The 144,179-nt window shown below is 43.5% G+C and overlaps 1 long non-coding RNA gene across 1 annotated transcript; it reads right to left on the bottom strand.

The window, feature by feature from the left end:
* Positions 1-77,297: 77,297 nt before the first annotated feature.
* On the bottom strand, positions 77,298-138,127 carry LOC137324245 (uncharacterized). Its single transcript, XR_010963567.1, has 3 exons — positions 137,987-138,127; positions 137,508-137,549; positions 77,298-77,353 (listed from the first exon to the last, which is right to left on the bottom strand). It is a non-coding gene; the product is annotated as an uncharacterized lncRNA (long non-coding RNA).
* Between the last annotated feature and the right edge of the window lie 6,052 nt (positions 138,128-144,179).

Genomic DNA, 144,179 nt, shown 5'->3' with positions numbered 1-144,179 from the left:
TAGCCACCGATTCCATCCCTCCCCCTATCCACTGTCTGAGGCTGAACCAAACCGTTCGCAACCTTAGCATCCTATCTGACCCGGAGATGAGCTTCTGACCACATATCCGCTCCATCACCAAGACCGCCTACTTCCACCTCCGTAACATCGCCCATCTCCCCCCCACCTCAGCTCATCTGCTGGTGAAACCCTCATCTATGCCTTTGTTACCTCCAGACTGGACTATTCCAATGCTCTCTTGGTTGGCCTCCCATCTTCCATAAACTTGAGCTCATCCAAAACTCTGCTTCCTGTATCCTAACTTGCGCCAAGTCCCGTTCTCCCATTACCCCTGTGCTCACTGGCTCCCGGTCCGGGAACACCTTGATTTTAAAATTCACATCCTTGTTTTCAAATCCCTCCATGGCCTCGCCCCTCCCTATCTCTATAACCTGCTCCAGCCCTACAACCCTCTGAGAGCTCTGCACTCCTCTAATTCTTGCATCTTGCGCATCCCCGATTTTAATTGCTCCACCATTGGTGGCCGTGCCTTCAGCTGCCTAGGCCCTAAGCTCTGGAATTCTTTCCCTAAACCTCTCCGCCTCTCTACCTCCTTTAAGACGCTCCTTAAAACCTACCTCTTTGACCAAGCTTTTGGTCACCTGTCCTAATATCTCCTTATGTGGCTCGGTGTCAAATTTAGTTTGATAACGCTCCTGTGAAGCGCCTTGGGATGTTTTACGACGTTAAAGGCGCTATATAAATGCAAGTTGTTGTTGCCTTTATGTCCTCTCCTGTAATATTGTCTGTGGTTCAGGTGGCCACATTGTGCCATTAATCACTCTTGTACTTTGGGAAATCCAAGAGTGCAGTGAAGTGAGTAGCCCTGACATTCATTCACCCTCATGAAGTGGGTTTCACAAGACCTGCGATCATTGCCCATCCCTAGTTGAGCCGACTGAATGGCTTGCTAGGCTACTTGAGAGGATAGTTAAGGAGTCAACCACATTGGTGTGGAGCTGGAATTACATAGAGCCCAGACCAGGTAAAGATGGGAGGTTTCCTTCCCTGAAGAACATTAATGAACCAGTAGGGTTTTTTACAACAATCCGACAGCTTCATGGTCACTTTTACTGATTCTAGCTTTTTATTTCCACATTTTTTTAAAACCGAATTCAAATTCTCAAACTTCCATAACTGGGATTAGAACTCATATTCTCTGGGATAATTAATCTGGATTACTAGTCCAGTAACATAATCACTAAACAATGTACTCTTGCTGTTTAGTGGGAAAGAAAATGAAGGCACTGGCCCTGCTGAATAATAGTAGGTCACCTGTTACCTCATTGCCTGGTAGCTGCATCTGGCCACAGATATAGTGAGTGGCATATTGATGGGTGTGGACAGTCTGCCTCTTGTGTTGTTCATTGTGGCCACCAGCTCCTCTTTATTCCCATTTGTTCTCCTCCATTAAACCAAGTGACGGTACAGTACTGAAAACAATGCCCATGGCTCAGAAGTGTCTGCCAGTAAAAACAAATTGACACTGCTGTTGTAAAGTTTTCATAGGATCATAGAACGATACAGCACACCGGCGCGCTGTGGCTGCAGTGTGTACCATCCACAGGATGCACTGCAGCAACTCACCAAGGCTTCTTCGACAGCACCTCCCAAACCCGTGACCTCTACCACCCATAAGGACAAGAGCAGCAGGCACATGGGAACAACACCACCTGCACGTTCCCCTCAAAGTCACATACCATCCCAACTTGGAAATATATCACCGTTCCTTCATCGTCGCTGGGTCAAAATCCTGGAACTCCCTTCCTAACAACACAGTGGGAGAGCCTTCACCACACGGACTGCAGCGGTTCAAGAAGGCGGCTCACCACCACCTTCTCAAGGACAATTAGGGATGGGCAATAAATGCCTGCCTCGCCAGCGACGCCCACATCCCATGAACAAATAAAAAAAGAGGGAGGCCATTCGGCCCATTGTGCCTGTGCCAGCTCTTTGAAAGAGCTTTAGCTCCCAATGTACAAAGACCTGACTATTCCAAGAGGGTGCAATTAGCGTACTGCACATGCCTTGTGGTGAAGCTAGCCATATTCACAGGCTCCTCCAACAATTAGCGTTCTTGAGCAGATTTAAATGGACCCGCTGGCAAAGTCCTGCAGTCATTTTGAGCAAGCAGGAAGCGCACAAGAAGAAAGGAAAGACTTACTCTTAGATGGCACCTTTCATGTCTTCAGGACATCCTGAAGCACTTCACAGGTAATGAATCACTTTTCTGAAGTGTAGTCACTGTTGCTTTTGTTGGTAAATGCAGCAGCCAGCAATTCCCAAGTTATGGTTACTTGACTCCCAATTTGAAGGGTGTGAAAGGAAGTCATTCCAATTCACCTTCCTCAATGATATGCTCTCAGAATATCCACTTGGATGGAGCACTGCAAAGAGGTAAGCTGTACTCAATAGAGAGCAACGGTGGCACAAACCCACTTACCTTAGTTGATTCTAAGCTCCTGCATTAAAAAATACCATGCCGTAATCCTCAACTCATATTGTGCTTCCCTCGTGGCTTGCAACGAATGCACATACGTCAAGCAGCGTGGTTGGGAGGAAACCAAGATAAAGTAGGGAGGATGAATTGTATGTACTTTTTGTACATAATTGCACTAATTATCCAAAGTTAAACTTGAAATAAAACTGCATCTCTTCACCTGAAAATAAACACTTTTGCAGGAACTGGGTGATGCAGTGGGTGAGATGCTGGCTTTTCAGCTCTCGAGTTAGGTTCAAATCCAGCCAGGGAGATGCAATGAAAGTTTCCTCCGCTGGTTGTAAGCTTCCTAACATGAAGTGAGTTTGGGCAGTCTCAATCAGCCTGCAGCGCGAAAATGTCCCGAATTAGACCTCTCATTCATAAAGGTGAATGGTGTAGGAAACGGGGGAAAAGTATCACACGGTTACAGTAGAAAGTGCTCTTTTGAGATTGGGGCTTGGAGCGGAGGGAGCATTGCTTTGCATAGAGCTGTGCTGTGTCTGACGTTGGAGTGCTTAATACCGATGCCAGATGCCTGAAATGGAAGCAGTTCCATTCCCTAACGCTAACATCCCTCACCATGATAAGAACAAAGTAATTCAAATAAAGAAAAAAGTAGAAAAAAATTGCTTTTAAAATCTGAAAATCCTCAAGCCCACTTTTAGTGTAACAACAATCAAATAATGAGATTTTTAATTTACAGTTACAGTGGCTCAGCCAATGAAATGTAGAGTGAATTTTCAGGCCTTGTTGCCGGCGGAAACAGGACGGTAGCACCCTGAAAATGGTGGGCAATGACCTACCGCCCCCTTCCCGCCATCGCCATGGCTGCGGCAAGATTCCCCCAGGCCTAACACTTTAGGCCTGGAAGAATCTTGCCATTTTTGGACTGAGCTGAGCTGTGCATGCATCACGCACACTCTGACCAGCATCAGCTGGTGGCCCTGCCGAGGAGGATCCCAAAAGTGAGTACCTCTTTATTTTTGTGGGGCTGGGAGGAGCAGGAAGGCTCCTCCAGGATCCACAGACCTATTCTGGGCCACTGCCGCTATGTCTCCCCAACCTGTTCTCCTCCGCAGATCAAGTCACCAACCCCCAGGAACCTACCTTCCTGTGGCTCGGAGGCTGACTGTGCTGTCTGATATTGCAAAGGCCCGGAGCCGGTAGGTGGGGGGGGGGGGGGGGAGGTTCGGTGTCTGGCTGCAGCCCCCCGGCCATTGCAAATGAAGGCTGGGCCTCTCGATAGGCTTACCAGACAGCCGGCCGGCATATTCCGCTGACCAGCTGCCCGTTTTCCACTTAGGGGGAAAATCTGGGTTTGGGCTTTTGCTGTCAGTCATAAAGGAAATGACATCACACAAGAGCTCTAACTCAGAGAAAGTACAACAATTTATGTTATTTGCATACATTTTCTTTCTTATTTAGTGTGCTATTTTGATTCTCATATGACAACCAATAATATCCAAATTGACATAGCAGTAAATTTTTTTTCATTTTTCCACATACTTTCACCATGTTTCCTTAAAAAATAAAACTAAATTGTAGCCAAGCTGTCCAAAAGTTTAACAATTCACTTTTGAGTACCTCTGCGCCTTCAATAGCTGAACATTTTTTTTCTCTCAGACTGGAGAATTGCTCTTTCACTGATCCATTCCCTCTTGATTAATATTTTTTGAATTCACTTATCTGCTTCAATACCTTCCCTCTGCCAGCTGCAAAACTATTCCACGTCCCAAACCATTGGTAGATAAACGGAAGTGGGATGTCAAGAGGCCAGAATTGGAGAAACGCAGAGACCTCAAAGGGTTGCAGGGCTGGAGGAGGTTACAGAGATAGGGAGGGGCGAGGCCATGGAGGGATTTGAACACAAGGATGAGAATTTTAAAATCGAAGTGTTGGTGGACCGAGAGCAAATGTAGGTTAGCAAGCTCAGGGATGGTGGGTGAATGGGACTTGGCATGACGGGGAGGCCGTGGATTTTGACTCACAGGTAGAAATTGGTATGCATTGCGTCCATTTTTCAGGCATTAAATGGGAGCAAAGCATGCTAATTTAGCAGTGGGATAGCCTGCACCCAATTTGTGCTGGCATTGGACTCACTGCTAAATTTGTGGAGACCATTCCCAGTCAAATGCCTAAAGCAGGCATTAGGCCCCTTAAATAAGTTAATGAGGGGCTGGATGCATGTTGAAGGACTGCTCTGCAAAATTTGTTCCTGATGAGCATCAGGCCTGCTCCACTCAGGGTTCTTGAACGGCCCCCGCGGTCACCAACTGAAGGTGTGTTTTTGAAACATTTTTAAAAATCTTTCTTTGGAGCCAGAAGGAGCAGGAGTGTTCCCCCCAACTCCATAGTCCTAGCGATCGAATGCCCCGTTGCCCGATCCAAACCTCCCCACCCCTTTCTGGAACTTACCTGAGGGCCGATGCCGGTGGCCTGAAATTAATTTCTCTCGTGGGCCGGTGCGACCGGCGCCGTCAGCTCACCTCGAAGATGTAGATGTGACCTGAGGTCCAATTTCGGGACATTCTCGGGCCTTTGTTTAGGAGATCATTGATCATTCTGCGCTGAGTCTGAGCCTGAAAATGGGCCTCAGGCTAATTTCTATCCCACAAACCCCAATCGCTTGAGCTACTGTGGCTCACCATACCTTAAAAATTATATTTTATCATTACTATTTCCAACCTTCATGTATTTCTATTATTTTTATTAAATTGTGCTGTTCACAAACTACAGAATTTGTCACTACCTTTACTTTGCCATTTGTTTCCATTTCCAGGGTGAAGCAGTGAAACAAATGCACTTCAGTCACATCAGCTCAAGGGAATTGCTTGAAGTGTGCCTGCTTCATTCCATCAGTGTCTGTCTTTCATCTGTTTTCAGAGCAATGGTAAGTCGTCTTTTTTTTTAAGTCTCCAGCAAGATCGTGCCTAAACGTAGTTGGAGAATTTTCTTCCCGAGAAATATTAGATACAGGAGTTGGCCATTCAGTTGTCCCAAAAGCATCAGGGCCTCTGGATTTGCCACTGTCCTAAATGATTTATGCTGGCAGCTCACCTGTCAAATAGAAATGAGGCCCAACCATCAAGCTGGTTCAAGCCTTCCATCAGTGCCTCAGGTGGATGGAGTGAGCCCCATTTCCATTTCAGATCGGCAGATTGGTGAGGTCTGGTGTGCAGATTGGAGGATGTGGGATTTAGTGGTGCGCAACCTTTATTCAATGTTTTAACATAACTCATCAGTGTATAAGCATAAGGACAGGACCTGCATCTGTGTTTTACGTGCACGATGTCTGATCTCTGTTCAGACTCCGTGCATACAGCAGACTGTTATTTTCAGCAAATAACAGGTACCAGTTACCTTTAAGGGATTTCTAACAGACAGCCTGCCTTTAAGAGATTGGAGCTCCCCCTGAAAGTGGAAATTGTGAATTGCATGGAATCCTCATTCAACGCTGGTTTCCAACGCAGATTGCAGGTAAGTCCTTAGGCCTGACAAAAGTCTCATCCTGTCTGCTCAGGGACCATTGAGCGCAGGGTAATACCGGATCACGCTACCCCTGCCCAAAAGCAGGCCCTATCCAATTTTTCCCCCACAATACATTTCATTATATTTCACAGAAGGTGCTCTGTTTTCAGACACAGTTAAAGGCGCATTTGTTTAATATTCCATCTTCTCACCACTTTCCCTTCAAGCCCATTACCTTCATTAATTTTTCTGCGATCAGATCTAAAAACACCCACTTAATTCATAACTCACTGAATAAAAATAAATAGTATGAATTCCCTTTTATTAAATATATGACAGGTGTGTAAACATAGACTATAAAAACATCCCAATCACTAAAAAGCCCACAGGAACTGTTTTTCTAAGTGGCACAACCATAAGTGTGTTTCTTCCCCTCCCCTTTCAAGATTTGTAACTTTCCTCCCCTCAGATATAACTAGATCGATAGCTAGATTTTGCTTCTTTCCTTTAAAATTAATTTGTTTTCCCTATTTTCTGTGCCGTATATTTTCTCTTGTTTTTTGTCCAAATCTGCTTTATAATTTCCAACTCTGTCTTAAATCTCATTTACCTTTATTCTTTCTCTGTTTAGACACTTGGGCCTGAAAATTTGATTGCGCTGCGCCTGTTTTCCAGGTATAAAATGGGCACCTAAGGATCCAGTATGGTGGGTAGCAGGCACTTGCTTATTCTGACCAGAGGGGCGCCACCCGCCATATTGGATCAGGCTCCTCCGTAAGCATCCAGGAAACACGTTGGAAGTAGTTCAATACCTCATTTTAATATTTAAATAAGGGTCCTACGCTTGTTGTAGGACTGTTTTGTACAATTGGTCTGCCCCAGTGCTTGACTCGCCACCTGATAAACTCACTCAGCAAATCATGATGCTAACAGACAGCAAGAGCCCTTCAGTGGCGTTATTTAAAGGGCTCATCCACTCCATACTGGTAAGTTGCGGATTTGTCCTTTTAGGCTGTTGTTAACTTCTGGGCCTTTTCTAACCTATTTTCTGCATTCTGCAACTGAATTCTGACTTCTGCTAATAACTTTGAGCTGGTGAGATACTGCTTCTGTCTGCCTTCAAAAACAGTTTTATTGCAGTCATGGGTGGTCTGGTAAGTCTGCCTTTAAGGCTGGAGGACGAGGGGGAGCAGTGAAGAAGATAGGAGAAAGCAGAAGAACCTGGGGGAAGAGGGAGGAGGAGGGAACTGCACAGGAGGCCATTCCGACCGTGGGTCTTCAGGGAGTACTTCTAGTACCTCATTTGCACAAAGGATCAACGTGTCAGGCACATTCATTTCACCAAGGAAGCTATCACTGATCTATGTCACAACTAGATCTTAAACCAAGGCATAGACAGCATTGCCTGTGGCTGTTAAGGTCATCATTGCACTTAACTTTGATGCAATGAGCTCCTTCCAGGCTGCAGTAGGTGACATCAGCGACATCTCTCAGTTTGCTGTGCACTGCTGTATTCGAGAGGTCACCGAAGTTCTCTACACGAGAAGGAACATCTACATCACTTTCCTAATGGACAGAGCGAAGCAGGACGAGAGAGGATTAGGCTTCACCTGCATTACAGGCTTCCCTAGTCCAAAGGCACAAAGGCATAGACTGCATACACATTGCCCTGCATGCTCCCCATCACCAGCCTGGCACCTTTCTGAACAGAAAGGAAATTTATTCCCTCAATGTCCAGTTGGTTTGCAACCACCGGCAGGGCATCATGCAGGTCTGTGCCCAGTTTCCTGGCAGCAGTCATGATTCATTCATCCTGTGCCAGTCCTCTCTGCTGCTTTTATTTCAACCAGGCTGTCAGGTCACAGGCTGGTTACTTGCCAATAAGGGTTATCCCCTACAGCATGGCTCATGACTCCTGTCAGGAATCCGGGCACAGCTGCAGCGCTGGCCTAAAACGAGAGCCATGCTGCCACCATAAATATATCAGGGTGCTCAAACAACATTTCCGCTGCCTGGACCATTCGGGAGGACCTCTGCAGTGCAGTCCTGACAATGTATCCAGATTTGTGGTTGTGTGCTGCACGCTGCATAACTTCGGTGCACTGAGAGATCAGCCCATATCACCACCTGGGCTGCAAGAAGCGGAGGAGGAAGAGTACCAGGAAGAGGAAGAAAAGCAGGAACAGCATCAACCACCAGTGCCCGTAGCTGCCAGAGCTCTTAGAGAGCAGCTCATCCAAGTGTGCTTCACATGAAGCATCCCTACCATGCCCATTTCACCAAAAGTCCGAGCTCTACCACCACCATCCGGGAAAAAAAATGTAATTCAGCAACTCATTTCCATCTGTGATTAATACTTAACAGGAATAATTAAGAATCACCCTCGTGCAAGCCCTGAGTGCCTATCTTGTGTGCTCGTTTACCTACCTTAGTGCTCCTATGAAGTAATCCCCAGTGGCTACAGTTTGGCAGGTGGAAGGCTGCTGAGCTTCCATTGGAGACACTGAAGAGATGTCGGGTAACCTCGAGCAGCTGTGGGCTTTGAGGGCAGCAACTTGGCATGGGCCGGGGCAGTCTGGCTGTGTGGCACTAACAAGGGCACTGGCAGAATGGTTGGTAAGGAATCAGGCCTGCTGTCATCCTGAGAGGCAACAGCCGGTGCTTCTCCCATGGAGCCAAGGCTACTCTCCTGGGACTGCGCCTCAGCATTCCTGTGGCATTCCAGTGAGACCTGCTATGGAAACTGTCAGATTGTCACCAGAGCCTCCATCATGGTGGACACCACTGTCATGTTCATGAAGCTGACCACTTGCTCCAGATTGGACAGAATGGTCTTCATGGTCTGCGTGAAACCTTGACGCAAGTTGGAGCTGGACTCCTCCATGCTCTCAGTCATTGTGCGCATGCTCACTGGCAGGCTGCCCAGTACACCTAACATTTTCTGGTGTATATTCATCAGCCTTCTTCAGTAGACTGGGCCCTCAAAATCCAAGTAGCCAAGTAGCCAAGTATCCAAGTCCTCTGTAGCAGAGCGAGTATGTGAAATCGCTCTCTGGTGAGCTGGCACCTGTCCTAGCTCCTGCACACTTTTCTAGTCTGTGTGCCACTGGAAAGCCAAGTTATTGATTTCTAATTGCATGTAAGACTAAGACAGTATCCCTTACAAATATGCAGCAGAAGATTTTTAAATGATGAGCTGAGCCCAACAGCTGTATCAGAACCAAGTGAGAAGCTGAATCTAAATATCTCAGTCATTGGAACTAGAACCCAAGATGGCTGCTCTTCAACTTTTTTTTTCTGTCCCAGTTGCCCATAAACAGATTTCTTCTTTTGGGCAACTTATTTCTCCTAAAAGAAGAAATAGCATAAATCATCACTGTAGCTTGGAGCGTGCGGTCTTGAACTGGAGTCCACCATGGTTGTCCGTCTTGTTAAGCCAGACAGAAACCAACACATGGTCGTGTAGCCATTCACTCAATATAGATGCTCTGCTGTGCACAAAAATACAAAACATTTGTTGAATAATTCAGCGGAAAGAAAGAACAATGGCACGCAATTCTTCTGAACTATTTAAAATCGCCAAGAAATGCAATTCTGAATTTAGGTTGCTTTGTGTACTGTTCCGAACAGGCCGGCATAATATTTTAACTACAGGATAATGTTATCCCTGTTAAGGCAGAACTATCAGTCACACTGTGGTTGTAGCCGTAGGGGGCTCACTTTTAGTCTGACCATTTGCACAATATAAGAAACTCCTCCAGTTTTACAGCTGATTGCTTCAAATAAAAAGACAATCTTGAACTTCAAAGGCTTGGATTGCTTGGAACCAGCAGCTTTCCCAAATGTTTCATATCTACTTAATTGTCCCTTTTTACTCCGTTTCTTTGAAAGATTGGCAGTTTAAACTGTGAGGAGATCATAAATATCTTTATTCTAAAAAGGTTGCTGCTGTGAAGAAAAGAACAGTGGACTACATGCAATGCTGAAGGAACCCACTTGAACATTAACATTTAATCCTTTCAGGGGTTAGTATAAATAAGAGTGCAAGATGCCAGTTTTTCCCCTATTTATACGATGAACCTCTCTCCTTTCACCATCAGCCATTTCAGGCTGGCCCCAACCTGATGCAGGAATTAAATGACCTGCCCAACATATCTGCTGTTTTCCTATGTTAAATCTGAATAACAATTCACAGCAGGCTGTCCATCTCAGTCAAATACATATCTTCCACTTCACATCTCAAAGCTACACCAAAAAAACGAGAGCTTTCACCCAAAGCATGACCAGAATAAATAATTCCCAGCCATTTACACGGTGTGCCTGAATTATATCTGCTTCTACAGTTTAAGCGGGAATAAAGAAAGGCTGGAAAAATTGGGTCTTTTCTCATTAGAACAATGCCGATTATTGGACGATATGTTAGAACTGTTTAAAATTATGAAAGGATGGGACAGGGTAGATAGAAGCAGACTGCTTCCAATAGTTGAGGGGCAAAGAATAAGGGGTCAAAGATACAAGATTAAATGCTAGAGATTTAGAACAGAGGGCAAGAGAAGCTTCTTCACACTGAGATTTGTGAGGCTGTAAGATTCCACTTCCAGGGTTAGTGGTTGAGGCTGAAACTATGTCAACATTCAAGATTATATTAGATCGGTGGATGAAGGAAAGGGGTTGAATGAATATGGGTACTTGATGGGTAAATGTGATTAGAACCATTTGCTCGTGTGGAGGGTAAGTGCTGATACAGACTGGTTGGGCCGAATGGCCTGTTTCTGTGGTTAATTAACCATGGGGGCATCACAGCCAAGCCTGATCCTCACCCAATGTCCATACGTGCACACTTCCAGCACTGGTTACTGGATAGCTATCCATAGTGGCAACCCTGATCAATTTTCCCCTCCCTAACCCTTGGGAAATGTGGCCATTTATAGCACCCTTGTCGCAACCTCAAAAGAGATCAGCTAACTCAAGCCTGGGATCTTCTCGCCTGTGGCTTTTGACAAAGAGCAGGGGAGATCTCCCCAGTGTTCTGACCAACATTTATCCCTCAACCAACACCAAAAATTGATGATCCGGTGGTTATCTCACTGCTGTTTGAGGGATCTTGCTGTGCACCAATTGGCTGCCGCATGTCCCAACATTATAACAGCGACCACACTTTAAAAAAATACTTCATTGGCTGTAAAGCACTTTGGGACATCCTGAGGTCATGAAAAATTCTTTATTTTTCTTTCTTTTTTTTATCTTGCTAAAAAATTGGGAAAGCAAAAGGAACTTTAATGTTTTGTCATGATACGTAAAACATTGTACAGCAGTCAGAGTGAACATCAATAATTACCAAGGGAGAGAATGTGGTGAAATGAACTGGACGTTTATGGAATGTCAATTGTTTCTAAGCAGTTGGTGTTTAGCTTAGTAATATGGGACCCACTATGTGGTATTTACGGGAATCCTTGTAGCATCATGGGTATCAGGAGATTGTTGGGAATTGGTTGTGTAACAGCACTGAATAAGTGGAGTCATATTTACTGTTATGGTGAGTTATCTGAATGTGCTTTCAATTGTTTCAGGATGTAAATTATAACAGAGATAATAACCCTGCAGAAGCTGCGGCAAATGCATTAATGCCCTTATCATACTTATGATTTTCATCCTGAATTTATTCTAGATTCATTGAAACTGCGCTACACCTCCTCACTGATGAAAATCTGGACCCTCGGGTTACAAGTTCATGCCAGTAAGTAGTTTAGCACACACTGGGGGAATCCAGTTTTTTCCAAAGCTCAGTGCTCCACCCTACATGAGGGACTCATATAAACTGCAGGTTGGGCCAACAGTGGCTCAGTGCAGTGGCTCTCTGGAATGTTAAAGGATAAAACTTAAGCAACCTAAAATGTGCCTCACTTACATTGACCAGGTAAAGACAGCAGAATTGTAGCTAAATAATGGTTAAGCATGGGGATTTAGGCCCTCTTTATAATACAGAACTGCTTCTTGAAGTAGATCTGCAATTTGGCATGAGGCACCGGTACTGCAGAATTAGCCCCCTTGTCGGTAGCAGGGCAGATTTCACAGCACTGGAGCAACTGCCAGATTCTCCCTATTTGAAACTCATGGTTGACAACTTTATTTTTTGGCTACCAGGTCTTCCCTATAGGGTACGCCCATTTGGTCCAGAGCAAGAAGCTGTATTGTTGGCCTGTATAGTTGGGCTGAACATGCTTGTGCCCAAAAAAGATATTGCTCCCTTCTTTGGGTAGCAATGTTAATAATTCCTGAGCTCACTGTTCCCTCTGGAAGTTGTAAACAATTTTACAACACCAAGTTATAGTCCAACAAATTTATTTTAAATTCCACAAGCTTTCGGAGGCTTCCTCCTTCCTCAGGTGAACGGTGTGGAAATGAAAACTCCCTCTGGAAGTGTTGGAGCAAAACAACAGGACTAATTAAATGGTCACATTGCAGTGCCGTTGGAACCACAGCAAGCAAGCAGTAGAGAGAACTTGCATTATTTCATGAGGTCAGTTTATTTCCATAATTAGAATATACAATTGCCATATTTAGAATGCACGTCCCTGCATATATTGATCCAGCCACAAGGATTATTGGTGTAAGTTTTCATCTTCACCACATGGACAGTCATCCGGCAGAGTGGATCACCCACCTGTATTAGAACCATTTGATTTCCATGCCATTGATTTCAACAGAATGAAAATTGGATGGGCTGCTGTAGTGCATCCTGTAGATTGTCCACACTGCAGCCACGGTATGTCGGTCACAGAAGGAGTAGATATTAAGTCCTGTGGCAAGAGCACCGAACAAGCAGACAGCTCTGTTCTAAATGGTGTTAAGCATCTTGAGTGTTGCAGCTGGTGAGTAAGGAGTATTCCATCACAGCCTTGTAAGTGGTGGAGAAGTTTTGATGGATGAGGAAGTGAGCCACTCATCCAGCATCTGTCCTGCTCTTGTAACCGCATTGTTAATATGGTTGGTCCAGTTAAGCTTCTGGTCAGTGGTGGACCCCAAGATGTTGATGGCGGGGACTGAGTGATGATGGTGCCATTGAAGATCACATGGAGATGGTTGAGGTTTCTTTTCCTTGGAATGGTCATCACCTTGCACTTATGTGCTGTGAATATTACTGGCCACTTGTCAGCCCAAGGCTGGATATTAACCAGATCCTGCTGTAGCCTGGCATGAGTTGCTTCATTATCGCAGGAATTGTGAATCAAGCCGAACACTGTGGAATCGGTCAGCAAACAGGCCCATTCCTGACCTTATGATGGCGATAAAGTCATTGACGAAGTAGCTGAAGAAGGTTGGCCAAGGACACTTCCTTAAAGTACTTCTGCAGTGATGTCCTGGGCTGAGATTATTGGCATCCGACAACCACAACCATCTTCCTTTGTACCAGCTGCCACTGAAGGGTTTTCCTTTTGACCCTTGTTGACCTCATTTTTGCCAAGGTTCCTTGGCGCCATATTTAGTTGAATGCTGTCTTGTTGTCAAGGGCAGGTACTCTCCTCTGGCATTCATTTCTTTCATCTAAAAAATGGATCAAGGCTGTGTCGAGGTCTGGAGCTGAGTGGTTCTGGCAGACCTGAGCTGAGCATCGGTGAGCAGGTTATGGATGAGTAGGTGTCACTTGATGGCACTATTGATGACTCCTTCCTTCTCTTTGCTGATGACAGGTAGGGAGCTGATAGGGTGGCAATTGCCTGGGTTAGATTTATCCTGTTGAGAGATGAATTTTGACCAGGACACCAACAGAACTCCCAGCAGTTCTTTAAATAACTGCCATGGGATCTTTAACATCCACCTTGAACCACAGGAATAAGCAATCAGGCCTTTGGTTAAACTCTTCATCTGAAGGATAACAGTACTGCACTCACTGAGTAGTGTACAAAGTGTCAGTCAAATTATGTGCAGTCAAGTCCAAGAGTGAGGCTTCGATCCACAGATTGTTGACTCAAGATAGATGAGGGCTGTGCAGTAGACGTGGTCTACATGGACTTCAGCAAAGCCTTTGACAAGGTACCGCATGGTAGGTTGTTACATAAAGTTAAATCTCATGGGATCCAAGGTGAGGTAGCCAATTGGATACAAAATTGGCTTGACGACAGAAGACAGAGGGTGGTTGTAGAGGGTTGTTTTTCAAACTGGATGCCTGTGTCCAGCGGTGTGCCTCAGGGATCGGTGCTGGGTCTGCTGTTATTTGTTATTTATATTAATGATTTGGGTGAGAATTTAGGAGGCATGGTTAGTAAGTTTGCAGATGACACCAAGATTGGTGGCATTGTGGACAGTGATGAAGGTTATCTAGGATTGCAACGGGATCTTGATAAATTGGGCCAGTGGGCCGATGAATGGCAGATGGAGTTTAATTTAGATAAATGTGAGGTGATGCATTTTGGTAGATCGAATCGGGCCAGGACCTACTCCGTTAATGGTAGGGCGTTGGGGAGAGTTATAGAACAAAGAGATCTAGGAGTACAGGTTCATAGCTCCTTGAAAGTGGAGTCACAGGTGGATAGGGTGGTGAAGAAGGCATTCGGCATGCTTGGTTTCATTGGTCAGAACATTGAATGCAGGAGTTGGGAAGTCTTGTTGAAGTTGTACAGGGCATTGGTGAGGCCACACTTGGAGTACTGTGTACAGTTCTGGTCACCCTATTATAGAAAGGATATTATTAAACTAGAAAGAGTGCAGAAAAGATTTACTAGGATGCTACCGGGACTTGATGGTTTGACTTATAGGGAGAGGTTAGACAGACTGGGACTTTTTTCCCTGGAGAGTAGGAGGTTAAGGGGTGATCTTATAGAAGTCTATAAAATAATGAGGGGCATAGATAAGGTAGATAGTCAAAATCTTTTCCCAAAGGTAGGGGAGTCTATAACGAGGGGGCATAGATTTAAGGTGAGAGGGGAGAGATACAAAAGGGTCCAGAGGGGCAATTTTTTCACTCAAAGGGTGGTGAGTGTCTGGAACGAGCTGCCAGAGACAGTAGTGGAGGCGGGTACAATTTTGTCTTTTAAAAAGCATTTGGACAGTTACATGGGTAAGATGGGTATAGAGGGATATGGACCAAGTGCAGGAAATTGGGACTAGCTTAGTGGTATAAACTGGGCGACATGGACATGTTGGGCCGAAGGGCCTGTTTCCATGTTGTAACTTCTATGATTCTATGAATGCTATCATCTGAGCTAAACTGACCATCAGATACAATTGGCACATATGCTAGCTCTAGCACTTAGAGCAAATTAAACTGCCAGGAAAATTGCAGGGTGAAAGCAAAAAAATGGATGCAAGGATAAACAATATGTTGAGAGATATACATGTGCAGGAACAAATTCAAATATCACAGAAAGAGGAGGAAAATCAAATGCATTTATCAGATCAAGAAAAGACATTTTTCAGACTAGTTTTCCATTCTGCTTTAAGCATGGGCACCAAACTATATTTTGGCACATGTTTGCATGTCTTACTATGAAGTGACTTGGGATAAATGATAACTAAAATCTGCGACAGGCAATTGTTTACTGGTCTTTGTCAGGCAATTTTTTTTCCTTTCCGTGCAGTTGCTCAGCAGTGCAAAAATGCACAGATGGGACTCACATGAAGCACAAAACTTTCTATGTTTTCTCTCTCTCTCCTGAAACAGGCTTCATTGTATGTGGCTAGGTTGCCAGCAATGGTGGAGAGAGGAGAGGCAGTTCCAGGATGGAAAACAGACTTTTGGAATGCTATAAAAATACTAGGAATGGAACCTTACCTTTGCATATGGCCCATGGTAAAATATTAATGAGTACTTCTGGTACAGGGGAAGCCAAAGTACTGTAGCTGAGACTGAAAACTAGGGAGAAAGTATAGCAGGAAAAAAAAGTAGCTGCTGGGGCTTAATTGTGACATTGCACCACTATAGTATTGATATTTCATTACACTGTCCCATCTCTGCTATTGCACCTCAGAGTGGAACATGGGACAGGATGCTCATTCTTTACCACAGGGAAGGGCAGGGGGGAATTGCATTGTAACAAAAGTGTGAACATGTTCATATGAGACTCCTTGGGTTAATGTCTTTGTTAAAATAATGAACAGAAGAATGTCATCCAAATGCTCTTACATGTTCATTAGCAGTATTGTACCATGTGATTTTAACCCAGTTGTTCTTTGTTGGAGTTTAGGGGGAAGCAGGTTTCAGAGAGTGCAATAAATAGTCCAACAGCAAGCCAAATAATGCAACATAGGAAGTCGGGGGTGTTACAGACGCGACAGAATATGAGGATGGAGCACATGCTGCATTTATATTAAAACATTGCCACTGCTGACAATCCTAGCTTCAGAGACAGCACTGTGATATCAATGAGGTGATTAAAGATTTAATGAATTAGTTTAAGGTCATTAAATGAGATGTTTAATATAGGAGTTGGTAGAGGAGATAGAGAAAGATTATTTCCTCTGGTGGGGGAGTCCAGTACAAAGGGGCATAACCTTAAAATTAGAGCTGGACTGTTCAGAGGTGATGTGGAAGCACTTCTTCACACAAAGGGTAGTGGAAATCTGAAATTCTCCACCCCCCAAAAAGCTGTTGAGGCTAGGTCAATTGAAAATTTCAAAACTGAAATTGATAGATTTTTGTTTGGCAAGGGTACTAAGGGTTACGGAAATAAGGCGGGTAAATGAAGTTAAGATACAGATCAGCTATGATCTGGCGGAACAGCTCGAGGGATTGAATGGCCTATCCCTGTTCCTATGTGACACTGGTGCATCCAGTAGCATGGAGTACCACCAACTGAGCAGATTTTCGCGATCACTGTAGGGACATAGTGCAGCCTCCAGCCTCTGGTGATGTGAGCTGCTGCAGGGCACCATTTTCCCTGACCCCATGTAGACTGATTGCTTAGCCCCACCAGTTCAGATTAACAATGTGACTTTTCCATTGTTGGACTGTAGAGAGCTTCTCCAGACATCGAGAATGTCAAAAAATCTAAGTCGGAATTGTTCTTAAACAGCTCAATCTTAAGTTTGCACATCCGCAATCATTCAATAATCACAATTCCAGCTTTGATTTTTCAAAATCCATCTCACAGTGTAAATAAGTACCTACAGCTCAGGAGCCCTGGCATAGTGCACAGCCACTTCTACAAAAATTCAGGTCTAATTGTCTATTAAACAAATGAGAGTGGGAACACAGAATACGTGTGGGATTGGGGTATTCTGTAATCAGCAGAACTCCATAAGGATTTCCACTCATCCATGATTACTGGACCGGTTATCATTTTGTTCATTTTAAATAATCTAGTAACCCATTTGATTCTTTAGCATTTGATATTAAATTATTTATTAATACTAGCAACAGATTTCCCCTGTCTGGTTTGTGTAATGTATTGGAAAAACCACTTTCAAAGAATGAGTTTATGATTTCCTTATACATAGTGCACAGAGGAAATCGTTCCATATTTGGTTAAGTTATAAAGTGCTTTATGATTTAAGAATCATTTAATGAGCTGCTGATTTATTTAATCTTGACCGGCCTAAAGCAGTATTTGCTTGTAACCCCTTATGCACCAGAATGGAGATTGGAATTGAGATGTGGCAAATTTTATAATCCGATACTTAATCTAGCCAATGTTCAATGACCAACCAGCCTCCATTATTGATGGGACAAGGAGGAATAAATCTCTCACTGGAATCCAATGCTAGGGTGGTACCAGTGCCATGTGCTGGCAAGCTGTGCAGTTTTAGCTGGTTATCCCCATCATCACTTGGCGGTCCCTAAACCTTGGCTGTTACCAACCTTTGCCTAAGATCTCTGAGCTAGAGTAAATGCAGCATATTCCTATGAAGAGGAGAGCATGCACTCCATGGCAGGCAAACAGAAACCCTAGCTGCACGGACTTCTCGGTAGCTTGATTCGGTGATAGGTTAGACATTCAGATGAGAAGAATATCCGTCAATTGATAGTGGTAGGCTGAAGGTTGTACAAATGAAATTTATAGTGAGTCAATCTATTTGCAAATGCTTTTTTTCCCCTCCCCACATCTTCTGGGCTACAGTTTCCATGGGCACTAGCAGCCCTATGGTACCGAAGATGCCATTCTTCGTGTGTGAGCCTAGACAGTGTCAACAGGGCATTCAACTATGGATGGCATCACAGGCAAGCCTGATCCCACGCGTGCGCTCTCCAGCAGGAGTCACTAGATAGCAATCAGGAGCATGAATTCTGATTCTCTTTGTCTCTCATTACCTCAGGGACACTAAGCCCATTTGAAGCACATGAACTGCTGTCTTGGCTCAGATTAGGCAACTCAGCACAGACCGGGAATCAAACTTCGAACCTTTTGATCTCTGCTACGTCAAACTGCGCCAGCCAAACCATGTAGTACCACTGCCTACTGGGCCAACAGAGGAGCTGAATGCATGTGTGAAAGTGGGCCTCTATTGGGTTAATGGCATTATTGTACTGGGGAAGAACACAGGTGTCCTTCAGACATTTTGTACGACTGACCTTCGCATGTGTGTACACTTCTCAATTACGAAGATTTAAACTAAAGATGCACTGATGCAGTATTTATATCTTTGTTTATAGCAGTATGTTTGCTGTGTTTAGAGATTTGGTATGGATTTGACTTAAGTTAAATGATGCCTGTCTTATTGTTAATTTCAGTTATTATAGATAATTGTTAACATAAGAAGTATGTAATAAGCAAATAACCACAGATCTGCAAAGGGCAGAAACTCGTCTAAAGAATGTCTCAGTACATCGATTTTCTGCAAGTCTGTAATACTTTCAAAGCAACGAAGATCATGTCCTCCATACTATATCTTAATGATTCCGGTTTAATTTCTGCACTCGTGTAGATCCTTGTCAGCATTCTCCAAAGAAACTAATAGTCTCTGACACAGCTCATCTTCATTCGGGTGTCACTCTAAGCAGAATGGGGTAAAAGGATTACTCTGGTATACCTGACACATCTATTGTCTGCAAAGGCTGAATAAATGAAGTAATCTAACCCGAGGAGAGATAACAAAAGACAATGTGTGTACAGGCTTTTTTTCACTGGCAGTTTCCCATGAAGCTGCCAAATTGTTTCTAATGGAGCCCAATGTTGTTTCACCTAGTGATATAAACTCATGAGGCCTAATTGATGTGAAGTGCTGTAATCCTGGCTGTGCCCGCAGGATGAAAGGCTCAAGTCATTTAAGCCAAACCACAAATCACCAAGCAAACAGAACACAATATGGCTGAAGTAACGGGTGAAAAATAACTTCTTTATTATAAATTCAAGATGCTTAAGTCAACTCCTTTTGCATTGAGTATTACACAATGTCCCTAAAAGAACTGACTGCATACTCCACAATAATTATGTTCAGCAATTCATTCATGTGCCATCATTTTGTTTTCGTATGGTTCGTTTCTGTTACATATGTAACACATGCTCTAGGCTGTACACAAATAAAATGACTGAGAAATATACTGCAGCACAATAAATAATTTTGCAGAAATGCTGTAAAGTATTTCCAGTAATATGACCGTAACAGTCTCCTATATGTACACTGGCTAGATTTTAATAATTGTAAACAATTTTACAACACCAAGTTATAGTCCAACGATTTTATTTTTAATCCCACAAGCTTTCGGGGGCTTTCCCCTTCCTCAGGCAGTGTGGAAAAGACAATTTTGTACCTGTACATTAGCTTTTAGTGATTTGCGTACCCGGACACCCAAATCCCTTTCCTTCGACACAGTTCCTAGTCTCTCACCCTTCAGAAAATTGTCTTTCTTGGAGCCAAAGTGGGAGGCCTTACACTTCCTTCCATTGAACTCCATCTGCCACAGTTTTTTCCACTCACTTAATCTGTTTATGTCCCTTTATAACTTCTTGCTCCCATCTACACAACTTACTCTGCCTCCTAACTTAGTGTCATCTGCAAACTTGGAAATACAACTCTCTATTCCTTCATCCAAGTCAATAATATATATGGTGAAAAGGGGAGGCCCCAGTACAGATCCCTGGGAAACACTGTCGAAAACTTAAACTTAATATTACTTATTCTATACAATGCATTAACACCCAAACACTTAATTCAGACAAGCGAGAATTTATTAAGAAACTTGTACAAGTGGAAGAGTGCCTCAAACAATGGTTGAGGCTACATCTTTGCTGAGTTCAAGAAACAGCTCACGTTTATACAGTTCAGTAACAACGCCCACCTGTCATAGAATATGGGCGTACAAGTATATTCTTTATTGGCTCAGGTAGTTAATCAAGTAGTGAGCCTGCTCCCCACCCCCAACCCCGAACGTCCATAGCCCTTTATTACTTTAGCACGTAGGTCTGGGAAAGTGCTTTTCCCTAAGAAACTGTCTTTATTATCAGTAAGTCTGTAGCTAGTCTCAAGGCTATTCGGTCATTCATTTCTGTTAGTCAGACAGTTATCAGCATGAGAAAGCTCAAAGTAATTACACAATTGTGCTTCTATGTGTTTTCATGAGAAACTATTATGTGAGTTTTAAAAGTGAATTAGCTGGTCAGTTAATATGGTCAAATATCCATCATGCATTTCTACATTCGTGAGTTAGGTGTATTAGAGATAGTTAATATGGTCAGGTATCTCTTTATGCATTTCCACAACACCACCTGTCACATCCCACCCATCGGAGAACTTTCTCTTTCTCCCTAATCTCTGTCTTCTACCTCCCAATCAATTACCAACCCATGTCACAAGGTTACCTCCAATTCTGTGCACTTTTATTTCTGTTAATAATCTCTTGTGCAGATCCTTATCAAATGCCTTCAGGAAGTCCAAACAGACAACATCCATAGATATTCTCTATCCACCATGCTCGTAGAATACTGAAGTTAAGGCTGGAGAGCACACTACCCTACTTGCACTGAAGCACTTGGAAAAGCTTATATCTCATGCATGAGCCTGTCGTGAGAACACAAAGGGTTAATATCCAAGATTCACTTTAGCAAGGGAACTCTATCTGATAAAATCTGTACCAAGGCATTCTGACCCACTTTAACCTCTGTCTAGAGATGAGGGGCTCGATGTTACCAGGCCTGTGGGTTTCCGGCGGGTTGGGTTTCGGGAGCGTGGTCAACACGCTCGGTGAAATTAGTGGGTTGCCCGCGCGATCGTAGCAGGCAACACACTAATAGGAATCAATTACCTGCTCCTCCGGGGTCCGCGCTGCTGGTCTGCACGTCGGACGGGCTGCGCATGCGCAGTACGACCTGTCAGCTGGAGGCTCTCTATTTAAAGGGGCAGTCCTCCACTGACAGATGCTGCAACCAATGGAACAAATTGCAGCATGGAGCAGCCCAGGGGGAAGGCTGCTCCCAGTTTAATGATGCCTCACCCCAGGTATCATCAGATGGGGTGAGGAGGAGGGGGAGGACAGAGATCTTCCACCCGGCGGGCGGGAGGAAGCGGCCAGCCTCTGCCACCAAGAAGGCCTGGCTCGAGGTGGCAGAGGGGGTCACCTGCGCAACCAACATATCGCCCACCTGCATACAGTGCAGGAGGCGCTGCAATGACCTCAGTAGGTCAGCCACAGTGAGAACACGAAGTCTTTCCCCTACACTCCATCTGCCACAACACTGCCCCAACCCCACATCTCCTTCGGCACCGCCAACACTACTCTGTCACATCACCCCTCATACCCACTCAAACCCCATCCTCATCTTACCTCCACCTACTCACCTCGCCAGTACTCATCCTGCCACTAACATGCGACCCAATCCTCATACAATCTCATGGCTCTATCCCATACTCACCCTCTCGTGCATCTCCCTCACGGCCAGCCTCACTCAACCTGCCACCACCTGTGCTGCAGCCACAGGGCATGCATCACATATGTGCAGTAGGCAGCGTAAGGCAAATGTTTCGTGAGCATGAAGGGGGTGCACAAGGGTGTCGGAGGGTTTGCCATGGGTGTTACCTATATTGAATTTCAGAACAACAAACAGCACACATTATATTGGCACCACCACTGCCATGTCTCCGCGAATCCTGTCTGTTGTGTCCAATAATGCCCGCTCCTGGGTATCACTATGAGGACCCACCACTGATGCCACCCATTGTGTTACTGCAGAGTAGGTGCAGGGGTATTTGCAGGGCTCTTCCGCGCAGACGACTGAGAGACATCGGCGGTGTAGCCAGCTGCACCCTGGAAGGATGCGGAGGAGAAGTTGTGGAGGGCAGTGGTGACTTTGACAGCGACAGGTAAGCAGTTGGTGCTGGGGCCAGCCAGGAGCAGCTCGGCATGAAAGAGCCTGCAGATCTCCACGACTACATGTCGAGCGAATCTGCGCCTCCGTGTGCACTGCTGCTCGGAGAGGTCCGGGGAGCTGCGCCTCGGTCTGTGGACCCTGTGGCGAGGGTAGTGCCCTCTGCGATGCGTCTCTCTCTGCGGTAGCCCTCCCTCCTGCTGTGCAGGTGGGCGTGCAACAACGCTGTTTGGGGGGCTCCACGTCTCTGCGGCGGACGGCGTGGACTGCGAGGCTGCTGGGGCTGGTCATGCTGTTCGTCCTCCGAGGGTGTCCACGCACCACCCATCTGGCAGGTGTTGGTCTGAGGGGTTGTGCAGGGTAGGTGGGTGGTTCCTCGGACTGGGGCTGCGGTTTCGTGTCGGTCTGTCCTCTGGCTTGGCGGGGGGTGGTGGGGGGCAGGGGTTGCCCTATGTGACGCGGTGGCCTCCTGCGTGGGTGAGGGCTCTCCCCCGTGGAGTGCACCTTGGCACCTGCCACAGGCTGCTGGCTGCAACACGCCTGGTTGGAGAGAGACTGTTTCCCCCAGTGTGGGAAACACTCTGCGATGCAGGTAAAATCCCACACTTCCTCTTTTGACAGCTGATTCAGCTCATTAACTGACCTCAACAAGCAAGGTAAGTACTCTCAAGTGGAACCCTGCTGGCTTTAATTGCCTGTGGGATTCCCACCAGTGGGGGCCACGCACGCAGCCCCGCACGTCATCGGGGAACCCGGAAGTGGTCGGGATCGCGGCGCGATCCGGTCACGTGACCGCATATCGGGATTTTCGGGGCCCCCCTGCTGGAAACCCACAGGAAACCCGACCCTAAAATCGAGCCCGAGGCTGTTGGAAGGAGTGCTTCACTCAGAGGGTTGTGAATCTTTGGAATTTTCTACCCCAAAGAGCTGTTGATGGTGAGTCGTTGAGTATATTCAAGGCTGAGATAGATAGAATTTGGGGTCTAGGGGAATCAAGGGATATGGGAATCAGGCGGAAAGTGAAGTTGAGGCCAAAGATCAGCCATGATCTTATTGAATGGTGGAGCAGGCTCGAGGAGGCGTAAGGCTTACTTCTGCTCCTAATTCTTATGTTCTTATCAATATGCAGCCTTACTTAGCAGTTCTTCAGTTCACCTATGCCTTGGACATTTCTTTAGGATTTCAATTCCACAGCTGTAAATGACAATATAAAAAATTGGCTAAAATTGAGGGCTTTTGCATTGCTGTAATTAATAAGAGTTTCATTGCTCTGTGCCATTATTTAAAATATGCTGGTTGTGCATTTGTGTCTGAACTCTGAGACTGAAATTTTCCACATCATAGACATGTATCTTAAGTTTGGTCTGTTTTATTGCTGGTTTAGTGGATAGTATCTATAATGGCCATCACATCTATTGGTGCACCAGCGTTGACTGGCATTTATAGTGGATGTCCTTGGTTTAGCTGGATTGGACATATTAGGCGCTGGTGCTTATTCTAGGATACTGTAAAGTATGGTGCAGATAATGTGCAATCATTATCTGCACCATCAGGTTGAACCTGGTTTACATGGCACTGCACTGTGCATTTGTTGGATCTTTTGTGTTTCTTCGGTTGAGTGCCTCTGGATTTGTTAACTTTTGCAAAACATTGCCTTTCCAATGACCAGGACAGACTGTACCCTTGGCAGGGCAAACAGCGTCATTTTCACCAATGCAGTTAGAGCTTGTGGTTTTAAGTTTGGCACTGGCAATGAACCTGCACATCTGGCCCTGTTTTGCTGGCTTAGACATTATGGACATTTTAGCTTCAGCCGTGTGATCAATGGTCCCGATTACTATTAGCTGTGCCCTGTTTTTCTGATGCCACATTTGTTCAGGTGGCATCTTGCAGCTTGGTTGAATTAAAATTTCTTAAAACCTACCTCTGGAACATTGCTGCTAAACAACCTTGCAGTATCTGAATTCTAATCTCTTTATTCACATTTGTAGACTCACACAAGCCAACCAGTTTACATAAGTTTGCAGAATAGTCATCTATGATGCCCAGTTGGTTGTCAAGCCTGCCTGAGTTTATAGATTTCAAACTCTATCTTTCCTTAGGGGAAGAAACAGTTTATAAGTATTAAAAATACTGTATACTTGTTCAGCTGCATAATGAAATAGCATAGCTTTTTTGTGTGTGTCATCTTTCATGGCCATGGATCTGACTAGGATTTCAAATCCCTTTGCCAACTTTTCCCATTAGGTCCGAGTGTGGTGTTCGAGTGGTAAACCTCAAAGTCTGGCTGTTTACCAAAGTATAACATTCTACTCTCTCTGTTTCTGCAGGCCCACAACACAGTCTGTGTTTGTTTTTGGTGTTTTTTGATGTGCTGCCAACAGCTGTCATCCTCATCCCCAGTTATAACCTTGACGTGTGCATCTTTTGTGGAAGGCTACTAATAAAGAAAGTACACAGGGGCTGTATCTTTTGCTCTCTGCTTTTCTGCACTCCCCATAGAGTACTGCGTTCAGTGTTGCCCTCTGGCAGGTTGACAGTAATATCACACGGAGCTCTAATGGATATATCCTCAGGAAGGATATATTGGCCTTCATGATGGTACACAGCAGATTCACCAGAGTAATACTGAGATAATAATAGAGATAAATTATGAGGACTGGTTGTATAAATTTGGCTTGCATTCCCTTGAGTTTTGAAGGATGAGAGGTGATCTAATTGAGGTGTTTAATATGATAGAGGGATTCGATCAGGTAGATATGGAGAAACTATTTCCTCTAGTGGGGAAATCCAGAAAAAGGGGGCACAATCTTAAAATTAGAGCTAGGCCATTCAGGAGTGAAATCAGGAAACGCTTTTCACATAAAGGGTAGTGGAGATCAGGAACTCTCTCCCACAAAAGGCTGTGGATGCTGGGTCAATTGAAATTTTCGAGACTGAGATAGATAGATTTTTGTTCGGTAAGGGTATTAAGGGATATGGAGTAAAGGTGGGTAAATGGAGTTGAGGTGCAGATCAGCCATTATCTAATTGAATGGTGGAACAGGCTCAAGGGGCTGAATGGCCTACTCCTGTTCCTACGTTTCTACTATTCTTGGCTGTCCCTGAATCCCACACACTACTGCTGCTACCAATACTATTCGAAGGCATGGCATCGTGATCACTAACTCATTAAAGTTGTAAACAATTTTACAACACCAAGTTATAGTCCAGCAATTTTATTTGAAATTCACAAGCTTTCGGAGGCTTCCTCCTTCCTCAGGTGAATGTGGATATTTCATATCCACATTCACCTGAGGAAGGAGGAAGCCTCCGAAAGCTTGTGAATTTCAAATAAAATTGCTGGACTTTAACTTGGTGTTGTAAAATTGTTTACAATTGTCAACCCCAGTCCATCACCAGCATCTCCACATCATAACTCATTAAAGTGGCAGTTATGGAAAGCAAAAGCCTGATGTTAGTTTTCTGACACCATTTTGTTTATCAGGAGGAAAAAATATTAGATAAAAGTGAGTGTCGAGTTTGTTTTAAACGGGCAATGCAAATAGTATTCACAATAATCTTGCAACGGAGAGGGATGAGGATAGAATTGGATAGGAAATGGATCGCTGGAAGATTTCTGCTATCCTACTGCTGGAAAGTAAAGTTGTAAAGTGGACATTTGAAATGTGTTGTGATCTTTGTGAGTTTCTTTTGTATGAATGTCTCCACGTTCCCTTTTCTTTGATTTTGTCATGCTGGCTCCAAGGACTAGATTTTATTTATATCAAATATGTATAAGAAGCTGAAGAGAAACTTTTCCCTTCTGAGAATTATAGGTTTTATTCACCTTTATTCTGGGGATGGTGGAAGTCAGATAGTGTCCAAATGGACACCATGGACTCACATGCAATGACTGGCGGTGATTTGCAGTGCCTTGTCCACCATTACATTTTACTGAAGTCAAACGGACAACCTTGCTGAGTACCCATTCCAGTTATTCCATTTCCTGTTAACAAGAACAACAAAAACTTCTATTTATATAGTGCCTTTAAATGCACTTTCTTCCTACTAGAAGTTTTACTAAACCACTACTGTTATGTTGCTTTCTGCAGCAATTTTGTGTGTGTGAGTCATATTCTGAGGTTTCGTGTCTCCCTTGACCATTTTTATCACCATTTGGCTCATTCGAATACATAATGTAATATCCACCATCTTTTCATCTCCCAGCCAATTGACAAACAAATGCAACATTCATTAATCCAGCCAACAGATTACTAAAAATACGTTGACTCATAAATGCGTGTTATACATTACATACACATATGTGAACAATAGAAAAGTAGCCCTATAACCTTTGGCTGTGAATTTATATTTATTATTGGTATCAACAAATAATGCTCCTTAATGCAGTTATAGCACATTATTTGACAGAACTTTGTGCTTTGATGAGAATATACAGACGTGTTTCTTCCCACTGCACAAATACTTTTTTATTTAATGTTTTCTTTTAATTTAAAAAGCAGCCAAAATCGAATTGTCAGACTAGCTCTAGGCTCAGAGAGAGACAGCAGATTTGAAAGCCAAAGAGGGGACAGCATGGACTGGTTGAAATTTAACAAAAACATATGTCCTGCCTGAGTCCAATTATATGTTGTAAGAAGACTACACAGAAACATAGAATTCTGGAGATAGTTCCAGAACTTAGTGAGTCCTTTCAGTACTGCAATCTAAAGATTTTGTCGCTATGGGTCACTGCAGCTTTAATACCCAAGGGTACTCTACCATTCCTGACTGAGTGGCCCCCATCGTGGAGAGTTACCAGCCTGTTGAGCTTGCGCTGATCTGGCCAACGTTAATGGCTGGCCTCTGTCACTTCAAACGCTTCTTTCTGCCTTTGCTGTCCTCCATAATGGACTGTGTTTAGTTTCACGCAGTTCTCTTGCCAAATTCTGTCATGGTCTCCATGTTACAAACTAACGGAGACAAGCTATAGGTTGGCAACCTCCGAAAGTAAAGGTTTACAATTACTTTTCTTTTGCATTCAGTTACACCAGAAAGAATTTCAGCATTTCAATTGCGACATGTCGCTTAAAAAAAAGGCGGACGAAATGTTCATTTTTTTCCCTGCTCAAATATGTTTTCATTAGGGAAAAAAAGACCATACGTCACCCTCTGGCAAAAAGAAACACAAAAGAAAATGCACAGCAGGTCTATCAGCATCTGAAAAAAAAAATTGAAAGAAAGGCTTACATTTATATAGCGCCTTTCACGACCTCAGGACATCCCAAAGCTCTTTACAGCCTATAAAGTACTTTTGAAGTGTAGTCACCGTTGTTATGTAGAAAGAGAAAAACAGGTTCTTGGTTCAGGTAGGATCTTTTATTAGTTCTGTCGAAGGATCGCGTTTGATTAACCTTTCTCTTTCAGCTATTGACCGTCCTGTTGTACATTTCCAGCATAGTCTTACTTCAGTTTTCCACTATTCGTGGTTTTCCTCTTTATTTTCCCCACCAGGAATGGGCATGAAGCGGGCACAATGCGGCTGCCGGCCACTGGAAAATCAGGTGGCCCTTGGCTGCCCACCAGCATGGAGGTAGGTGTTAGGAAGAGGGCCCAGGGAGAGTCTGGCTGGAGGGAAGGGCGGGGAGGCTGCAACTTTCCTTGTGGGGCCCGGAGCAGCACTCCTGCTCCACTGGGCCCCACAAAGGGAAGTAAAAAAGCTTACCTGTTTGGGCCTCTTCATCTTCCCTGCAGGTCCCGACTCTCTTCAATCTGGCTGGAAAGCCGCAGCGACTTCTCCGCCTGAGCAAAAATAGCAATCATGGCTTGATGACGTCACCGGACCCCAATCTGCATATTGTAAGGAGGACCCTGCCAGCTTTGGATGGACAGCTTTGCTGCTTGTCCAGAAGCCTGAGTAAAAGTCCAGTTGGCTTTCCAGCAGGTAACTAACTTAGGGCATTTTAACTGATCACCCGCCTGGTTTCCCTGGGCAGGTAGGGTTGAAATCGCCTCCTAATATCCCAAGCTAGCTAATACTTCTGATATAGCAAAATTGGATCGATGACATTAACAGTTAAATTCACTACCATATCCGATTTGTTTTAACCACTGCAGTCCATGTGGTGAAGGTGCTCCCACAATGCTGATATGTAGAGAGTTTCAGGATTTTGACCTAGGTGCAATATCACATACACACGTATAAATTACCGACTATGATGTAAGTTGTCTAAATAAAACAATAGTTTTTGTTTTTATATGCAATTGTATTATGACATTATTTCAGATGTGCCTTGCCCCATCTCAAATACACACAATAAGGATGGTTTTACAAATGAGCTCTCCCAGCATGGAGCCTCACCCACTGGCAATGCCTATCAGGAATTCATGGGCACACTGTCCATGATTTTCCATCCATAAAAAAGTAACCAATGGTAACCTTTGGGACCACGATCTCAGTTTCCTGATGTAAACGGCCAGCAGGTGAGGCTCCATGCCTGGAGTGCATATTCATGAAATCGACCCTTATGCCTCAGTTATCCTGAGACACAGTGCTATAATCTGGGCTCTTTATATGCAAATTGGGAGGACAGAACTGTCCCAGTTACACAGGGGGCTCTCAGCAAACAACTTCACACTGAAATGTTCTGGTTTTTCCCTATATGAGCAATAGCTCAATAGTGGTGATTGGGGCTGAACCATACAATAGCACACATTAAAGAGAAGGGACGGACGGACGGGTGGTAAGAGCGCTCCCCAGTGTTGATTGTATCCATATGATTTATATCAATGAGTGTTAATTGTATTCAGGTGGTGCGTATCAATTGGGGGACTCTCTTGTATCTATTTATATGAGAGCATATCTAGGGGGTGCACAGTGTGTAATGGGATCTCTGAGAATATAGACTTGGAAGCAAATGAAGACTAGGCTCTAGTATTCTATCCTTCACCACCTGGCTATCTGACTTTTTACACCCAATTATTTAAAAGATGCAATCATGACTTTCATTTTCTGGCTGCAGATATCCTCCGATGGTTACGACCGTTCATACAGCAATCAACTCACCTGTAACCAGAACAATTCTGAACACTACCACTAATAATAAACTCTTACATTTGCTGCTGGAGCATCACTGTCTCCAGAGGTACCTTGGACGACCAGCTCCTGAGGTGGTTCTCTGCACCTCCAGGTTTCTGTTATAGTTACTGTGGCCAAAGTTATGGCTGCCGGTGTTGGTAGTGCTGGAATATAAGCAAGTATCAATGAAGACTTTTATACAACCGACCCCTGAGATGGACCTGCCTTGAATCAGTCCTGATTCAAATTGAACAAATTGTGTCACAATGTTCTGCATATCAGAGATTATATTTAAACCAATTCCAATGTGGCCTTCAAAATGCAGTAAAATCTATTACCATTGTAAATATATATTACAAGAACATAGAAACAGGAGTAGGCCATTCAGCCCCTCGAACTTGTTCTGCCATTCAATTAGATCATGGCTGAAATGGCACTATGTGGAGAAAATGATACTGAGATTACTACAGTAACTCCTTAGTATTTGGATGTGAGAGTGTAGGTTACTCATATCTTAGAAAGCAACAGTTTTGAAATGTTTACCCTGAAAGTTCCAAAAGAGACAGCGCTATTAATCATATCTCTTTCCCTTGGGATAATGCTGTACTAGTACCACCCTCAAAAACAAGTAATATCCAAATTCTATTTTACAACATAGAAGCTTCAATGGAAGGGATATTTAAAAGCAGTAAATGATGTTGAGTTACAGCATTTCAATCAGTTGTATAAATCACATTTTACTGCCTGGCACAATGGTCTCTCAGTTCATTGGCACAGATGAAAATACAACTTGGGACAATATTTTTCCCAACTTACTGCACTTGTTTGTGTGGATTGGCACTGCATTTACAAAAACTATATCTACACAACTGGATAGTCTTTTTATTTCATATTTTAAAAGTAAAGCCATATGAATTATGCTCATTTTCTTTACTTGTGCAATCGGAGTCAATACAAATCCAAAGGTTGTTGTGCAACTTTACTGAAGTGATTGCTTTGGAGGACAATTAATTCCTAATGCTGTTGCAATATATGACACAACTGGCACCAATATTTTTTTAACTGGATTCTGATTGTGGCAGTTGTCTCTCATCTGTGCTAACAGCATCATAGTCACTGACAGAAGCTAAGGCAACTTCCGACATGAACGATTTGAAATGGTACACAATGTCCATTTGTGTGGGTTATAAACTAAAAGCTTTTTTCTTATTCGTTCATGGGATGTGGGTGTCGCTGGCGAGGCAGGCATTTATGAGCCCATCCCTAATTGCCCTTGAGAAGATGGTGGTGAGCCGCCTTCTTGAACCGCTGCAGTCCGTGTGGTGATGGTTCTCCCACAGTACTGTTAGGAAGGGAGTTCCAGGATTTTGACCCAGCGACGATGAAGGAACAGCGATATATTTCCAAGTCGGGATGGTGTGTGACTTGGAGGGGAACGTGCAGGTGATGTTGTTCCCATGTGCCTGCTGTTCTTGTCCTTCTAGGTGGTAGAGGTCGCGGGTTTGGGAGGTGCTGTCGAAGAAGCCTTGGCGAGTTGCTGCAGTGCATCCTGTAGATGGTACACACTGCAGCCACTGTGCGCCGGTGATGAAGGGAGTGAATGTTTAGGGTGGTGGATGGGGTGCCAATCAAGCGGGCTGCTTTATCTTGGATGGTGTTGAGCTTCTTGAGTGTTGTTGGAGCTGCACTCATCCAAGCAATTGGAGAGTATTCCATCACACTCCTGACTTGTGCCTTGTGGAAAGGCTTTGGGGAGTCAGGAGGTGAGTCACTAGCCGCAGAATACCCAGCCTCTGACCTGCTCTCGTAGCCACAGTATTTATGTGGCTGGTCCAGTTAAGTTTCTGGTCAATAGTGACCCCCAGGATGTTGATGGTGAGGGATTCGGCGATGGTAATGCCATTGAATGTCAAGGGGAGGTGGTTAAACTCTTTCTTGTTGGAGATGGTCATTGCCTGGCACTTATCTGGCGCGAATGTAACTTGCCACTTATCAGCCCAAGCCTGGATGTTGTCCAGGTCTTGCTGCATGTGGGCTCGGACTGCTTCATTATTTGAGGGGTTGCAAATGGAACTGAACACTGTGCAATCATCAGCGAACATCCCCATTTCTGACCTTATGATGGAGGGAAGGTCATTGATGAAGCAGCTGAAGATGGTTGGGCCTTGGACACTGCCCTGAGGAACTCCTGCAGCAATGTCCTGGGGCTGAGATGATTGGCCTCCAACAACTACTACCATCTTCCTTTGTGCTAGGTATGACTCCAGCCACTGGAGAGTTTTCCCCCTGATTCCCATTGACTTCAATTTTACTCGGGCTCCTTGGTGCCACACTCGGTCAAATGCTGCCTTGATGTCAAGGGCAGTCACTCTCACCTCACCTCTGGAATTCGGCTCATTTGTCCATGTTTGGACCAAGGCTGTAATGAGGTCTGGAGCAGAGTGGTCCTGGCGGAACCCAAACTGAGCATCGGTGAGCAGGTTATTGGTGAGTAAGTGCCGCTTGATAGCACTGTCGATGACACCTTCCATCACTTTGCTGATGATTAAGAGTAGACTGATGGGGCGGTAATTGGCCGGATTGGATTTGTCCTGCTTTTTGTGGACAGGACATACCTGGGCAATTTTCCACATTGTCGGGTAGATGCTTATAGTGAGCAGAAGAAGTTTGGTTTTAATGTTATGATTTCATGTGGTGAGAGAGGAAGACTTTTCAGTTCATAGAATGATACAGCACAGAAGGAGGTCATTCGGCCCATCATGCCTGTGCTGGTTCTTTGGAATAGCTATCCAATTAGTCCCACACACCCTGCTCTTTCCCCGTCGCCCTGCAAATTTTTCCCTTACAAGTATTTATCCAATTCCCTTTTGAAAGTTAGCATTGAATCTGCTTCCACCACCCTTTCAGGCAGTGCATTCCAGATTATAACAACTTGCTGTGTAAAATTTTTTTTCTTCATGTTGCCTCTGGTTCTTTTACCAATTACCTTAAATCTGTGTCCTTTGGTTACTGACCCGTCTGCCACTGGAAACAATTTCTCCTTATTTACTCTATCAAAACTCTTCATGATTTGAACAACTCTATCAAATCTCCTCTTAACTTTCTCTGCTCCAAGGAGAACAATCCCATCTTCTCCAGTCTCTCCACTTAACTGAAGTCCCTCCTCCCTGGTACCGAGTTGCGAGTGTGTTACTGGTTAATGGTATTATATATGAGCAAACAAGAACTACAGGCCAAATAAAACTAACATTTTATTTCTTTTCCTGTCAGAAATCAACTTCTATCTTCCTATGTTGCCACAGCCCTCACACCATCAATTTATTATCTCTCCTTGCCATGGTCGGATTACTATCTTTTTCTTTATCCTTCACATGCCTGCCATTGTGGATTTCTATCTTCCTTCCAGCTTTTACACTGGTCCCACATAGCCCACTTTGCCACTTCATCAGTTATCTGCAGTGTTTTCTATATTGAATTCTTCCGAGCCTTGGCCTGTCTCTGGTATAACATGGCTGCCTGTTCAGAATCTCAACAAGTGCACTGAAAATAAATGACATTGCAAAGGAGCTCATTGAATTAACTGCACTAACATAGGATTCACAATCAATCAAGTTCAAATTAAAAGAATTAGGGAGAATTAATTTTTAAAAAAACAAGTCATAGAAAAATAAATTTGAGCACAAAGGGAAAGACTAAGAAAAGAAGAGAACAAACAAAAGTGGATTCAAAGAGCTTCTTATGGACAAAAAGGGCTCAATAGGAAAACAAATTAATCCCAGACTTGTTGACTAATTCTGCTACACAGTACAAATTGAACCTTATCTAGCTATGCAAAAACATCTGCATAATTGAGTTTTGGGAATCCCAGTTTGTTTTAATGCAGCTCAACAACTGATTTTATACATTTCTTAATTTAAATGAATTTTGTAACACTCTATAGAGCATGAAACTCCTAAACAACATCCTTTTAATTTGTTTATACCTATTCTGTGTATTAATTAAAGTGACAATTAACCATTAAAATGAAATGGAAATATTTTATAAAGATTCAATTCTAGCCAACATCAGCAATAGGATTAATAGAAAACGATGAAAGGACCATGTTCGGGGAAGACTTTAGTAGCGCCGTAAATATAGAAGCGGCATTCCCTCTGTTGATTACTGCTAGCAAAATCATAAAAATGTTCGAAAAGAACAGGTTCATGATTCTACTAGAACTAGTAATCAGAGCAAACCTCCCCCCCCCCCCCCCATGAAGACTGTTGATGTAGATAAAGGTCGAAATCAGTGTGTGGTTTGAAAGTTTGTAATCAAAAGAAATGTTTTTATATTCCAGTGACTCTTCTTGTTCTTAATCGACTTTTAAGGCGTTTTTGTGCTCTCAAAATTAGACACACTCACTGCTGGATTGACTTGTAGCACAGCAACAATTGGTGATGTTCACGGGGCTGCCTTACATTTTTTAACAGTTGGTGGCAGTGGTTGGCCAGGTGCATGAGTCCCGAAGGCTATGTTGCCTACTCAGTGCCAGGGTTAAGGACATCTCCTCTGGGCTGGAGAAGAACTTGGAGTGGCAGGGAGAGGATCCAGTTGTTGTGGTCCATGTAGGTACCAACGACATAGGTAAGACTAAGAATAAGGTTCTGCTGAGAGAGTTTGAGCAGCTAGGGACTAAATTAAAAAGCAGAACCACAAAGGTAATAATCTCTGGATTATTACTCGAGCCACGAGCAAATTGGCATAGAGTCAATAGGATCAGGGAGATGAATGTGTGGCTCAAAGATTGGTGTGGGAGAAATAGGTTTCGATTTGTGGGCCACTGGCACCAGTATTGGGGAAAGAGAGCTGTTCCGTTGGGATGGCTGAACCATGCTGGGACCAATAACTAGGGAGGTAGATAGGGCTTTAAACTAAATAAGGTGGGGGAGGGTCCCAGTGGAGAGAAATCTAGAATGCTAAAGAGAAAATTGTAAACAATTTTACAACACCAAGTTATAGTCCAGCAATTTTATTTTAAATTCACAAGCTTTCGGAGGCTATCTCCTTCCTCAGGTGAACGATGTGGAAGGAGGTAGCCTCCGAAAGCTTGTGAATTTAAAATAAAATTGCTGGACTATAACTTGGTGTTGTAAAATTGTTTACAATTGTCAACCCCAGTCCATCACCGGCATCTCCACATCATGACTGCTAAAGAGAAAAGACAAGGAAGCAGTGCAGCAAAGTGATTGGGGTAAGGATAACCAGGAAGGGACAGAGCATACAAACAAAAGAGTGCACTAACAAATAGGGTCTGGGTAAGAAAAAATGGTACAAGATAAATAGGGCCATAGTACAAAAAAATGTTAAGATGTCTAAAAATGTTAAAAAGACAAATCTAAAGGCACTGTATCTGAATGCAAGAAGAATTCGTAATAAGGTAGACGAATTAACAGTGCAAATAGATGTAAACAGATACGATATAAGTGCAATTACAGAGACATGGCTACAGGGTGACCAAGGCTGGGAGATGAATATCCAAGGGTATTCGATATTTAGGAAGGACAGGCAACAAGGAAAAGGAGGAGGGGTGGCGTTGTTAGTAAAAGATGAAATCAGAACAATAGTGAGAAAGGATATTGGCTCAGAAAATCAAGATGTAGAGTCAGTCTGGGTGGAGTTAAGAAGCACCAAGGGGCAGAAAACACTGGTGGGAGTTGTCTATAGGCCTCCAAACAGTAGTGGTAATGTAGGGGATGGGAGCAAACAGGAAATTAGAGATGTATGTAACAAGGGTACTACAGTAATCATGGGTAACTTTAATCTACATATAGACTGGCCAAACCAAATTAGCAATAATACTGTGGAGGATGAATTCCTGGAGTGCATACGAGATGGTTTTTTTAGGCTAGTACATTGAGAAGCCAACTGCGGAACAGGCTATCCTAGATTGGGTATTGTGCAATGAGAAGGGGTTAATTAATAATCTTGTTGTGCGGGGTCCTTTAGGGAAAAGTGAGCATAACATGATAGAATTCTTCATTAAGATGGAAAGTGAAGTAGTCCAATCCAAAACTAGGGTCCTAAATCTAAACAAAAGAAATATGAAGGTATGAGGAGTGAGTTGGCTATGATAGATTGGGAAGCTTCATTAAAAAGCATGAAGGTGGATAGGCAATGGCTAACATTTAAGGAACGAATGCATGAATTGCAACAGTTATACATTCCTTTCTGGTGCAAAAACACAAAAGGAAAAGCGGCCCAACCATGGCTAACAAAAGAAATTAAGGATAGTATTAGATCCAAAGAGGAGTCATAAAAAGTTGCCAGAAATAGTAGCAACCCTGAGGATTGGGAGCAGTTTAGAATTCAGCAAAAAAGGACCAAGAGATTGATAAAGAGGGGAAAAATAGAGTACGAGAGTAAACTTGCAAGGAACATAAAAGTGGACTGTAAAAGCTTCTACAAGTGTGTAAAAAGAAAAAGGTTAGTGAAGACAAATGTAGGTCCCTTACAGTCAGAAATGGGAGAATTTATAATGGGGAACAAGGAAATAGCAAAGCAATTAAACAAATACTTTGGTTCTGTCTTCATGGAAGGGGACACAAATAACTTCCCAGAAATGCTAGGGAACCAAGGGACTAGTGAAAAAGAGGAATTAAAGGAAATTAGTATTAGTAAAAAAAAGTGCTGGAGAAATTAATGGGACTGAAAGCCGATAAATCCCCAGGGCCTGATAATCTGCATCCCTGAGTACTAAAAGAGGTAGCCATGGAAATAGTGGATGCATTGGTTGTCATTTTCCAAAATTCTATAGATTATGGAACAGTTCCTGCAGATTGGAGGGTGGCAAATGTAACTCCACTATTTAAAAAAGGAGGGAGAGAGAAGACAGGGAACTACAGACCGGTTAGTCTAACATCAGTAGTAGGGAAAATGCTAGAGTCTAGTATAAAGGATGTGGTAACAGGACACTTAGAAAATATCAATGGAATTAGACAAAGTCAACATGGATTTATGAAAGGGAAATCATGTTTGACAAACCTACTGGAGTTTTTTGAGGATGTAACTGGTAGAATAGATAAGGGAGAATCAGTGGATGTGGTTTATTTGGATTTTCAGAAGGCCTTTGATAAAGTCCCACATAAGAGGATAGTGTGCAAAATTAAAGCACATGGGATTGGCAGTAATATACTGGCATGGATTGAAAACTGGTTAACAGACAGGAAACAGAGAGTAAGAATAAATGGGTCTTTTTCGGGGTGGCAGGCAGTGACTAATGGGGTATCGCAGGGATCAGTGCTTGGGCCCCAGCTATTCACAATATATATCAATGATTTGGATGAGGGAACCAAATGTAATATTTCCAAATTTGCTGGGATTGTGAGTTGTGAGGAGGCTTCAAGGTGATTTAGACAAGTTGAGTGAGTGGGCAAATACATGGCAGATGCAGTATAATGCGGATAAATGTGAAGTTACTCACTTCGGAAGGAAAAACAGAAAGGCAGAGTATTATTTAAATGGTGATAGATTTGGGAAATGTTGATGTACAAAGGGACCTGGGTGTCCTTGTACACCAGTCACTGAAAGCAAACATGCAGGTGCAGCAAGCAGTTAGGAAGGCAAATGGTATGTTGGCCTTCATTGCAAGAGAATTTGAGTACAGGAGCAAGGATGTCTTACTGCAGTTATACAGGGCCTTGGTGAGACCACACCTGGAGTATTATGTGCAGTTTTGGTCTCCTTACCTAAGAAAGGATATACTTGCCATAGAGGGAGTGCAGCGAAGGTTCACCAGACTAATTCCTGGGATGGCAGGACTGTCGTATGAGGAGAGATTGTGTCGACTAGGCCTGTATTCACTCAAGTTTAGAAGAACGAGAGGGGATCTCACTGAAACATATGAAATTCTGACAGGACTAGAGAGACTGGATGCAGGGAGGATGTTTCCCCTGGCTGGGGGGGGGGCGGCGGGGGTCCAGAACAAGGAGTCACAGTCTCAGGATATGGGGTAGGACATTTAGGACTGAGATGAGGAGAAATTTCTTCACTCAGAGGGTGGTGAACCTGTGGACTTCTCTACCTGAGAAGGCTGTGGAGGCTAAATCACTAAATATATTTAAGAAGGAGCTTGATAGATTTCTCGACACAAAAGGCATCAAGGGGTATGGGGAGAGAGCGGGAATATGGTATTGAGATAGAGGGTCAGCCACGATCACATTGAATGGCGGAGCGGGCTCGAAGGGCCGAATGGCCTACTCCTGCTCCTATTTTCTATGTTTCTATGTTGGAAATTTAGGATGTGGAGATGCCGGTGATGGACTGGGGTGGACAAATGTAAGGAGTCGTACAACACCAGGTTATAGACCAACAGCTTTATTTGAAATCACAAGCTTTCGGAGCTTTCCTCCTTCGTCACCTGACGAAGGAGGAAAGCTCCGAAAGCTTGTGATTTCAAATAAAGCTGTTGGACTATAACCTGGTGTTGTACGACTCCTGAAATTTAGGAACATCAGAATGGAAACTTCTTCACACAATGTATACAGAACACAGAGACCATCCCAGCTCTGGGAACAAATGATTTTTAGTGAAACATTTTAAAACTGATAGCACAATGTCAAATTAATAAGATTAACCAATAGTGGCACCTTAAGCTGCTGCATTTCATTGACTCCATGACCTACTTCATGCCACAATACAAATAAAATATCCCACGGCGAAAGGAGAGATAAATAGGACATAGGATTTACATTGTTACAAAATGTGGAAAACTATTTTAGTATACTACGAATTCTATAGGATCTTACCCAATGGTATATAAAATAAAATCTTAGTAAATTGAAGCATAATTTGAAAGCATCAGTGCCCAGACTTGTCCTCCAATTGATTTTCCAAGCTATAGGTAGAAGCTAAAGAAATCTTTCTTGCACCATTGCAGTCATTGGGAGGATATTTCGGTTTTCTCTGTGGAGATTGATATTGCAATTTATGTACTTGCATCTCAGATAACTGGCATGGATCAAGGTGCAAAGGTCTCATTGCACAATGACCTCAGCTGCAAAAATTTGAATATCTTCACAATGCACAGTTCCGAACCTCATATTGGAAAATAGCCTCTTTGCCATTTTTTAAACAGAAAATCAGGGAAATGTTCAAATTACAATCCAGTTGTCAGGGGTTAACAATGTAACACATGAATAATATGTACCAATACATATTGCAGGCCAGATTTTCAATTTTATACAGTAAATGTAACAGTATATTAAATATACTTTATAACACATGTGTTTCTGCTACTGATTAGAACACAAATGTCAAGCACATGTTGCCAAGAAGAGACTCCATTTGAACAGCTTCCATTTAAAACCATGCCCATACAACTTAATGGGCACACTTAGCATTCTGGGCCTCCCCTGTACAGAGCCACATTAGGAATTCTTGAAGCCCTGGGCATCAGGAACATTCAGGCCCCCATCTGCACAATCCACCCCCTGCACCCCCCACTCCCTTAAAACACAAATGTGTAATAAAATGCCCAACAATTAAGGAGGTGAAGGTGGTCTTCAGCAGCAGCCCATTTTACATCACACCCAATTTTCTTTTCCATTAAAGATGATGGAAATTCGTTTAGGCCCATTTCCGGGCCTGAAACAGGCAGTGTGCAACATGTGCACCATAAGGTCAATGCTCGTCCCTTATTGGGTCTTGGGCCTCATCAGCGTATCTCTGGCCAGCTGCAGGTGCCAATCGGGCATCCAGAGGCAGCTTGCCAGATTGAAGAGGACCAATTTGAGCCGGCTCCCTTGCTGGCAGTGGCCCTTCGAAAAGAAAATTGAAAGGAGATGGCATCCAGATATTCTTCTAAATCTGAGATCCATAGTTAATGCAGATGCAGGCAGCTTTGTTTTAACTGTGTCCGCAGAACGGCAAAACATAAATATAAAATGAACAAGCCTCAAGCAAAACTTGAGATCAAAAGGAAGTTTTTCTTCCCACAGTGTCATGAATAAGTGAAATAGATACCTAAATAAAGCAGTTAACGCTGTGTCGATTAACACCTTTCAAAAAAAAGAATTAGATTGAGGATTAAAATAATCATAGAGATTATTAAATACAGCTGGAGATAATCAAATACAGTGTACAATGATAATTCCTGAGAACACTGAAACATCAGGCCAAGAAAGGCAACTGGCCCATAAGTAGATTGTTACCATTGAAAAGGAAAAAATAAAATTCTATCGGTCAATCAGTCTATTTTTGGGTGGGAGAGTGGAGAAGGAAGTCCACAAAGTGGGCATTTGGAAGAAAATAAAGACTTCAAAATCCTGTGTATCTCTAACCATGCATTACTGCGCATCTACTATTCATTCTATTAAACTGCCCTCTACGTATACAAAAAAGTAATGACGATTAACAAAAAAAATGTATTCCTTCAGCATTTAAGTGATGCTAGTTGGTGTTTAATGGAGCAGATCCAACTATGTTTGGGATATTCCGTAGGCTGATACGAAGGAAAGAGAGGGAAAAAAAAGTAGAAATAGAACTAGAAATAAAAAGGAAGCCAATCGGAGACACATGTAAAATTTTAAAATGCACCAATGGTATTGAAATGCTGCAGAACGGGTGTGAAAGATTAAGTCTGGCACTATTGAAAATATTTCACAGGCTAATGATATGATCAGGCAGGTTGGTTGTGAAAATATTTAGGTGTGTTTGTACAATTTGTTTATTTTCATTACGGCTACTTAAAATTTTATCAACCAAGAACAAATTGTCACAGGAACAATCTGTACTCTGACACAAATGGGCAGGCTTGGTCTAAATAAAAAGTAATGTTTAATCGTTTATTTTCAGGAATGGTTTTATTGAATTCGAAAACAGTATGACAACAAAGAGTTTTCACTGCAGAAAAGCTAACTCATCATCTCAAAGCCAAGGAAAATATTATCTAGTTTGGATTTTCAACTACTTTCTTACTTTTTTTTAAATGCTGTGAAAATCACAGAATATATACATTCAGGCTTTTTGGAATTATGTACAACAGCATTCATCTTTGAATGGCATTTGCACTTATATACAAGTGATTGCAAACCAGTCTTTAGGTTGTAATAACCTGCACCATTACTTTTTCAGTTGTATACAGCCTTGGTCAGACCCCACCCGGAGTACTGCGTTCAGTTTTGGGCATTGCACCATAGGAAGAAGGGTACATTGGCCTTGGAGGGGGTACTGCGCAGATTCACCAGAATGACACCAGGGCTTAGAGAGTTAAATTATGTTTAGTTGAGTATAGGGGATTGAGGGGTATTTTGATTGAGGTGTTTAAAATCTTAAAAGGATATGATATGGTAGATACAGAGAAACTATTTCCTCTGGGAATCAAGAACAAGGGGACATAAACTTAAAATTAGAGCTAGGTCATTCAGAAGCGAAATCAGGAAGCACTTTCTCACACAAAGGGTCGCAGAATTTTGGAACTCTACCCCAAAAGGCTGTGGAATCTGGGTCAATTGGAGCTATCAAGACTGAGATAGAAAGATTTTTGTTAGGTAAAGGTATCAAGGGATATGAAGCAAAGGCAGGAAAATGGAGTTGAGGTGCAGATCAGCCATGATCTAATTGAATGGCAGAGCAGGTCCGAAGGGCTGAATAGTCTACTCTTGTTCCTGATGTTCCTAAAGGAGTGTAGAGCTAACGACAATATGAGAAATGAGTGGCCCAAAAATATGTAAACAATCATGGTTTCAGCGATCATTCCACTCTGTTACAACACCTGCTGTCTAAGATAATTGTCTAATTATAAAGGAAATAATGTTGACAATGACGCATAAAAATGGCGCTACTGAAAGATATAGGTCCTGAATTTCCTTGATGCCTGCAGCGCCATTGTTCCGTTGGAAAGTTACGCCGTTCACCAGCAGAGGGAGTTGCAGCAAGTTTCCTGGGTAAGTTAATTTGCATATGAAGTGGTGTAAGTTCTGGCATAATTGCATTTTAAAAGCACAGTAAGCAGCTTAGGCCCCAGGAAACCCCCATGCAGTAGCGGCAGAACTTCTGTAAAGACTACAGTCTTTATTGGAGCACTTGGGGAGAGCAAGGCAAGGGTGCAGATTTGTTCCTCGACCACTTAGCATTTTAGCCACTCTGGGCATCTCCCAGCCTTGTCTGAAGAGCCTCTTGTCAAACCATGAGCGGCCACAGGCCAGCTGTGCCCAAGGGCAATTTGAGCAGCGTACCATCTTGTGGATCACTTGTCAGGACCTACGAGAGGTGCGGATGGAGTTGACTGTGTCCACCACACATTGCCATGCTTCACAACTTCCTATCCTAGGGGAAGTAGGAGGTCCTCCACCAACAAAAATGTGCCTACACTGCTGCATTGTTGGTATTACAGTACTTATAGGGTCTTGTTGGTTTATTGACTATTTTCCTGTTGAGGTTTAGGCCCTTTTTCCAATAAATGTGCACTTCACATCTGGATTATCGAATGTTTCACCATTTATACTGGTCGAATGGCTCAATAGTTGCTTGAGAAATGGTCGTTATTGCAGGTTTGTCTGACTCGTAACTATTTTGGTGCTGCTAATAAGATCAAATTATCGTAAAACGCACCTTTGATAGCTGCATATTCCTGTGATTTCATGGTTTTTTCCCATTTTTAGAGAGAAAGAATGTCACAGTCTAAGATTTTCATTCCATTTGTCTGGACTGGAATCAAACTCGCATGCCAGAGTTGAAAAGGTTTTGTACCAACGCAGTGCATATCCAGTCCCAAGGAAATAGTTTACTATCTCAAACATATCCCTCCCCTGCCAGCAAGATTACTACCTTGAATAATGAACAATCACCCGCCCAATGGGGGTCAGCATCATTGTTAAAATCATAGAACCATAGAATGATAAAGCACAGAAGGAGGCTATTAGGCCCATTGTGCCTGTGTCGGCTCTTTGAAAGAGCTATCCAATTAGCCCCATTCCCCTGCCCTTTCCCCATCCAAACTTTGCATATGGCTCCCCATTTAGTTTAACAGACATCTATAGTACAGAAGCTCAAACTCGCTGGAAAGGATTATGGTGCTTTCAAAATCAAGTGCAGAATAATCACAGGCTCACACTTTATAATAATACTTGTACTTATTTAGTACCTTTCAGCTTAAAACATCTCAAAGCATTTAACTAGGAATTACTTTTTGAACTGCAGTAACTCTTGTTATGTCAGCTTTCACTGCGGGAGCCACTAGAATCATAGAAAGGTTACAGCACGGAAGGAGGCCATTCGGCCCATCGAGTTCATGCTGGCCCGATGCAAGAGCAATCCAGCTAGTCCCACGCCCTTGCCCTATTCCCATAGCCCTGTAATTTTTTTCCTTTCAAGTACTTATCCAGTTCCCCTTTGAACGCCATGATTGAATCTGCCGCCACCACCCACTCTGGCAGTGCGTTCCAGATCCTAACCACTCACAGTGTGAAAAAGTTTTTCCTCATATCACCTTTGGTTCTTTTGCCAATCACCTTAAATCTATGTCCTCTGGTTCTTGACCCATCTGCCAACAGGAAGAGTTTCTCTCTATCTACTTTGTCTCGACCCTTCATGATTTTGATTACCTCTATCAAATCTCCTCTCAACCTTCTCTGTTCCAAGGAGAACAAACCCAGCTTCTCCCGTCTATCCATGTAACTAAAGACCCTCATCCTTGGAATCATTCTAGTAAATCTTTTCCACACCCTCTCTTAGGCCTTCACATCTTTCCTAAAATGTGGTGCCCAGAACTGGACACAATACTCCAGTTGTGGCCGAACCAGTGCTTTATAAAGGTTCGTCATGACTTCCTTGCTTTTGTACTGTATGCCTCTATTTATAAAGCCCAGGAACCTCTTTGGTTTTTTAACCGCTTTCTCAACCTGCCCTGCCACCTTCAACGATTTGTGTACATATACCCCCAGATCTCTCTGTTCCTGTACCCCTTTTAGTAAGGCATTTGACAAGGTTTAGTAAGGCATTTGACAAGGTCCCACATGGCAGACTGGTCAGAAAGGTAAAAGCCGATGGGATACAGAACATATGGTAAATTGGATCCAAAATTGGCTCAGTAACAGGAAACAAAGGGTAAAAGTCGATGGATGTCTTTGCGAATGGAAATCCATTTCCAGTGGTGTGCCACAGGGCTCAGTGTTGGGTCCCTTGCTGTTTGTGGTAAATATTAATGATTTGGACTTGAATGTAGGGGGCATGGTTGGCAAATTTGCAGACGACACAAAAATTGGCCGTGTAGTTGATAGTGAAGAGGATAGCTGTAGACTCCAAGAAGATATCAATGGGTTGGTGGAGTGGGTGGAAAAGTGGCAAATGGAGTTCAACCCGGAGAAGTGTGAGGTAATGCACTTAGGGAGGGCAAACAGTAAAAGGGAATACGCAGTAAACGGGAATATATTGAGAGGGGTAAAGGAAGTGAGAGACCTTGGAGTGCATGTGCACAGATCTCTGAAGGTGGCAGTACAGGTAGATAAGGTTGTGAAGAAGGCATACGGAATGCTCTCCATTATTAGCTGAGGTATAGAATACAAAAGCAGGGATGTAATGATGGAACTGTATAAAACGCTGGTAAGGCCACAGCTGGAGTATTGTGCGCAGTTCTGGTCACCACATTACAGGAAGGACTTAATTGCTCTGGAGAGAGTGCATAGAAGATTTACAAGAATGTTGCCAGGGCTTGAAAATTGCAGCTATGAGGAGAGATTGGATAGGCTGGGGTTGTTTTCCTTGGAGCAGAGAAGGCTGAGGGGAGACTTGATTGAGGTGTACAAAATTATGAGGGGCCGAGATAGAGTAGACAGGAAGTACCTGTTTCCCCTAGCAGAGAGTTCAAGAACTAGAGGACATAGATTTAAGCTGATTGGCAGAAGGATTAGAGGGGACATAAGGAAAAACTTTTTTTACCCAGAGGGTGGTGGATGTATGGAATTCGCTGCCTGAATTGGTGGTAGAGGCAAGGACCCTCAACTCTTTTAAAAAGTACCTGGACCAGCACCTAAAGTGCTGTAAGCTGCAGGGCTACGGACCGGATGCTGGAAGGTGGGATTAGAATGGGCACCTGGTTGTTATTCGAGCCGGCGCAGACATGATGGGCCGAATGGCCCCCTTCTGTACTGTATGTTTTCTATGGTTCTATAGAATTGCGCCCTTTAGTTTATATTGCCTCTCCTCAATCTTCCTACCGAAATGTATCACGTTGCATTTTTCTGCGTTACATTTCATCTGCCACGTGTCCGCCCATGCCACCAGCCTGTCTATATCCTCTTGAAGTCTATCACTATCCTCCTCACTGTGTCATCTGCAAATTTGGAAATTGTGCTCTGTACTCCCAAGTCCAAGCCATTAATATATATCAAGAAAAGCAGTAGTCCTAGTACCAAACCCTGGGGAACACCACAATACACCTCCATCCAGTCCGAAAAACAACCATTCACCACTACTCTCTGTTTCCTGTTACTTAGCCAATTCTGTATCCGTGCTGCTACTGCCCCTTTTATTCCATGGGCTTCAATTTTGATGACAAGCCTATTATGCGGCACTTTATCAATTGAAAGTCCATATACACCACATCAACTGCATTGCCCTCATCGGCCCTCTCTGTTACCTCATCAAAAAACTCTATCAAGTTAGTTAAACACGATTTGCCTTTAACAAATCCGTGCTGGCTTTCCCTAATCAATTCATACTTGTCCAAGAGATTGTTGATTCTGTCCCGGATTATGTTTTCTTTGGGGAGTGGCAGAGAGAATGGTGAGAATTTTTGCTTCCTTCATTTGTCCTTGAAACTCACAAGGTATTCCAAAACTCAATGGCACACTAACACTTTCAGCACAACTATATTTAATAAAATAAACAGTTATGTTTATGCAGTGCTCTCCTTTTGCTATTTGAGGCAGTCTTGGGCTATACCTCGAAGAAATTTTAAGAGAGTGTAAGATGTCCACCTGATTTAATGCTAATGATAGAATCAAAGCAAAGTGTTGGCCCTGGCTCAGTGGTAGCACTCTCGCCTCTGAGTTGGAAGGTTGTGGATTTATAGTCTCACTCTAGAGACTTGAGCACACAATCTCAACCATTCTGAACCATCAGAGGTGCTGTCTTTTGGATGATATGTTAAACCAAGGTCCTATCTGCTCTCTCAGGTGGATGTAAAAGACACCAGTTTTCTCCCTGATGTCCTGCCCAATACTTATCCCTCAAGCAACATAACCAACAAACAGATTACCTTGTCATGTAACTCACTGCTGCTTGTGGGACTTTGCCGTACACAAATAGGCTGCTGCGTTTCCCTACATCACAAGAGTGACCACGCTTCAAAAGTACTTAATTGGCTATAAAGCACTATATAAATGCAAGTTCTTTCTTTCTTTAAAAGTCAGAGCGTCATCTCTCTTGTGCAGATCAGGGCTCAAACTTCAGCATTTGTCAGCTGAGGTGCGCCCAACTGAAGTGCACTGTGCTTTATGTCTCAGCTGCTTTATCCATGTGAAATCAGATGGTCACTGTATTTCAGATTATTTTGATTGAAGGGATATTTTTATGCACTTTTGTATGATTGAACTTGAAATCATGTAAATATGTATTGAAATCTGTTGCAAACATTGAGTTAGCCCACTTTATCCCCAGAGAACCATCTGCTTATCCAATATGTTCCAGAACATTAGATTTACTACTCAAGGGACCAGTACTCTATTGGTGTTAAAGTCGATTTCTGCCCATGGCTCCCATGTCTTGTCAAAAGCTTGGAGTTTCAGCCAAAGTGAACTTTTTTGTTGGGTGATTATGACCTTGCTATTTACATTGAGTGATGTAAAATCAATCAGCTAAAAATGTTTTTACATAGAACTTTTACAGTCCAGAATCATGCAGTCATATTTTATGTTGTACCTTGTGACACTGCTCCATTGCATTTTAGTCTGCAACATTTTACTCAGTCTCTCTATGAATCATAGTTGTCTGAGCTTTTCAGATAAGGGAATTAACACATTTTATTGCACTCCATTGCAATAGGTTTGTGTTCATTCCCTTACAAGTAAATGTTAATACAAAATTACATTCTACTAATGTCAATTCAAAGCTTATTTCAGGCCATCATTAGATTTCCAACACCGCTGCTATAATTAATACGATTAATTAAGTGTCAGCCGTGGCTCAGTGGTAGCACTCGTTTCTTTGAGTTCGAGGTTCATGGGTTCAAGTCCCACGCGAGAGACTCGCACTCTTTCGTACTGACGGACTGCTGCAGTGTTGGAGGTGCTGTCTTTCAGATGACACATTAAACTGAGGCCCCAGCTGCCCTCTCAGGTGGACATAACAGATTCCATGGCACTATTCAAAGAAGAGCAGGGGAGTTCTTCCTGATGTCCTGCCCGATATTTATCCCTCAACAACATCACTAAAATAGATTATCTGGTCATTATCTCATCTGATCTCACCTTGCTGTGTGCAAATTGGCTGCCATGTTTCACTACATTACAACAGTGACTTCACTTTGAAAGTACTTCATTGGCTGTAAAGTGCTTTGGGCATCCTGAGATCATGGAAGGTGCTATATTAATACAAGTTGTTTCTTTTCCTTTAACATTGCCAAGTTAATAACATTTTTAGCTGAAAAAAATAAGCAAACCTTTCCAAAATATTGATATATTATGATAGTCATTCACTGAGGAAAACAAAGGCATTTTTCATTGTCACTGTCTGAATTGAACAGTTTAATTCAAGCCTCAGCTGAACCCCGATCAGCAGAATACTCTTCTGACGATTCTTCTGAGGAATCATACTCATTTGGCACAGAATCTAAATCAGATGCACCTGGTGGTACCTCTAGAATTCCTGCCTTTCTGAGTCCCTTGATGCAGACTGTTGAGGGTTCAGATTCTCAAACACTGAACATCCTTTCATATACTTCAGCTATGGCAGTCTGCCTTGTTCTGGTGTGCAGGCCCAGGTTTCCCACAGCTTCACGGCAAGAACTTAGAATAGCTTATTGACTGCTGTAACTAGTAGCTGAAGAGATTGTTGAGGCCCTCAGATACGATGGCCAATGTTGGGTTTATATCATAGAATCATAGAAAGTTACGGCACAGAAGGAGGCCATTCAGCCCATCGTGTCCTTGCCGGCCGAAAAAGAGCTATCCAGCTTAATCCCACTTTCTAGCACTTGGTCCGTAACCCTGTAGGTTACGGTACTTCAAGTGCACATCCAAGTACTTGCTGAGGTGCATTTCCACAGATACTGGCAGCTCCCCAGTATTTTGCCTGAAAGGTCTTTCTTTTTGTGTGAGCCTGGACAGTGCAGCCAGGCTATATGGCAGTATCAGCTGTGACTCTCACATCTGAGTCAGAAGGTTGTTGGTTCAGGTCATAACTCCAGAGATTTGAGCACAAAATCTAGACTGACACTCCAGTGCAGTGCTAAGAGAGTGCTGCACTGTTGGAGGTGCCGTCTTTCGGATGAGATGTTAAACAGAAGCCCCGTCAGCCCTCTCAGGTGGACATAAAAGATCCCATGGCACTATTCAAAGAGGAGCAGAAGAATTCTCCCCAGTGTCCTGGCCAATATTTATCCCTCACCCAGCATCACTAAAACAGATTATCTGGTCATTATCACATTGCTGTTTGTGGGACCTTGCTGTGTACAAATTGGCTGCCATGTTTCCTACATTATAACAGTGACTACATTTCAAAAATACTTCATTGGCTGTAAAGTGCTTGGGACATCCTGAGGTCATGAAAGACGTTACATAAATGCAAGGCTTTCTTTTCTTTATGACGTTAGACAGCATTACAGTCAAGCTTGTTCTTGTCCTCATCCCAATGACCACACGCACACAATTTACTTCAGACTCACATCATTAAAATCTGCAGCTGGGACTTTGGCTGATTTTTCCCTCCCTAGCCCAGAAATGCTGAGGCCAATTGTCTCAACCCAACCTTTGCCCAGCTGAGATCAGCTAACTCATAACATACTGAGAACCCAACCTGGGCGCCACTGTTCTGAATGGTTTTGTGCTTCACACAGTTCAGTTATAAGATTGTAAAGCATGTAGGCTTGCATAGAGTTCAGTTCCAAGCAAGCTCTGAGATTAATTATCCTATACTATCAAGCAATACCAGATGTCCTTGTCCCACTCCAACATCAGGTTCCCAGTTACCCACATGTTGTACTTGATGATAATGGTGAAGGGTAATTTTTCATCTGGTGTAGGGATGAATTTCCTCAGGGCTCCTTAGACCTTGCTGTTGTAACCTCAGTGGAAGTTCAGCGGAAACCCCGTTTACATTGAACGGGGTTTCATCTGAAGTTACAGCAGCACAGCAGGAGAAGTCCCGAGGAAATTCACCTCCATAGTTCTTGCTTCAAAATAATCTTCAACTTACTGCCACTAGCCAGACATGTCAACATTGCAGCAAAGTTGACCCATTTGTGCACAGTTGCTGTCACCAACATCCAGTATTCTATTTTCCAATGTTTCAAAGTTCATAGGAACTTTTTCCATGTTCTGGGGACTGACACACTCCATATTGGGGGCAATTTTACCCATCACTCCAGTTGGGAAACTGACAGGATTGGATGCAATGCTGGTTTTACACCCCACCCAATTGTACTCTCCAATGAAGTCACTGGAGAGTAATATCTGGCAGGGTGTAAATCCATCATTCCACCCTATCCCGTTGGTTTCCCACCAGGTGAGTTAGGTTAAAATTGCCCCCATCATATTTCTTTATATAAAGACCTAGAAGTTTGGCACATTATATTTATGATTAGATGGTGATGTTTGGCCCATTGTTATACAGGTGCATATGTCCAAACCATTGTTGGTCACAAGTTTAAACTCTCTGGCTGATCAACCCTCAAAATCTGTGAGGTTCAATTTGGTGGTATAGGGTGTTCTTAGCACACGTCATAGGTCACGTAATGCGCCATGTTGGAGTACAAGCATGTTATAGTACAGCTTGTACCCAACCCTCTGGTTGGTCCGAATTTGTGAGGTGAACTGCGTGTAAACAGGTGAACTGCCTGTAATCCTATATTTTTAAAAAAATATATCGTATCTCGCTTAATAGAGTGGAAAATGGAGATGAAAACTGTGTTTATGTAAACAGAGATGCCCGAACAGGTTCCACTCTGACCAGGTGCCACAGTACTTGAACTCTTCCCGGGTTCCGATGACATCAGGCCAATGACATCACTGCCAGTTTTTGGTGGACTTCCCATCATTGGTTGGATGCTGCTCCTTTTGCTGTTCCTATCTAGTTAGACCTTTCTGACCATATCCATAACCATAACTAACTAGTATCACTAATTACTTAAAGTTCTGTCTTTACGCAAGTACCTTTCAAGTAGTTCTGTTTTTTATTTAAAAAAAGAATACAGTTCATTTCAGCTCTTGTGTTTTGACTGCCGTTTTAAAGCAGCCCCGGCAGGTCAGCTAGATGGGAAGATACTCTTTAAACTTCAGCCAGACATCGGGCTCTACAACAAACTGCTGAACCAGGTAAATAAAATGTTTCACTTGTACCCTTGACTTGATTGAAAAGTGAGTAAAGTGAAAAGCCTTGCAGTCTGCCAGTCCAAAGACTGGGTGAATTGTGTGAAGTCTCACAACTACAAACTGGGCAGTAGTCAAGACAGCGTCCCACTTCTCCAACCACAAGGAAACACCATACAAATAACAATAATTTACTTTTTCATATTAAAAAATCACATCTCATCAAAATCTTCCTTTAAGTCAAGAAAATCATTTAAAAGCCTCAGCAATCCTGTTTGGTGTCGGTTTTCTAAGGTGATCAGAAAGGCAGCATGTATTCCAACATGGACACCGGAAGTTATCGGGTGCCATCATTAGGAATACCCTATATTGTGCAATCTAAGTCACATTTTGACAGCAATTACGGCCCTTTCTTCTGCTTTTGTTATCTGCATCAATACAGCACTTGTTTTCCAATTCAAGTCCCTTTCCCGTTGGATAGCATCACTTATGAAAATGTCTAAAAATTTTGTCTTGCTCCTTTTGCCAACCCTGCATGCAGTTTTCATTTACATTCTACTAACATTGCTGCCATTCTGTTCCCTTTATTTTTAACAGCATGTGATTTTACCTTAACTTAAAAGGCAACATAGAATATCTTCTCTAGTCTATGTTCAACTCAAATCAAATTTAGACTAAAACACCTTCAGCTTGGCAATGCTTCACTATACAAGATGTTGTCCAACTGTTCTTACACATTTCCATACAGGGGGAACCCAGTGCCCAGGTCCCCAGGAGGTTGCAGGGGAATGCATGCGGGTTACATGAAGGAGTGGTGTGGGACATAAGGGGGAGGGTGAAATTGGTCTCAGGCGGAAGCGCAAACGGGCGATAGGGAATCGGCCACCCGTTTTACACCCCGCCTGATTTTCTTTTCCATTGACGTCTGTTTAAAACAGGCTCCCGGTTCATTATCGCCCGTCTTGCACTACCCTCTCAGATTAATTTCATCCCCACTATGCCTAATATCATTAGACATGTGCTTTTTACTTCAAGATTACAAACATTTTGCTTGATGTCTCAAAGCAGCTTAGCAAATTTAATGCATATCATAGTATTTTACAGTACAGGAGACCATTCGGCCCATCGTGCCTATGCCGGCTCTTTGAAAGAGCTATCCAATTAGTCCCACTCCCCTGCTATTTCCCCATAGCCCTGTAAATTTTTCCCTCTTCAAGTATTTATCCAATTCCCTATTAAAAGTTACTGCTGAATCTGTTTCCACCACCCTTTCAGGCAGTGCATTCCAGATCTTTACAACTCTCTGCGTTTTAAAAAAAGTTTCCTTATGTCGCCTCTAGTTCCTTTGCCAATCAGCTTAAATCTGTGTCCTCTGGTTACCGACCCTTCTGCCACTGGAAACAGTTTCTCCTTAAATAGTGGGGGCAATTTTAACCAAACCCGCCACTTGGGAAACTGATGGAATTGGGTGCAACACTGCTTTTACACCCAGCCATATTTTACTCTCTTTTGAAGTCAATATTGGACAGGGTTGAACACTGGCGTTCCACCGTAGATTTGCTGCCCGACGAGTTAGTTTAAAATTACCCCCAGTGAGATTAATTTAGCTTTGATTCAGTGATCAGCAAAAATGTGTCATGAACCGATGGAGGTTACAGGCTCAGCGGAGTGCCAAACAGACAATTAATAAAGTGGATAAAGACTCTGCTAATTGCTTCATTACAGAGATGATCCACAATTCCAGTTATGGAAATTAATTTAAATCATCTGTTATCAAAACAAATGTTAACAAGCTAGTCAGACTGAAAACTAATATAGATTCCACAGGATTCCTTCCTCTTAACCTCCAAATAAAGAATACCAGCTATTCTTCAGGTTTCTAAATTGTTAAATTATTCCATCATAAAATAGTGCTGGTTAAAAATCTCAATTTCTCAATCCCACCCTATTATGTCTTGCACGCTGAATCCAAACCAAATAGAATGTTCCTAAACAGAAGATGCAGGTCAATTTTCCTTCGGGCCAAGTCACATCAACCTCTTACTTTTGCTGAGGGTGTCAAGACATGCACAATCTTTTAGAAACAGATAGGCAGCAGCAACTGGATTTGCTGTCAAGAACTCTGGCATAATTATATGTCCTGAAAAGACAGGGATAACTTTTCATACTTACTAGAATACTGGGCAAATTGAGAAGGAATTTTTTTGGCATAAATCTTATGAAACTCCCAACTTAGAAATGCAGCCTTCAAACATGGGCGTTACGGCCTAGAAATTCGGCCTCCTAAACCTCAAATATGGCAGGAGGGAAGCGCACGGTCATTATCGCCCGCCATATTGGTAAAGGCCAAAAACATCGACATACAATGCCCACACCTGAAGCAGGCTTTAGGCCATTTGCATATGCAAATAAGGGGCCCAATGTCTGTTTGAGGCTTCCACTGCAAGATTGGTTTGCCCTATGGCAGCCAGCACTGGCACCAACTGCACTCAGCAAGTCTACATGCGACGTAATAGGCAGTCTTTAAAGGGACCGCCTGTTAGGTGGCAACCAACAAGGTAAGATTTCAAAATATACTTACCTAAATGTGGAGCCAGGAGGAGCAGGAGTAATCCAACCACACATTCAAAAAGTGCTGCTGGCCACCACTCCCCTCCCCCCCACTTCTCCCCCGCCCCCCCCCCCCCCCCCGATTGCCGCAGCTACACCCCCACCCAGATCACTACCGCTACCCACTACCCTCCCCCCAGCCACTGCTACCTCCCCCCTGGCCACCACTTCTTTCCTGACCCAGTCGACCCCCTCGTCACAGAGGCCTGATCTTCCATCCCATTTCTTCGGGGATCTACCGGCTCGATGGTAATGAAGCCCGAGGCCCAATACTGAGTACTCCTTGGGCCTCATCACTCAGGCACAGAGAACGTTTCCTGCTGCTCACCCCCCACCTCATGTGCCAACGCCCGCATTTCTAGGCTTATGTAGGTGAAACACCAAAATAATTGCAGAACTGTTTTTGAACACCGTTCCTTTATTCTACGGACCAGTATCTGTGGTTTAAAGGAGCAATGTGCCTTTTTTGATTGGATTTTTCCACATTACTTTTGCTAATATTGGGGTTTTACCACTAACAACCTGAAGGAGTGTGTCCATTTTATGCTGCAATGTAAATGAAGCAATGCTAGTGCTTCTGCAACGTCATTCAATACCTCAAAGGGGCTGCTCCTCAACTTCTGGCTCCACTTCAGTCCCACACTCCTGATCTTTGGCCGCCTGATGCGGAGGGAGGGCGGGCAAGTCTTTGGATCTCCTTGTGGGTCTGCTCCTGGGCCTGACTAAGGTCCAGGCTGGACGCGACCCTTGGGGGTGGTCGCTTTGGCTGCCTGCCTCTCTTCCGTGGTCTTGTCCATACCCTGGAGAAGGAGCACCCCGGTGTCCGGCGTTATGTTTGTGGCCTTCCGCGACTTGTGGGCACCACTGGTGCCCCTCTAAAAAGGGGGTACACATTTGTTTGTTTTTTGTTTGATGGCACTGGGGCAACCCAGTGTCTCCTCAGGGGTTTTATTTAGAAAGAGGCATTCAGTACCTCAAATTATTTCCCCCACCACCAAAAGCACAGCGCTACCGGGGAGACATGTAAACGGCCAGTACCAGCAATGTTAGAATAATGTTGGGTGCCTCCGTCTTTGTTGGCCGTGGTCTAGGCTGGCTGATTTTGCTGTTAAAAACAGCAATATGCAGGACGTATTGCTGGTCAACACTGGGGGGAGGGGGAGGGGGAGGGGGGGGGAGAGATATATCCGTGTCCATAAAATTGAAGTGACAATCACAACTTTTCAACAGTTCGACGTGCGCCATTCTGCGCGTGCCCACTCTTGCTCGATTCTGCGCGTGCCCACTCTTGCTCGATTCTGCACGTGCGCGGCCGTTTGTCCACCGTTGCCGGCGCTTTGAGATTCGCCCCACAATGCAAGTGGTGAAGATTGCAGAGGCCGAGCAACTGCTTCAAGTCGAGGAGGTTTTGCTGATAATATGAATCTGGCATTAATCATCATACTCAGAAAAAGACATAAACCATTGGAAATGGTTCAGAGGTTAACAAGGTCAGTGCTGGGTCTTAAATCAATGAAGTATTCAAAGATGCAAAAACAGCTACATGTTCTCATCGGAGAGAAAAAAAAATAGTAGGACTGTGGTAAAAGACTGGTATTTAACACAAAAAAAATCAGTGGAGTGGATCTGTAGAAGTTCTTTATATAAAATATAATTATAAATGAAAGAAACTGTACTTAACAAGATTAAACAGTAATAACTTCACACTTTAGAGTTGTCTACATTAGATTGCCAGAGGGGATGGTGAAACATTAAGGAAAAAAGGACAGACACTTTAAGAGACAGTGTCCTTTGGCACCAAGGCAGGAGTTGGAAATAGTCCCTGCTAGTCTTGAACAGGGACTTAACTAGTGGTGCAACCAAGATGAACTCCTATAAAGCGACGAGAGCAGGACCTGAGTGTACAAAGGAGCGAGAGCGAGACCTGAGTGTACAAAGGAGCGAGAGCGAGACCTGAGTGTACAAAGGAGCGAGAGCGAGACCTGAGTGTACAAAGGAGCGAGAGCGAGACCTGAGTGTACAAAGGAGCGAGAGCGAGACCTGAGTGTACAAAGGAGCGAGAGCGAGACCTGAGTGTACAAAGGAGCGAGAGCGAGACCTGAGTGTACAAAGGAGCGAGAGCGAGACCTGAAAAATCCAAAAGTATCGTCGCAACAGAAGGAGGAGCGGCAGGGGTAAGTTACAGATAAGTATTTATTTAGTTTATTGGTTATTGTTTTTGGAGGTTAGTGTAAGTATTTAGTTTATTGGTTAGTGTTTTTTAGTGGTAAGAGTAAGTGTTTTAGTGTCGGCTAAACAGACAAATAGCCTTTAAAGTTTTTTAAAAAAGCAATTTTAAATAACTGTTAGCTAACATGGCAGAACAGCTGGGGCCTGTCGTATGCACATCCTGCTGGGAACTCCAGAACGCTTGCATCCTGGAAAACCACATATGCAGGAAGTGCCGCCAACTGCTTGAGCTCAAACTCAGAGTTTGTGAGTTTATGGGGCGGCTGGCGTCACTACAGTGCATAAGGAAAACTGGAAATTTTGTGGTTAGCACGTTTCAGGAGGTGGTCACCCCACAGCTACTGAGAGTTCAGTTGCAGACTAAAAGGAACAGGCAGGCAGTGCAGGAATCCCCTGGGAGTGTGGCACTCACAAACCGCTATTCAGTTTTGAATACCAATGAGGATGATAACACCTCCGGGGAGTGCAGTCAGAAGCAAATCCACAGCACCGTAGGAGTCTTGGCTGCACAGGGGCACAAGAAAGTTTAGAAATGTAGACAGCTGTTTCTGCAATTGTAGACGTGAATCCCGAATGGTGTGTTGCATCCCTGGTGCCAGGGCAAAGGACATCGCTGAAATGATGCAGGACATTCTGCGAGGGGAAGGGGAATAGCCAGAAGTCATGGTCCATGTGGGAACCAGTGACATAGGTTGGAAAAGAGTTGAGGTCCTGCGGTCAGAATTTCAGGAGCTGGGGAGTTAAAAGCAGGACTTCAAAGGTAGTAATTTCAAGATTACTCCCAGTGCCACCCACTAGCGAGTATAGGAATAGTAGGATAAGACAAGTTAATGCGTGACTGGAGAAATGGTGCAGGAGGGAGGGCTTCAGATTCCTGGGACCAGTTCTGGGACAGGAGGGATCGGTTCAAGATGGACAGGTTGCACCTCAACAGAGCTGGGACCAATGTCCTCATGGGGAGGTGAACGAGTGCTGTGGGTGAGGATTTAAACTAATTTGGCAGGGGGATGGGCACCAGGATGAAATGTTAGAGAGGAGAAACAAGGTGCACAGAGGACTAGTAGAGGCAAATAGTTCTAGAGTAAAGAACAGTTCAGAAATAGGAGGGATCAGAGAGGGGGCAAATGCGAGGCAGTCTAAGATGAGTTTGGAGTACATGTGTGTAAATGCACAAAGTGTAGTAAATAAGGTTGGTGAGCTACAGGCTCAAGTTGCCACATGGGACTATGATATAGTGGCATTAACAAAGACCTAGCTCAAAGAAGGGGAGGATTAGGAACTTAATATTCCTGGCTACATGGTATTCAGGAAAGATAGGGAAGGAAAGAAAGGAGTGGGGGTGGTGGTGACAGTATTGATCAAAGAAACTATTATGGCACTGGAAAGGGATGATGTAGTTGAGGGGTCAAAGACAGAATCTATTTGGAGATAAATTACAGAAAGGTGCAAGAACTATTGAGTAGTGATAATTGGGGACTTCAATTATTCCAATATAGACTGGGATAGTAACAGTGTAAAGAGGGGGAGGAATTCCTAAAATGTGTACAAGAGAACTTGATCAAAGTGTTTCCAGCCCAATGAGGAAGGAAACAGTGCTGGATCTAGTTCTGGGGAATGAAGTGGGGCAAGCGGAACATGTTTCAATGGGAAAGCATTTGGGGAACAGTGATCACAATATCATTAGGTTTAGAATAGTTATTGAAAAAGACAAGGAACAATCAAGTGTAAAAATATTTAAATGGAGGAGGGCTAATTTCAATGAGTAAAAAGGGATCTTGCCCTGGCGGATTGGAATCAGAAATTGTTGGGCAAAACAGTAAATGAATAATGGGAGACCTTCAAGGAGGAGATGGTTCGGTTACAGAGTAGACACATTCCTACAAGGGGGGAAGGAAGGGCATCCAAAGCTAGAGCTCCCTGGATGACTGAAGATATAGTGATTAAAATGAAACAGAAAAAGGAGGGTTATGATAAATGAAAGATTCATAATATAGTAGAGAACCAAGCTGAATACAGAAAGTACAGAGAAGATCTAAAAAAAGAGATGAGGGGCAGAGAGTATGAGAATAGATTAGCAGCTAACGTAAAAGGGAACCCAAAAATCTTTTATAAACATATAAATAGTGGAAAAGTGGGGTTGATTAGGGACAAAAAAGATGATCTTGTGGAGGCAGAGGGTATGACTGAGGTACTAAATGAATACTTTGCATCGGTCTTCACTAGAGAAGAGGATGCTGCCAATGTAGCAGTAAAGGAGGAGGTAGTAGCGATATCGGAGAGGATAAAAATAGATAAAGAGGATGTACTTAAAAGGTTGGCAGTACTCAAAGTAGAAAAGTCACCCAGTCCAGATCGGATGCATCCTAGGTTACTGAGAGAAGTAAGGGTGAAAATTGCAGAGGCTCTGACCATAATCTTCCAACCCTCGTTAGATATGGGAGTGGTGCCAGAAGGCTGGAGGATTGCAAATGTTACATTCCTGTTCAAAAAATGGGAGAAGGTTAAATCCGACCAATACAGGCCAGTCAGCCTAACGTCAGTGGTGGGGAAACTTTTTTAAAGACAATAATCCGGGACAAAATTAATTGGCACTTAGAAAAGTATGAGCTAATAAATGAAAGTCAGCATGGATTTGTCAAAGAAAAATCGTTTTTGACTAACTTGATTGAATTCTTTGTTGTGTATATGGACTTTCAAAAGGCATTTGTTAAAGTACCACATAATAATAGACTTGTTAAGCAAAATTAAAGACCATGGGATTAAAGGGACAGTGGCAATTTGGATACAAAATTGGCTACGGGACAGAAAGCAGAGAGTGGTGGTGAACGGTTGTTTTTCAGACTGGTGGGAAGTATACAGTGGTGTTCCCCAGGGGTCGGTATTAGGACCTCTGCTCTTTTTGATATATATTAATGACCTGGGTATAATTTAAAAGTTTGGAGATGATACAAAACTAGGAAATGTTGTAAACAATATGGAGGATAGTAACAGACTTCAGGAGGATATAGACAGGCAGACTGGTGAAATGGACAGACACATGGCAGACAAAATTTAACGCAGAGAAGTGTGAAGTGATACGTTTTGGTAGGAAGAACAAAGAGAGACAATCTAAATTAAATGGTACAATTTTCAGCCAACGTCACCGACTCTTCCGTCACCATCCCTGGGTATGTCCAGTCCCGCCAGCAGGACAGACCGACAAGAGGTGGCGGTACAGTGATATACAGTCAGGAGGGAGTGGCCCTGGGAGTCCTCAACATTGACTCCAGACCCCATGAAATCTTGTGACATCAGGTCAAACATGGGCAAGGAAACCTCCTGCTGATTACCACCTGCTGCCCTCCCTCAGCTGATGAATCAGTCCTCTTCCATGTTGAACACCACTTGGAGGAAACATTGAGGGTAGCAAGGGCACAGAATGTACTTTGGGTGGGAGACTTCAATGTCCATCATCAAGAGTGGCTCGGTAGCATCACTACTGACCGAGCTGGCCGAGTTCTGAAGGACATAGCTGCCAGACTGGGTCTGTGGCAGGTGGTGAGCGAACCAACACGAGGGAAAAACCTACTTGACCTCGTCCTCACCAATCTACCTGTCGCAGATGCATCTGTCCATGACAGTATTGGTAGGAGTGACCACCGCACAGTCCTTGTGGAGACGAAGTCCCGTCTTCGCACTGAGGACACCATCCAACGTGTTGTGTGGCACTAAATAGGATAGATTCAGAACAGATCTAGCAGCTCAAAACTGGGCATCAGTGAGGTGCTGTGGGCTATCAGCAGCAGCAGAATTGTATTCCAGCACAATCTGTAACCTCATGGCCCGGCATATTCCATTACCAACAAGCCAGCGGATCAACCCTGTTCAATGAGGAGTGTAGAAGAGCATGCCAGGAGCAGCACCAGGTGTACCTAAAAATGAGGTGCCAACCTGGTGAAGCAACAACTCAGGACGACATGCACGCTAAACAGCGGAAGCAACATGCTGTAGACAGCTAAGCGATTCCACAACCAACGGATCAGATCAAAGCTCTGCAGTCCTGCCACATCCAGTCGTGAATGGTGGTGGACAATTAAACAACTAATGGGAGGAGGAGGCTCTGTAAACATCCCCAACCTCAATGATGGTGGAGTCCAGCACGAGTGCAAAAGAGAAGGATGAAGCGTTTGCAACCATCTTCAGCCAGAAGTGCCGAGTGGATGATCCATCTCGGCCACCTCCCGATATCCCCACCATCACGGAAGCCAGTCTTCAGCCAATTCGATTCACTCCACGTGATATCAAGAAACGGCTGAGTGCACTGGATACAGCAACGGCTATGGGCCCCGACAACGTCCCGGCTGTAGTGCTGAAGACTTGTGCTCCAGAACTATCCGCGCCTCTAGCCAAGCTGTTCCAGTACAGCTACAACACTGGCATCTGCCCGACAATGTGGAAAGTTGCCCAGGTATGTCCTGTCCACAAAAAGCAGGACAAATCCAATCCGACCAATTACCACCCCATCAGTCTACTCTCAATCATCAGCAAAGTGATGAAAGATGTCATCGACAGTGCTGTCAAGCGGCACTTACTCACCAATAACCTGCTCACCGATGCTCAGTTTGGGTTCCGCCAGGACCACTCTGCTCCAGACCTCATTACAGCCTTGATCCAAACATGGACAAAAGAGCTGGATTCCAGAGGTGAGGTGAGAGTGACTGCCCTTGACATCAAGGCAGCATTTGACCGAGTGTGGCACCAAGGAGCCCTAGTAAAATTGAAATCAATGGGAATTGGGGGGAAACTCTCCAGTGGCTGGAGTCATACCTAGCACAAAGGAAGATGGTAGTGGTTGTTGGTGGCCAATCATCTCAGCCCCAGGGCATTGCTGCAGGAGTTCCTCAAGGCAGTGTCCCAGGCCCAACCATCTTCAGCTGCTTCATCAATGACCTTCCCTCCATCATATGGTCAGAAATGGGGATGTTCGCTGATGATTGCACATTGTTCAGTTCCATTCGCAACCCCTCAGATAATGAAGCAGTCCGAGTGTGCATGCAGCAAGACCTGGACATCCAAGCTTGGGCTGATAAGTGGCAAGTAACATTCGCACCAGATAAGTGCCAGGCAATGACCATCTCCAACAAGAGAGAGAGTCTAACCACTCCCCTTGACATTCAATGGCATTACCATCGCCGAATCCCCCACCATCAACACATCCTGGGGGTCACCATTGACCAGAAACTTAACTGGACCAACCACATAAATACTGTGGCTACAAGAGTAGGTCAGAGGCTGGGCATTCTGCGGCGAGTGACTCACCTCCTGACTCCCCAAAGCCTTTCCACCATCTACAAGGCACAAGTCAGGAGTGTGATGGAATACTCTCCACTTGCCTGGATGAGTGCAGCTCCAACAACACTCAAGAAGCTCGACACCATCCAGGACAAAGCAGCCCGCTTGATTGGCACCCCATCCACCACCCTAAACATTCACTCCCTTCACCACCAGCGCACAGCGGCTGCAGTGTGTACCATCCACAGGATGCACTGCAGCAACTCGCCAAGGCTTCTTCGACAGCACTTCCCAAACCCGCAACCTCTACCACCTAGAAGGACAAGAGCAGCAGGTACATGGGAACAACACCACCTGCATGTTCCGCTCCAAGTCACACACCATCCCAACTTGGAAATATATCGCCGTTCCTTCATCATCGCTGGGTCAAAATCCCGGAACTCCCTTCCTAACAGCACTGTGGGAGAACCTTCCCACATAGACTGCAGCGGTTCAAGAAGGCGGCTCACCACCACCTTCTCAAGGGCAATTAGGGATGGGCAATAAATGCTGGCCTCGCCAGCAACGCCCACATCCCATGAACGAATTTTTTAAAAGGGAGTGCAAGTACAGAGACCTGGAGGTGTATGCACACAAATCTTTGAAGGCGGTGGGACAAGTTGAGAAGGCCGTTAAAAAGCATATGGGATCCTTTGCTTTATAAACACAGGCATAGAGTACAAAAGCAAGGAAGTTATGCTAAATCTTTATAAAACACTGGCTAGGCCTCAGCTGGAGTATTGTGTTCAATTCTGGGCACCACACCTAAGGATGGATTTCAAAGCCTTAGGGTGCAGAAGAGATTTATTCGAATGGTACCCGGGACAAGGGACTTCAGTTACGTAGAGAGACTGGAGAACCTAGGGTTGTTCTCCTTAGAGCAGAGAGGGTTAAGAGGAGATTTGATAGAGGTGTTCAAAATCATGAACCATTTTGATAAAGTAAATCAGAAAAACTGTTCCCAGTGGCAGAAAGATTGGCAAAAGAACCAGAGGCAACATGAGGAGAATTTTTTTTATGCAGCAAATTATGATGATCTGGAATCCACTGCCTGAAAGGTTGATGGAAACAGATTCAATAGTAACTTTCCAAAGGAAATTGGATAAATACTTGAAGAGAAAAAATTTACATGGCTATGGAGAAAGAGCAGGAGAGTGGGACTAATTGGCTAGCTCTTTCAAGGAGCCAGCACAGGCACGATGGGTTGAATGGCCTCCTTCTGTGCTGTACCATACTATGATATGATGCGATACTATGATAGCCTTCCTAGTCAGGGTATGGCGGCATAGTGGTAATTTTACTGGACTAGTAATTCAGACTAATAATCCAGAGAATGTTAGTTCAAATCCCACTATGGCAGTTTATTGAATTCAATAAAGAAAGTAGAAGTGACTGTGAAGCTGTCGGATTGTCGTTAAAAACCCAACTGGTTCATTAATGTCCTTTTAGGAAAGCAAACTTGCCATCCTTAACTAGCCTGGCCTCTGTGTGACTTCAATCCCATGCCAATGTGGTTGACTCTTTACTAGCTTCTGAAGTCACTCAATTGTATCAAACTGCTACAAAGAATAACGTTATCAAAATCCTGGAATTCCGTACCTGACTGCATTGACCATACGGACTGCAGCAGTTCAAGAAGGCGGCCCCACCACGTTCTCAAGGCAACAAGAGGTAAGCAATAAATACTGGCCTTGCCAGCAATGGCCACTTACCAAGAATGAAGAAAAAAAACATGATCAAAAGTTAATACATTCCCTTTTATTGTCACATAATACTTCTGAACATATTATATTGTTATTAATCACTACAGGGACTTACCAAACTGTTGAATTGTGATACTGACACTACCTCCTATGAAATTATTATTTAATTAATTATTTATTTTTAAAATTTATCACTAAGGTGAAAAGCTCGCTAGTGTTTCTGTTTCCCTAAGACACTTCAGTTTTGCTTCTAAGAAAGTTGAATGTCCCACTTACCTGGCAGCTCTGTTGAAATCCCAGTTTTAATTGGAACTGGTTCATCGTTAAACATTTGCACTTGTGAAAAAGATGGTTCTGCAGTAGCCACCTGGTGACGTTAAGATCGAATCTTGAGAGATAAAAGCAGAAATCTAGAGCACGTAAAGTGTTGTAACATACATGCCAACTTAGAAAATTAGAAAAAGCTCAGACACGGCAGCCAAAACAATGACACAGCAGTCAAGAAGCGAACAACTCAAAAATCAGGCCTAAATATATGCCCTGTGACACATGAAGAAAAATAATTAGATTGAAAGTATAGTGGGACATGGGTTTGTCATAACTTAAGCTGCAGGTATACCCAATAGGGGTAATTCTGCAATCCCGTACTCCTGGCAGGGAGCTATGTTCAGAGGGAGTCAGGTTCACACGAGTGTGACTCAGAGAATTGGAGCTACAATGCTGTAGCCCTATAACTGGCCATCACTCCCTGCATGCATAGCTTCCTCGCTGGGACCATGGGATTGCAGGAAATAAAACTTAAAATGCAGTTTGTGGCAGTAATGGATTTAGAAATTGACTAAAGGGGTATATGAATGCTGAGGACATGAGGTTCGTTTTATAAGAGGATCTGGGACATGCACCCTGCCCCAGCAAATAGCTATTTTTGACATTTAACTTGGTGCATTTTAAAGTGTTTTGGAGCCTACTGTAAGCCAAAAATAATTTCTCTTTGGAGAATTATAGACATTTTAAATATCAAAATAAAAGTAGTTGTAAGGACATAAATACAACCGTACACCATATAATTAAATTGGTTGGCACACTCCATTAAATTTGTGGACAGAGGAATGTTGAATGAAAATATTAAGCTGTTACTGGCACCAGTCATTTCTAGCCAATTTTGCTGTTTTGAATCTGTCAGAAAGATTATATATTTTCTGTACTACAAATAAAAATCTTTACACACTACAAGCAAAACTAAAGTGCACAAAAATGTGATTTTCAAGAACGGGTACCGGGAGCTAAATATTGTGGTCTCGGATCCACAATTTTGAGGGTTTGCAATCTATTGTATCTTTATTCATTATTAATGGCACTACTCTCAAATTTCCAGTGGGTGTTGACCACTCTAACATGGATGCTGTGTGCTGTCTCTGGGCAAAGTGCCCTCGCATTTTTTTTTTAACAATCATTCATTATTATCCCCGTTTAGCTGGAGTACTTAAATTTGTAAAGAAAACAATGATGGCAAAAGTTAAATTGATATGCGGTGTCTTTATTGAGAATAGTTGTGAAGGTACAGCGTATATATAACAGTTATGTGTCCTTTTATGCTTTTGACATCAACCTGCCTTTTCTCTTCATAGATGCTGTTGGATCTACTGTTTTTATTTCAGATTTCTAGCATTCGTAGTTTCTTTTTTATTTAAACTACTACTACATACTGTACTGGAGGAATTCAGTAAAGGTTTCCTGAGGGTTGTGGTTCACCTGACCCCTGTAACTCTGCTTGTTGCATGCCCTGGTGGTCCTTGTATGCCAGAAAAAAAATTGTCCTATTCATCGCCCATCTTCATCTCTGCCTCAGCCCATCTGCTGCTGAAGCCCTTGTCCATGCTTTTGTTACCTCCATACTCGACTATTCTAATGTTCTCCAAGCCGGTCTTCCCTCCTCCATATACCTGAGCTCGTCCAAAATTCTGCTGCCCATATCCTGACTCGCACCAAGTTCCATTCACCCATCAACCCTGTACTCGCTGACCTACATTGGTTCCCGGTCAACTAATGCCTCAATTTTTAAAATTCTCATCCTCGTGTTCAAATCCCTCCATGGTGTAGCCCCTACCTATCTCTGTAACCTCCTCCAGCACTACAACCCTCCGAGGACTCTGCATTCCTCCAACTCTGGCCTGTTGTGTATTCCCACTCCCTTTGCCCCACCATTTGTGGCCTTGGCCCTATGCTTTGGAATTCCCTCCCTAAATCTCTCCACCTCTCCAGATCTCCCTTGTCATTTAAGACGCTCCTTAAAACCTACCTCTTTGACCAAGCTTTTGATCACTCATCCTAATATCTCCTTCTTTGGCTCTGTCAATTTTTGTCTGATTACACTTCTGTGAAGCGCCTTGAGATGTTTTACTACGTTAAAGGTGCCACATAAATGCAAGTTGTTGTTGTAACAGTAGTAGTCGTACAGCGGCCTGTTTGATTTGGGAGGCTTCTTCTGTCACCTCTAGAGGAATGTGCAAGTAGGGTTGCCCTCTGCACTAAACGTAACATTTCTCCTTACTCTGAGTGTTAACTTTATCACCTCCTGACTATTGTCACCGAATCTGGGTTTTCACACTCTGCATTCTCTCTCCATATCACCCAAAATGACACCATCCACAGCAGAATTGGCTCACCGTACACCCTTAATAGCAGTTAGGTGGGCTTTTTAGCAAGTTAAGCAGGATTCTCACAGCTGCTTTCAGATTTGGCACTCAATTGTACATTAGTTTTAAAAGCTTTCAGAAAGCACGCACAATGAATTTGTGCTTTCCCACCAATGTTCGATAAAATGGCAAAAACAGTAACTCCCAGTTAAAGCACTGCCCTTCTGCCAAGAGGAATGTCACTGCACAAAGTGCTCTTCACAGTTCCGACAGTGCGTGAAAAATCTTTTTGCACTGGGCCAAATTTGTATCAAAGATCGACTCCACACCAAAAAAATGATTTGAATAGTGCTGCCACCTAAAGCAGTAAAACAAAACCTAAACATCCAGCACAAAACAGGACACTTGAAAGGTATGAAAACAAGTATAGCTGATTGTCCTTGATTTTGTTGACTAATTCCATGATTGGCTGGTGTAGAACTTGACAGGTATGCTGAGAAAGCAGGCATAGTAAATATTTTGCTTGACACTGTTGTTTGAAACCTCTTCTGTTTAAGACGATTGGCTTCATTCTGACAAACACTGTAACTAGTTTTCAGGCCATGAAATTCCTGTAGGGCAGCTCTGATAGCAGAAGAATTGCAAAGCAAACCCTAAGTCCACTCGAGTGGATCATAGGAACATAGGAACAGGAGTAGGCCATTCAGCCCCTCGTGCCTGCTCCGCCATTTGATAAGATCATGGCTGATCTGTGATCTAACTCCATATACCTGCCTATGGCCCATATCCCTTAATACCTTTGGTTGCCAAAAAGCTATCTATCTCAGATTTAAATTTAGCAATTGAGCTAGTATCAATTGCCGTTTGCGGAAGAGAGTTCCAAACTTCTACAACCCTTTGTGTGTAGAAATGTTTTCTAATCTCACTCCTGAAAGGTCTGGCTCTAATTTTTAGACTGCGCCCCCTACTCCTAAAATCCCCAACCAGCGGAAGTAGTTTCTCTCTATCCACCCTATCTGTTCCCCTTAATATCTTATAAACTTCGATCAGATCACCCCTTAACCTTCGAAACTCTAGAGAATACAACCCCAATTTGTGTAATCTCTCCTCGTAACTTAACCCTTGAAGTCCGGGTATCATTCTAGTAAACCTACGCTGCACTACCTCCAAGGCCAATACGTCCTTCCGAAGGTGCGGTGCCCAGAACTGCTCACAGTACTCCATGTGCGGTCTAACCAGGGTTTTGTATAGCTGCAGCATAACTTCTGCCCCCTTGTACTCTAGTCCTCTCGATATAAAGGCCAGCATTCCATTTGCCTTCTTGATTATTTTCTGCACCTGTTCATGACACTTCAATGAGCTATGTACCTGAACCCCTAAGTCCCTTTGGACATCCACTGTTTTTAACTTTTTACCATTTAGAAAGTACCCTGTTCTATCCTTTTTTGATCCAAAGTGGATGACCTCACATTTGTCTACATTGAATTCCATTTGCCACAGTTTTGCCCATTCACCTAATCAATCAATATCGCTTTGTAATTTTATGTTTTCATCTACACTGCTTACAATGCCACCAATCTTTGTGTCATCGGCAAACTTAGATATGAGACTTTCTCTGCCTTCATCTAAGTCGTTAATAAATATTGTGAATAATTGAGGCCCCAAGACAGATCCCTGCAGGACTCCACTAGTCACATCCTGCCAATGTGAATACCTACCCATTATCCCTACTCTCTGTCGCCTTTCGCTCAGCCAATTTCCTAACCAAGTCTGTACTTTTCCCTCGATTCCATGGGCTTCTATTTTAGCTAACAGTCTCTTATGTGGGACCTTATCAAGTGCCTTCTGGAAGTCCATATAAATAACATCCATGGACTTCCCCTGTCCACTACGTTAGTCACCTCTTCAAAAAATTCAATCAGGTTTGTCAGGCACGACCTACCTTTCACAAATCCATGCTGGCTCTCTCTGATTAACTGAAAATTCTCGAGGTGTTCAGTCACCCTATCCTTAATTATAGACTCCAGCATTTTCCCCACAACAGATGTTAGACTAACTGGTCTATAATTCCCCGGTTTCCCTCTCTCTCCTTTCTTAAAAAGCAGAGTGACGTGCAATTTTCCAATCTAGAGGGACAGTTCCTGAATCTAGAGAACTTTGAAAGATTATTGTTAGGGCATCCGCAATGTGCTCACCTACTTCCTTTAAAACCCTGCGATGGAAACCATCTGGTCCTGGGGATTTGTCACTCTTTAGTGCTATTATTTTCTTCATTACTGTTGCTTTACTTATGTTAATTTTATCGAGGCCCTGTCCCCAATTCAATATAAGTTTTCTTGGGATTTCCGGCATGCTATCCTCTTTTTCGACTGTAAATACTGACGCAAAGTAATTGTGCAACATGTCCGCCATTTCCCCATTGTCAATGACAATATCCCCACTTTCAGTTTTTAAGGGGCCAACACTGCTCCTGACCACCCTCTTTTTCCTAATATAACTATAAAAGTTCTTTGTATTGGTTTTGATATCCCTTGCGAGTTTCTTTTCATATTCTCTTTTTGTAGCTCTTACTATCTGTTATGTGATCCTTTGTTGATCTTTGTATCTTTCCCATTCGTCAGGAGCTGTGCCATTTTTTGCCATTTTGTATGCTCTTTCCTTATGTCTTATACTGTCCCTTGCCTCTTTAGTTGTCCATGGCTGTTTGTTTTTGGCAAGTAGAGTTCTTGCCCCTCGGGTATAAACCGATTCTGTATCACGTTAAATGTTTCTTTAAACATTTCCCACTGATCATCAGTCGTTTTACTCATTAACAGATTTGCCCAGTTTACTGTGGATAGGTCCAGATCCCACTCTACATTATACTACGGACAGGGTCATTAGTATACACTGGGGAGGGTGCATCAGTGGCACCCATCCCAATGAGCCACCAGGAACATCAAAATGTTATTGCACTACTCAAAGGACAGAGGAGAGGCCCTGGAAGGGCCCAATTGTAATAGTGTCAAGTGACTCTTCAACTCTGATATGAGCCAGAGGGGTCATTGCCAAAGGTAATCGATCCCTTCCAGAATCAATAACCTCTTGCACCAGGATGTCAGGCCCTTTTCTGAGGCCTTTTGAGGATGTATGTCAGAATTCCAAGGGTAGCCTGGGAACTCTCCTAGATATGCCCCCTTGATGCAGGGGGTGGGTGGAAGATCCACCTATTGATCCCCCACCACTGGAAAATGGCAGAATGGAAAACACGCAGGCAGAATTCCAGTGGAACTGGGTTTGTACCATTTTCCGGGCTCCAGTGGGCTGATCCACTTCAGATCCATCTAGGGCCCAACTGGAATTTCAAGCCTGTAATCTTTTGTTTATTTGCAGGACAGCTGGCACATGAATTGGATAAAAAAGCTAGGTGTGTCTCATAACATATATAGGTCAATATGTATTCTGAGCCTTGAACATTAATATCCTGATATTGTGGTAAACAAACTACTGATGTAAATTCTGATTAATTACTTTAACATAGAGTGTCACAAAGATTAGACGGGGGAATTGATCTAACCTGGGCTGCACATGGGATCAATGTAGTGCATAAAAATTTCAGAAAGAAAAGGAAAACAAAGAAATGGTCTAATGTGAAGAATGAAGACAGGAAGCAGTTGAATGAGGAGGAAAGACAACATGATAACAATGGGACGACCAGTGGAAGAAACTTTAAAACAGGAGAAAAAAACAAGCATAGGAGGGAAAAAAGAAAATTGAGACTGGAACCTAAGTTAAGAATAAAGTAGGGAAAATTGGAAAAAAAAGTCTCATTTTAAAAAGCAACCAAAAGGAATGAAAAAGGAGCCCTTTTGAAAAATGCAGTAATAGCCGTGCCAGTGCTCCAGACTGCCTCTAATGTTAAACTGTCTTAAGCTTTTCATACTGTGCCAATTGATCCCTATCACAGGTCAGTGGAAAGCAATGTTTACTTCCCTCCACCTCCCCTCCCCATGCCATGCCCCCACCCCATGATTATTGTTACAGATCATTTTTGCTAAAGGTCATTTCAATTTCAATTTCATTAAACTGCCATTTCTTTGTGAAATATTTATTTTTGCATATAATTTATTAAAGTGCCTACTCCCTACAACAAACTAGTTCACGCTGAGCCTTGTAAATGTGCTTTACTCTGTTGGCCTTAATTTTTCATGACAGTTAGCGTGTTTGTCTAAAATAAACCTCTTTGCTCCTAACTAAATTTCCATTTCGTATTGATTTTTTTTTAAACACAACTCTGCATTTTTGACCTTGAAAGTCGATGAAATGTTTAAAAATCGTAAAAGGATATTTTTCTTTCAAGCAGTATTGGTCCCAAAAGTTCAATTGGCATTTATTATTTTACCAATTATTTGGAAGTTTTAAGTAACATTAAATTGACGTATCTGTAAAGCAAGTATATTTAATCAAAGGTGTTGCAGTACTAATCAGCCTAAGATATATCTGTAAGCTGTTGAATTCAAACAAATAATCAGCTACAAATCTGACCTTCTGAGGCTGGTAGCACAAGTATTTGGAATATGAATGTTGTTAAGCGTTAATGGTGTGCACGCTTGGGATTGAAATCAAATAAAGGAGCTCATAAGGAACTTAAGTCCAGATCATGCAATTGTTAGTCATAGTCTCATCCACAATTGAGGTAATGGTCCAAGAGTGTGACATAAATTATGATGTTTCGGCATGACATATTAGGTTAACATGACAGTAAGGTTAAATGAAACTTTAAGTTATATGTCCTCAGGCACCATGCTATTTTGCATGGAATAAGGATGCAACTGAGCACACTTGTTTTAGGTAATACAACATGTTTAGCATTTTTCATTAGAAAAATCCAAGTGATAAAAATGAGACTTACCATAGACATTTCCTTTCACTGCCAACTTCCTTCCTCCTTCCTTTGTAGAAGGGAGAGAAAAAGATAATCATGGAAAGAAAAAAAAAGTCTGGGCACACCTAGCTATACTGTTGCATGCAGCACTTTTTTTCCATAGTGTTTGCATAGCAATCCTTTAATGCTGGCTTGCTGTCAGTGGCAGAGAAGCTCCATCAATAATGGACTGTGTCCATTCAAAGTGTGCTATTTGTTATATATCAAGTTACTCCAGCGTTGCTGTCTGTGGATGGATGAATGAATGCTATTAGACATTTTGCAATTTACCATTCAAATTCTTCTCCAAGATCTTTTGGCGTAGGAAATGGTTACTGTGGAGTAGTTTAAAATCTGTATACACGGTGACTGTAGAAACATTGCTGTGTTTGTCCAAAAAAATCCCACCATGTTCTTGGCTTGTAAAATTAGCGGAGGACACTACGAGCTAGGAGTTGGGCCAATGAATTTTAAAAATTCCTTCTATAGTTTCAGCTTTTATCAAAATTAAACATAGCCTTAGAGCAAGAGCTTTGGTTTTGGCAACTTCATGTTCACCGTTGATAGCAATTTTTGTGGGAATGAATGACAATGTCACTAGACAGGGAATATTTTTCAATGATAAAATTTAATTAAAAATATATTGAGGAAGCTCCCTCATTGACTCAGCGGGTAGATGACTCATTGCTTGGTGTGTCCCGTATATGAATCATACAGATCAAGTGGATTCCAGGTTCAATCCCTGCATTGCACTAAATTAACTTTCCTTAGCTGGAGTGGTAGTCGGAATGTTACAATTGGCCTCCACACATGCTGGGAAAGGAGGGGGGCAAAATCAGCCAGGGATCACGCTTACGATTGCTGCCCTAAGACCCCCCACTGACTTTCCTACATTACAACAGTGACTACACTTCAAAAGTAATTAATTGGCTGTAAAGCACTTTGGGACATCCTGAGGTTGTGAAAGGCACTATCTAAATGCAAGTTCATTCTTTCTTAATGAAATTTATATATGTATGAAAATCAAGTGAGAAAAGATCAGGCTCAGCTGTGATGCTCACTGTGGTTGAATGACCTAACAACACTCATTGGAGAATATTTTCAATTTACCACCCGGGTATAAAACCGGAATTGCGGATCGGCCGCCCGTTGTAGGAACTGCCCGATTTTAATTTCTATTGAAATTTTTAACAGGCAGCCGACCCACCACGCCAGTTTAACACCCAGGCAGTAAATTAAAAATCTGCCCAAATGTTTCGGCTGGTACATGAAGACTGGTTGGGTGAGAGACTAGAAGACTGCTGGTGTCCGCTGACTGATTCCAGACATGAGTCTGCACCTTGGGCAGAGGAGAAAAAGGGTAAGCAATTAGCTTGGAAAATTGTGGTATTATTGGAACACCAGTCCTAAGAAGAGCAGGGTATATTTTCCAACAGGCGCTTTTCCAATACGAAGGCTAACCGTGCTTTTACTAAATGCCTCTGTGCTGTACTAACCTGGGATTAATGCCACGCTTAAAAAGCACACAGGGATGTAGTATGAGAGATTAAACATTCACATAGAAATGCTGTCAGTCAGAAAATATAGTTTACTGATAGTTTTATTTGAATGATTTTATTTTCATCATCTTCTCAAAGATTAGTTCATCATTATTTTCTCTAAATCTTATCAACCAGTAACACTGCTATTAACTCAAATGTTTAGAAATGTTTGTTACTTATGCCTAGAAATGTATTTTAAACAGGTTATTTATTAACTGTTAAAATAGTGGACAAAGAATATCATACAAATGCATTAAGCATTCACCTAAAAAATATCAACAATTAATCTCTGGGCCATCATCTATGAAAAATAAAAGCATATGTGATAGAACGTTCTTAGCAATTTATAAATGGCAATCGCCTGTCTTGCAGGTATTCTTTTTGTCAGTGTTAATAGCATTTCAACCATGAGTGCAGATAGCTTTGTGTTGTTGGTGACTGGATTCACCTAGAAAGTCTTTTTTTTATCCTCACAGGAAAAAAAATCAAACCTGTTCTTCCAGTTCCCTACACGAGATTAAATGCTGATTTGTTAATACTTTCCAGTAAGGCTGTAGTACACTTTAATTTAAAATTGATACTTCTTGGAAAGCATGTTAAATAATCACAGTAATTAAGTGACTGGTGAAAGTAAGTATAAGCATAGACAGAGCCCAATTATACACTGCAGTGGAAATGTAGCATTGCTCGGCAATTCATTTTCATTTATGATTAATGTAAAAATGGTCAAAACCGCACACCTTCAAAATCCACACTCGGTCCCTTTCAAAAACATTTCTTTCATTAATTGGTGGACTATTTATTGTTCATTATGTGAGGAGTGAACCATCAGGGGAACTGAGCATTTCTCTATCTTCCCATTGTTGACAATACCATGCACTCTTAGGTCAGATGTTAGCTCCTAGTTCATGGATCAGTGGCAAAGCTAGGTGCATATGACAGTATTCTGACAATGCAGCCATGAGCAGCTGCCACCACTCTGACATTCAGTTCCATTTTACACGTGTTGAATCAGGTTTTCCAAAGCTTTGACTGCCAGAGTAAAGGCAGCTTTCTGCTTTCAGCTCATCCATTTTCTGGACCAAGACAGTCAAAACAAAGATCACATGATATTTAAACTATGTCTGTACTCTGGTGAATATCAGCATTAGAGCCTGTGGAATTATAGAATGATACAGTGCAGAGGGAGGCCATTCGGCCCATCATGCCTGTGCCAGCTCTTTGAAAGAGCTATCCAATTAGTCCCACTCACCGGCCCTTTCCGCATAGCCCTTTAAATTTTTCCTCTTCAAGTATGTATCCAATTCCCTTTTGAAAGTTATTATTGAATCTACTTCCACCACCCTTTCAGGCAGTGCATTACAGATCATAACTCCCTGCATTAAAAAAAATTCTCCTCATCTCGCCTCTGGTTCTTTTTCCAATTACCTTAAATCTGTGTCCTCTGGTTACTGACCCTTCTGCCACTGGAAACAGTTTCTCCTTATTTACTCTATCAAAACCTTTAATGATTTTGAACACCTCTATTAAATCTCCCCTTAACCTTCTCTGTTCTAAGGAGAATAACCCATGCTTCTCTAGTCTCTCCATGTAACTGAAATCCTGCATCTCTGGTACCATTCTAGTAAATCTCCTCTGCACCCTCTCTAAGGCCTTGACATCCTTCGGTGTGGTGCCCACAATTGGACAGAATTCTCCAGCTGAGGCTTAACCAGTGTTTTATAAAGGTTTAGCATAATTCTTTTGCTTTATTACTCTATGCCTCTATTAATAAAGCCCAGGATCCCATATGCTTTTTTTTTTAAACAGCCTTCTCAACTTGTCCTACCGCCTTCAAAGATTTGTGTACATACACCCCCAGGTGCCTCTGTTCCTGCCGCCACCCCGCCTTCCCACCCCCGGTTAAAAATGTACCATTTCTTTTATATTGCCTCTCCTCATTCTTCCTACCAAAATACATCATTTCACGCTTCAACATGTTAAATTTCATCTGCCATGTGTCTGCCCATTTCACTAGTCTGTCTATGTCCTCCTGACATCTGTTACTATCCTCCTCACTGTTTATTACATTTCCCATTTTCGTGTCATCTGCAAACTTTGAAATTATGCCCAGTATACCCAAGTCCAGGCCATTAATATATATCAAAAAGAGCAATATCCTAATACCGACCTAGGGGGACACCACTGTATACTTCCCTCCAGTCTGAAAAACAACTGTTCACTATTACTCTCTGCTTTCTGACCCTTAGCCAATTTTGAATCCTCCACACATGTCGCTATTCAGGGGTAAAATTTCCACGAGGCATCTCCTGTTGTAACTTCGATGGAAGATCACTGGAACCCCGGAGAATTGATAGATTACACATTTCTCCGGGGTTCCTACGATCTCCTGCTGAAGTCATGCCATGTGGTCGAGGGGAGCCCTGTGGAAATTCTATGCCACAGTATCCACCCTGGACCTAAACGTAGCCATACGTTTTATTTTCTTAGCAGCATAAATTGATCAGTGGACTGCAGCAGTTTGAGGAGAAGGCCCACCACCATCTTCTCAGGGTAACTAGGGATAGCAATAAATGCCAGCCTTGTCAGCAATACCCACAATAATATGAACAAATAATAAAAGTTTGCTCATATACATTGAACGGTGATTCTTCTGTAACTTACCATTCAAAATAACTGGATAATAATACACAAAACTCAAGACCTGCAAAGTCCTACATCATAAACAAATTTTCCTTGATATGTATATCAATTATAATAGTACGATGTAGTTATCATACTATATCACACAGCTGTATATTGTGAGCAGAAAACTACATCATCAAAGTAGTCGGCCACCATTAGATTGCAGAGTTTTCACAGAAGGAATGTTTTGCATGATATACATATTAATGTGTATATAAAAAAACCTAAATATTACACACATTACCTCTAAATTTAAGACAGGTTTAGATGATAAAACGCAGACCACTAAAGCTTCACAGTTCCAATTTATGGCATGATCTGACCCTTGCATAATTGACTGAGAGGAATCAGGTATTCCCCCACGTATTTTGAACTGAGACAGTGATAAAGGTCTTTCTCCAACACTACATTTTCTTCTTGGCTAAAAATATCAATATGAATACAGTATACTGCAACTTTAAAACACAGCTGGAAGTCAGCAAATGTATTCTTACAATAAGACATGCAACAGCATTTATTCAGAGCTCAGGCTAAATGTATTAACACGTGTGCTGTGTAGAATATTGACGTGTACTCCAACTCATTGGGGGTAATTCTGGCTTTGGGTGATGTAAAATGGCTGACATTAGATCAGCCACCCATTCTACATCTTTCCCAATTTTCATTTCTGTTGACTTCAATGTATAACGTGCAGCTGATCCAATATCAGCCATTTTACACTATCAACCAAAGTCAAAATTGCCCCCAATTACACCAGTCTCTCCAATGGAACTGAAACTTCAGAAACTAAACTCCTTATTTAACATTCTACATAAACTCTAGATCTGCTAAAATATAACCAAATATTTGTGCTAGCACTACCTCAGCACCAGCTGCTCTTTTACATCTACCTGAGCAGGCAGACTCAGTTTTTGTTTTCCAAAAAGCAGCACCCAGTCACTGAATAGTCAGCCTAGATTATATGCTGTGGAGATGCCGGTGATGGACTGGGGTTGACAATTGTAAACAATTTTACAACACCAAGTTATAGTCCAGCAATTTTATTTTAAATTCACAAGCTTTCGGAGATTTCCTCCTTCCTCAGGTAAATGTTTCAGGAGCTCCTTGAAGCCTACGCATTTATACATATAGAACAATACATGGTGTTTACAGACTGCCCCTGCAACTGCCCGTTGCCAAGGCAATCACCGTGTTCAGACAGAGAGGTGTCACCTGCAGAACCCCCGAATACACATTCAACAAAAAAACAAACAGGAAAAAAAACAGAGAAAAAAAACAGAGAGAGGCAGAAACATCCGGAAGGCAGAGAGAGCCAGCAAATGACCCATTATATTAAAAACAGATAACATTTGTTCGCTGGTGGGGTAACGTGTAGCGTGACATGAACCCAAGATCCCGGTTGAGGCCGTCCTCATGGGTGCGGAACTTGGCTATCAATTTCTGCTCGACGATTTTGCGTTGTCGTGTGTCTCGAAGGCCGCCTTGGAGTACGCTTACCCGAAGGTCGGTGGATGAATGTCCATGACTGCTGAAGTGTTCCCCGACTGGGAGGGAACCCTCCTGTTTGGCGATTGTTGCGCGGTGTCCGTTCATCCGTTGTCGCAGCGTCTGCATGGTCTCGCCAATGTACCATGCTCTGGGGCATCCTTTCCTGCAACATATGAGGTAGACAACGTTGGCCGAGTCACAGGAGTATGAACCATGCACCTGGTGGGTGGTGTCCTCTCGTGTGATGGTGGTATCTGTGTCGATGATCTGGCATGTCTTGCAGAGGTTACCGTGGCAGGGTTGTGTGGCGTCGTGGACGCTGTTCTCTTGAAAGCTAGGTAATTTGCTGCGAACGATGGTCTGTTTGAGGTTGGGTGGCTGTTTAAAGGCGAGTAGTGGAGGTGTGGGGATGGCCATAGCGAGGTGTTTGTCCTCATTGATGACATGTTGAAGGCTGCGGAGAACATGGCGTAGTTTCTCCGCTCCGGGGAAGTACTGGACGACAAGGGACGCAACCAACAGAGTACCCTGTGTTAGTCTCCTGAGGAGGTCTATGCGATTTTTTGCTGTGGCCCGTCGGAACTGTCGATCGATGAGTCGAGCGTCATATCCCGTTCTTACTAGGGCGTCTTTCAGCGTCTGTAGGTGTCCATCGCGTTCCTCCTCGTCTGAGCAGACCCTGTGTATTCGCAGGGCCTGTCCATAGGGGATGGCCTCTTTGACGTGGTTAGGGTGGAAGCTGGAAAAGTGGAGCATCGTGAGGTTGTCCGTGGGCTTGCGGTAGAGTGAGGTGCCCGTCTTTGATGGAGATTCGTGTGTCCAAGAAAGAAACTGATTCTGAGGAGTAGTCCATGGTGAGCTTGATGGTGGGATGGAACTTGTTGATGTTATCGTGTAGTCTCTTTAGTGATTCCTTGCCGTGGGTCCATAGAAAGAAAATGTCGTCGATGTATCTGGTGTATAGTGTTGGTTGGAGGTCTTGTGCAGTGAAGAAGTCCTGCTCGAACTTGTGCATGAAAATGTTGGCGTATTGGGGTGCGAATTTGGTCCCCATGGCTGTTCCGTGTGTTTGGGTAAAGAACTGGTTATCGAAGGTGAAGACATTGTGATCCAGGATGAAGCGGATGAGTTGTAGGATGGCTTCCGGAGATTGGCTGTTGTTGGTGTTGAGTATTGATGCTGTCGCAGCATCATTATATGCTTAAACCATTATATGCTTAACTTCTGGAGTGGAACTTGAACCCACAATCTTCTGATTCGGAGGGAATGGTGCTACCAACTGAGGCAAACTGACAGTGAAATGCCAAAGTAAAGGACATATAATAAAATACAAAATTGCACATGCAAATGTAACTCATCCACCAGACATGAATCTAATAGGTTTGTCAATGAACTTCATAGAATCATACAACACGGAAGGAGGCCATTTGGCCCATTGTGCCTGGGCCAGTTCTTTGAAAGAGCTATCCAATTATCCCTACTCCCCTGCTCTTTCCCCATAGCCCTGCAAATTTTTCCTTCATATTAAGTGTCTTAGTTATCTTTGTCACCTTTTGTATAATGTTGTATGTTTCATACTGTTTCAACAGTTGATTGAATTGCAAGCAGTTAAAAGTAATAATGCAAAATGGATTGCATTTCAATAAAAACTGTTACAATTGAAATTATGTAATAAAGTTTGCTGTTAATTCCTGATAAATCTTTTGCATAAGTGAAGAAAACATTTTGCCAAATAGGTTACTTCTCATACACCATGGCCTTTGAATAACGTGCATTATTTATCACTTCCTGCTTTAAAGAAACCATATGAAATACCATCATGCTACATTGTTAGATATAGAGGGAGACAGTGCAGCAAATAGTATATGTGTGACAGCTCCTAGGCCATGTAAATCTTCTGGGGTGCAATACCAACAGTTATGCCACTGCCCACACGAAGTTCGCAGGGTTAAGAGGAGGGGCATCTTGAAGTGGGCCTTCAGCATTTTTGGGGTGCATTCCCAAAGCATAGGCAGTAGTGTGCTGCACCATCCCCTCCCAGAAAGTGGCCCCAGTGTTCCTCCCCCTCCAAGTGGGCCCCACTTCTGCTGGTTTTGGCGAGATACGCGTTTCTGTGCTGATGCTACACTAGGTCCGACTGAGGACCAAGGAGCAGGAACTCCTGACTGAAGTAGATCCCACCCCTGGCCCCGCCCCTCGTGTTAACAGCCTTGTGTGGATGAATGGAAACTCTGCCCTCACAAGAATATCCAGGTCCAGGCGGAGTTTGCAGCCGTTCCAGTGAACGCCAGCTGAATTTATGGCAGGAGTCTGCTGTAACCGGCAGGGATTTTCAGGACCAGTCGTCAGAAATGGAGGTAACCTGTGGAACTAGAGTTGTCCAACGGCTTTCCACAATAGAGGTTGGATCGCAGATGAGCAGGTCATTGGTAAGATTACATTCTGTGCCACGAGTTGGTCCTATAAGAGAGAGACAGATCAGATAGGTTCAATGCATCTCTCAATGAATGATGTTTAAAGGTGGGATTCAAATTCTTGACTCGTTAGGAACACTGCTTGAGGAAGGAAAGGCTTTACCTTGGGAATGGCCTTCACCTAAACTGAAGGGACATTTTTAAAGCAAGAATGTGCATTTAACAGCGCATTTCATGACCTTAGCATGTCCCAAAGTGCTTTATAGCCAAGGATGTATTTTTTGTAGAGCAGTCAATGTCGTAATGAAAGAATATGCATGCAGCAAGGACCCACAGACAGAAATTAAATAAATTACCAGATCATCTGTTATAGGTATTGGTTGAACAATAAGTATTGGCCAGGGCACCGGGAGACCACCCCTGCTGTTCAAATACTGCCATGGGATCTTTTATGTCTGCCTGAGAGAGCAGACGGGGCCTCAGTTAAACATTTCATCTGAAAGACGGTACCTCTGACAATGCAACACTCCCCCAGCACTGCACTGAAGTGTCACGCTAGATTATGTGCTCAGATTTCTGGAGTGGCTCTTGAACCTTCTGAAACAAGCTTCTGACTCAGAGATGGGCATGCAATACTGAGCCATGGCTGATACTTATCTTGGCTGATGGGATAAATAATACTGTTGGAAGGCAGAGGAGGAGATAACAATGTGGAACAATTATTAGGAAGGAGTCATGTGACATAAGCTTTGATTAATTGTGAACAATAGCTGTTTATCTTAATTTGTTCCATCCTAGACCAAAGCGGAGAGCTGGTGCTCTATGTTTGCCACTTCCTTTCTTACTGTAATTCTGTATAGGCTATAGGAGCTGTCGAAGTGTTATTTCCACTGGTTTCACAGAAGTCAGGGATAACCATTGTACATATCAATGGAAAAAGGATTCATTGTTCACTCTGGGCACATTACATTGTAGATACTTTATGCATAAAAATTTTTTGTCATGATTTACTGCAGCCATGATTATCCAGCCCTGATAGCAAGATCAGTTGAATGGTAGATCATGTGAGTCAAAGCATTTGAAGATAATGTTCCTGTGTTGCTTTACCACTGAGTCACGGAGAATTGTACTGCAACCATCAGGTTGGTTGTCCTGGCCTCCTGTGTGGACTGCACATTTGTCTGTTTTAGAGATGGCAGTATACATCTCTGAGATAGATCCTTTGATCTTTCCAATCCTTTGATCCATCATGGTGCTAAGATTCACCAAACATGAGGACATTGTTGTGGTGCTTCAGCACTCATTTTGAAGGCAGATGCACTGACCTCAGTACTTATCCTTTCTCAGGTCTCACTGTGATACATCTATGGCCTCGCTATTATAACTCAACTGGTGATGCATTAGCTTGTAGAAGTGCAGGTAGCTCTGTACCTATGGTGCTGATAGGTAGCTGTGCCAGATATGTATCTGGATTGGTGTAGTAGGCCCTCTGTGCCTGATACAGTATAAACTGTTGAAAATACACAGGATTATCAGCAAATGAAAAGAGAAAAGGCGATATGGAGACCCATTGCCAGAACACAGATATGAATGCTTCAAAACATTTTAGAGTATTCTGGATCTGAGAAATAGGTTTGCGACAAAATGCATTTAATATTTGCTGTTTGTGTTGGCACTATGTTATTATTTGCTGTTTCGCACTGCAGTGTGCAAATTTTGTGCCAGAGCAGTAGAGTACAAGTTAATTATATCACACATGTAAACAATATTGAAATACATACTAAAAGGGAGCTGCAAGGGGACTGGGTTGTAAAGTAGGTTACATATTGAGCTTTCACCTCTGGAACCTGAGTTCAAATCCAGCCCAGACTGTTGGGACAAAGATTTTTTTGTTGGAAATAAGAGTGCTGCATGAAATGGTAGTTTGAATCTAGTTCCTAATGGGCATGGGACCACAGCACAAAACTGTCCCTACTTTGCCGCTAATTGGCACCATTTGTTATGCCTGTGGCTGATGCCTAAAATGGAAAGTGTTCCCTTCCCCAGAACTAATAATCTTCATCTTTATGAGCACAAAATTCATTAAAAAGGGAAGAATAAGTTACTGAATTATCCTTAATGTTCTAACATCTCTGTGCACTTACTGATGCCTTCCATATTTTATGCTTTGAAACTGCTCATTAGAGCAGAACTGTCAAGACTCATTGATTTTCCTTTAAAAATGTTGGGGTAGATTTTTGTCTTCACCGCCTTGGCGGTAATCTGGTGGAGTGGATTGCCCACTCATTATAGATTACTGGCAGGCTGTGAAGATGAAAATCTACCCCATAATCTATTTTGCTACATCTCATTCTAAAAAAAACAAACACAGCTACTACCAACAAGAAATAGAAAGAAAGAATGATTTAGGGAAAATAAAGCATTTCACGAACCACAATAGAACTTCTTGATAAAAGTGACTGAAGACATGAAAATATGCTTTGTACTTCAACACTCCCCAGGTCTACTGTTTCTCCTCTGCCCTGGGCAGAAATTGTCTCTAAAGTGAAATAAATTCATAAGAGACTGGCTACAGGAAACCAGCGGGAAAGGATATTAATTGGCTAAATAAAAGAGCAAACAGTTAATACTGGAGAGGGGGCAGCCAGCCCGCCAGAACTCAGTAGGTGGTAAGTATTCACCTGAATAAAGAAGGGATACGGCTGCATGGGGTTGGCACTTCACATAAAAGGAAGCATTGCAATAATAGGAAAACCTCAAACCGCAACAATGGAGGAGAGAAGGACACAGGAGATTGCAGAGGAGCTATACCAGGATTTCATAAGTTAAAGTAAGTTGACAAAACATGTACAAAGTGTCTCTAATTTTGAATGGCTCCATTAGGTAAACTAAAAACATCATCTTCTGATCACGAAAAGAGATGGAAGGATTCCAAAAGGAAGCTTGCTTTGTTGGACCAACATTATTGAACCATTTACTTTACAAGGCACCAGTGAGGCAGTATTCTTGGCTCACCAGATAACCTAGACAGGGAGATTGTTCTCTTTATCAGTTAATTTCACCAAAAAGAACCAAGCCTTACTGAACAGGAGGTTCTGGATTTTTCACAAAAATGTTTCATTGAGGTTTGTAGCAAATGAGAATTAGAAGCTTCATTAAGGGAAATTGTTTAGACAATAATATGCCAATAGTCCAGAAATGTCCAAAACTAATCCTTATCCTTGCAAGATACCCCCACTATTTGACTGGGATATAATAGTCAAACTGAGAGATAGCAACGCTGCAGCTTGTTCCCAGACCAGGTCAGTCCTGAGAAGAAGTGACAAAATAACTTAGGTTAGTGTTAGCAGTAAGCCCAGGCAGAATTTGTGGAACCTCTCGCTAACACTAGACCACAGCCTCAGAGTTACCAAAAACTATATGCACGCCGTCTGCTGCTACCTCTTTTCATATATTTGCAACATTTGTGCCATCTCCACAATCTTACATCTGTCTATTCCCACCTCTAATCACCCCATCTGCTGTTTCTTACTGAAACCCAAACTTCATCTCTTCATGACCTTTCTTCCTTCTAATTTCCCTCTTACATTCCAACTGCTGATACATATGTTCATTCTGATGTCTCTGCTGCACACTTTAGCTCCCTTGATTCACCTTACTTTGACCACCTGCGGTTACGTATATCACCCTGATTTCACCAAATTCATCTGCTTCTTCTATCACTCTTGCCCTTGATAATTTGAAAACGGATCAACTTTTTGTCAAACAAAATCGCATCTAAGAACTCTACCTTCCACTCTGCTGAAATCACCATTCAGCATCAGCAATAGCTCTACTTCTCTTCTTACTGTCCTGAATGATCTGAAACAACTTATCAGTCAACCATACCCTTGACTGGTCTTGTATTTCAGTTAATCCCCCACACCTTTTCCTCGCCTCCAATTGTAATCCTGTTTTCTTCCCGCTCTTCTGACTATTGTCTCATATTTGCCTCTTGAAGGATATCCTGCAACAAATCAGTCGTGTCTTGTTTGGTACTATAGGGTTAATTTGCATGCGTATCAATCACTAAGAGAGCAGGTTAATTCTTATCACTGGAAAATCAGGAATCCAGCACGCTGATCTCCACACACAATTCTCTAATCCATGCCCCCGGCGAGTGAGACTCCACTCCAAGGTGGCACCTTGCAAAATTTACCCTGATAAGTCAGCCATGATGGGATTTTTGAGATCTTTGCTGCTATTCCCTGGTCCAACTGTTGCTTTTGCTCTTCTGATGCTTCAACCATTACCAGTGAAGTAAACAAAGTACTTATGTTATGGAATATTTCATAACGCACTCTTCCCCACCTGTCAAATCGTGTGATGCTTGGTTCAATCGTGTCTGGCATTTTATTATCTCTTGTAAAATTCTGCCCATCACACCAGGCACCTTGATCTGTTGTGAAGCATCCTGAGCTAATTTTATCTCTGCTTCCAACTACCGGCCTATTGCCTGTCAATTAGTATTTTCTGAAGTTATGGAGGCCCACTGCTCACTCTCAAATTGTCATCTTAAAATTTCTAGCCAATAGTGATTACTAATATGATTTTCCACATGAATGCTCCACTTGTTTTCTTTGTTATGTACCTCTGGATCTCTGCTTTTGGAGACTTTGGTTGCTTTCTCCCCCAACACTAAAGCTGCTTTCAAATCTTTTTCTTTTTCCTTCATCATGCCAAATGTTCCTTTTCTCCCTAAATACTCATATTTCTTTAAAAAGCCTATGTCCATCCAAGAATTGAATTCCGCTCCCATATCCAGGATTATTTTCCTAACACCTATTTATGCTCTTGGACAGGTTACAAAAAAAAAACTGTCCTCTGATAAATAATCCCTCTCTTACCTCTACCCTCCAATCTCTCTAGGGGTGAAATTGATTTTGGACGGTAGCGCAAAATGGGAAATAGAGAATGTGCAACTCATTTTACACCCAACCCGATTTTCTTTACAATTGAAGATAAAGAAAAACGGGCTACCAATTCACTATCGCCTTTTTTGCACTGCCTAAGACCAGTTTCACCCCCTCTGTCTCTCTCTCGCTCTGCATCTCCATCACAGCATTTTTATGTCTCTCTATTTTTATTGTTACTTCTCTCTATTTCATTGCTGCTCCTCTGAGTTTTTCTGCTTTGTTTCTTCTCAGCTGCAAACACCTATTTTGCATGCTCTGTTTTCACCTTCTTCACTGTGTTGAAATCAAGAATGATCACAGAACGTCCTACTCCATTCCTTCCCAAGACCTAAAAATTGTGGGACTTCTTCCCTCCTTCAGACTTTCATTCCTCCCAGAATCTTTACACTTTTAAAACCTAAGAATCCTTATTTGTCTCATGTTCCTTTTTTTGTCTTTTCAACCTGCACTATGGACCTTTTAGTTATTTCAATTTTTTGTTTAAATCAGCATGTTGCCTTTAAGATTGCAGGAATGAGAAATCTACCTGGCGACGGCACAAACTCCAGGCTGCAGGAAAGCCACACTGCTGCTGGGATAAATCAAAAAAATGAAACTTACCAGCTCCTCACAGTTTGTACAGTGCAGCCTGAGCAATAGTTATTCTGTGCGAATGTGACAGGGACAAAGTGTGCAACCCATACCTTGCATAAAGTAATTCTGAATAGGATCTGCACAGATATCAATGTAGCCACAAGGCCTGATGTTGCATGCTGTTTCTTCACTATGAATTTCTTCTCCAAAGCATTTTGTTGCTGTCATGCTGTGGCAAATCTACCAAAATTGCAGGGGTAGGTGCAATGCTGTGAAAAGCATAGCTTACAACAAAGATATGGCAGACATTCTTAAGACGGCACTGTAAGCTCCTCACAGGGCTATCCAAACAACATATCTTTTAAGACCACAAAAGTACGCTTTGTAACTAAACAAGTAGGCCCATGTGCTTGGTTATACTGTTCTTGGCTGGGATTCTGGGGACTTGGCATTAGAGTCATGAGTCAGGATTTTAGACAGTAACCTCTGTCACCTGTAAAAAGAAAAAAGAAACAAAAATATCTTCACTAGATTTCCACAAACCAGGCAGAGAGACAGGATATTACTTGTTAAACAGCCAGTCACCAGACACTGTTGCAATCTCAAAAAAAACTTTGAGGATGATGATTCAGACAGTTTGAGGGAGGAATGGTAGGAGACAGGAAATTGGCAAACCTATACATGGTGATATTCTGGTCTTTGCCTACCACTTAGCCATTTACTAAATTAAACCTTTTTGTTTTACTTGAAATAGCTTAATTGAGAAAAGGTGATCAGAAAGGCATGTGGCACCTAGAACACTGAGAAAGAAAAGAAAGGTCGTCCCAAAGCGCTTTACAGCCAATGAAGCACTGTTGTAATGTGGGAATCCTGTAATCACAAAAAGCTCCTGTTTCATCTGCAGTTGATGCTGCAGGGTTCACATCAAGTAGATGAAGTGACCTATCCACCTAACCATGCAGCAATGATTTGGGAAATACGCCAAAACACTAATGCTTAGCTGGTAATTCCAGCATTACCAGCAGGGCTCCAAAAGATACCAGTAATGTAAAATGTGAGCTTGATATTTACCCGCTTACGGCACCAGCAAGGCAAAATTGCTGGTGCACCTGATCCACTAAATCTTTTAATTTACCACATAAATATGCATCATTAGCTTGTTAGACATAAATCCAGTAAGATCACTTATTTGAAACCATTGCAATAGTGCAATAGACCAAAGATCTCTCCCCACAACTGATAACCATTTAAGATGCAGACCATTAATTTTTTCTTTAGTGACTAGCTTGCCCAGAGTCATAAGAAAATAAGAAATAGGAGCAGGAGTAGGCCATATGACCCCTCGAGCCTGCTACACCATTCAATAAGATCATGGCTGATCTTCGCCCTCAACTCCACTTTCCTGCCCGATCCCCATATGCCTTGATTCCCTTAAAGTCCAATAATCTATCGATCTCAATCATGAATATACTCAAATACTGAGCATCCTCAGCTCTCTGGGGTAGAGAATTCCAAAGATTCACAACCCTCTGAGTGAAGAAATTTCTCCTCACCTCAGTCCTAAATGGCCGACCCCTTGCTCTGAGACTATGCCCCAAGTTCTAGATCTGCAGCCAGGGGAAACAGCCTCACAGCATCTACCTGTCAAGCCCTCTCAGAATCTTATGTTTCAATGAGATCACCTCTCATTCTTCTAAACTCCAGAGAGTATAAGCCCATTCAACTCAATCTCTCCTCATAGGACAACCCTCTCATCCCAGGAATCAATCCAGTGAACCTTTGTTGCACTACCTCTAAGGCAAGTATATCCTTCCTTAGGTAAGGAGACCAAAACTGTACACTATATTCCAGGCGTGTTCTGAATCCTATTTGCATTTCTGATTAGTAAGTAAAATATGAGTAAAAGACACCATCGTTGGACAAGTGATCTCAATGCTCATATTTGCACGGTGTGTGCATGTACACTTTACCATTACGAACAAGCTAGGGGATCAACCCTGGTTCAATGAGGAGTGCAGAAGAGCATGCCAGGAGCAGCACCAGGTGCACCTAAAAATGAGGTGCCAACCTGGTGAAGCTACAACACAGGACTACGTGTATGCTAAACAGCAGAAACAATATGCTATAGCTAGAGCTAAGTGATTCCACAACCAATGGATCAGATCAAAGCTCTGCTGTCCTGCCACGTCCAGTCGTGAATGGTGGTGGACAATTAAACATCTAACGGGAGGAGGAGGCTCCGTGAACATCCCCATCCTCGATGGCAGAGTCCAGCACGTGAGTGCAAAAGAGAAGGCTGAAGCGTATGCAACCATCTTCAGCCAGAAGTGCCGAGTGGATGATCCATCTCAGCCTCCTCCTGATATCTCCACCATCACAGAAGTCAGTCTCCAACCAATTCGATTCACTCCATATCAAGAAACGGCTGATTGCACTGGATACAGCAAAGGCCATGGGCCCCGACAACATCCCAGCTGTAGCACTGAAGACTTGTGCTCCAGAACTAGCTGCACCTCTAGTCAAGCTGTTCCAGTACAGCTACAACACTGGCATCTGCCGGAAAATTGCCCAGGTATGTCCTGTCCACAAACAGCGGGACAAATCCAATCCAGCCAATTACCGCCCCATCAGTCCACTCTCAATCATCAGCAAAGTGATGGAAGGTGTCGTCGACAGTGCTATCAAGCAGCACTTACTCACCAATAACCTGCTCATCGATGCTCAGTTTGGATTCCGCCAGGACTATTCGGCTCCAGACTTCATTACAGCCTTGGTCCAAACATGGACAAAAGAGCTGAATTCTAGAGGTGAGGTGAGAGTGACTGCCCTTGACATCAAGGCAGCATTTGACCGAGTGTGGCACGAAGGAGCCCTCGTAAAATTAAAGTCAGTAGGAATCAGGGGGAAAACTCTACAGTGGCTGGAGTCATACCTAGCACAAAGGAAGATGGTAGTGGTTGTTGGAGGCCAATCATCTCAGCCCCAGGGCATTGCTGCAGGAGTTCCTCAGGGCAGTGTCCTCGGCCCTACCATCTTCAGCTGCTTCATCAATGACCTTCCCTCCATCGTAAAGTCAGAAATGGGGATGTTCGCTGATGATTGCACAGTGTTCAGTTCCATTCACAACTCCTCAGCTAATGAAGCAGTACATGCCCGCATGCAGCAAGACCTGGACAACATCCAGGCTTGGGCTCATAAGTGGCAAGTAACATTCGCGCCAGATAAGTGCCAGGCAATGACCATCTCCAACAAGAGAGAGTCTAACCACCTCCCCTTGACATTCAACGGCATTACCATCGCCGAATCCCCCACCATCAACATCCTGGGGGTCACCATTGACCAGAAACTTAACTGGACCAACCACGTAAATACTGTGGCTACAAGAGTAGGTCAGAGGCTGGGCATTCTGCGGCTCCTGACTCACCTCCTGACTCACCTCCTGACTCCCCAAAGCCTTTCCACATCTACAAGGCACAAGTCAGGAGTGTGATGGAATACTCTCCACTTGCCTGGATGAGTGCAGCTCCAACAACACTCAAGAAGCTCGACACCATCCAGGACAAATTGGCACCCCATCCACCACCCTAAACATTCACTCCCTTCACCATCGGCGCACCATGGCTGCAGTGTGTACCATCGACAGGATGCACTACAGCAACTTGCCAAGCCTTCTTCGACAGCACCTCCCAAACCCACGACCTCTACCACCTCGAAAGACAAGGGCAGCAGGCACATGGGAACAATACCACCTGCACGTTCCCCTCCAAGTCACACACCATCCCGACTTGGAAATATATCGCCGTTCCTTCATCGTCAATGGGTCAAAATCCTGGAACTCCCTTCCTAACAGTACTGTGGGAGAACCTTCACCACACGGACTGCAGCAATTCAAGAAGGCGGCTCACTACCACCTTCTCAAGGGCAATTAGGGATGGGCAATAAATGCTGGCCTTGCCAGCGACACCCACATCCCATTAACGAATTAAAAAAAACATTTTGTGCTTTTGTTGGTAAAATGGTAAGACGAAAAGACAAGTGTGGGAGTGTTTTTTGATCGTTGTGAGTCCTTTACTTCCTTGGTTACTGAATGGTGGTTGATGTTTGTTAACTAAATATTCACACGTGAAGTACTTTTACCTGTATTGCGTGACTGGAAGTAAGGCATTATCTACTAAAATTGTTTCATGTGGTCAAAATGGTGTTGCCAGTAGCCACACCTGTGGCTAGTCAGCAATTTCTTTTGGACAACACTGTTCTAGCACATTTAACCTGATCAACATAGTAGCAGAAAAAAGCTCCTGAAATACATATGATACATGCTAAAATCTATTTTTTATTGTACATTAACAATTCTATTGTTTGATAATGCTCCTGTGAAGCACCTTGGGATGTTTTACTATGGATGTTTAAAGGTGCTATGTAAATGCAAGTTGTTGTTGTTATTAAGAACCTCAACAACAGGATGAATCTGAATGTAACTATAAGAAAAACAGACGACAAAACTTAGCCTAGGTGATTGGTGGGAGCACAGAAAGACTTAAAGAATTGTACCAGTGCACCAATAGGTGAGAGATCGCACATAATATATATGCACCAGCATCTCTAGTTTAGAAAGTGATGGTTAATTTTACATTTAATTTCATCATCAGAGTTTGAGGCAGGAAAAGCAATGTATGAAACATTATTAATAGTATTCTGTTCTGTCTCTTTGGATTGATACAGAATGTTGAGGTACCTAAAGCACCTCTTTCATTTCAGACATAAGTTGATAGCTTGCATATCTTGTAGTACCTCTCCAGTCATGATCTTGTAAATGACTGATAGCCCAGTCATATCTCTTGAATGTTGAAGACAATAGACTCCAGCATTGAGTTGGTTTATTCACTAACTGGACTATACTGTCTAGGAGCCAGATTTTATTTTCTGTCCAGCCCACTAAAAAAGGCTACCATATTCATTACTGAGCAGATATGATCTTTGTACAGCATGGTTCATACTGATGGTGAAAAGTTGAGAAAGCTTTATTGAGGATTCTGATGTATTTGCCAACTTTTCCAGCCACCTTTATCACTAATTTCATAACAGGTCTTACCAAACCATGAAACTGAATGTCTGTAAATGAATAAAGTTAAAACCCTTATGGCATAGAGGTGAGTGGGCAATGTCATGGTGAATGTTGTTGACTTGGTCTTCTCAAAGTTTAATGTAACACACTACTCATTTGTCAATTCTTTCTATATATTCTGCAGTGATTCAATTGAAGCTTGTCTTTCAGATGGAGAGTTAACTACTTTGATGGGGATAGGGACATCAAAAAGAATATTGCCATTTTTGTTGATGTCCAACTGGTCACTGACGAAGATGGGAAACAGTCCCTGAGGAACTCCTGCATATGATATAATAAGACCTCCTTAAAGGATTGACATCTCTGTATTATGAGCATATTATTTATCCAGTTCCACAGTTCACTAGACATGGTACAAGGCACCAACTTTTCAATGAAGTCAGAATGCTATATCCTGTCAAAAGCTTTCAAAATGTTGAGGATGTAGTGTGCCAATGAGATACCAAAAGGTAATTAAGTACTGTAACGCTTTCACGGAGTACCTGGGAACTCTGACTGTTTAATTGGAGCTAAGTTGTTTATTTGAGATCTGGTCAATTTGATTCTGTAAAAAGTTGTCTGTGGAAGCATATGATGAAAGTTAGCCTCTCTATTTGTGTTCTGTAATCTTTTGTACTGGTTTGTTTTCACTGAAGTGATCAAATGTTTATTAAATGGAGTATTTGGATATTGAGTTTTATCTGGATCCAAAATCTTACAGAAGATTACTGCTCTAACTTTGATCCAGGCAAGGAAAGAATTACTGCATTCTTGGATCATGAAATTAAAACATCACCAATTTGTAAATTCTGAAATTCCACTCTTACATTGGACAGAATAAAAGGATATATTTGCTCATTCCTAAGTCGGGTGGAATTTAGGCACCACCTTCGGCAGGAATTTAGAATGCAGCTTACTTTTTAAAATATGGGGCAGATAAACAATGAGACATGTTAAAATTTGTCCAGAGAAAATGTAAAAGAAAATACTTTTGGTTGATGCATATCTTTTAAAAATCCAACATATCCCCACATAGCACAAATTGTTGAACAGAAATATCTTTTTAATAAACCAAGTTTTTGAAAAGTCTCCCTTTAATTATAATAGTCTATGCTACCTTATTTTGCAAAAGTCTCAAACAGTAGTATTTTTTTAGACTTCTCAAAAGTCTGTTAAGTAATCAAAGTGTTACCTTACCTTACTCTGCCTTTTACAATCTTAATATGTACTTCATCCATCAACTAAAATATTTCTGTTACAATTCAGGTGGTTTTGATGAGCGTTTTTCATGAGCTCTCCCTGGTGAATCATATCATGTCAGTGTTAAGGAAGAAGTAATGCATTAGTGGAATGCTAAACTCTGCAGACGATAGATGTCTCCACAATGAAACCTTAGTCCCTGGCCTAGGCAGTTTGACAAACTCATTATAAGTTGATAAATGAGAGAATGCTAGAATTTACTAAAATCCAGTGATGATAGTGAAAAGGCCCTGCTCTTCCAGAATGTTTTCCTTACCTTTTAAAAATGCCATTAGCACCTGCAGAATAACTCAGGTGAATCTTTGGTCAAGCATTTTAAATTAAAGCAAAACCTTTTTAACCCAAGAGTCTGATGAATGAGCTCTTAGCAAATAGTCACTACCAGTACCTGTGTATGTCATGACTGTCTCCTTTTTTCATAGTCAAACATAAAGAAGAAAAAATTCACACACAAAACTTTTGCTATCTGATCTATGTTGCTTATAATAATATTTAATGTTAGATGTGATCATATTTCTGAAATAATGTTAGATGTGATGATATTTCTGAAACTCAAATGCAGCCTGGTGTCAACACACTGTACCACCAAATGATAAGATTCATGTTCATGCTGGAATTTTTCACTTGGTCATCAACGGGAGAGTCATAAGATGCTTCCTCATGGGAAAGGAGAGAAAATCAACCGGCGAGCCAACCCTGTCCACTTGTGCACCTCCTAGAAGCTAGTTACTAAGTGGCATTGGCAGAGGCCCAAAAGGAAATCACCTACGTTTGGAAATATGCCTAGGAAATAATGCATGGTGCATTATTAAGGAACAAGGTCAAAATAACAAAAAATGGAGAGGGAATTGAATTTAAAACAATATTTTTTTAAATGAGATGTTGAAATATTTTGAAAACTGCAACTGCCTGACAGAAAAAAAGTAAGCTAAGTTATTACTCAAGTGAGTTAAAGGAATGATCTGCTCACTGGCCTCCTAACTTCTACCCTCCATAAACTTGTTCTTGTCCTAAATTCTGCTGCAGTCATCTTGACCCACTCTAAACTCTGTTCCCATCTAATCCTCTGATACTCGCTGTCTGTGCACCCCCTCCCTCTGCTCCATATTTATTGGCAGAGCCATCAGCTGTTTCAGCCCTATTCTCCCTTCATAAACCCCTCTGTCTGTCTACCTCTTTCTGTCTTTAAAAGCTGTCTCAAAATCCATCTCTCTGACAAAACTTTCAATCATAAGATCGCAAAATAATTACAGATGAGGAAGGCCATTCGGCCAATCTTATTTCATCCATCCAGAAAGATCCTGAATTCCTCCAATTGCAGCATTTGATTTTTTTCTATTCCATGTGTTGGTCACTGTTTGTGTGAAAAAGAACTTCCTGACAACAGACCTAAATTTGTCTTCAGTTTGAACCTGTGTCTCCTTGCCTTACTCCCACAATTTAGTTTGAAGTAATATTCCATACCATTTATATATATTTCTAAGATGACCACTCAACCTCTTCCTTTCAAGGCTGAAATCCCAAGTTTTTCCCAATCTTTCCGCAGAACTCAGAGCTCTGACATTAGGGATCGGATCAGGCTCATGGCTTTTCTCTGAACTGCCACCAATGCTTGAATATTTGCTTTGTGTCTCATTGATCAGAACTGGCAATGATATTCAAGGTGTGACCATGCGCTCTACAGTTTAAGCATGACCTCCTTTGACTTGTACTCTACTGTTCAGCATTTATTAGCTTTGTTGATCATTGCTCTGCAGTGATTGGACATGTTAAGCGATGAGTCTACTAAGACCCTCAGTGCATGTATGGCCTCTTTTTTCTTCCTATTTGCAATATTTTCCACTTGTTCATATTAAATCTCATCAATCAGTGTTCTGCCCATTTACAGAATTTGTCCAACTCATTTTGTATTTCCCAAGCTTTTTCCTCAGAATCAACTGCACCTTCATAGTTTGGTATCATCTGTCAATTTCACCAATTTGCATTGCATTTCTGAATCCAAGTCGTTGACACAGTAGTGCCTCTTCTAATTCTCCCATCAAAGTACAGTGCCTGTTTCTTTCTGCCTTTGTGAAGCACCTTGGAGTGTTTTTCTGTTGGAGGCATTATATAAATGTAAGTTGTTGCTGTTACTAAATATTCTGATATAAAACCTTGGGGTACAAGTTCCATGGGGGTTCCCCGATCTCCTGTCATAACTTTGGCTGGAGAGTGGCAGAAACCCTGGAGCAACAGCATAAAGGGCAATTTACACCATTTCGCCAGGGTTTCCGTGATCTTCCACTGAAGTTACAGTGGGAGATTGGCAGAGCCTCCCCGGAAATTACTGACGCTTGAGTCAAAGGAAAACCTGAGATCACTTATACGACCATAGAACAAAATGCCCCATTTGGACATGCTTCACTTCCACTATCTAATATATTAAAAATGGTTAGGGGCCTCAATATTCTAAAGGTATAAACCACTTGTAGTTGGTCTTATAATGTAACAATACTTGACTAATTGACTGCAATGAGACAGCATCTGATTTTATGCTCAATCACCGATGCTGTAGCTGAAATCACCGCCCCCACCCCCCCCCCCGCAACTATGAGTAGGGATCGGTCGCTTCCACTGCGACTCAACAAATGGATTTCCTGACTGCCACTGGAAGCACTGGAACAAAACTTGAATGGCAGGCCACAGAAACAAATCAACAAAAAGCTAGAAATGTCCAAATGACGTGAACCCGGAAACCTTAGCAAGGATGTGGGAAACAACCACTCCGCCAAAGCCCTTGACCAGACATCAAGACCAACCATTTAGCAGAGCAAGGGCAATATTTCCCTGGTCCCTACCCCAGAGGTGACCCTCCCCACCACAAAGCAGACATTGGCTACCATGCCCTGTGACTCAATTGAGCAGACAGCTTGGCCAATCCACCTCCCTGAGAAAAGATTGAGTGCCATTCTCCTGACCCAGTTGAAGAGACAGCAACCCCCGCCCACCCCCCAGAACTGAGCCATTCCCCCGAGCCCACTGAGACATTATGGCCATGCCCTATTCTCTCCATCACATCCAAACAGACATAATGGCAACACTCCATGCCCCCCCCCCCAAACACTGAGCAGAAATCATCACCTACTCCCCCCTCTCACCCCAGTGATTAGAAATCAGGAAGCGCCTGGCCCTAGCTGAAATCACAGCACCTAAACCCCACTGCCTAAGCCTAAACAGAAATCATCCCCATGCAACCCCCCTCCCCACCATTCAGAAATCCTACTATCAACCCCCCAACTGAGCAGAAATATAACCAATCTCCACCTATCAAGCACACCACCCCTTCCAGTCACCAGCAATTGGGCCACAGCAAACCCCCTCCCACAGAGATGAAATGGGGCACCCCTACCACTGAGTAGAAACCAGTACACAAACCACCCACCACAGAAGAAGTCTGAATCCCCAACCCCCACTGAACAGAAACTCCCCAATCCCCCTTCCACCCGCCCCCGCCCCACCCCGAACAGAAATCTGGGCTACTAACACCGCCATACTCCTTAGGAGAAAGAGATCCTGCCATCTGCCCCACTCCCAGTGAGGAAAAACCTGGACTTCCACCCCACCTCCATTGAGCTCAAAGATGACTTTGCCAAACAAAGAAGAACTCAGCCTTCCCTAGAACTAGAGGGCATAGTTGCAGGATATGGGGTCGGCCATTTAAGTCTGAGATGAGGAGGAATTTCTGCACTCAGAGAGTTGTGAATCTTTGGAATTCTCTACCCCAGAGGGCTGTGGATGCTGAGTCATTGAGTATATTCAAGGCTGAGATAGATTTTTGGACTCGAGGGGAATCAAGGGATATGGGGATCAGACAGGAAAGTGAAGTTGAGGTCGAAGATCAGCCATGATCTTATTGAATGGCGGAGTAGGCTCAAGGGACCGTATGGCCTACTCCTGCTCCTATTTCTTATGTTCTTATGTTCTAATCTCCCACTGAGCACAAACTCAGCCTTCCCCTTCCTCCACTAACCAATCTCCCCCACCCCGAGCTGAAGCTTGCACCCCCCACTGCTGAGAAGGAACTCGTTCCACTTCCAGATCCTCACCCAGAAGCAACTCAGCACCATCCACAATCTGAGCCGAAAACCTACACCCTGTAATGTCCCCCCCCCCCCACCCCTCAATCCACCACCATGTGAAGATAAACTTTCTTCCCACTGCAGAAATGGAATTGTGCCTTGGCCAAGTGCCACCCAACCCTTCTTCATCCACCGTTGCACCCTTTTCCCCTCCTCTTCTTCCCTTCTGTCTCCTTTTCCCCATCTATCATCTTCACTCCTTCTTCCCCATCCACCTCACTGTCTCCCCTGCCCCCAACTGTGGCCTAATGCTATGCATGCCTTTACTGTCTTCTGTTGCTTCCTCTCCTCCATTTCCTTCTTGTTCCGCCTCCTATTCCCCCTTCCTCTCTCCCTCTCCCTCTACTGTCTCCCTCCACTCCTATCTCCATCCTCCCCCTTCCACTGACATTCTTTCCTCACTTGGGTCCAGTTATCCCATTATTTCTAATCTCCTTGACCTGAATACTAGACTTGCTCTTCACTCTGCAGGACATCGACTAGTATTACCTTAAATTGCATATGACTTCTTCAACACAGCAACTACATGTCACTTGTGCCTTCTAGCCAGTCCAAAAAAATACACGGTTCTGAAACTTGTCATCCAAGAAATAACGCTATTAACATTATTGTTAGAAATATCCTATAACAGAGATATTTAAAATAATTACAATGTCTCTTGGCAAACAATATTGCAAGAAATTGTTGTAACACCACAGGAGCCCTAGTAAAATTGAAGTCAATGGGAATCAGGGGGAAAACTCTCCAGTGGCTGGAGTCATACCTAGCACAAAGGAAGATGGTATTGGTTGTTGGAGGCCAATCATCTCAGCCCCAGGGCAGTGCTGCAGGAGTTCCTCAGGGCAGTGTCCTTGACCCAACCATCTTCAGCTGCTTCAACAATGACCTTCCCTCCATCATAAGGTTAGAAATGGGGATGTTTGCTGATGATTGCACAGCGTTCAGTTCCATTCGCAACCCCTCAAATAATGAAGCAGCCTGAGCCCGTATGCAGCAAGACCTGGACAACATCCAGGCTTGGGCTCATAAGTGGCAAGTAACATTTGCGCCAGACAAGTGCCAGGCAATGACTATCTCCAACAAGAGAGAGTCTAACCACCTCCCCTTGACATTCAACGGCATTACCATCACCGAATCCCCCACCAGCAACATCCTGGGGGTCACCATTGACCAGAAACTTAACTGGACCAGCCATATAAATACTGTGGCTACAAGAGCAGGTCAGAGGCTGGGTATTCTGCGGCGAATGACTCACCTGACTCCCCAAAGCCTTTCCACCATCTACAAGGCACAAGTCAGGAGTGTGATGGAATACTCTCCACTTGTCTGGATGAGTGCAGCTCCAACAACACTCAAGAAGCTCGACACCATCCAGGACAAAGCAGCCCGCTTGATTGGCACCCCATCCACCACCCTAAACATTCACTCCCTTCACCACCGCCGCACGGTGGCTGCAGTGTGTACCATCCACAGGATGCACTGCAGCAACTCGCCAAGGCTTCTTCGACAGCACCTCCCAAACCCGCGACCTCTACCACCTAGAAGGACAAAAGCAGCAGATACATGGGAACAACACCATCTGCACGTTCTCCTCCAAGTCACACACCATCCTGACTTGGAAATATATCGCCTTTCCTTCATCGTCGCTGGGTCAATATCCTGGAACTCCCTTCCTAACAGCAATATGGGAGAACCTTCACCACATGGACTGCAGCGGTTCAAGGCGGCGGCTCACCACCACCTTCTCAAGGGCAATTAGGAATGGGCAATAAATGCCGGCCTCACCAGCGACGCCCACATCCCATGAACGAATAAAAAAAAATGTCAGAATGCAATTTTGCTAACCTGCGTAACTGACAAATGTTCCATGTAGTACAGCTCAAATGCATTAAGCAATGTCCATTGTTTCCAATAGTATTTTAACACTGAACACAATAAACAGTTTCCATAAAGCAAACATCCTTTCATGAAAAAGAGAAAATTAACTTTAGGAATTTTAAATTTAGAAATGTCAATCTGGCATTATTGGACACCAAAGCTCCAGTTTTGTGAAATTTAAAATTTTGAATGTCCATGCAGCAGTGGCATAGGCGAGCCACACCCATAGCATGGGGGGACTGTGACAAACTTTGCAATCTAAGGCCTATCCCTTCATTTGACTAGGCTACAGACAAAGGAAAAACTCTCCCACAGAGCTAGGCCTGCAGCACATTTGGCTGTGGATTGCTAAAATCCAGCAAGGCAGAAGTACTTAAAGGGCTGCAGCTCACCAAAAAAGGGGAAGTTGTGGTGGTGACTGTTTAATTCTTCATAATGGTACAGTGGGGCCATGTGGACAGCACTGCTACTTTTGATGTTGCAGAGTTGGAGGAACAAAAGGGCTGAAGACCACCCTCCAGTAAAAGCACAGGTGCCAGATGGATGAAGGGAGGTTGCCAACTAAGTAAATGCAGTCACCCAGCTCTCTTGTACCTGGCTGTCAATAGGAAGATGTTTGCTCATATCAGTAGGAAGGTGAAAGTAACTACTTTTGCTCAACTTTTTTGTTGGGCTCATCAACCATGTCACAAACCTAAGTTAGGAACTGCTGCACCTTGTGGAAGGTAGCATTTCAAGCATTGTGCACAACTATAATCCTTTTGCACACACCCTTTCATTTGCATGGCACACAATTCTCCAGAATGGAGGTTGCAGCAAGGATCAGCAAACAAAGCCTGAGGTTTCCAGACCGGGGGGTTCCTCCGCTGTTAGAGGGGTTCTCATTGAAGTCATCAGCCATGGCTGCAGGGGATAGCCCTGTTCTCCTAAGTACCACCCACTCAGTGTTTCCTCTCCTTCAAATAATATGGGCACAGTGGAATGGCATACAATGAAGGCAACATGGCTGCTTCCTGGATAATGGACACTAATGTACATAATGATATTTTGGTGGTTAAATATCAGCTAAACCCCTTAATTAAATGCAAACCTTTCCTGTTCCTAAAGGCCATGGGATTGATATGAAGAGCCCTGATGGCCAGATGGGTTCCATCTACAATGCCTTGCACTCAAGGAAAGCCTGCCACTCGCTGAAAGCTATGCAACCTGCTCAGTTGATGCCTCCCTCCACAGGAAAAGTGGTGATGGTATTGTTCCTTGCAAGCATAGCAGTTCTCACTCCCCTGTTATATGTGTGCACTGCAGACTACCTGAGGCGGAAGATATCTCCGGAGATAGGCTTGGAAGATCTGGTAACAGGAAAGTTTCATGCTATGGTAAACTTCACTGTACTGAAAGAGCCCTCCCTGATACATTGTGCAGCAAATAGCATAACTCTGTGGCAGCCTGTTTTGTGAAGCAGAGGTTGAAGAAGGCGGCTCACCACCACCTTCTCAAGGGCAATTAGGGATGGGCAATAAATGCCGGCCTTGCCAGCGACGCCCACATCCCGTGAACGAATAAAAAAAAAGATCTCTGATCGCTCCAGACATAGGTTGTGGACCAGTGATGCACGTGGTCAAAACACCTCAGAAGCAATTGCACCTAATTTTGATGGCCCCTCATGAACTATTTTCGTTCTTTTAGTAATACATTGCATTTGGAACCCTCCATTCTCATCTATTTGTCAGGGAGAACCCCCAAAAATGCAAAAATAGATCCCTGTCCAACAAGGCTAATTAATGCATGGAGGAAAATTGCAGCAAAAAGAACATGAAATTGTGGGGAAAATAATTATAAAATCTACCTTTCACTTGAATTGGCTTGATAAATTTTGTTTGATAACGCTCCTGTGAAGCGCCTTGGGACGTTTTACTACGTTAAAGGCGCTATTTAAATGCAAGTAGTTGTTGTTGAATTGGCCTGCTTCAGCAGGCAAGCTCCCAGGATTCCCATTGTGACCACTTTTTATGGGCAAGACTTAGGCTGTGGGCAAAACCTCAACAGAACTTGCCCAATTCAGGCCCTGATAAATATAGAAATCTCAAGTTAAATTAAGTGAGACCAGCAGCATGCCTAATTCCCCCTCCCCCCAATCACAGGTCATCAAATTGGGCAGCCTGTGAATCGGTCATTAGAGGGAGAGTGTCCAATTTTGCAACCTACAGCCAGCAGCATACGGTCTTGCAAATTACCTTTAAATATATCCATAGTGCTTGTTCTTTGGATACTCAAACAAAGCTCTGAACAAACAGTAATCTGCAATCTAACTATCTCAAGCTCGATCTTCATGAACACTGCAGTACCAGGCAGTTATTTGTTCAGCTTAACAATCATGCCCAGAACTAACTGGAAAAAAGATTGTAGTATATTGATCCATTCCATGATTAGTATCTAATACGATCTGATCATCAGAGGTTAGAAACAAAGGTTAGTGACCTGCAGGAACCAGTTAGTCAGAGCTCTGCTGTTCAAACGTTGGCCTTAAAATTTGATTGTACCTGAAAACGGGAGCAGGGCTTCCTCGCCGCACGCCTGTTCATGTGGCGCAGGGACCACATGAAATTGGTGCTGGGACCTCATTATAATGGGTCAGGCTTGCAGCCAGCGATACCCACACTGCTTATTGGCTGCATGCCTGTTTGGTGAGAGTGGGAAATAAATAGTCTCTGACACCATTTAATGGCTGTCTGCACCTCTTAAAGGGGCGGTGCACTCTGCCTGCAGACAGGAGGGAAAGCTTCTCAAAGAAAAAAAAGGCCCGCAGTTTCGGCCCGCATGTTCTCCGATGTCACTTTAGAGGCCCTGGTCCAGGCAGTGGACAGGAGGAAGGAGATCTTGTTCCCCCGGGGGCACACAAGACAGGCACTAAGGAATGCACAATGGTCATTCTTAATTATTCCAGTTAACCGTTACCGATATCTGAAGTGAGTCACTGAAGTGAAGTTTCTGCTTTCTGGATTTGGTGTTGGTGTTCATATTTGTAGTCAATTGAAGGCAAGGCCCATGAGGTTGGACTGAAGGAAGGCAATCGGATGGTGGTAGTGAGGATGGTGACGATAAGGACTACAGAACTGTTGGTGTGTTGGGGATGGAAAGGATGGTCCAGGTGAAGCGCTCTTGGATTAGTTGCTTTTTGAGAGCTCTGGCAGCTAGGGGCACTGGTGATCGATGCTGTTCCTGATCTTCCTCCTCTTCATGCTGCTCTTCCTTCTCCACTTCTTGCTGCCCAGGTGGTGATATGGGCCGGTCCCTCAGTATAATGAAGTTATGTCACATGCAGCACACTATCATAAATCTGGAAACATGGTCAGTGGTTTACTGTAGAGCTCCTCCCAAAAGGTCCAGGCAGTAGAAACGCTGCTTGAACATGCCGATGGTCTGCTCAATCATATTTCTGGTAGCAGCATGTTTCTCATTGTATGCTCTGCATCATGCCCGGGTTCCTGATAGAAGTCATGAACCATGTCCAGAAGGGATATAGCCCTTGTTGCCAAGTAACCAACTTGTGACCTGAAGGCCTGGTTGGAATAAAGACAGCACAGAGGACTGGCGCAGGATGATTACATCATGACTGCTGCCAGGAAACCAGGCACAGACCTGCATATTGCCCTGCCTGTGGGCACAAACAAGCTGCACAATCAGGGAGTGGTATCCCTCTCTGTTGAGGAAGATGCCAGGCTGGTGATGGGGAGCAAACTGTGAGATGTTGCTGATGTCACCTGCTGCAGCCTGGAATGACCTCATGGCATAAAAGATGAGGGTCATGGTGACTTTGACAGCGACAGGCGGTGCTGTCCATACCCTGATTTGGGGCTTCAGTTGTGGCTGCAGCAGGTGACATAGATCAGTGACAGCCTCCTTGGTGAAGGGAAGGCGTCTCACACATTGCTCCTCAGTCAGGATCAGGTAGGAACAGTGCTCCCTGAAGACCCACTGCGGATATGGCTGTCTGCGCAGTGCCCTTCTCCTCCTCCTTATTCCAGCTGTCTCTCCTATCTTCTTTGTTGCTCCCCCTCATCCTCCATCATCAAAGACAGACCGACCAGAGCAATAATGACTTGAATAAACTATTTTCAAAGCAGACAAAAGCAGTTCAGCACAACGTTGTTCCCAGAAGTCAGAATTCACTTGTGGCATGCAGAAACTAGCCAAAATAATAGGCCCAGAAGTTAACTAGCAGCCTAAGAGGACAAACAAGAGACTAACCTGCACGGAGGAGGTGAGCCCTTTAAATATTGCTCCTGAAAGATCCTTCCTGACTGCTAGCACCATGAGTTGCTGGTCGAATTTATCACATTGGGAGTCAGGCGCTGAGGCAAACCAATTTCACAAAAGGCTCCTACAACAACCTTAGGACCCTTATTTAAATAGATTAATTATGTTTTTGAATGCTTTTGGCATGCGCCATGGACACCTATGACGTGCCCGATCCAATATGGCGGGTGGCGCACTCCTATAATGGGACATTGGACCGTGAGGCACCTGTTTTACGCCTGAAAAAGTGGCACAGTGAGATCAGGTTTCTAGGCCATTATGTTTGAATTTTTCCAAAGTACAAGCAAGAATCTTTATTCACTAAAAAGACAAGCATCTTTATTCGCTATATAACCAATTCTCAGCCAAGGAATAACTTGTCCATGGATTTGAGTAATGATAGTTCAAGGGTAGCACAGAGTCTCAGGGCCCTGAATGTCTCCTTAGGAAACAGTGAAACCTCATGTTATCCAAGTTTCTAGGAATTCCAGCCAATGCATAGTGTAAACTTTGCAAAGCATTTACAGGCCTCAGGCCATTCTAATTGCAATAATATTTAATTGTTTTGGGGCCTCGGTTTTGGACAACTCAGAAACTACATCATGTTTGGATACAAAAGTTATTTTATTTAGCAATGAACAATTCTATAAATAGGACCACTGAAAAGAGGCATGTGAAGGGACAGCATGATAACCCTGCAACTTGCTATGTTATATTGTACCTTATTTTGATTGTTACTTAATTTACTTCTTTCTTTCTCATTTTCTTTTTCTTTTGCATTTTGCCGTGTCTCCTTACGTTCACCTCTCCTGTATTATCTTTTCCACATTCCTGTTTCTTGGCTATGTTTCTCATTCTTTTCATTTTAGATTTTTTTTCTGTCTTCACCCTTTTGTTGCATCAGTAAAGCAAAACATGCACAATACAAATTCTCTGCATTTCAAAGGACATTCATTTGCTGCTATGGCCGACTTGAGAAGCATCATAGTGTTAACACATTTCATCATATCGACCCAAATTTAATATCTTTGAATTGAGCTAACCGCGAAAGCACAATTTAACCAATATTTTAAATCAAGGAAATGGTATCAATCCAAGTTTGTCACATTTTTGTCAGTCGTACAACCAGGAAAGGGGACCTCTTAATATCAACTTGGATGAATCCCCAATCCCAAATGTGCCTGTGTTCTTTCAGTTACTGTTTGGCAATAAGTTTTATTGTCTATTATCAAAAATATGTGTTCCTCGTGGACCCACGGAAACGGTCCCTGGCAAGGTAAGTATGGAATGAAGAGCACTTCTGCTCCTCCTAACCCACAAGGAACCTGTAAAAATGCACAAAAAAAGCACTTAGCTGGCCCTGGATCCTTGCTGCCGCGCACTTTCGATGGAGGGTCGGAGACCGTGTGAGCCGTAATCGGGACCGTGGTTAAACTGGCACGTGCATGCCGATGATGTCATCGGGACATGACACTGCCATTTAAATTAGGCCCCTGCTGATATCCAGTTCACAGAGGAAATCGTCGCCTCCTATTAGTGGTTCATCTGTTAATCCACCTTGTTTTTTTTACAGTAGTCATGCCATAGTTTAGTCATGTGCTGTAGGTGATTGGTTTGCCCTGGCAAGCAACACATCCATACTTGCTGATCCACTGATGCATAGCAGACTGGCTGATACATTCAATGTCCCCAGTGGCCCCCTGAAAGCCTCCTGTGGCATAGAAATTTAATGCTATTGTGATCTTAACTGACACATAGAGCAAGATGCTAGCTCAAGAATGTAGTTGCAGATCCTCTCCCAGCAGGTGACATACCTCCCTGACCACTTCCTCGCTAAACCAGAGCCTCCGCAAATGTTGCTCTTCACTGAGCTTAAAGAAACTCCCTTGGCAATGATATAGCTATACAGCTGGGTACCTCCTTGTTGAAGCTATCCTTTTGTGGTGCTGCTTGAGCTAATGTTCATCCAGCAGATCTCCCTGCTCATTCCTTACATTTGTCCACCCCAGTCCATCACCGGCATCTCCACATCACTCTCCTCCAGATAGCACATGTAAAATGGGATTCCAAAAAGAATGCCCATCATGCAGCTCCATCAGGTGTCCTCACGACAGCCAAAAATTGCTAATGACAAAATCCTAGAATCTATTTATTGCTGGATTAGCAGAAAATTAACTAAAGTTATATCTGAAACTTTAAAGTTACTGTACCTCCAAACGCTTTGTCAATCAAGCCTCACCGCACACAAAATGTTCTTAAGCGAATTTTTAACACCCTGTTTATATGTTGGACATGACCTTCAGCCTTGGCAGAAGCAGAAAATTAGGTCACAGGTCATGCTGATGTCATTAACGTGATGAAAACTAATTATTTACATAGCGGTTGAAAAGCAAAAAACTGTAGATGCTGGAAATCTGACACAAAAACGGAAGATGTTAAAAACACTCAGCAACTCTGACAAAGGATATTAATTGTTCTCTCTACATATTGTGACTGACCTGTTGAGTGTTTCCAGCATTTTCTGTTTTAGTTTCAGATTTACATAGCAGTGCATGCTTCTGACCCAACAATGTGGGCCTGTCAAAAAATAACAATAGAAATTCAGGGGCAGCATTTTGGGTCTCTGCCCAAATTTACAGTTTATTGTTTCTCGCATTTGGGCACTCCGGGGGTTCTAGGAACAGGTAAATCAGCCCTATACTTTTATCAGTTTTAGTTACATATATATAAAATTAACACACACACGTACACATAGGAACATAGGAACAGGAATAGGCCATTCAGCCCCTCAGTTGAATGTTCCGACATTCAATTAGATTGCGGCTGATCTGTACCTTAGCTCCATTTACCAGCCTTAACTCCATATCCTTTGATACCCTTACCTAACAAAAATCTATTGAACTCAGTCTTGAAAGTTCCATTTGACCCAGCATCCACAACCTTTTTGAGGCAGAGAATTCCAGATTTCTACCACCCTTTGTGTGAAAAAGTGCTTCCTGATTTCCCTCCTAAATGGCCTAGCTCTAATTTTAAGATTATTTCCCCTCGTTCTTGATTCCCTCATCAGAGGAAATAGTTTCTTTGTATCTACCCTACTGAATCTACCCTATCGGGCTGTGGACGCTCAATCGTTGAGTATATTCAAGACTAAGATCGATAGATTTTTGGACACAAAGGGAATCCAGGGATATGGGGATCGGGCAGGAAAGTGGAGTTGAGGTCGAAGATCAGCCATGATCTTATTGAATGGCGAAGCAGGCTTGAGGGACCATATGGCCTACTCCTGCTTCTATTTCTTATGTTCTTATGTTTTTATGAATCCTTTTAACATTTAAACACCTTGATCAGATCACTCCGCAATCTTCTATACTCAAGGGAATACAAGCCTCGTTTATGCAACCTGCCCTCATAATTTAATCCTCTAAGCCCCAATATCATGCATGCAAATCCAAACACACATATACAGAGATAAATTTTCCAAGATCCCACACCACCGATGGGGCTTTGCACTCAGAGGGCTGTTTATCGGGAAATTGCAGTTGCACTGCCTGCAATTTTCTATCCATTGATTTCAATGGACTTAAAACGATGGGAAGTGAACAACTTTCCTGTGTGTGAGGCCCTGACAGTGGTGCAGGGTCTTGCAAAATGTACCCCATGGATTTACAGGGCCACTGTGATTGTGATTTCACTAAGAACTCACCAGAAGAATGTATTTGAGAACTGAATGTCAAAACACTGAACAGTACAAGGGAAGGATATGATACTCCCGTGAATGCAAATTGGATCCAGAATTGGTTCAGTGACAGGAAGCAAAGGGTAGTGGTCGACGGGTGTTTTTGTGAATGGAAGGCTGTTTCCGGTGGGGTTCTGCAGGGCTCAGTACTAGGTCCCTTGCTTTTTGTGGTATATATCAATGATTTAGACTTAAATGTAGGGGGCATGATTAAGAAGTTTGCAGGTGATACAAAAGTTAGCCATATGATTGGTAGTGAGGAAGAAAGCTGTAGACTGCAGGAAGATATCAATGGACTGGTCAGGTGGCAGAAAAGTGGCAAATGGAATTCAATCCGGAGAAGTGTGAGATAATGTATTTGGGGAAAGCAAACAAGGCAAGGGAATACACAATAAATGGTAGGATACTGAGAAGTGTAAAGGGACAGAGGGACCTTGGAGTGTATGTCCACAGATCCCTGAAGGTAGCAGGACAGGTAGAGAAGGTGGTTAAGAAGGCGTACAGGATACTTCCCTTTATTAGCCGAGGCATAGAATATAAGAGCAGGGAGGTTATGCTAGAACTGTATAAAACACTAGTTAGGCCACAGCTACTGTACTGTGTACAGTTCTGGTCACCACGTTACAGGAAAGATGTGATTGAACTAGAGAGGGTACAGAGGAGATTTATGAGGACGTTGCCAGGACTGGAGAATTTTAGCTATGAGGAAAGATTGGATAGGCTGGGGTGTTTTCTTTGGAACAGAGGAGGCTGAGGAAAGATTTAATTGAGGTGTATAAAATTATGAGGGGCCTAGATAGAGTGGATAAGAAGGACCTATTTCCCTTAGCAGAGGGGTCAGTGACCAGGGGGCATAGATTTAAAGTAATAGGTAGAAGGATTAGAGGGGAGTTGAGGAGAAATGTTTTCACCCAGAGGGTGGTGGGGTTCTGGCAATCACTGCCTGAAAGAGTGGTATAGGCAGAAACCCTTATCACATTTAAAAAGTACTTGGATGTGCACTTGAAGTGCCGTAACCTACAGGGCTACGGACCAAGAGCTGGAAAGTGGGATTAGGCTGGGTGGCTCTTTTTTGGCCGGCACAGTTACGATGGGCTGAATGGCCTCCATTTGTGCCACAAATTTCTATGATTCTATGATCCTGGTCGTGACCATGAAGGTCGGTATGCCCAATCATTCGAGATACACTACACTAACAAGTATTTTATAACTTTTTTTTAACTGCCAAACTAACTGCAGGTAATAAGCTGTGGTCTGCAGATACAGAAATTATTTATCTTTTGTTCTCAAAAAGCCTTCCTAGGCCACATTTAAATCATCAATGAATAAATGAAAACAAAGCAGATTCCCAAAAGTATGTTGGAGTAACATTTCAAATCATAGAATAAATCAACAGAATAAGGATTAAACTGGCCAAGGTTTCAAATGCTAGAGAAGACTGAAAAACTGCAGCTGCATGGCGGTGATTATCAATTAATCTGTTAAAACAACATTGGCTTTGTTCAAACACTAAGCCATTGGTACTCAGAACAAGCAGCCCTGGTAAGCTGAGCAAGGCGGTCCTGGCCTTTACTGTTCTTACTGTGAAATGAGGAAGTTTATCTTGCCAGTAAATGACAGGGTCAGTGTGATAAAACAACAAACCCACTGACCTGCGATAGATACCGGAGATTAAACAACCCATGGGAATTAGACGTCTTGGAACTGTTAACAAGCTCACATACTCCGATGGAGAGATGTTTCAATTGTATCAACCTGCAAACACTTCTGCACTCACTAGACCTCTATGGATTCACATGCCTGTTTCTGCACCGAAACACAATGTAAATATTATTTCATACTTAGTGCACTATAGAGAAAATTTTTCTTACAACATATAATGTGAGTTTCTAGACCCCCCCACCCCAACATTATAATTACTGGCTGTTATTCTTGCTGGCACAGTTTTAATCCTATATGTGGATAGCGACTGTGGGATTAATTCAAATACCTGTTAGTGGTCCTTTTGAGCTCCTGTAACCCAGCACTTTCAAACAGAACACTTGCCTGCTGTACTACAGTGACTGTGACCAGTCTATAGAATGATCATTAGGCCCAATACTGATGAGCACAAATGTTCCTTTGCCCTCCACCACAGGTAGCCACTGCAACACAAATGTAAATTTAAAATACACCCCCTTGTCCACACTTCCATCATCTGTAGATTCGATTTCTCCAATGCCCTCCTTGCCGGCCTACCAACCTCCGCCCACCATAAATTCCAACTTGCACAGAACTCCACCGCCCACATCCTGACCCATTGTAAATCACACTCACTCATCACACTCATCCTCACTGACCTATATTGACTTCCTGTGCTCCAACGCATCAAATTTAAAATCATCATTTTCATTTTCAAATTGCTGCATAACATCACCCCACCCTACCTCAGTAACCTCCTCCAGCTTTATGCCCTCTCCAAGCCATCCAGTCCTCTGACTGGAGCTCCCTCCACTCCACCATTGGTAGCACTGCCTTCAGACATCTCACCCCTACTCTCTGGAGCTCCCTCCCTAAACCCATTCACCTCTCTACTTCTGTCCCTTCTTTAAAAGTCTCCTTAAAACCCATCTTTTCAACGAAGACTGAACTCCCCCACAGAAGCCTGGCACCAATTCCCTTCTTCTCTATGAAGCGCTTTGGGATGCTTTAAAGGTACTACATAAATGCAAGTTGTTGTGTTGTTACCACTGCCAGTATGGGCAATCTCGGTTGCCCACTAGAGAGGGGAGAAGGAAGATGTTGTGCATCAAAGCCACGATGGTGAGCAGCCAGCAGGTCCTGCTTCAAACGATACGAATTACTGTTAATCAGTCCTCCTTCTAAGAGAGACGATTTAAAATCATTCTGGAGATATCTTTGGTTGTCCTCCCAGCCATGACCCCAGTCTAGAGACCTCTGTGCACCCCACATTCTCTGATCCACAAATCTGGACGCTGGTAACCTGCTGGCGTCCAGGCCGCTCAGTGCAAAGGAAGCACAAGCTGCCAGAATTCCATTCAGTTGGCGCTACCTCCTTCTGGTATCATGGGCCTTCTGTGGGGCTGATGGAACTTCAGCCTGCCCCAGGCCCAGCAAGAAATAACGTCAGCCAATTCTGGCTCCGGCCAAAATTCCATCCCCAATGAGCCTCTTTCCACCCCCGTACCCCTAGTTTTGCCCCAAGGAAATTCGGGCCTAAATATTTAGGTAGTGCTGGCAGCAGTATCCGCAGTCTTTAAACACTAAAGTGACCAGAATTAGGCACTGGTTTGATGCTACATTTACACTCCACACAGTGTAAGACTCCCTCCTCTGGGGCTCTCTCCAAGGTGTCAGCTGTTGTGAAACTGCTTTGCACCATCGTTAAAGTGATAAGGTCCAAAAATTCACAGAACACAATCATGTCAGTTACACTAAGATTGCGCCTGCCGATGCCCTTCAGCATAACCCCATCAGAGTTTGAGGGGTTAATAGGATGGCACCTCATTAGCATAGGGTAAAGGAGCACAAGTGCCACTTCAAGCATATCTCTGGTGCCCACCTGCCCAATGCCAATAGAAACTCTGCCATTCACCCACACTTGAGAGAGGACCCCTTTGATCCCAATGATGGTTCCCCTTGGCATCCTGAGAAAAATAAATTGGCACTCTTCAGGGGTCCAGGACACTTGCCTGCCCTTGCCCTCACCAATGGGGGCCACAAACACCTTTGTAGAGGTCAGTATGCCTCCAGTTACTTACCATACCAGCTGCCACAGAGGTGCCAGGCCCCTTCCAGCCTCATGAACAAGAATCCCGACTTAGGGAGCCCTCGGCGCTGCTCTGGCCTCTGGCCATCGTTTGTCTTGTAAGTGGCAGGCGGAGGTTCCATGCCTCACAAGGCAACCAAGAGCATCCCAAAAATGGCGGAGACCCAGCGCAACCCATGAGGAATTTCAGGGCCATAGTTTGCATGTACCGTTAAAAATACCTTAATTAATATCCATAAAAACTCCTCCCATGGTTCAGTTGGATCCAGCAGTGTTCCACTCCTTTTTGACCATGTCGGAAATCAGGGCATTTTCGGGGTTCGGGCTTACAATACACCCAAGTAGGATAGTATATCATAATACAATGTAAATGAGGAAAATACATCACATGGCATATTTCCCTCATTTATGTATCTTAGCAACACCACATCACAGGGGCACCTTTGACTTCTTGGTGTCTAGCGTTGTTAGGGCCATGATCGGAGAAGAAGTGGGGTGGGGGGGGGGGCGGCAAGTTTAATAATTAGTTGTTTAATTGATCGCACAAAGAAAGAAACCAACCAATTTAAACATTTTTGCCGTCCCTCCCAAAGCCCCTTAGGTCTGCTACTGCTGTGGCAAGGTGCCACAGTGAAATTTTTCCCTCCCCAACACTGCAATCATGCCTCAGTTTCTCAGAACTGTGCGTGTGCCCAACTATAATATTTAAAATGACCTGATCCCAGGATTTCCATCAGTCAGGGACTTAGGCAGTGGACAGAGTTGTGGGTGGGCAGCTTGAAACAGTGGTAATGTATAAGGGAGAGAGGAAGCATCTGGTTGGAAGTGTTGAGTACTGATGGAAAGAGTGAGTTTGTTGGTATGTGGGTGATGGGGAGTGCAGTGCATGGTGCAATTGGTAGGAGACACCACTTGACAGTTGACCTCACTCACCTTGACCACTCATGTCAAAGCGTTGAACTTCTTCCTGCACTGCATCCATGTTCATGATGCTGTGCACCTGGCATTGTCTGCATCCTCCGCTCCCTCCTACTGCCTTTTAGATATATGTCTGGAGGCCTCTTGGCAAACCACCGCCCCACCCACTGCAGATGTAGGATGTCCTTCCTTCTGTCCACCTCTTACACCAAGGTCTCTAGTTCATCAGCAGAGAATCTTGGTGCATGCATTCTCGCAGGCCTGGTACCAACTCAGATTGGCAGACTGGTGAGAGCTGGCGTGCAGATTGGAGGATGTGGGATTTAATAGTGCGCAACCTTTATTCAATGTTTAACATAACTCATCAGTGTGTAAACATGGGGATGGGACCTGCATCTGTGTTTTACGTGTGTGATGTCTGATCTCTGTTCAGACTCTGTGCAGACAGTAGACTGTTATTTTCAGCAAATAACAGGCACCAGCTACCTTTAAGAGATTTCTAAAAAAAACATCCTCCATTTAAGAGATTGAGCTCCCCTGGTGGTGGAAAGTGCAAATTGCATTGATTCCACATGCAAGGCCTGGAATGGAACGCTGATTGCAGGTGAGTCCTCGGCCCGGCCAAAACTTGCGTCCTGCCTGCGCAGGGGTCATTGGGCATGGGGTAATAGCACATCACGCTACCTACGCCCAAAAATGGTCCTTATCCAATTTTTTACCCCATATCTCAAAATATGAATTATCTGTCAAATAACACTGTATCACAATTAATAACTATGAGCCAAACTTACGCATACCCGTCAAAAAAAGTCCCAGCAATCGTTTCACAAAGCCCAAACACCAACCCTTAAAACCCACTTCATGCAACCACAAATTCAGCCCAGTGAATCCCTTAATACACCCCAAAAAATAGCTTACAATCTCTTCACACAACATCAAAATCTGCTTAGAAATCTTCTTTGCACTTCAAAAAGCCAACTCCGCTACCTCCTTCAAACATGGCAAAATCAGCTTTGGTAACCCATATATACAAACTAAAATCCTGCCTTGACACATTCACAATGATTGTTAAAGACAAATTAATGGTATGTATATAGTTGCAGACTAATTCACTGCAGAATCCTCTGCTGCTTCATCAAAACTCTTATCTGACCCATCATGCTGCAAAAATGCGACAATACTTTTCTTATTAGAAACTCATCAGGCTTAGCTAAAGATGAGTGTTTCTCCCTAATTGAGAAACCAAGGTAAATGATGAGGTGCATAGTGCAAGAGAGCACCAACGTTGGTAATAGTATAAAGCAAGGTGAAGTATCATAGAATCATAGAAGTCATAGAATCATAGAAGTTACAACATGGGAAACAGGCCCTTCGGCCCAACATGTCCATGTCTCCCAGTTTATACCACTAAGCTAGTCCCAATTGCCTGCACTTGGCCCATATCCCTCGATACCCATCTTACCCATGTAACTGTCCAAATGCTTTTTAAAAGACAAAATTGTACCCGCCTCTACTACTGCCTCTGGCAGCTCGTTCCAGACACTCACCACCCTTTGAGTGAAAAAATTGCCCCTCTGGACCCTTTTGTATCTCTCCCCTCTCACCTTAAATCTATGCCCCCTTGTTATAGACTCACCTACCTTTGGGAAAAGATTTTGACTATCTATCTTATCTATGCCCCTCATTATTTTATAGACTTCTATAAGATCACCCCTTAACCTCCTACTCTCCAGGGAAAAAAGTCCCAGTCTGTCTAACCTCTCCCTGTAAGTCAAACCATCAAGTCCCAGTAGCATCCTAGTAAATCTTTTCTGCACTCTTTCTAGTTTAATAATATCCTTTCTATAATAGGGTGACCAGAACTGTACACAGTACTCCAAGTGTGGCCTCACCAATGCCCTGTACAACTTCAACAAGACATCCCAACTCCTGCATTCAATGTTCTGACCAATGAAACCAAGCATGCTGAATGCCTTCTTCACCACCCTATCCACCTGTGACTCCACTTTCAAGGAGCTATGAACCTGTACTCCTAGATCTCTTTGTTCTTTAACTCTCCCCAACGCCCTACCATTAACGGAGTAGGTCTTGGCCTGATTCGATCTACCAAAATGCATCACCTCACATTTATCTAAATTAAACTCCATCTGCCATTCATCGGCCCACTGGCCCAATTTATCAAGATCCCGTTGCAATCCTAGATAAAATCTAGATGTAGTGATTAGATGATACCAATCTTTGGTTTTGAAAACCTGAAGATTGTACAGGAAGGAAGTGCTGAGGGAGATAAGGAATTGCAGAGTTCTAAGATTCTGGGAAAGAATAAGTCAGAGTTGGAGACTGTGTAGTCCGTCTTGATGTCAACACAAGGAGAATATAGGAAGAGGAAGAGTCTGTAGGATGGCATATATGTAGCTAGGAGTGAAAGAGGTGCACTGAACATAGAGAAGAAATAAAATAGCGATAAAAATGATTACAGTGAAGAGAGAAAGGTTGGAAGCTAAAGGTAGGAGTCGGCCTGCCTATCAACGACTTGAGTCTTGCCCAGGAATAAAAAAATTTGTTAGGAGAGCCTTTCCAGATATACAAGCAGTATTCAAATCTTGTATAAACTTGGACCTGAAAATGCGTAGGCCATGATCTCAGCAATCCTGTTAAGGCTCTGCAGCACTGACCCTGTCAGAGTTTGTAGGGTCAAGGGGAAGTGGCAGATGCTGCTGGATACTCTGGTATCAGGCCACCATTGAGGGGGATGGGAGTGCACAGGCCCTCCAGAGGCCCCATGCATTTCCCTTTGGCCCCTGTGTAAGGTGACTAGTCCGTAATTTCCTTTCTAAATCTTACCCATCTTTGGGGTTCCAGGCTGCTTCCCTATCCTGGACGCCCCCCCTCCCCTCCAACTAGGGACCATTTCTGCCCTTCGGCATACCAATCTCCAGTGTTATGCTAGGTCCTTATGGTCCAGCGAAGCAGGAGCTTCACACGTTGGGAGTCGCGAACCCTTCATGTATGTGGCCTAGTAAGGGATGGGCAAAGTCTCCATCCTTTACAATGCCCAGCAGAAATTCCCAACTAAGGTCGGGACATCCACATCCTGGCCTTTTTCTGGGCCGTTCCTAGGAGTTATGACAGGTGTCTAGTGGAACGGCAGAGGAATGCTGCCCCAGGATATTATAAAGGGTTATGAGCTGATGAGGGGGAATTAGTACTTGGCACAAAAGAGGAAACCAAGTTTCTTGGAAGCAGCTTTAGCAATGGAAGGAAATGTTAAAGTTCCATTTGACTAAGACCGCAAATGTTGATAGATGAAGAAGGAAAGAAACTACATCCCGTCCCACAAATTAATTACCATATGTCTGCCTACGGAGTCCTGACAATGTGGAAAATTGCTCGGGTATGTCCTGTCCACAAAAAGCAGGACAAATCCAACCCGGCCAATTACTGCCCTATCAGCCTATTCCCAATCATCAGCAAAGTGATGGAATGAGTGCTATCAAGCGGCACTTACTCACCAATAACCTGCTCATCGATGCTCAGATTACTAGGTTCCAGACTTCATTGCAGACTTGGTCCAAACATGGACACAAGAGCTGAATTCCAGATCTGAGCTGAGAGTGACTGCCCTTGACATCAAGGTAGCATTCGATTAAATGTGGCACCAAGGAGCCCTAGTAAAACTGAAGTCAATGGGAATATGGGGGAAAACTCTCCAGTGGCTGGAGTCATACCCAGTACAAAGAAAGATGGTTGTGGTTGTTAGAGGCCAATCATCTTAGCCTCAGGACATCGCTGCAGGAGTTCAGCAGAGCAGTGTTCTGGACCCAACCACCTTTAGCTGCTTCATCAATGACTTTCCCTCCATTGTAAGGTCAGAAGTTTGCTGATGATTGCACAGTGTTGTGCTTCATTCACAATTCCTCAGATAATGAAGCAGTCCATGCCCGCATGCAGCAAGGCCTGGACAACATCCAAGCTTGGGCTGTTAATTGCCAAGTAACAGTCATGCAAATGCCAAGCAATCACCATCTCCAACAAGAGAGAGTTCAGCCACCTCCTCTTGACACTCAATGGTATTACCACCGCTGAGTACCCCACCATCAACGTCCTGTGGGTCACCACTGACCAGAAACTCAACAGGACCAGCCACATAAACGCCATGACTACTAAAGCAGGTCAAAGGCTGTGTATTCTGTGACCATCCTAGTTAGTTGACTTGTATGGGTAGATTTTATGAATTAGCTATGCTTCAAAAGCATATATTGGGAATTCAAGCATGGAGATCCGTGTGGCCTGCATGATTTTCTGTTCATTAAAACTAATTCCTGATATATGCTCCCTTACGTAAAGGTCTGCGTCAGGAGCACTAATTCGTAAAGTCTACTCCACGTGGCAAAAAAAGTACAGAACTGGTTTGCAGAGAGTAATTTCTTGAGGGTTATTCTTCAAGAGCCAGATATAAGACAGTGGTCAAAAGAACCCAGTCGTGAGAAAACAGATACAGTCTAAGAATTAGGGCTGGAGGTGAGATAAAGATCTGAGAGATTAGCTGAATTACATGGTGATGAGAGATAGGGGAAGGGTGATAGACGAGTTGTTCAAGGTCATTCAAGTTAAGAAATGGCTTGGTATTTGTGCCAGCCTGACCAATAGAAAAAGTAAAATACTGCCATTGCTGATGGTGAGCATTGAATTTGTGAAATATTGTGATTTTGGCAGAGGAGAAATTACAGTTTATAAATTCAGTTTCGCTTGATAAAATGTTGAAAAGTTCTGATAGTTTAATAAGGTTAGATGAGCAATAGAGACATCAGATGAATTCAGGGAGGTGAGAGGTAGGTATTTTTAGCCACAGGAAATTGCAGTCAAGTAAGTTAAAGGAGCTAAGGTAAGTATTAAGGATGTCAGAATGACTATAAACACATATACTTCCTTTGGATCAGAAGTCAAATAGGGATAATGAAGGATGAAGTGTCAAAAAGAACTGAAACCTAGACTTTAGTCAGAAACCAAAGATGGGGTTGGAACACCTTTAAATAGAAATGTGTAGAATCAAGATTCAAGCAAATGCCAGGAATGTTGCAAAAGTGCAAGATAAAAAGAGGGCATAGAAAAGCAGACAGGTGTGGCTTAGGCTGTTTTAAAGGCCATGATGGATTGTGAGCCTTTAATTTGGACATGAAAATCATTCATAATGATAATCGTGAAGAAAAGCATTGGTAAGGGACAGTTACCATTGTAACATGTGACACACAGCAGATCTGACATAGAATCATAGAAATTCAGTTTGTTGAGCCTGTGCCAGTGCTCACTCTTCAGTTGGAGCTAACTACTCTAATCCCATTTTCCTTCCCTTATCTTGTATCCTTTTATATCCTGGCCTTTCAATTACTTATCCAGTCCCCTTTCAGATAATGTTACGGCCTCTGCATGGAATGATGTTTCAGTTTCTATTTCTACTGTGGGAATGCTTCACTGTCGGAAGTGCCGTCTTCTGGATGAGATGTTAAATTGAGGCCCCGTCTTCCTTCTCAGGTGGACGTAAATGATCCCATGGCAATATTTCGAAGAAGAGCTGGGGAGTTCTCCCCAGTGTCCTGGCCAATATTTATCCCAAAACTAACATCACTAAAAAGCAGATTATTTGGTCATTATCTCATTGCTGTTTGTGGGACCTTGCTGTGTACAAATTGGCTGCCGTGTTTCCTACATTACAACAGTGACCACACTTCAGAAGTACTTCATTGGCTGCAAAGCGCTTTGGGACATCCTGAAGTCATGAAGTATGCTATGTATTGAGTTACATTGGGGGAAATTTTAACCCCGAAGAAAGGATGGGCTGGGAGTGGGTGGGCAATGAAAATTGTCGATTTCCAGCTGACTTCCGGGTTTGACTCAGACACATCTAGTGCACGCATGCTTTTGAAAACCGGGAGCAACGGGACGATATTTAAAGGACCAATTGAGCTATTTAAGCTACTTAAGGATGTTAAATTTTTGTGTATTGAGTTACACCAGCCATTTTAACAGTTTCTGAACGTGTCTCCCATGGCCTCTGAAACACACCATGGAAACGGAGGTGAGTTGCAGCTGGCACCCATTTGGACCTTTAAACCAGTGATTGACATGTGAAGAAAAGGTGAATTTTTGCAGCAGGGCAATCAGTTCTCTCAGACAAATTTTTGTGTTAAAATTGGATAGCCATGTGGTGAAGGGTAGAATATTAGAGCCTGGTATTTGGTTGCTTCCAAGTCTTTATTCACAGAGATTCCCCTTACACACACACACACACCACATCCTAGCTAAGCTCTCCGAAAAAAAGGATACAAGAGAGTCCCCAATTGATACCCCCCACCTGAATACAATTAACACTAATTGATAGAAATCATACAATTAAAACTTTGGCTGGGAGTTCTTTGAGTTTAGACTGAGATTTCTTTGTTCACACTCAGAATTCTTGTGTTCAGAAATATTTACCTACTTTTTGGACCCCCGCAAACTGACACCATCAGGATGGGCATGGGTGGTGGGGGCGCAATGGATGTATTCAGCACTACATCCGAGGAGGAGGCTCATCACCATCTACGCCAGGCACAGCGTGCAGTTCTGGCAGTTGCAGCTCCACAAGACAGAGGTACACCACAAGGACCTGCAGAAGAGCAGAGAGGAGACCAATGGAGGGACGAAGGCTGCAGGAGGCACTACCCTCATGAGAGGGTCTACAGACAGAGGCTGAGTTTCCTAGACCTCTCTGAGAAGCAGTGCCTACAAAGGCTCAGATTGAGTCGCCAGGTGGTCGCAGACATCTGCAGGCTCCTTCATGCAGAGCTGCTCCCGGCTGGGCCTGGTGGCCACGCATTGCCCGTCGCAGTTAAAGTCACCACTGCCCTCAATTTCTTCACCTCCGGATCCTTCCAGGGTGCCATCAGTGACATCACCAGAATCGCTCAGTCATCTGCCCATAAGTGTATACGACAGGTCACAGATGGCTTGTTTGCCAGGGCATCTGACCACATCAACTTCCCCATCGACGACATCAGCCAGACTGAGAAGGCAGTGGGTTTCCACTCTCTGGCTGGCTTCCCACAGGTACAGGGCACAATTGATTGCACACATGTAGCAATCCGAGCACCTCCACATGAGCCAAGACTGTTCATCAACCAAAAGGGATATCACTCCTTCAATGCACAGCTGGTTTGTGACCAGCAGAAGAGGTTTTTGCAGGAGTGTGCCAAATTCCCTGGCAGCTGCCATGATTCCTTCATTTTGCATGGATCCAACATCCCGGCACACTTCCACGCACAAAACAGACTTAAGGGCTGGCTCCTTGGAGACAAGGGATATCCCCTGCAAACGTGGCTCATGACACCTCTGAGAAACCCCACCCAGCGAGGCACAACAGTGGTACAACAACAGTCACATCACCACCAGGACTGTCATAGAGCAAGCCATAGGAATGCTTAAGATGCGCTTCAGGTGGCTGGATCGATCTGGGGGATCCCTTCAGTACTCACCGGCGAGGGTGTGTAGAATAATAGTCGTATAATAGTCGTGTGTTGCGTCCTGCACAACATTGCTCAACAGAGAAGGTTACCGGTGGATGAGGTCCCATGCATCTGCACCTGCCATCAACATTGAAGAAGATGAGGAGGAGGATGAGGATGATGGGCAACCCATCGGCAGAGCAGCAACACCTGGCGTGATCACTCATATTTGATAGATTCTCATAAGAAGATCTGCAAAGTGAAGATAGTCAAGTACTCAGACCACCTGGAACAACCAGCACCACCAACAACAGCCACCGCCCTCCACCCCCAGCCCCGTTTGCACAAAACAGTCCTGCAACCACACGTAGACCCATTGTAAATTCACCCAACGGGTGGCGTCAAGTCTCGCTGTTCATGATGAGGGACATGCAAGGGCGCTTTCACAAAAGGGACTCAAGAATGGACAAGACGTGGCAGTGGTGGTGACAATTATAACATTTATTGTGAATATAAAAAAAACAAAGAGAAATGAAAAACATGACAGTGTCAGACATCCTTGTGCATTACCGTGGTGATCGCAAAACCTTCGCCTTCCTCTTCCTACTGCTTCTACGTGGTGCATCCCTTGTCGCTTCAGCAGAGGTAGTGGCAGGTCGGTCAAGTCCCTTCCCTGACTGCTGAGATGTTCTCGGCCTACGCCCTCTGGGTTTTGGAGACCGTGAGGGCTCTGCCAAAGACTGCTCGACCTGCACCTGTGCAAGGGCAAGCTCGGCCATCTGGAGAGGAGGCAGCATTGCGGGTACCAGTTGAGGCGGGGGGGGGGGGGGGGGGCAATGGATGAGACGTGGGAGCGCTTTGAGTATAGTCCCCACTTCCATGTCCGCTTTCGTCATCATCCTCTCCTGGGCCAAGGCCACATCAATCCTACTACTCTACTACTCTGCTGGACAACAGCTTGAAGGACATGTGTGATGCCCTGTAAGGCCAGTGCTAATGTATCTGTCTGCCTGTTTAAGGCGGCAGAATGTTGGTCACCCTGATCACACGGCAGGGCCTGAATGCACTCATTTGTGACCCATGCTTGAAGCTCAATGGAGACTGCCATTCTCTCCATCGCAGACATTCCCGCACTTACCTGCGCCACCATTCCACTAATTCTGGAGGTGGACTCCTCCATCCTCTCCGCTATTGTAGACTCTCCACAGCTGCCCCTGCCACCAGTGTCTACTCATGCTCACTTGTGTGTGGTGAATCAACAGGTGACAACACAATTAACTGTCTAATAGGACCCACCGAGGTGTGAGTATCTGCGCTGGTGCATGGCTTGCTATAATGTGATGATGCACGCACAGAGGCCTGGAGCTCCTCTGAGAAATTGTCCTCATCCACGTTGTGTGCCTCTTCAGCACTCCTTGAAGGTCTTGGAAGAGAACATACTGCCATATTAAAAATCATCGCAGAAGTGATGTAATGTTGCAATAAGCATCCTGAGGTGTGCAACAGGTCAATCATCGATAACATCAGGATGTTAAAGTTCTGTCACCAGCCAGTTGCGGGTTGTCAGTCTCGTCATCTCCGATGGCCAGGCATTCAACTGTGCGGCTCAGATCTATCGCCTTCTCCTCTACCTCTGCCAGGGCCACAATGTGTGGTGGGTCCCCTCCGGTCCTACTCCTCTTGCGTGCATTTTGCGTTCTCTTCCCTTACAAAGGGTGAAAGAACAAATATGTGAGTGGGTGAAGGTGACATGTTCACCCGATGGATGCACTGCTTTGGGTGAGGCTGACAATGAAACAGGCGCATCAGAGGGTGACTATCAGGCAGATGCATCACATTGCACGAGGACTGGGGTGAGTGGCAGTGGTGGGTTCACAAATGGGGAGGTGAGGAAGTGCATAGAAAGTGAAGGTTAGTTGATGTGAGGAGTGATGTGATGGAATAGCCTTGCCAACTCAGAGTGAAGAGAGTGGGAGGGGATCCTTTTCACAGGATGTGGGTGAATCAGCAAATGTACTCACTTTTCCTGACCTGGTTAGGTCATTAAACCGTTTCCTGCATTGAATCCAGGACATGGGCACCATGTTCCTGCTGCTGAGCTCCTCTGCCACCTCCAGCCGCGCCTTCTTAGTGGCAGAAGCAGGTCGCTTCCGCTTGTCAGCTGGGTAGAGAACTTCCCTCCTGCTTCTCACACCAGCCTTTAGAATCTCCAGGGAAGCATCGCTGAACCAAGGTGCTGCCTTGGCTCTTCATTTTCGATGCTTCTCCTTTCTCCTTCAAAATCCATTTTTGCACTGGCCCTTTAAATACTCCAGTTCACAGCACGTCATGCAGTACGCCCGCTGCGTAGCTTAGAGACGTGAGACCCTGAAGTAAAATTAAGTACTTTCAATTCAGTTACGATCTCTCAAACCGACGTGCTAAAAATTTTTCCGGGTTTCCCACACAATTAATTACCCACCCGCCAAGTTCCCGCCGCCATGCTAAAATCACGACCATTAAGTCTATAGCACAGAAACAGGCCATTCGGCTCAACTGCTCTATGCCAGTATTTATGCTCCACACGAGCCTCCTTCCTCCCTACTTCATCTCACCCTATCAGCATACCCTTCTATCCCTTTCTCCTTCGTGTACTTATCTAGCTTCCCCTTAAATGCATCTATGCTATTTGCCTCAACTACTCCTTGTGGTAGCGCATTCCACATTCTTACCACTCTTTGGGTAAAGAAGTTTCTCCTGAATTCCCTCTTGAATTTATTAGTGACTATCTTATATTGATGACCTCTAGTTTTGGTCTCCCCCACAAGTGGAAACATTTTCTCTACATCTACCCTAGCAAACCCTTTCATTATTTTAAAGACCTCTATCAGATCACCCCTCAGCCTTTTCGACAGAAAAGAGCCCCAACCTGTTTAGTTTTTCCTGATAAGGTTATCCTCTCAGTTCTGGTATTGTCCTTGTGAATCTTTTATGCACCTTCTCCAATGTCTCTATATCCTTTTTATAATATGGAGACCAGAACTGTGCACAGTACCCCAAATGTGCTCTAACCAAGGTTCTATACAAATTTAACATAACTTCTCTCCTTTTCAATTCTACCCTTCTAGGAATGAACCCCAGTGATTGATTTGCTTTTTTAATGGCCTTATTAACCTGCGTCGCTACTTCTAGTGATTTGTGTATCTGTACCCTGAGATCACCTTTGCTCCTCTACCCCTTTTGACTCTTATTATCCAAGCAGTATGTGGCCTCCTATTCTTCCTACCAAAATGCACTACCTCACACTAAACTTATCTATATTGAAATTCATTTGCCAATTACACGACCATTCTGCAAGTTTATTAATCTCATCTTGCATTTTAACACATTCTTCCTTTGTATTAACTACACCCACCTCCCAACCCCCAATTTCGTGTCATCCACAAATTTTGAAATTGTACTTCCGATTCTCAAGTCCAAATCGTTGATGTAAATTGTGAACAACAGTGGTCCCAGCACCGATCCCTGTGGAACACCACTACCTTTTGCCAGTCTGAGTAGCTACCCTTGACCCCTACTCTCTGTTTTCTGTTTTGTAGCCAACTTGCTACAAAACAGAGTCCCCTGATTCCACATGTTCTGAACTAGTCCTGAGTCTACAATGCAGTACCTTATCGAAGGCCTTTTGAAAATCTAAATATATTACATCTACTACATTACCCTTGTCTACTCTTTGTGTTACTTCTTCAAAGAATTCAATAAAGTTGGTCAAGTATGATTTTATTATATTTTCATTTTCTCGATGTCTTTCCATTACATCTTTGATTTGTTCTGTATCCCTTTGTAAATATGGGAATAACATTAACTGTCCTCTGCCACTATTCCCTTTTCTAATGAATTTGTATATACTGTGTTTGCAATAGTGCCTCTACTATCTCTTCCCTAACTTCTTTTACTATGTGTGGATGCAATCCATTGAGACCAGGAGATTTATCCTCTCTACGTCTGATTAATTTATCAATTATCTTCCTTCTTTCTATCTTAAATGTCTATATACCTTTTTTGATCTCCTTTTCCAATGTCATACCCACCTTGTTATATAAATGCAAGTCTTTTTTTAAGGCAGCAGCAGTTACTACAGGCAGTAATTGGATGCGGTCAGGTGGATGGGGGGCAGAGGGTACAGCAGATTCTAACAGAAAAGACCAACGGCCACGATTTGTGTATTACTAGCACATAATGTAATATGTGCCAGTGATACACAAAACCTTTTTCTTGTATGCTCTTGTAAAATAATACAGCCACTATATATCATAATTAGGTGAGACTTCAAAGTCTCAGAACATATGAAGTTTAAATAAGAACAGGCCTGATCACATCTGCAGTAAATCAACATAACAGATTAAGAGCAAGTTAATGTCACAAAGCTGTTAAAAATTCCTGTTCTCACCTCTCAAAGAAAAGCTGACTGTACACAATTGTTTATTAATATTCCCATAGGGGTCTGTAGGGAGCCATTAAAACATCACTTCTTAATCAAGTGTCTGTATTTCCAATGTAAAATGGTAAACTTTACCTTATCAATAAACAGCAAATTTTTAACACCTTGTGGGAACTTTTTCCCTTTTAGATCATGCCCTGGCTGATGAAAATTCTAACCACAATTCATAATGCATAAAATCTTATATTTTATTTTAGGCCCTAGTTATATTTTGACAATTGTTTCTGCACTGCAGTGCGTCAAAAGACAAAATGACAGTACAGGAGCAATTTTCTGGCATTATTTTCCTGCCAGGAGGATATATCAGATATTCCTAAGCACACTGTGTTTGATTTTCCAGGTGAGATTTTCCTGGGTCTGCTCTATGGAGGAACTGGATCGCCTGAACACAGTGGAGTATCAGATAATCAGGCAGGTTGGAGCGCACGCTTGTAAAGGAATCTGCCAGATTATCTTCCATTAATTTAAATCAAAGGCTTCTGTTAAGACAAGTGCAATACTGGCTTGAATGATGGAATTTCTGACCGATCAGGTCATGCCCTAGTTACCCTGTCACTTGCAGACTCCTGCCTCTTTGGGGGTGGGCGCATCTTCTGCCAGCAGCCCTGTCCACCAGAACTTATGGTGTATATTAGAAAGGGCAGAACTCTGACGTGCCTGTGTCCCACCCCAAATCCAAATCACTGCCGGCAAAAATCCTCCATTTGGCAACCAAAATGATTGCAGAATTTCTAGGTTGTTCTGTCTGTTATTATATCTGTGAGGCTCTGTATTTTTTAGTATAAGTAAGGTCCATAATATTTTACTTCATGTCAGCCATGTGTCATACTGCTTTGGTAAATTAGCTGCATTGTGGCCATGGGCAAAACTCTGTCATGTCTAGACTCCCACGGGACCATGGTAAAAGAACTGAAACAGTGCACTACGTTCCAGACTAACCTGTAAGCAACACAACAGCACGTATATTAGTCTTTAATAAAAATCCGTTATCACATTTCACATATGTAAGAATTTAGTTGGACTCTGTTGAGCTTTAACTTATAGAATCATAGAAAGGTTACAGCATGGAAGGAGGCCATTCGGCCTAGCGAGTCCACACCTTCTACACAACAACACCTTTATTTACATTTCATTTACTAGGCACTGTTTTTTACACTCATTCTTAAACATTATCTAGTTACTGAATAATTATTAGGAAGTTTAAAAGCTGAAACAACACTGACATTTACATCCTTTTCTTTGTTAATAGGACTGACAATCTGCCAAGTCGCCGTTTCAGTTGATGAAAGCTTTGCATGCTTTGTATTTTATACAAACGGTTTAGTTTGGTCTTATCCTCACAATGAAGTATTACTTTCTCATACATGAACTGGGAAAACATTGCTTTGAATAGAAAGCGCCTCTTACTTTGTTGAAGATAGTGAAACATCCTTGCAAAAACAATGTGTTGATAAATGGGTCTTATTATTTCCAAAATGGGTTTCAAGTTTCAAACTCGGTCCTTGTCCCTACCACATATACAAAACCTCTCCTTTTTAAAGACAGTGATGAATTGCACGCAACAAAAACAAATCAGCAAGGGTGTCCTTGGGGATAAAAACAAACTTTGTCTTTTTTTAATGATAATACAACTAGTGTACATTAGAATTCTATTTCACCCATTAATATATTACACTTGAGAACAAAGAATAACGTAGGACGAGCCAGTCACTAATCATAACATGTGAAGATAATGGACATGATTTTAAATGGGGAAAACGGGTGGTTGGGGGCGGGGGGGCAGTAAAAATGTTTTAAATCTAAAACCCGCCCCCAACCCGCCTCCAGCCTGCCCACTTCCGGTTTTATCGGAGACTGGACGAGGGGCAGGCAGCCAACCCACTCTTAGGAGGCGGGTCGGTCAGTAAAAGCTTTCAAGGGGGCTGCGGGCCTCCATTTTGACAGGTTTTTTTTAACCCCTGGGGGCAGGGATTCCCAGGCCTTCTCCTTCACGTCATGTGAAAGGAGGCGAGAAGGCCCGAAACTGCAGGTGAGTGCATCTATAGCACAGCTTGTGGGCCCGGAGGAACAGCAATGCTTCCCCAAGGCCCAGCCCTACTTGCGGCGACCACCCCTACGAACTCCGACCCCCGCCGCCCCTCCCCCCCACAATCTCCGACCTCCACATAGGGGCCGATTTTCGGATGGCCGAGCAGGTGCGTTGGGGGCAGGGGGGCTCTGAAAATGGCGGAATCCCAGAGCATTTGGGTGCGCGCGCAGCTCCCACATGCGAGATTGCCACCGGCAATTAAAGCCGACGGGATGATAATTTAGAAACTTATTTAGCTAGTTGAGATACTTGACAGACCTCATTGACTTGAGATTTTGGCAGGGGTGGAATTTTGACGGATCCTCAGCATGTTTCCCGTGCTGTGGGAAACACTCTCTGTTGCAGCAGAACGTGTTTCAGCCAGCAGCCAGTGGGAGATGCAAAGGATTTTTTGACAGTTGGGGGAATACCTCATTTATTGCAGCAGCGCACTCTGTCACTTCAGACAAAGTTTTGGCTGTAACACCTTTGCCTTTCCACTCAAAATTATTAATTTGTACCCTAAATTCTGCTGTGCAAACACATTTACCTACTTTGCGGACTCCCTCAAACTCACACCGTCAGGATGGGGGGGGCGCCATAACTGCATTAATCACTTCATCCGAGGACAAGTAACATCACCAGCCTCGCCAGGCACGCCATCCACCTCCGCCACGTGGAGCTCCACAACACAGTGCTGCGCCACAGGCACCTGCACAAAATAATCGTGCAACTACACATACGCCCACTGTAGGGTGACCCAATGGGTGGCATCAAGTGTGGGTGTTCATGATGAACCTCATGAAAGGGATTTATTACACAAGCCAGTCAAGAATGGCCAAGACGTGGCATAGTGGTGACAATAATAATATTTCATGTGCCATTAACAAAAATCAAATATAAATAAAAAACATTACAAACCGTTAAACACCCTTGTGCATCCCCTTTGTGCTCACAAAACCTTTGCCTTATGCTCACGACTACTCCTATATGGTGCCTCCCCTGTGGCTGCAGCAGAGGTAGTGGCAGGTTGCTTTGACCGATTAGATGCTTTGGGCCTACGCCCTCTGGGTTTCGGTGCCCGTGAGGGCCCCTCCAAAGACAGCTCCACCTGCACCTGTGCAGGGGCAGACTCGACCACCTGGAGAGGACAAATGTAAGGAATCTTACAACACCAGGTTATAGTCCAACAGTTTTATTTGAAAATCACAAGCTTTCGGAGCTTACCTCCTTCGACTCACCTGACGAAGGAGGTAAGCTCCGAAAGCTTGTGATTTTCAAATAAAACTGTTGGACTATAACCTGGTGTTGTAAGATTCCTTACATTTGTCCACCCCAGTCCATCACTGGCATCTCCACATCACCTGGAGAGGAGGCAGCATTGTGGGTACTGGTTGAGAGGGGGGCAACGGGTGAGACGTGGGGGCACTTTGAGTGGCGTCCCCACTTCCATGTCCCCTTTTGCCATCATCCCTCTCCTGGGCCAGGCCCACATCACTCCTACCACCCAGCTGGACGACAGTTTGGAGGACATGTGTGAAGCCTTGTAAGGCCAGTGCTGGAGTATCTGCCTGCCTGTTTAAGGCGGCAGAAAGTTGCTCACCCTGAGTCCGAAGGGCCGTTGTCAGGGCTTCAGTGGACTCATTGGTGAGCCATGCTTGAAGTTCAATGGAGGCTAGCCTTCCCTCCATCGCAGACATTCCTGCACTTACCCGCACTATCTCAGAGATGCCTTCACGTTCCTGTGACACTATCTCGGAGATCCCCTCCTGTACCTGTGCCACCATTCCACTCATGCAGGAGTTGGACTTCTCCATCCTCTGCACAATTGTGGAGAGTGCGCGTGACACCTGTTCCAGCACCTCGCAAATGTGCTGCTGCCCCTCTTTCATTCTCCTTTTAAAGGATGGCCCCCAGGGTTCAGCATCTGTGTCCAGCTGAGCAGAGCCTGGAGAAGAGTGCTCCCACCAACACAGACTCTCCACAGCTGCCCCTGCTAACAATGTCTGCTCGTGCTCACATGTGTGGTGACTCACCATGTGTGACCCCAACTAAGCGAGGACAGGGATCCACCGAGGTGTGAGTATCTGCGCTGGTGGATGGCTCGCTCAGATGTGATGGTGCCCCCTCAGAGGCCGGCAGGTCGCCCCTTCGCCATCACGGCAGTCGCTGAAGGCCCTGTAAGAGAACAGAAGGCAATATTAAGCATGATGACAGATGTTGAGGTGCTGAAGATGGCAAGGCATGTTAACGTCATTTGCTATTGTGAGTGCTGAATGTTAAAGTTCTGTCACCAGCTGTTTGTCAGGTGGTAGTCTCGGTGTTCCCCACGGTCAGGCACTCGAGGGTGCAGCTCACTTCAAGAGCCTCCTGTTCCGTGTCCGTGAGGACGACCTGATGTTGCGGCCTCCCTCCGGTCTTCGCTCTCTCCCGTGCATTCTGGGCTCTCTTCTCCCATAAGGGGAGAAAGTAGAGAGGCTTGAGTGAGGGAAAGTGACATGGCTAACCGCTGAATGCATTGGTTTGGGTGAGGCTAACCGTGAAAGAGATGCATTAGAAGGTGAGTATGAGACAGAGCCATGATATTGTAGTAGTGGGATGAGTACTGGGGAGGTGAGGAAGTGCAGGTAAGTTGAGGATGAGGTTTGAGTGGATGTGAGGAGTGATGTGATAGAGTAGTGTTGGCATGTACGGAATGAGTTGGGGGGTGGGGGTGGTGATGTGGAAGACAGAGTGTAGGAGAATGAGGAAGTGTACTCACTTTGGCTGACCTAGTTAGGTCATTGAAGCACTTCCTTCACTGGATCCATGTGCGGGAGACGTTGCTGCTGCTGGTGACCTCCTCTGCCACCTCAAGCCAGGCCTTCTTGGTGGCAGAGACAGGCCACTTCCTCCTGTCCGCCGGATAGAAAATATCCCTCCTCCTCCTCACCCCATCCAGTAAGACCTAGAGTGAGGCATCAGTAAATCTGGAGCAGCCTTTCGCCTGGGCTGCTCCATTCTATAATTTTGGTTCTTTGCTGCAGGAGCAGCCGTTGGAGGACTGCTCCTTTAAGTAGAGATCCTCCAGCTGACAGCCTGTGATGTGGGTGCGCAGTCCACTTGCTGCGCAGGTTTCCGATGGGAAACCCGGAAGCCGCGGTAAGTGGCTTCAATTTACCCGCGATCGCGTGGGGAACAGACGGATTTCACTGGCCGGGTTACCCACGCACCCAATCGCCCCCCCCCCGCTGCCATCCCGCCTCCCTGGTAATATCGGGGCCATGATCTCTGATTCCCCCACAATCTCCAACCCCCCCCCCACCACCACGATCTCCAACCCCCCCACGATCTCTGACCCTGCATAAACTCCAACACCCCCCGCAATCTCTGACCCCTGCAATGACCCCAAACCCTGACTCCCCGATGACTCTGCCCCCCGATGACTGATGCCCCTAGATCACTCCCGAAGACTGATTGCCACCCCAATGACTGACCCACCTGATGGCTGGCCCCCAGAGACTGAGTTCCCCCATTAACCCCCGATGACTGACCCCCCCAAAGACTCCTGACACTCCCCCTTAATGACACCCCCCACACCATCAAACACTTACCTGTTCACGCCTCTTCCTTCTTCTTCTCCCTTCCTAGTGAGACCAGCCTGTCAATCAGGCTGGCCCATCGGGTGTCAAAAAAAAAATGACTTCCTAACGTCAAAATCGTAAAGACATCCAGGAAACCATACTTCCGGGTTTCCCATCAGGAATTCCAACCCCCCACCCCGCCCCCTCGATAAAATCATGCCCAATGTTACAGGATGCAAACATACTGTTTTTTAAGGCAATATTAAGTACAATGGGGGGGGGGAAAAATTCAATTGGGCCCATTTTTGGGCGCGGGTAATGTGATCTGCAATTACCCTGCACTCGATGGCCCTACGCAGGCAGCACGTGAATTTCGAGGTGCCTGCTACTTACCACGATATCTCTGTGCAGCCAGCTGGAGAATGAGGAAGCCGGAAATGGGGCGTGCTCAGCGCGTGTCATCGGCAGCCTGCACCTCTTAAAGGTGCAGGTGCACATTTTAAGTGGGACATGCATAGTCCACTAGGAGGAGGGAAAGATGGCCGCAAGGATGGCAGGACCAGCACGAGAGAGGGGCCCCACGGATGATGCACTTTAGGCCCTGGTGGAAGGGGTGGATGAAAGGAGGGCCAACATGTACCCACAGGGTGGCAGGGGACCCTCCAGGCTGCAGCTCTGCAGGCATTGGTAGGCTGTGGCCCAGGAAGTGAATGCCAGGAGCATGGCACCATGCATGTGGGTGCAATACCGAAAGAAGTTCAGTGATTTGACACGAGTGGTCAAGGTGAGTTAATGCAAGTGTCAAGTGGCACATCCAACCAACTGCAGCACTGCTCCACACATCACACCCCCCGTCCCCACCAACAAACACTGCCCATCCATATGCAATGCTGCACCTTACCCGCACATAGTACCACACTTGCAGGCCACACAACCACCACTCACAGGTCTCACACACACTGGCAGCTATTCGACCATGGCAGGCACATAACCCACACACCTTGAAGAATATTCAGTGACACACTGTCCTCTGTCTTGCAGGAGAAGGTGGTGCATAACAGCTGGGAGCAGGAGAGACCTGAGGGTGGACGGGTACGCTTACATGTCCTCACCCCACTAGAGGCGATAGTGCTTCAGAGCATTGGGCAGGCCGTCGCTGCAGCCACGCACAACATGCTGCACTGGAGGTCCCGGTGAAGAGGGCCTCTGCATATCTAATGCTCCTTCTCCTTTCCCACATCTCCCTCCACCCATAATCTTTTCTGACTCACGTGCTGCAGATGCTGTCGGGACGCAAGTCTTACTTGCTCCTTTCCCCGCTCCACAACTCAACCTGTTTCGCTTTGTTATTGCAGATACCCAAGAGCACGTGGCAGCACCGTCTAATGAGGAGGAGGAGGAGGAGAAGGAGGACACTGAAGCCACACCCATGGCTCGATCTGACACTTGCTTCCACCAGCTCAGAGACCGAAACTGCACCGAAACTAGAAGCCAGTTTAGAGGAGGGATCTGCACGTGGTGAGACATCGGACAAAAGTGTGCAGAAGCCGGGGCGGGGGGAACGGATATCACAGGTACCAGCTCGCCGGAGAGCGAGGTCGCTCACTAGTTCTGCTGCAGAAGAGTCAGAGAGGCCATCAATGGTCCAGGCTACTGAAGACGGCTGATGGGCGTACACCACCAAATGATTGGGGCACTGGAAAGCCTGCCAGAAAGCCTGCGCACAATGAGAAAGGGTATGGAGCTGTCCAGCTCCAACTTGGCACAGGGCTTTGCACAGAGCTTGGAGCCCATCCTTTCCAACATGGAACAGGTTGTCACCTCCATCAGCGCACCTGTGGAATATACCATGATGCAGCATCTGAGGCTGATGTCACGGCTTCCATTGCAGTACAAATCGATGGTTGCTGTTCAGACTGCTGCAATGGAAGCTCAGACTGCTGCAATAGAAACTCAGACTGTTGCTATCGTGGATCTGGGGACCACTGTTGAATGGAGCTTCCAGGGCATCACTCCAGCAATCTGTTCTCCAGCTGATCACCACGATTGCTGAGGTGCCACCCCGGGAGAGTGGCAGTGGCGCCATGGCAATCGGATCTGCTGTCCTCTCACAGGATGACAGCATCCCTGCCACTCCACCAGTGCCCTTGTTGTTGCTTATCGGCCAGCCAGGCCGGACTGCTGCAGACCATGCTGAGATGGTGCAGTCTGAAGCCGGGCTCTCCCAGCCCAGAGCTGCTCGTCCTCCAAGGCCATCTGCACGCTCCTCCATTGATGGCCAGCAGCCTCCCACCATCCATGTTCCAGCCACTGGGGATGCAACTTGTAGGAGCAGTAGGATAGGTAAAGGCACAAAAACGACAGGCACTAAGGCAATGCGCAAGGATGAATAGTTCTGTAATGTTTCCATAATTTCATTTATTCATTGATAAATGTGACTTTGAATTTGCATTTGGTGGTGGTTTTTATTTGTGCGATAAGCTGAGAGGGACACCAGTGTGTAATCAGATGGAGGGCAATTTGATTGTCTTGTGGGAGTGGTAAGGTGGGGAGTGTAGGACTGTTGGTGAGTTGGAGGATGTAGTTGACATTATTGATAGTGGGCACGGATCAGGCGAGCACGCAGAGCCCTTGCAGACAAGGTGTGTGGTCCCTGTTGCACCCTTGGGTCTTCCTCCACTTCCTCTACCGGCTCCTCCTCCTCCTCCTCCTCAGCCTCTTCCTCCTCAGCCTCCTCCTCCTCCACCTCTGGCTCAGGGTCATTTCCAATCATTGGTGGCAAAGGTTGGTCCCTCATGATGGCGAGGTTGTTTAGCATGCAGCATACCACCGCGGATCTGCCCACCCGCTCAGCGGAGTACTGCAGGACTCCTCCAGACCGGTCCAGGGAGCGGAAGCATTGTTGGAGGATGCCTATGGTGTGGCAGCACACACATGTGTGTGTGCACATGTGCATGGGTTCCTGACCAAAGTCATGAGCCATGGCGTGAGGGGCTAGCCCTTGTTGCCCAGTAGCCAGCTTTTGATTTGCCGAGGCGGGTGAAAGATAGCTGGCACTTTGGTCTGCCGCATGACAAAGGCATCTTGACTGCTCCCAGGATAGCGGGCATCTGATTCAATGCATGTGGTCACCAGCTGCACATTCAGGGAGTAGAAGCCCTTTCAGTTGACGAAGATGGCCGTGTTGATATGTGGGGCACGCATGGCAATGTGCATGCAGTCAGTGGCACCCTGCACCATGGGGAAGGCAGCAATGCGAGTGAACCCCCATGCTCGCTCGTTCTGCTTGTCTCTGTAAAGAGGGAAGGTGATGAACCCTATCCTCATCTCGTACAGTGCGTCTGTGACCTCCCTTATGCAGCAGTGCACTGCATACTGCAAGATGTTGCACATATCATCAGTAGAGGTCTGAAATGATCCTGAGCCATAGAATTTCAGCGCCACGGTGACCTTCACAGCCACAGGCAATGCTGTCCTCGCCCTGCTCTGAGGCTGCAGTTGTGGCTGCACTAGTTGACAGATCTCAGTCACGGCTTCCTTGGTGAACCTCAGGCGTCGGATGCAATCCTCCTCGGCCATGTTGAGGTAAGAGAATTGGTCCCAGAAGACCCCCATTGGATATGGCCTCCTGCTCAGTGTCCTGCACCTGCTCGTCCTCCCTCTCCTTGCAGCTTGACCTGCTATGTGTGGCCTCTCTGCATGCTCCCAGTCATGCTCAATGTCCAGCGGGAGCCCTAGCAGATCACCCATGGTGGCCACGAATGTTGTTCAACCATGGTTTTAACTTTCCGAACCATAAGGCAGTACCTGCCAAACCGCTCTCAAATGTACTCTAGGAACTCTCAGTAAGTATAGGGAGCATCAAAAAACACTTCCTATTCCACCAGCAGCCAGAAGCAATAATCCAACAACTAACCTGTAAATCCTGCATGGTCCCTTTAAATAGCGCTGGTGGGGAGTCCTACAGGCACTCTAAGACACGTTCAGGTGTGCATGGTTAAGACTGTGCGTTGAGTTGAGCTTTAAGGTCCAAAATGGTGTCTATCACTTTAAATCAGCATTGCACACTGATTGCACGCATTTTCTCCCTACTTTATCTGCTTCCAGCGTTCGGTATTTGTGCATGCGCTAACTCCTATACCAAGATGGCGTCTGGCGCACATCACGCTGGAAATGTGGAATCTTAGATGTTCGAGAGGCTGCATTGCGCTGAAACAACAGGCACTATATGGCCCAATTTAGCACCCAGTGTCCCTACATATCGCCAGTGAAACATTATTGTAAACATACCTGTAACTTCTGCTCTCTTGCTGAACATCATGCCGCAAATGTAATTGACCCCAAAAGTGCCACAACAGTAAATAGATTCACCCTCCAGTGATAAAATCACAGTTCAAAGCTTACAAAAAATGTTCTTAGAGAAATCATTTATGTGAGCAATTGAATGATTTGCACCTTCAATCACCATGAGGCCTTTTCACTACCTCACGCCCTTGTCTGTGTATAATCTGTGTATAGCAAAGATTTCAGATGTTTTGAATCCACCACAAACCATTATCACAATGCATAATGCATTATGTCTTTACATTGGTAGAGCATAATGAAAGATCAATGCGTCAGTCTCTATAGCCTCCAAATGTTACATCAAGTCTATAGCAGTGAAACAGTTCATTTGGCCCAACTGGTCTATGCCGGCCTTTATTCTCCATTCGAGCCTCCTCCCACCCCTCTTCATTTAACCCTATCAGCATACCCTTCTATTCCCTTAACTCTCATGTGCTTATCTAGTTTCCCCTTAAATGCAAGTATGCTATTTGCCTCAACTGCTCCTTGTGGTAGCACGTTCTACATTTTTACCACTCTATGGGTAAAGAAGTTTCTCCTGAATTCCGTATTGGATTTATTAGTGACTATCTTATAATTATGACCTCTAATTTTGGACACCCCCACAAGTGGAAACATTTTCTCTACGTTTATCAAACCCTTTAATTATCTTAAAGACCTCTATCAGGTCACCCGTCAGCCTTGCCTTTTCTAGAGAAAAGAGCCCCAGCCTGTTCAGCCTTTCCTGATAAGTATATCCTCTCAATTCTGGTATCATCCATCTGAATTTTTTTTGCACCTTCTCCAGTGCCTCTATATCTATACACAATCCACATAAAACCTACAAATGCAAAGATTGTATGCTGTATGTTATATAATCCTAGTATTATATGGAGTACATTCAAAAGTAAATATCTGATATACTGTGGGGAGCGTTTTAACTAGCTACTTATCTTTATAGATGTACATTTCCTTGTTAGTCTAATAACAAGCAGCATAACCAAACCATGATTTTCTTCAGCTAGGGAGACTGCTTCACAGGTATCATCACGACAAGCAACCCTTTCTAGTATCAACTGATGGCATCTTAGGATCTTGGCAAATAATTCAATGTTCTGTTCTTTTAATGCCGTTAACTGGCCGCTGTGCTGAAGCCTCAGCAACATCTGTGGGATATTCTACACTAAATCAGCCTGCCATAGAGCTCTTTGAGAATTCCTTGACTTTCACCATTCCTGATAGGCAGACATCCCCTCCCAAATGTTTCTCTCCAAATCCCTTTGTTAAGCAATGGCAACTTGCATTTATATAGTGCCTTTAATATAGAAAAACATCCCAAAGCACTTCACAGAGGCATGGTCAAAAAGTGGATGCCAAACCAAGGAAGGAGATATTAGCAGCACTGACCCAAAGCTTGGTTGGAGAAATGGGTTTTAGGAGGAGAGGGAAGTGGAGAGGCGGAGTGCTTTCAGGGGGAAACTCTGGCGTATTGGGTGGCTGAAGGCACAGCTGCCAATGGTGGGGTGATGAGAGAGGGGGAATCATGGGCCTTTGTCCTTCATGTAGGTTTCTCAATAAGAAAACACAGAGATGACGGGAGGGGAGAAAGTAAATTAAAAAATGATGGGCAAAGAAACAACAAAATGAGGACAATTGGTTGCTGTCTTTTTCTGCCTAATGATTAGGATCATTGAGGTTTGCAATTTACTCCCACTTGCTTATTGAGGGTTGTGAAGTTTTATGTTTAGTGCTAACTTGCTTTTTCTTGATTACTCCTAACATACACTCCTGACACAACTTAACTGACTGATTTGTATCATTTATCTTTGCATTAATATTGTGCAAGTTAAACACTAAAGAAATGGTAAGGTATGTTTCAGATAAATACTCGCTTTTGCACAAGGAAAACACACAGACATCAAAATGCTGCTTTAGTCTCTATGTAAATTATAGCAGAAATGTGAGTCAACCACTGCAGTTTCCTCCAGTCTGATCAGACCGTTGAATTAATAAAAGGTTGTCATGCTAGGACTCTCATCTCTATTCTGAAAATATCTTTAAAGATTCTTTTTAAACCACTGGCCTCATAAATAATGTGAAATTATAGGCCATGTACTAAATATGGTGACTCTTCTCACAGCAGTACGTTTTTCATTACTTCATCTTTTGCTCGTCAAGGTCTGAATGTCACTTTTATTTTGGGTTGAGTAACTTCATTCAAGAACCAAATTTTTATTTTCCTACAGAACTCTATTGATTTCATACAATTGAAAATGATTTTTATCATGTAGGTTTTTTCTCCTATCAACCTGTTATCTAGCAGAATGTTTTTAAGGAGCGACTTGCCTTTGATGTAATGAATTGCAGATGTTTGTTTTCAAATGATTGGAAAGTCAGTTAGTGTAGCTACATACCTCTATTTTAACTCCCACCTTACTGCCATTTTTGTTGGCTTTTATGTCTTTTCACAAATGAAAGATCAAACACCTTTTTATTTGCCTTTGTAATTGTACAATTCTTGGAAATGGTTACTATTAGAATCTCCCGTTAATATTCTACATGTTTAAGAACTACTGATTTTGTTTAACACTCCAGATACAACAGTAGACTTCTGAAATACTGAATTTCCACTGACATTTATTTCAAGGAATACAAAAATGGCTGCAGAACAAGTACATTTTAAAAGTAGATTGGGATTAAAGATTAAAACTTTTGTTACTTTGTGTCCTACATTACTTTTCATTTGTAAGTCACATTTTAGTCTTTTACTCTGACTTATAATCCCGTTACAAATAGATTTTGTTCATTGTAATAGAATTCTTTTGTTAGCATACAAAGTATTGCCATTATTCAATTGTTTATTTAGGCAAACATCATAAAAAGCACATATGCTAAACCAGAGCCTGAACAGATCTTCCTTTTATGACCAATGCCAACACAAGATTAACCTGATTCTGGTCAGCACCTCCTCTCAGGGAAAATCAGAGCAACAGTGATCCCCTCCAATTTGCCAACTGAAGAGCATCACTAGATGGTCTACAGATATCTTTAAAAGAAAAATATTGGCAAGTTCATGGTCTCCAAAATGTTGAGCTGCTAATTTCAGTTATGCTGCTATCAGATGTGTCAGGCAATTCACCACAGGAAATATCAGCCTTGGTTCAGTGCTAGCATTTTTGCCTCTGAGTCAGAAGGTGGAAGGTTCATGCCCTACTCCAGGACTTGAGCACATAATCTAGGCCAACACTTCAGTGTAGTACTGAGAGAGTGCTGCATTGTCAGAGGTGCTGTCTAAGCCAAGCCCAACTATGACTGATCAGGTGATCCCATGACATTTTCTCTAAGAAAAACAGGAAGTTCTCCTGATGTCCTAACCAACATTGATGTGGCGATGCCGGTGATGGACTGGGGTTGACAAATGTAAACAATCTTACAACACCAAGTTATAGTCCAACAATTTTATTTGAAAATCACAAGCTTTCGGAGGCTTCCTCCTTCTAACCAACATTAACCACCAAACAGATTAGCTGCTATTTATGGGACTTTTTTATGCACAAATCGGTCGCCGCATTTGACTACAAAATAACAGTGATTTTACCTCCAAAGTAATTCATTGTCCTGAAGACATTAAAGTTGCTATGTAAATGCAAGTCTTTCAAGAAAGGGAAGCCCGAAGGAGCTACCTTTTTGTGTTTCCTAGTAGCCAGCTTCAGGATGGCACTGGCACGTGCTGTAAACATATTATCCACCTGCTTTCTTGTCTCTGAGACCAGGCAAGGGGAAGAGGAGAAAAATATTGTTTTGTATTTTTTAGAGCTGTAATAAGGTACTAATGTTTTGAAATCTCATTCATTCAGCTATACTTTAATGTTCATTGAAGGTATTTTTTACTTGGGAATGCCCAATTTGCACTGACAAGACAAGGGATCCTAACCACAAAAGTGGGCCCAAATCAGTTATGCTGGATCTCTGCCCACTTTGTATTACGCACAATGGGGTCATTTTAACTTTTTGCGCTAGTGTAAAACAGCGATATCAGATCGGCCGCCCATTGTACACCTCTCCCGATCCTCCTTTCCATTTAAGTCAAGTAGATCTTCTTTCTGGTGGGATTATTCACACTGGTATAGAATGGATGATTAAGGGTCGGGAAATCGCTTAGAGATTGGAGCTCAAAGCCTCCAAAGTAGCAGTGTGAGTATTCATGGGAGATGTTTTCACTGTGCAGAGGACCTCTATCGTTGGAGGTTCCATTGCAGATTCCTTGGAGCTGCCGCACACTAGATGGAGAACTGCAGTTCCAAAAAGTGGTTATGTGAAAATGTATAGATGCAGCTCCACCATAGTCAACACCAAGTCTTGCAGGGTGTTAAGCACATTTTCGAAAGATTACACAAAATGTTTGTAATCAGAGGGTGTCCTTCTTTCAAATGCAGACACTATGAGGTTTGAATACCAGGGATATATGGCTAAGAAAGGATGTTAACTGGCCATCCAGCCCACATATTCCTACTTTTCCACTGCCATCACCACAGGCACCTGCTCAGTCATGCTCTGTGGTTCACTCGGTGCATATCTACTTCCCAAGGGTAATAAGGGATATGGAGCCAAGGTGTATCCTAAATGAAGTTAGGATACGGATCAGCCATGATCTCATTGAATGGCGGATCAGGCTCGAGGGGCTGAATGGCCTATTCCTGTTCCTATGTTCCTATGAATATGTCTGTGTTGATGTTAGAAACAGATTAATTCCAGGACAGAATGGTGAGGTGCTGGCTTCTTGTGCGGCACTAGGATCTGTAACTGATTCTTGGAGACTCCCATAGAAGAAGGACAAATCTTAGGAAGCTGGACACAAGCCATCCCTTCGAACAATACTTAGATGGTGTGTTAGAATGTGAGCATGAGTGACTAAGCTTGGGGAAGGCTTCTGACTTCACCTTCCCTCATTTCCGCTATGCTCTCCAGCCTCAGGATTTTCAGTCTGGCCTCTTAAAAAGGACTTGAAATTGTAGGCTCCTCCTCATGTGTGGGTTGGTTCCCTCCTGATTCGTGCCACTTTGTCCTTGTCATGCTTCAGGATTCATTGGCCACTTTTCCATGGAAAAGATATAGCTATGAATTATTTTTAAATGTGTTTTGAGTTTAAGCTTGCTTTCAAGCTGTTAGTTTATCAGGGTCTGGGTTGTGGATCCAAAGTCAGACGAAAAGTGGTCAACATGCTAATCAGGAGTTGTTTTCCGCAAAGTGAAACAATAACCCAATCCGCTGGTTTTGCTCCATAAGAAATAAACACCTTGCACCCATTGACCTCAATTTTAACCTCCCAGCCTGCCCCGACAGACTTGAGTGGGTCAAGGGGGGATTAATATATTGAATCGGGCAACCCACCCCGACCCAACCTCATTCCTGCCCCTTTAAATTTTAAAGTCCAGAATTCAGGCCATGGACGAGGCTCCCGCAAAAGGGTCTTAATTAACCAAATTTGCAGCCTGATGACATCATTGGTGCCATGACTTAAATTTAACAGAAAGTCAGGGGGAGGCCCAACCTGTGTAATTCCTGATAGTTGAACCGAGATGGGAGCTGCTGGCTCCCCAAGCTAAGTGGTTCTTTTAGCATTCCTTGTGAGCCAGGAGAAGCAGGAGTGCTCCCCCCTTCCTTCAGGAAAGCCTTTGTCCTCCCTCAGACCCGATCTCCAGGCTCTTTCCCCCAACCCTTCCGATCTCAGGCCTCCCCCTAGCTCTGCCGATCGAGAGCCTCCTCCCCCCTGACCTCCCTATCTCGGGCCTCCTCCCTCCAGCCCAATCCCCCAATCTTAGGACTCCCGCACCCCTGTCTGATGAAGAATCTCCTTCCCCCAACCCTCCCAATCGTGGGCCTCCTCCACCCAGTTCCCCTGTCCACCGATGAGACTGTCCATTTGGCCAGTTGCCAGGCAGGAGGGGGCTCTACAAGATGCAAACGATGCCCTGTCATTAAGATCGGCCTTGCCAAATACTTCGGACGATTTTGGCCTCACCCGCACCCTCCCCGCCTCCCGTAGATATCGGGGCCATTGTGTTTGGATGGTTTTGCTCTCTTCCTGATAGTGAACAGTTAGGATTAAAGTAAAACACAAACACCGAGAAATGCAGTCATGTTTTTGAGCAGAACACACTGCCGAGACAGTCAAGCATAAAAATGTTGTGAAGGGAGAGTTGTGCTGCCCTGGAACTGTGGCACAGAATGCCGAGAGGTTATTGTTTTTAAGTTAAATAAGACAACCCACCAAAGTGGAATAACATTACATTTTCTTAATTTTATATCTTTACACAAACATAAGTTACATCATTTAAACTAAGTGGCACAGATCATACCTGTTACTGTGTACATTTCACCTTACTGTGAAATAAAGCAGTTTAGGAACTGAACCAAACTTTGCCTCATCTAGATGAAGTACACCTGCGTAAGACACACAGATTGAGTCCAGATTACAAGGGAGTTTCATCGTTACACTCCCGGGCCTTGCTACCATACGAGTGAGTGCAGGACAGTGTGAGTCAACTCCCATAAAAGTAAGACACACAGAAGAAGCTAATGCCAGTGAACCCGTGAACATAACTACAGCAGACCTGAATTCGTAAAGTGCTAAAGCAGAGAAGTAGTCTTCAAATGTTGCAAATTTCAAGGACATATACAGTGACATCCAAATGCCATCCTCCAGCCCACCAAATATGTGAGTAAATGCAGTTAGGCTCTTCTAGATTTGCAGCGTAAAGCCGTTTTAAGATGCAAGTCCAGCAAGGGCTTCATTTGTAAGTTGCAGCTTGAATTTCTACCCTGCTGCAGTATGGCCATGTATAATAGGTACCCCTAATATTTGCAGGCTTATTGGTCACAGTGCACCAGTCCCACAGTCCAAGTGTCAGGACAGAAAAATCTACCCTAATGAGAGGTCTACCAGAGTATAATTATAAGAACATGGGACTTAAAGTCAAACCTATAAGTTAATTTATAGGGGCAGCTAAACTATCAGCGTAAATTAAAATTTGTCTCAGGGCAACATTGAAGTTTCACTAATGTAATAACGTACAAAACATTTAGAATGTTTATACAAAGTAAAGCATAGAACATGAGACTAATATAAGAAAACACTCAACTGAATCTCTTAATTTTTTTTCAATGGAAGTGAGAATTGAACTTAGAACTGTCATTCAGATTTAATGGAAACTACTGAAGTTTATTTATTTCAAAAAATGTGTTGCTTTCCAGTTTGTAATGATTCTTTAATGCCTGTTCAACATGCAAAGTTTCCTGCCCTAATTTTATATTCACCATACATCTTTTGCAAAGGTTTGATCATAAAAAAGAACCTGGGTTAACTTGTAGTGTTGTAAATATTTCAATTCCTTTGGGTCCAACATTTCTAAAGTGCCTTTTTAACCAACTTCTGTTTCTTACCGTGCCTTTTTACAAAAATAATAGACTTTAGCATTAATGATTTTATATCTGTCAGCATATTTTCAGACCTGGTACATAACCGTTATGTGTTGAGGTCATCAGATAAAACTGTTTCTCAGATCTGTTATATTTTTAATTAGTGTACATGCTACCATGCAACTTTCATTTGCACCCAGTGTCCATCCCGAATGATGGATCTAAAGTCATGTTTAACACGTGGGTGAGAACTGCTTACCAGATCTACTTCTTGTACTTTTTTTCTGGGTTATATTGTAATCTGTAACATAATAAAAACATATGTTTGTGCCTGTTAAAATATAATGGAGAACCACATACTTCAGCCAATCACAATTCCAGTTCAAGTATAAATTTCCAAGCCATCATCCCCATTCATTATTTACCTAGAAATCCTGATCGATGCATAATCCTAATCCAACAGTAGAATTTCTTTACAAATCCCTGGAGTAATGCAGTCATCAGGATTCAATTGTGTTTCATTGTACGAAAGCAGAAGTCTAGCCCCTTCAATCAATCAACTGCAAATAACTTTGATTATTTTCTACACATTTTTTCAGTGATTTTTTTGAACCACTTCCCTTAAATGACTAATTCTAATGACAACGCTGAAGGGACGGCCGCGACAGGTTACTGACCACAGCCACGTGATGAGAGTTAAACTAACTTTAGTATAGATAGTAATTTCCGTAAACACACCATTCCAGCCATGAATGTAAGTTTAGCTCTCTCGCATTGCTGAGTTCGGTAGCTCTGCCAAGCTATTTCCCAGGAGATGCCATTCACCATTTACGTTAAAGCGAAAATATTCCCAAGAAATACGCAGGCAAGATCCCAGCTCTTTGATTTCTGAAGGAGGTATTGCAGATCGGAAATGTGAAGCTAATTATATGGCGTTTATTTGATGATCTCATCATCACATGACACAGCATAATCAGTATCCGCTTTCAAAATGATAATTAAACTTTCCAAGCCCAATTTCCAATACTCTGTGTATCACCCTGCTCAGCACAATGTGCTCCGTAATCATGAGTATGGTTAATCTAAAATAATGTACTGCACTGATGCATTTTCCTTTTGAAAATGTAGAAACGTGTAACAATTTATTTTCAGTATTTCCAATACATATTAACTTCTTATACATCACACAGATTAAAAAGAAAACCAAGTATTCTGGAAATTGAAATAAAAACAGAAAATTCCATAAATACACAGCAGGTTAGTGTTTTGAGTGCTCAGCTCTGATGCAGGATCATACCCCCGAAACATCAAACTATCGCACTGCTTCAGATGCTATTTGACCCACTGTCTCTTTCTAGCATTCCTTGCTTTTGTATCATATTGGTCGATCTCCCGTGGCATGGTAGGTTGGAGGATATGTTGTTCAGTAGAGTGTGCATGGTGTTGAAAGAAAATTTTGTGAGAGATATGCCCAGAGAGTAAGTGATAAAGCTTGATTGGTTGCTGGGAAATTTGAGCTAGTCGGGATTTCTGCATTAATACTGCTGGTGTAACAGACGCATCTCGATCTCCTGTGGCATTGCCCGTGGGAAGTGAAGATCAAATGTAGTCTTCAAGTGATAGGAGTTTAGAGGGCAGGGAATAATTGAGCCAGGGAATCCAGACAAAATTCAGTCCCTATTTTAAAGTCATACATTCTATCCTTATTTTTGTATAATACTTTGACAAAATTTATGGCAGTTCCTGAAGCAGAGGAGTAGAACTAGTTGCTGTATAGGAGTTTCTCTGCAGTACAGGCTGAGGAACTTGGAGATACAAAACTGAAGTGCTACAGCGCCAGCACTAACAGGAGGGTGTGATTACAGTGTGACGCCTTTATGTAGGCAGGTTCCATTACAAACGTAGACATAGGAATTTATAATGGGAAAAGGTTGATATATAAAGTGCGGCAGATGTAAGATTTTTAATAAATTATAGATATATCAATATCATATATGTAACGCTGTAGATAATATCCTGCTTTAAGAAATCATATGCTAAGGACTGCTACAATGCTGGAATTTCTCACAAATTCGTTAGTTAGAAAAATATTTTCTTTCAAGGAGAATTAGGGATGGGCGATAAATGCTGGCCTCGCCAGCGACGCCCACATCCCGTGAACGAATAAAAAAAAAGATGCAAATTAACAACAATTTCTACACAATAGCCACCTGTAGAATACTTTACTCGATCATTCCTTGCAGGCAATATAAAATACTAATGAACAAATGCAAATATTAATGTATAGGACTTATTCAAAATTAACATTAAATTAAAAGGCCACCATCTTCAGGGGAAAAAAATGATGTGTGACTCTTTTCATCTGCCGACAATCAAATAGTTCCCCTTTAAAGTTTCCCTTCAGTTCCATTCGAAGAATTGCAGCAGAGTTTATAAAACTGAGAGAAGAATGGGTATGGTCACTTTTAAATGTTAGAATCACTGAGGCCTTTATTTCTTTTTTTGATAAAAGTTTAGAGGAAAATATTTTTGAATAGTTACTTATTGCGTTAACCACAAAGACCATTTTTTAAAAAAATCTAGTTTTAAGAGACCCAATACTGCCTCTCTCTACATCTCGTAACAAATATTCAATGTTGGAATATTTTTCATTTGTATCCAAGAGTGGCTGTGCCTCTTGGAAAATGTTCAGGTTCTAATTTTAATGCTGTTTTCTTCATTTTAACCAGTTTGTGAGCAGGTGTGCTACAAGCCTAGCATACAATTTTATAAAACCTGATCAACTCAATTACTGTACACATATAATATGCAAAATCTTGATGTGTTCTCCCTCAAGTTAGCCATGTATAAAAACTATCAAGTAAGAAAACATGTCACAGATGCACAGTTCACAAGTGCACAATAAGACCAGTTTAATGTAAAGCACAAAATGGTAATACAGTGCCTTATTCTGAATTCCTTTCACAATGCCAAGGAAAAAATGCCTGGTGACAGGCTGATTTTCCTTTTGAAGAACTTGAGCTGTAAAGGAAGGTTCGATGTTTTCCCAATGTTTCAGATGGATCCTGACTTTTCCCTTGATCGCAGGAGGAAAATTCCCTTCAGCGCGTGGTTCTGCTTTGGTGTCAAAGCATTGATGGGTGGTTACAGTGCAGTTATGGCTCACTTACACTGTCATTATACTACTGGTTTCGTGTTGATGCAAAGTGGTTTCAGATGTGCATGGATGCCAAACTGGTTGTACACCTCAGGAGCCAGGTCATATTAAGGACGCTGTTACATTACAGATAATGCTTTCAGATCAGTAACTCTACAGTGCAATGTGCCATTTGGAAAACCTGAATTATGCTGCTGCGTGCACCTGCCACTCCACCCAGTGACGTGAGAGCTCTGTTCGGAATTTTGCTCCTCAGCCAGTTCATTTTAAATGTTAGGAAAGCATAGGCTGAAGTGTTTGCTCTCTCCTAATACTAAAATTATTCGAAAGTATGTTTTAAAATGGGTCCAGTGGACCACCTGAACTCTTAAAATATGGCTTTGTACCAGGCTGGTGTTGTAATATGCCCATGCAAAGTCCAAACAATATGAGATTACTATAGTCTTACACCTCTTGGCTTCAGCGCACTTGAAAGTCAGACCACCTCTTCACTCCTGAACTACACTTCTGTTTCCACATCAATGTGCACACAAAACAACTTTACATCATAGTATAAAGGCACAATAAAAGCCAAGAAGTGTGACACTGTTTGAGCTTTCCACTGACATAGTATAACTATAGCCTAAGGTGAAGCCAAGCTTTAAAAGTTTCAAAGATTAACTGCCTCAAAGTGTTTTTTGGAAAAGTGTTAGTCGGTGATAGTGATCTCTTTCCTAACTTTAAAAATGTCGCTGGCAGTTGCAGGCCAAGGCGCAGAGGGAGCTCTGAGCATGTGTTTAAAATACTGAGGTGCAGAGCTCTGCCTTTTCTGACTAAAGAGCAGTGTCCGTAAATAGTATTACTCTACACTGTCCACTTTACATGGAGTTAAATTGTACAGCCGGAATGTCTCTGCCTCAAACTAGATGTGTATCAGAGATAGCCGTCATCCTTTACTCATCCAATACCAAACATGCCTTTATCTAATGGAGCTGTAGAATTATTTACCTTTCAAAATATAAATTACATGATTTACCCTGCAACTGGAATGCCATATGCTTATTTTTTTTAATTAACCTGGCAACTGTATGTTATTTATTTTTGATGATATTTACAGAGCTATAAAATCACGGTTATTTTCAGCTATAATGGAAGCAGGCGCTGTTGTTTCTGTGTATGTGTGTCTATGTGCGCACGCGAGTGTTTTAACTTGTTTCATTGTAATCATACATACTTTCCAACATTTATCAATCCACAACCTGGCAGATGAGGATGGAGTAACCAGACAAGGGCATAATGATGAGAAGGAAACTAAGTAACTTTGCCATAACGAGGAGGATACAAAATGACTGGCCCAACAGTCAGATGTTTTAATATCATGGGGGGATATTTCTTGCAGGACGGTACATGGTTAGAGCAATACAGAAGGAGATAGTCACTGCATCTGGCTATGCTATACCTAATCTGGGAGTGCTTGATGGAAAGCTGTTCTGTTAACCTACAATGGAAAGCTGCCCATTACTATTTTTTTAAATTTTCAAATAAAACTGTTGGACTATAACCTGGTGTTGTAAGATTCCTTATATCTTTTAAAATAAAAACAGTTGGGAGAAATGATAAGTATAAAAACAATTGGGAGATCTGCAGCTGGTTCATAAAAATATTGTCAAAAACAAAAAAATAATTTATCAAATATGTTATCATATTTTGACTAGAATTCGATTCTCTCTTAGGGTGCTGCCATTTGCAGAGACTAGGTAACGAAAAAGCACAATATTGCCTTTCATTCCCAGAATATAATCCTCCACTCATTCCAATGTTCTAAACAGTAGAGAACACTGTTTACGATCATTATATATTGATAAACTAATGTTAACTCTCACCGATAGCAAAGCCAGAATAATCTTTGCTGCACTTTCTAATGTAAGAGAACAATTGAGTTTAATTACCCAACTGTAAATCATTCACAGAATTTCAACCAATATATGCTGCAAGCGTACTTCGGTTGTTGCAGAGAACATTCAACTATGTTAACAAATGCTTTTGATTTTGAGTATATTTTGGTAATACAGGGTGGGGGAAATGCCATGGTAGTTAATGGTAAACTAACAAAAATATCAACCATAAAGATGGAAAATGAGCCATGAAACATTAATAATGATTGAAACAGCCAGTCTATGCAGTTCTAATACATTGGCAGACAGAAGGACTATATATGCTGGAACTGCTCAATATGTGGCCTCAGAGTAATATTGTGCTCCCTCACTCTCATCAACATGCTAACATTATAGAATGCCTGTTTCGATAATCAGAAACATATTAAGACTCTATAAAATATGGTCCTATGGCTGAAATAGAAAATAATCATGCATGCATACCCCAATAAGGCAAAACAACAGAGGTCCTTTGTTTCAAGAAATAAGGTGAAATATGGTCAAGGTGCTACAAATTATAAATCATTACATCACTTTCTACCAATTAAGTGTTACATTATATGTGCATGAGCCCAGTATGTAAAATCATATAGTGCTGAAACCTTAGATTTACGTGTTTTTATGCATCGCATATTTCCTTAATGACATATCTAAAGACACACATATAGTTCTGTGCTGTGCAATAAATGTGAAGGAAGATTGATTTTCATAGATTATTGCACACATTCATTTCAATTTAATAATATTTGCTCGCATTCATAATAAGTTTCCCTCCTTATTAGTGTTACTAATTTGATTTTCCAAGTATATTGTTGCGGTGAATTTTGTACTCAAGATGAGGACTTTTTGTACTTGGGAATGGATGCTCTGAACATCCAGTATCACCAAGAGATTCCAAGTCAGATCTAGTGCAGGGGTGAATGGGCTATGTCCTAACCTTCTGCAACGCTTCTTTCCAACTCACAGGACTCTTCAAGAGAAGGCTAACAATTCCAGAAAAAGCAGGGTTGTCATCGTTTATGATTAATTTTCACCCCAAACAACACCAGGTGTCATCGTAATTGGTCTTTGCTGAGTGACAGACATATTTAAAAAGGTACTCTTCAGTTAAACGACTTCCATTCATTGTTCAGGCAACATGCATATATTAAAATACTTTCACATAAAAGGCAATTTGTCATGATTGTCATTGAAATGTTCCAAAGTTACCTATTATTGAATTCTAATTACAATGATATCACGCAATGAGCCCACATGTTCGGCTGACACTTCATTCTAAGAAGTAGAAAAACCTCCCATCCCACCAGTACTAAAGAATAATGAAGGCGTTTCCCGTAGAACAGTCTATAGTGTATCCTTCTTCCCCATTCAGTAATGTTTACTTACGACCTGTAAACCTTCAGGCTGCCTCTCTCTATCTTTATCTTTCCCATCGGCATCGCAAATGCAAATTAGTGTTTAGGTGATTCGTGCGCGCGTTAATTGTGTAGAAAAGTTGTACAGAAATCTGTTAAAACTTCTTACAGTGTAGCGTTACTCTGAGATAACAAAGAGTATTATGCTAAATGTTTTATTTAACCGCAGTTAAAGAATAAAATATATTCTTGAGTCTTGTCACTAATATGAAACAGTCTGTTCTTAGTGATGACCTGCACTTAATATCAGCAGTTTCGGGGTCATCAGAATATACAGTTTAAAGGGAGAAAACAACAAAATCCGCAAAACTATTTCATTGTTGTTTTAATTGGATAAAATTATTAAAAGGAAAACAATGTTTTATAAGGGATAAAATTAATTGTGAATAACACAACAACCAAGCGCGTTACCTCAACCCTATTACAAGCGCAGGAAGTTACCACTT

This window comes from Heptranchias perlo, chromosome 8 (assembly GCF_035084215.1).
Source record: "Heptranchias perlo isolate sHepPer1 chromosome 8, sHepPer1.hap1, whole genome shotgun sequence".
In the NCBI taxonomy this organism is placed as follows: Eukaryota; Metazoa; Chordata; class Chondrichthyes; order Hexanchiformes; family Hexanchidae; genus Heptranchias; species Heptranchias perlo.
Note: the sequence above shows the minus strand (reverse complement) of the source record. Positions and strands in the feature narration are given on the sequence as shown.